We start from the raw sequence: 144,179 nt of genomic DNA, 5'->3' as shown, positions 1-144,179 counted from the left end.
CAATGACTACCTTGATGTAGGTATTGCAAGACTCGTCTCATCCCTGCCTTGGTCAGTACCTCACGGCCATCCGGGAGAAACCAGCGCCCTCCTTCTGTCTCCTTGGCTCCCAAGTCTTGAGCCTTTTTCTTCTCTTCCTGAGTATAGGATGGGGAGGGGAGATTGGGAGGCAAAGTAGGAATTAATACCAACATTGCAGTCTGTCCAGGTTCCTTTTCCCCAGCCTTCCTCGCTTCCTCATCAGCAAGGCGATTACCTCTAGCCTCAAAGGTGTTCCCTATTGGATGTCCTTTCACATGCACAATAGCAATTGCTTTGGGCAACAGTAAACTACTCAATACTTTAGTCAGTAGGGTGATATGAGCTAGTTCCTTTCCCTTACTATTTACCATTCCTCTTTCTTCCCAAATTTTTCCAAAAACATGTGCTACTCCCCAAACATACTTAGAGTCCGTATATATAGATCCTTCTTTCCCTTCTAATAATTTTAAAGCTTGATGCAAAGCATACAGTTCACAAGTTTGTGCTGACCAAGTCTTAGGTAAGCTACTAGCTTGTACTAGAGAACTTCTATCTCCATCTATTATGGCATACCCATTCTGTCTCTTTCCTTCTGTCACCCGGGAGGACCCATCTATAAACCAATTCACTCCCTCAAACAAAGGGGATTCTTGTAAATCCTCCCGCACTTTTGTCTGATAATCAATTATATCCAAACAGCAGTGTTCCAAATTTACAGGCTCCTCGGGTGAGGCTGACAGAAAACTAGCTGGATTAAGGTTATGGTCTTGGGACAGTATTAAATAATATGGCCTCATACTTTAAAATTCTTGAATCTGTCAGCCATCTCCCAGCTCTCTGATTTAAGATACATCGCACCTGATGAGGTACACACAATCAAACAGCCTCCAAAAGTGATTTTTCTACTTTCTTCTACTAGGAGGGCAGTGGCTGCCACAGCCTGCATGCAAGTTGGCCATCTTTTTCCAAATTCTGTGTGTTCTCACACACGCTTCAAATGGAGCTTTAATACTGACAAAGTGTGTCTCCAAGCATGAAGCTTGAGAGTTATTAACTAATAGCAATAATTATAAATGAAAGTAAACAACTTTAAAATTTTAAATGCAATAACCTTCCATAACTTTGTCTACTGGCTTCCCAATCATGCTAAACATTTTCTGAATTGGTATGGGGGAATAGATAGTTCAAGGTTCAACTTACCCATATTCCTCCCCTCCTCTTATTTTTCCTTTTTCCATACCTAAATCCAATCAATAAATACCTCTTCACATTCTTTCCCTTATGAATCCTTCCCTTCATCTATCTTCCTTTTATATGAATATGGGAAGAAAGCAAAGTTGACTGACACATTAGCAAATTACAGGGGGGGCAGTCCCCTTGTCATAAGTACAGATACAGAGATTTAAATTAATGAACTGTCCATTTAGAGGTTCCATCTCATACAGCAGTCTGGGGAGAAATATCATCTTATGCAATTTTCTGATCTGGACGCTCCTTCAAACAGTCGTCAGCACAGAATCTCAGCATCTTCTTTTCTTTATCTTCTTGTAGAAATCCAGATGTCCACTCTCCTGCAAAACTGAACTTAATACCATCTTAGATTACCATTCCTATCACTCTTACAAAAATCAAAATTGAAACTTTGACAAATTGTCATTTTTTTTTTAAAAAAAAAGAAAATTCACATTAAAATGCAGCTTCTACATTTCACAGTAAGTCATTATTAATTCCCTCATTAGGAAGATGAGATTTCACTAAGGAGTCAACACCAGGCTCCAGTACTTACATAAATACAATAAATAATCATTTTTAACACAGTGCACATCACATCATAGAACAATTCCAACTTCTGATCATGTGATGCTTCTTTTAAAGCATTTACAATATAGTCTACAAACCACTTTTCATTTAGCATTAACCAACTAGGACAAAATAATAACTATGCATGCTAGCCTCACAAGCCCTTAACCTAATCATCTCCACACCATTACTAAGAATTAGAGGACCCTAACTTATTGTTGTTGTTCTAAAGTCCTAAACCTGTTAGCTCAATGTTAGACTTAACCTCAGATGCTCCTCTACCAACAATCTATTATTCAACAGATCTGGTATTATTACTTACAAAACTTCTGATTTTAGGAATTTGCCACTAAGAGTAGGGACATTGCAGGGAAACATCTCCCTTACTTCATGTCAGTTCCAGGCAGGAGTAGGTTGTCAACTGGCGTTCAGCCAGGCTTTAAGTCTGCCAGGTGTCAGTGGGGAAATTGAGTCAGGAAAATCCTACCTCAGCCCAGACTGAACAGTCGCTCTCCCGACCTTCCCATGAGATCACCTTTTTGCAGTTCATACCAGCATCTCACAGGCTTATTGGCATCATGGATCAGTGGCTCAGACCACCTCTCTTGCTATCCACACCTGGAGTTAGACTCAGAAGAACAGTCAGTTAATAGTCCCACAAAAATCTTAAAATAGCAAGCTCCAATGATCAGTTTCAGACATGACTAATTTCACATTGGCCAAGGAACATCTTTGAAGCAGGTCTAAGTAGCCTACATGCCTTTCTATACATGTTCTAGTTCCTGATTGAATAACAATCATAAGTCATTGCTCTAATAGATTTATATCTGTTTCCCAAACTACTTTATCCCTTTCTAACCCTGCTCAATCTAAAAGAATGAGCTACACATGTGATAAGTTCAAACACTAACTTGAATTTTTATGTTCATGTAATGAATTCAAATCAAAACAATCATTTAACTTTCAATGCCAAATATTACCAGAGGCTACCTACCTCTAAGAAAATTAGACTGAAATTCTTTCCCCAAACTGAAGATGCCTCTGATTTAGTCTCAGTAATTAATTCAGTTAATTGCTTTAATACTAATTGCTTTTACATCATTTTGTAACCTGTAAAGATCTCACTCCAAGTTGGGACCTTTGTCCATTACCCCAAAAAAGTTTTAGTCCCATTTGTCTAAAGGCCTTCGAAAACCTCACCTTGAAAACTCCTTGGTTTTTTTGCCACGTGAACCGACTCTCCTAAGGTCCACTCTATCACTATACCCAAGTCTATTCTACTTCCCACTCTTAATTCTATCAGTCCAAATCTCCAGTTTACTGGCCACTCCCATCAAGACCATTCCTGGAGCTCCCAGACCACCTGGGGCCACCCCCCCCCCCTTTTTTTGTAAGGGATTCCTTTCCCTGAATCCTTCTGTAAATAAAATACAATTACAGTTCACTTTAAATCCCAATCTTGTTCTATGTAACAATGATACAATATCTGTTTATTCCCATTAGATTTAGAAAGAATGTTCCCAGGGATTTTATTTACCTCTTAGATCTTAAATTTGCCCTAAAAAGCCAATCACTGAAGATCATTTCTTATACATTTTCAAATTCTCACCAAAGCAAGTTCTATACACAATCTCCTCAGCTGCTGGGGCTGCACTTGTTACTAGCCTGAGGACTGCTTCTTTCCCCCACATATTCACACAGTGTACCAGCTTTAGGTTTTAGCATTAGAATTACAAATGGCAAACATAATTTTTTATAAGTGGTAACAAAATTTTTTTTAGCTCTGAACCTGAACAATAAATTTCAGATGACATCAATTGTATTTTCATATCCTATTAGAGAAACTAAATTCTTCCCACTTTTGTAACTTACAAATACGAATTGGATAGGTAGGCCTTTCAAAAACCCATATGAAGGATTTTACAAAGTATTTCTTAATACAGCAAATATTTTTACAATTTATCACAATCCCCTTGAAACTAATTGACAGAAATCACAAGACCTAAACCCACAGCCTTTTCACATTTGCCCATAAACTTTCTTTTACACAAAAATAACTTTAGAGTAAATGCTTGATTCATGGCAAAAACAATTTTAGCTAAAATTTCCTTTTCGGGGGAGGCGGAGCCAAGATGGCGGAGTGAAAGCAACGACTCACCTAAGCTCCTGGAAAAACTCCTTTGGATATCTCTGGGGGGAGAGTCTGACCAGACTTTGGAGGTGTAGAATCCAGTGGGAGACGGACTTTGACAGATTCGGAGCCCAGGCTGGACTGGAAGGTCCACGGGAGGGATCTGTTCCGCGGGGGTAAGACCCCGGCGCACAGCGCAGCGCGGTCGGCGCGGCAGGGCGGAGGCGACCCAAGGGGCCCGAGAGTGGCGGGCGAGACCAGCGGAGCAGGAGATAAGCCAGGCCGAGCCAACGATATCAGCGCAACAGCCTTTGAAATCTTCAGCTTAAAGACGGGACTTCAGTGGGTCACTACTTGAACATCCAGGAGCTGGGATGCCGGAGTGATCAGCAAGTGCTCTCCCCTTCCCCCCGATGACCGTGAGGGAACCATAAAATTCTTCCCCAGATTAATCCTGGATCAGTGGGAACAGCAGAAGGGGGCGGGTGGTCTCATAACACCAGAGGCCGGAAAAGTGGCAAAGGGGGATTCTTCCCACCGTGGTGGAGGCTATCTGGAGGGACAGACGACCCAGGGCAGAGAAAATTCGCACTGAGACCCAAGCAAGCCTCAGCCCGTGAGTCGAGCCCCAGGAGGGGCGGGAACACGCATTAGCCTCTAGGCGTGCCCCAGCCCTCCAGGGGAAAGGGAAGACAATAGGGAAGCTGGGATCACCATCCCCGGACCTTGCCTTTGCCTCAGGCCAGCTGAGGAGATATCCTGAGACCAGACCACACCTCCCACACACCTATCAAGCTAACCCCAGGGTTGATTTGGGAAACAACAACAACAACAACAACAACAACAAAAAGCCTGCTTTTAGCCTAGACAAACATCAACTCAACTTAAAAGATCTGTATCTTCTGACTGAAAGAACCAAAAGCTACAACACTCAGCCAACATCATGAATCGGAAAAAGCAGACGAAAAGTGAAAAAACCATAGAATCTTTCTATGGGGATAAGGACCAAAACACAAACACCAAAGAGGTCAGAGCTGAGACTGTACTTCCATCTGAAACCTCAGATGGGACTATGAATTTCTCGCAAGCACAACTAGATTACCTGGAACGTCTGAAGAAGGATATAAAAGAAAAACTGGCCAATGATTTTAAAACCAGAAAAAAAAGAATTCACTGATGAGAACATCAATCTGAAAAAGAAAATTGAAGAAATGGAAAAGGAAGTTCAAAAATTAACTGGAGAGAATAATTCCCTAAAAGGAAGAGTTAATCAAACGGAAAAGGAAACTCAAAACCTAATAGGGAAAATTGATCAGATGGAAAAGGAAACCCAAAACCTAACTGGGAAAATTGGTCGAATGGAAAAAGAAGTACAAAAATTAAATGGAGAAAATAGCTTCTTAAAGGGAAAAATTGGCCAGATGGAAAAGGAGATGCGAAAGCTAACTGAAGAAAACAATACAATCAAGATTAGAATTGGGCAAGTAGAAACTAATGACTCAATGAGGCAACAAGAATCAGTCAAACAAAATCTAAAGAATGAAAAGATAGAAGAAAATCTAAAATATTTAATTGGAAAAACAACTGACCTGGAAAATAGATCCAGGAGAGAAAATCTAAGAATTATTGGCCTGCCAGAAACCCATGATGAAGAAAAGAGTCTGGACAATAGCTTCCAGGAAATCATCAAGGAAAACTGCCCAGAAGTACTAGACTCAGAGGGCAAAATAGTCATCGAAAGAATCCACCGTTCCCCACCGGAAAGGGATCCCAAACTCAAAACCCCAAGAAATATAGTTGCCAAATTCCAGAGCTATCAAGTGAAGGAGAAAATACTACAAGCAGCCAGAAAGAAACAATTTAAATATCAAGGTCACACAGTCAGGATCACACAGGACCTTGCAGCTTCTACATTAAAAGATCGAAAGAATTGGAACCCAATATTCCGTAAGGCAAAGGAGTTGGGACTCCAACCAAGGATCAACTACCCAGCAAAGTTCAGCATAACATTTCAGGCAAGGAGAAAGTCATTCAACGAAATAAGGGATTTCCAGAGCTTCCTGACCAAAACACCAGAACTCAATAGACAATTTGATCTTCAAATGCAGGTCTCCAGAGAATCATAAAAAGGTAAACAGAGGGGAAAAAACAAAAACAAAAACTTGCAACTCAATTAGGGCAATCTGTTTACCTCCCTATAAGGGAAGATGATACCTGTTAATCTTGAGAACTGTGCAGCTATTATGATAAAAGGGATATATGTAGAGGGAACGGGCATAAAGTAAATGATGTCATGTCAAAAATATGATTTAAGTATGAGAAGGGATTGTAATAGGAGGTATGAAAAGGGGGAAGCAGAAAATGGCAAATTATATCACAGGAAGAAGTACAAAACTATAGTAGAGGGAAGGAGGGGAGGGAGATGAGCATTGTTTGAGAGGTACTCTCATCTGATTTGTTCAAAGGAGGGAACAATAATCTTAAGCAGATAATCCTAACTAGCTCTATAGGTAGTAGGAGGGGAAGGGGGAAGAAAGGGGAGGGTGGCTAAAAGGGAGGAAAGAAGCAATAAGAGTAAAGGGGACTAAAAGGGAGGGGGGCTAAAAGAAGGAGGGGAAGGCTGCAGGAGGAGGGGGAGAAAAGTGAATACTATTGAGGAGGGGAAGGGAGACGGGAGAGTTAAAAGCACAAATGGTGGGAAAGAGGGTGGAGGGAAATACACAGATTGTAATCATAACTGTGAATGTGAATGGGATGAACTCTCCCATAAAATGGAGACGGATAGCAGAATGGATTAAAAGCCATAATCCAACAATATGCTGCTTACAAGAAACACATTTGAAACGGGGGGATACACATAGGATAAAGGTCAAAGGATGGAGCAGAATATATTGTGCCTCAGCTCATGTAAGAAAGGCAGGAGTAGCAATCCTAATCTCAGACAAAGCAAAAGCAGAAATAGATCTAATCAAAAGGGATAAGGATGGAAACTATATCCTACTAAAAGGCACCATAGACAATGAAGCAATATCATTACTAAACATGTATGCTCCAAGTGGTATAGCATCCAGATTCTTAGAGGAGAGGTTGGGGGAGTTGAAGGAAGAAATTGATAGCAAAACTATACTAGTGGGGGACCTCAACCTCCCCCTCTCTGAACTAGATAAATCCAACCTCAAAATAAACAAGAAAGAGGTTAAGGAGGTAAATAAAACTCTGGATAAGGTAGATATGATAGATCTTTGGAGAAAATTAAATGGGAATAGAAAGGAATATACCTTTTTCTCAGCGGTACATGGAACATTTACAAAAATTGACCATGTACTAGGACATAAAAATCTCACAATCCAGTGCAGAAAGGTAGAGATAATCAATGCATCCTTTTCAGATCATAATGCATTAAAAATTACATGTAATAAAAGGCCATGGAAAGAGAAACCAAAAATCAATTGGAAACTAAATAATCTAATTCTAAAGAAGGATTGGGTTAAAGAAGAAATCATAGAAACAATCAACAACTTCATTCAAGAGAATGACAATAGTGAGACAACATACCAAAACTTATGGGACACTGCAAAAGCAGTTATTAGGGGAAGTTTTATATCTCTGAATGCTTACATAAATAAAATAGAGAAAGAGGAGATCAATGACTTAGGCTTGCAGTTGAAAAAGCTAGAAAAAGAACAAATTGAAAATCCCCAAGTAAATACCAAATTAGAAATACTGAAAACCAAAGGAGAGATTAATAAAAATTGAAATAAAGAAAACTATTGAATTAATAAATAAAACCAATAGTCGGTTTTATGAAAAAACTAATAAAATTGATAAACCTTTGGTTAATCTGATCAAAAAAAAGAAAGAAGAAAACCAAATTACTAACATTAAAAATGAAAGGGGTGAACTCACCTCCAATGAGGAGGAAATTAAAACAATAATTAGAAACTACTTTGCCCAACTTTATGCCCACAAATTCGACAATCTAAATGAGATGGATGAATATTTTAAAAAATACAAATTGCCCAGATTAACAGAAGAGGAAGTTGAATACTTAAACAACCCCATCTCAGAAAAAGAAATTGAACAAGCCATCAATGAACTCTCTAGGAAAAAATCTCCAGGGCCAGATGGATTCACAAGTGAATTCTATCAAACATTTAAAGAACAGTTAATTCCAATACTACATACACTATTCTTGAAAATTGGGGAAGAAGGAGTCCTCCCAAATTCTTTCTATGATACAAATATGGTTTTGATACCCAAACCAGGACGAGACAAAACAGAGAAAGAAAATTATAGACCAATTTCCCTAATGAATATAGATGCAAAAATTTTAAATAAGATTTTAGCAAAACGAATACAGCATCTTATCACGAGATTAATACATTATGATCAGGTAGGATTCATACCAGGACTACAGGGCTGGTTCAATATTAGGAAAACTATTAGCATTATCGATCACATCAACAACAAAGCTAACAAAAACCACATGATTATCTCAATAGATGCAGAAAAAGCTTTTGACAAAATACAACATCCATTCCTACTAAAAACATTGGAGAACGTAGGAATAAAGGGAACTTTCCATAAAATAATAAGCAGTATCTATCTAAAACCTTCAGCAAGCATTATATGCAATGGGGATAAGCTAGATGCATTCCCAATAAGATCAGGGGTGAAACAAGGTTGTCCATTATCACCACTATTATTCAATATGGTACTAGAAATGTTAGCTGTAGCAATTAGACAAGATAAAGATATTCAAGGAATTAGAATAGCCAAAGAAGAAACTAAGTTATCACTCTTTGCAGATGATATGATGATTTACCTAGAGAATCCCAGAGATTCAAGTAAAAATTTACTTGAATTAATAAACAACTTTGGCAAAGTTGCAGGGTACAAAATAAACCCACACAAATCTTCTGCATTCCTATATATTAGCAACAAAGTTCAACAGCAAGAGATAGAAAGAGAAATCCCATTTAAAGTTAGGGTAGACAGTATAAAATACTTAGGAGTCTACCTGCCAAAACAAACCCAGGGACTATATGAACACAATTACAAGACACTTTTTGCACAAATAAAGTCAGATTTAAGTAAGTGGAAAAACATTAGTTGCTCATGGGTAGGCCGTGCTAATATAATAAAAATGACAATTCTACCCAAATTAATATACTTATTTAGTGCCATACCAATTAAACTATCAGACAATTACTTTCTAGAGCTGGATAAAATAATATCAAAATTCATTTGGAAAAACAAAAGGTCCAGAATATCAAAGGGACTAATGAAAAGAAACGCCTGGGAAGGTGGCCTAGCGCTACCAGACCTTAAACTGTACTATAAAGCAGCAATTATCAAAACCACTTGGTATTGGCTAAGAAACAGAGAGGTAGACAAGTGGAATAGACTTGGCACTCAAGATGCAGTAGGCAAGGAATATAGCAACCTTCTGTTTGATAAACCCAAGGACCCCAGCTTCTGGGATAAGAACTCATTGTTTGATAAAAATTGCTGGGAAAACTGGATAACAGTGTGGCGGAAATTAGGCATAGACCCATACCTGACACCGTACACAAGAATAAAGTCCAAATGGGTACATGATTTAGGTATAAAGATTGATACCATGAATAAACTGGAGAAGCAAGGAATAGTGTATTTATCAGATCTATGGAGAAGGGAAGAATTCTTTACTAAAGGAGAGATAGAATGCATTATGAAATGCAAAATGGATAACTTTGAGTACATTAAACTGAGAAGTTTTTGCACAACCAAACCCAATGCAACCAAAATCCGGAGGGATGTAGTAAATTGGGAAAAAATTTTTACAGCTAAGCTCGGGGATAAAGGCCTCATTTCTATAATATATAGAGAACTGACCCAAATGTATAATCATACAAGTCATTCCCCAATTGATAAATGGTCAAAGGATATGAACAGGCAATTTTCAGAGGAAGAAATTAAAGCTATCTATAATCATATGAAAAAATGCTCTAAATCACTATTGGTTAGAGAGATGCAAATCAAAACAACTCTGAGGTACCACATCACACCTATAAGATTGGCAAACATGACAGAACAAGAAAATGATAAATGCTGGAGAGGATGTGGGAGAGTTGGAACACTAATTCATTGTTGGTGGAACTGTGAGCGCATCCAACCATTCTGGAGAGCAATTTGGAACTATGCCCAAAGGGCTACAAAAATGTGCATACCCTTTGACCCAGCAATATCGCTACTAGGACTATATCCCCAAGAGATCATAAAAATGGGAAAGGGTCCCACATGTACAAAAATATTTATAGCAGCACTCTATGTAGTTGCCAAAAACTGGAAGTCAGGGGGATGTCCATCAATTGGGGAATGGCTGAATAAATTATGGTATATGAATGTAATGGAGTACTATTGTGCCATAAGAAATGATGAACAAGAAGACTTCAGAGAGGCCTGGAAGGACTTATATGACCTGATGCTGAGTGAAAGGAGCAGAACCAGGAGAACTTTATGCACAGCAACAACCACAGTGTGTGAGAGTTTTTTCTGGTAGACTTAGATTTTTGTAATAACACAAGAACTTCTGAAAAAAAAAAAAATCCCAATGGTGGACCTCAAGGCAAAATGCCTTCCACACTCAGAGAGAGAAATATGGAAGTCACTCACATAATGTAGCAGATCATGTTTGTGTATGTGTATCTGTTTGTGTATCATGTTCTGATTTGTTATATGGATTCTTTCATTTATCTTAGTCTGACTACATAGCATGACTATAGTGAAAATATACTCAATAGGAAAGTATATGTAGAATCTATACAGAATTGTATGCAGTCGTGGGGAGGGAGGGAGGTAGTGGGGGGTGGGTGGGGAGGGATAAAATCGCAATTGTATGGCAGTGATTGTTAAACATTAAAAAAATAAAAAAAAATAAAAAAAATAAAAATAAATAAATAAATAAATAAAATTTCCTTTTCAACAGCAGAAATAAACTTTTAACATAATACATGCTCAGATGAAACAGGCTTGAAAATCACACCTATATATATATACCCGTACATTTTAAAAGCATTCTCATTTTCTTAATAAGAATGCTACAACAAGAAAACTCTTACAAAAAAACAATTCATAACAACTCTTTTTCTAATACAATATTTAGATGGATTACCTAAAAATTTAAACTTATTTAAGTTTACTTAAAACTTAAAAGAAGCCATTAACCTATTCAGCTCTTTTTATAACCAAATGTAAGTTTCAAATTATCAAATTTCTATTACATCTTTTTAAAACCCCAATCTATATGTAATAAATTACAAAATTTAAAATCGTGTAACAGTTACATTAGATTAATGTTGCATCTAACAAATACCTATCCTTTTGTTAATGGAGCTAACATTTTTGGCAGAAATGCTGCTGGGTGTCTCTGCCCTCCTCTTATTTGTGCCATGATTCCCAAGGCCACCCCTTTCTGGCCCTCCCACTCTTCAAAGAAAAAGAAAAACCTAAACTTATTATCTTTTTACTTTAAATACATTGTCTGGCATCCAATATATTGATCTAATTAAACCTAAATCCAAAACTCTCAGCTCTAAGTTGCTTACTTCCGAGTTTTTTTTTTTACTTTCTAATCTTCTACTTACTTCCACCAAACTTTAATAAATTCTAACCTATCTGAAGCATTCAATTAAGAATGACACATTTCACCTATTCCCAATTCCAAATACGACCAGAATGAATTCACTTAACTTTCTGTTATTTCCCATTACACTAAAATTTCTTCTTTGGGTGAGGCAGGAAATGGTTAATTGGTTGCTAGCATGCCTCTTAGGTCTGAGGGAAAAAGAATTTTTTTTTTTCCTTTCTCTCCCTCCTTGTCCCTCCGCCCCTCTGAAACTAGTCTGGAGGGGTTGAAGAAAGGGAGTAACAGGAATTTCAAGGACAGTTCAGCTCAGCCTTTCTGCTCTTGCTGGCTGGCTGGCTGGCTAAATTTACAACCTTATCAGATAAAAACAGAGACACACAGACTTTCATTCACACAGAAATACCAATACAACATATACAGACAAAACATTTAACAGAATAGAATAGTACATATAGGTTTAAATTTTTGTCACACCCAGTCCTCGGAGGAACCATATTTGGGCCAGATTGTGCCTCCTCCTCCAATGTCTTTTCACCCCATATGAAACAACAGTACTTAATCATCTTCTTCTACATTCTTTTCTCTATAATTTTGGTAATTCATGCCAATTTTGTAATCGGTTTCCCAAGGGACTGTTTACCGGTATTTCTTCCTGACTCCACTCCGAAGCTCTATTCCTGGACTGCTTTTGTCCCATTTTGGTCGAGGGTTGTCACCAACACCTCCGAGTCTGAGACTCAACGAATTATGCTAGCTCCCTTGCTAGCTTCTCTTGCCAGCTCTCAGGTGAGGGTCGCCTGTCACCAGCAGTCACCCAACAAACGTTTTTGGGGGGGCCCTTCACCCTTGGGTCCCGCAGTCCACTAATTTGGTTGGGAGTCGTCACCTTCTCCCCGAGTCTAAGACTCAACGAATTGACCCCCAGACTCCCCACCCCCCATGCTTACCGCTAGGTCATATACGCGTACAAGTTGCCTGACTGCAAACTTCAACACCAACTGGTTGGCATTTTTACACACTTCACAGCTTCGGAGTCTTTGGAGTCCTTATCTCTATTCTTTTCTGTCTTCACTGAGTTCCTCTGCTTCGGGTCGTTACCTTGCAGAGAGGGAGGCCTGGCAGCTCCTTTCAAGGACAGTGGGGAAATCTCCCCACGGGCGCCCAAGTCCTTGGACTGAGCTGTCAGCCGTCTCTCAGAAAGGTCACAGATCCCGGACGAGCCCCCAAACTGTGTGGGATGGCTCAGGTCCCTACATAAATCAGTTACTCAGAGGCCTCTCAAAGTGATGACAGAAAAGTGATTTATTCGATTCTCGAGAAGTGGGGCTCACCTGTAGGAGTAGGAAAGCCGAAGACAAAAATCAGGACAGTGATTTATAAACCTTAACGCAAGTCCCTCCTCCCCCCACTGACCATTATCCTCATTAGCTGAGGATATGGTCTTACATTCTAGACATGAAATCTAACCAATCCCTTTGAAATGAAGACATCGAGGAATTACGCAAGTTTTGTCCAATCATTGAGACCCCAGTACACCACACAGTTTTATACCTTATATGGAACTATTCTATTCCAAAAACACTGCAGCCCCGAGCCTCCAGGCCCCACCTCACCCTTGGGAGAAAACCACAATCTGAGGAGTCTTCACCAAGTCTATCCCACTCACATACATTTTATGATTTAATTAATTAATCAATTCCCCATTAAAGATAACGGTAACATAATGCATTATGGAGCCAGAAATGTTCTGGCTACCCAGTGCAGAAATCTTCTGGCTTATATACATTTTGCCGTGAGAAAGGAACTCTCCTAGTTGAACAAATCATAAATTTAGTAGGACAAGACAATTAACAAAGCAATGTCAATCAAATGTTGAGATTCCAAGCTGGGTAAACATATGTCTCGGTGACAAGGAAGGAAATCCCACCACAGATAAGTGACACAGGAAGGGGCAAACAATGTTCAATAGAAATTATGACCTAAGATGTCTATATTTTCTTTACCATTAATATGCCATAACATAGTATGTGTCTATAGATAATAAGATACAAAGGAAAGACCCATTATTCAAGATATGTCATAGGTTAAAGGTCTCCAAGGAATGCAGAGTCAGCTTTGGCTGGCTTTTGCTGACATAGGAAGAAACTCTCTGAGTTTGCTTCAGAGAGAACAAAGAGATTATTCCAAAATTTTATATTAAACATTATCATTCCCTCCTTTTGGTCAAAGGCAAGCCGAAGGCTTCGCCTGTAGACCAACAAACATATGAAAAAACCTCTAAATAACCAGTAGTGTGAGAGTTTTACTCTTCATGCAAGTCTGGTCCAGGCTCTTGGGACAGTTGTCTATGTCTGATGGCATCTTCTTCAGGCCTCTTCAAAATTGGAGGGCATGATCCACTCAGGAGCAGGAGCAATGGAGGTGACAGATGGATCCAAGAGTCTATACAGAAAACTTGACAAGGTCTCCCAGAAAACATGATTTGATAATTGAAATGAAACAATACAACATAGTTAACATGGCTAAAGACACTTAGCAGTTCAGTTTCCCAGCCATGCAGGGCTAGGTTCAAACAACACAATGAAGTTTTTTTTTACAGTTCACAAATTGCATTTTTACATTAAGTCAGGTACAGATTAAAACTTAGATGGCTCACAATAGACTAGTTTTGAAAGGGAGATTTACATGTCACCAATATAAACAAGAAAATTAAACATGAACCATACAAATCAATGCAATTATTATTTCAAAGTTAATTAACATTAAGTTCCTTGTATCCCAGTAATCCATTCTTAATTTTCATTTAAATTTGAATCCCAGATGTAGTTATCTGTAGATATCTGTAGTTATCTGTAGATATCATGTAGTTATCTGATACCTAGATATCTTTTCTTTGACAATAGGTTTTATTCTTGGGACAATTCAAAAAGAGAATTGTGCCTTTCTGGTTCAAATCTAGAAGTTCCCAGATACTTCTGACAATATAAATTAGTACAATTACTTAAAATTTGTTCTCCATTTTTGAAGTTTCAGAAAATTTCAGTTTATCCTATTTGCTGTTTCTGTTTCTACCTAAATCTTCTACCTGGAATAAGAATCTTTTAAAATGTGAGGGTTCAACCATAAAATGAACTCATCTGCCTTTTAAATGATTGGACAGGTACTTTAACAGACAAGAAATAATTTTACCACTATCTTATACAGTCTTGTGCAAAAATCCAGATTTGAGATCTTATTATCAAAAGCATGATAAATTTTAGAAGCCAATCATATACTCCTGTATATAATTCTTAGAGGAATCAGTCTGATCCTGTTGCTTTTCCTCAAAATTTGCTCTTATTACTTGGTCTAATCATTTCCTTGATATTATCTCTATATTATATTTATTTATTTGGCCAGGAATATAGGTTAAAGTTGTAAGCATTCATTCCTGCACCCCATTATAATAATTCAGAGATGCTCCAATTTCCATTTATTATTTGATAGACTTAGTACTGTACTTTCAGAACTTCTTGATTATAAAGATTTGCTATAAAAGAAAAAGAGGGACAATGTTAACAGAAGGAAAGGATCTCCTTAGTTCTGGTTGATTCCAGGAATAAGCCATTATCTGACATGTAATCATGAGGTTACCAGGTGCTGAAAGCAGGGCTTAGAGGTAATCAGGTGGGGAATTTCCTTTATCAGAAAGGAAATAGAACATTTGGGAAATAAAGTTAGGAAGATCCTACCTAGGCCGTGTCCAAGGTCGTCTTCAAAACCTTTCCAAGCATCCACCATTAGCCTGCAGCACATGTCAATTGGCTTTATGATAACTTAGACAAGTATTCCTGTAATCAGAGCTTCAAACAATAGTAAATTGCAGTCCCAGTCTTATATAGCAAATAATATTGGCAGGTATCCCTCAGATAAAATACTTCCTCACTCTTTAAACCATCTGAAACTGACACAAAAGTATCCAGAACAACTATCTAGGACCAAGAGGGGTTTGGATAACCCATATTTATTCCCAAATCTTATCTACCTTTCATAGTTTCAATCAGAACTTAATTTATCTTTCCAAATCTCTCAATCCTATTCTTCCACTTGCTTTTACATTTTAACCATGAGACAAGATAGCTCACAAGTTATTACTTTTTGCTAGCATAACTCGTACTGGAATCTCATTCCAGCTTAAACAAAACAAAGAGGTTAATGACTAAATTTATAGTTTGATGGAATTATGTCTTTGTTTCACAAGTTGTTATTCTTCCCTAATTATAGTCACGCTGGAAGAATGAGATACTTCAGGAATTAAATCTTTTACATAATAAATTCAAAAGCAAACTTTAACTCTGACTTAGGCCATAGAATGACTACATATTCAGATCAAAACAGCTTAATTTAACAGTATATTATTTTGAAACTTTAGTTGGCCTTCTAAGAATCACACATGATTTTCCAAAACATTTTCTTCTAAAAGTATTTCCCTTCTTTGAAAACAGTTTAAAATTTACTCTGATGTTCACTAAACTCTTATGAAGAAAACTAGTTGGAAACTCTTAAAATGCTTGATATCTCTTTCTTTTTGTTCTTAAGCAAAAATAAACCTTTAAAACTGGAATTCATTAAAGCTGAGTTGTTACAAAAATGTTCTTAAGTAATATGAATTTCCAAAGTATTATAACAAACTGAATTCTTAATTATTACAGTATTCTTAGATATGAGACCGACTCACAGAAAAATGCTGTTGCTTTTAAAATCCTTTTAAACAATGAGAACATCTTAAGATGAGTCTTAAGTAGTTTACATAAACTTCTGGATATATTCTAATTTCAGATAAAAATAATATTAGATTTCCCAGTAAGATTACACAAAAGGCTCACATGTTTTGCTGGTCACTTGTTATTGACCATAGAAATTGCTATAGAAGGAAAAAGCAGGGACATGTGACATATAAAATATGGCAGGATAAAACATCCTTTACTCTGTTTGAATTCAGATAGGAGTGAAATTCTCCAATCATGCAGTATCTGTTTCATAGCCAGGCTCGGGAATAGTCAGGTGAAAAACATTCCTTTTTAAAGGAACACAATAGGAAAACTGAGCCAGGGGGATCCCATCCTAGATTGAGTCTAGAACTGTCCCCTTGGTGTTTCCTTTCCAGATACAAACTTCACCTGTTAACAGTACAGGATCACATTCCCTCTGAGTAGCTTGTGGCATTTGTCTCAGACATTGATTTCATGCAGACAACTATACCCAAATTCAAACTCAAAACCAAAAATAGTTACGGTCCCAAATGCCTTTTACCTTAAACAGCAAGTCTCACTAATCACAACTTAGAATCAGATAACAGTTATTTCCACTCTCTTGGAGTTACAATAAACAATAAAGATTTACCAGAAAACACACACACATAAGGGATTCCATTTAATATCTTTCCTTCTCAGATTTAAAACTTTACTGATGTAAAAGCCAATTATTAAAAATTCTCTCTATCTATTACAACTTCTGAGCAAGTAATATTCATTGTTTAGAATTTGCATTAACCAACCAAATTCCTTTACTAAGACTGATGATCTTACCCACAGGAATGGGAGGACTGTTCTGAATGAACAGAAGGAATTTAAATAAAGCTTTCACTCCATTCCCTCCTTTCCATACATAGGAATCATTTAACAATTTTAGGTTTCAGCATTAAAACAATAATCCCAAATAGCTTAGTCAACAATCCTACAACTTCATAGAAGATAGCCAAATTCTTTAGCTTTAACTTTTTTTTTTTTTTAACAGACAAGGGTGAAAATACCTGGTTTTCTAAATGACAGTTACAAAACATTAAAAGACAAAGTTAGCAGGAGTGATAAAGTAACAGAACTGATGTTACACAATTTTCCCAACATCTTTTAGTTTCAACAAAATTCATATTAAAAATTGTTCTAACACTATTTCTAGATTACAGTGGTCACTCAATTTTCACAATCTAAGAGAAATTCAGAAATACAATCCTAGAAACACAGTTTTAACACAACGATAACTACAGATGGTATAATTTGCATTTCCAGAAATTATTGATCTTATTACTTTTAGCAATTAAAACCACTTTGAAGATAACAATTACCTTGGAGAGATAATAATGTAACATATACCAGTCATTATGTTAAGCATTTTACAATCATTTTATCATTTTGATCCCATAACAACAAGCACAATTATTTTTACAAATCAGAAAAATGGGTCAAACAGAGATAAAATACTTTTTGCAACTAGAACAAAGAAGTGAAGCTTACCAAGAGCAGAGAAACTGATGTCCCAGTGGCGACTTTCGCAGGCAGAGTTTAGAGAATGCTCGCTACAGGCCTGATTCGTCCACGTTTACCAATCCCCCCCACAGCAGCAGAATTTACTGAGCCCCTAAGGCGATATGCAGGTGCTGGGACAGGGTGGGCGGAATGTCTAGGACCTAGAAAGGTGGGCTACTCACAATCTTAGGAGTAATTTCAAATGATCAGTTCCCGAAATATTTCTGATTAATTTCACAACATACAAATCTGCTAAAATGCTTTTACCTAAGATGATCTAACTTTCCATTGTAATTCCAGGTTGGCCAGACCAGAACAACAAGGAAAAGTGTTAAAGTTTTGTTTGTTAATTTATTACCCTAGCTGCAGCCCTTGAAGTCTGGCTGCTTGCGTTTAAATCTTACAAGATAACACACTCATTCACAGCACACATGATATGGACAGGGACATACACCAACAGACAAAATGACAACAGGACAAATACAAACGTAGCTCACAAAAAACAACCCAGAGAGAGAAGGCAATTAGAAGCTTGCTAAAAATCCCCATCATGAATTGGCTCTTATCATTCTGAGGAAAGGATGTTGCAAGAATCCAAGGGGAATCCTGCAGCCTTTGCTCAGAGCACCCCTGCAGTTGTTGGAGGGGTGGGGAGCCTTGGTGCCTCAAAGTTTCTGACTGTCTTAAACAGGCCCCATGGGAATAGGTTCAGGCCTCTAGCTCTTAGGTGGATTGTAACTGTCCTCTTCAGGACCAGAGCCCTTACGGGAAAGTGGGGAGGGGGAATGGGGAGGAGGGAGGCAACAGAGGCTTGAACAGAGGCTGCCTTTCTCAGGTCTAAGGTAGGGGAAAGAGAGGGGGAAAGATTGCATCTAAGTACTATCAGTTTCCCCAGATCAGAGGCCTTCAAGGGGAGGGGGAGGAAGGAAAGGGGTGAGGAATAGGACGGAGGGAGTGAAGGGAAGGACAGACTGGAGCCCTTGAAAAAGAAAGGATTTTTGCCAGGATACGGCTAGGTGCTGAAGCAGCTCCCAGCCTTAGAGGGAAGAGGCTACCTGTCTTTTGTTCTCGCTCAGCCAAGTCAGCAAGCCCAAGATGAAACGTCCTCGCTGCTGGCTAGTTGTTTTGTTGGCCTTTCTTAATTTGGTTGTAAGATAAAGTAACTTTGACCGGTCCAAAAGAGCCCTGTGGTGGCCAACGTCATTTAGGGCTATTTTTAGTTGATTAACACTAGTGCTAGTAATACCTGTGATCATCAGGTTGGTAACGGCTTGACACACAAGAAGCATGGGTCTTGTCAGCCGGATTTCTACTTCTAGTTTTTGACTGACCCATAGCTAGCTGATTGCCCAAGATCGATCTTCAGAGGAGACCTAATTAATACAGAGGCGTTTTCACGCAGAGGGGTCTCTGTCCTGCGGTTATCTTTAAAGGGAATTTTTGAGTCCTTTGGAAGCTGGGAATGGAAGGACTTACCCCGACCCGTCAAGGCCCAGGACTCTAGGAAAAACAGTTCCTACTGGCGCCGGAGTCCTGGCCTTGGCGAGATGAGGCAATGCCCGTCCTGTTCCTCAGTTCCAATCCACGTTTGGGCGCCATAACTGTTGACCTGAAAACTTAAAAAGAAAGGCAACAGGCTGAATGCATACATTTTATGATTTAATTAATTAATCAATTCCCCATTAAAGATAACGGTAACATAATGCATTATGGAGCCAGAAATGTTCTGGCTACCCAGTGCAGAAATCTTCTGGCTTATATACATTTTGCCGTGAGAAAGGAACTCTCCTAGTTGAACAAATCATAAATTTAGTAGGACAAGACAATTAACAAAGCAATGTCAATCAAATGTTGAGATTCCAAGCTGGGTAAACATATGTCTCGGTGACAAGGAAGGAAATCCCACCACAGATAACTGACACAGGAAGGGGCAAACAATGTTCAATAGAAATTATGACCTAAGACGTCTATATTTTTTTACCATTAATATGCCATAACATAGTATGTGTCTATAGATAATAAGATACAAAGGAAAGACCCATTATTCAAGATATGTCATAGGTTAAAGGTCTCCAAGGAATGCAGAGTCAGCTTTGGCTGGCTTTTGCTGACATAGGAAGAAACTCTCTGAGTTTGCTTCAGAGAGAACAAAGAGATTATTCCAAAATTTTATATTAAACATTATCAATTCCTATCCAGGATCCCTGGAAAGCTCATTGAGTTCTCAGGAAGGATTCTGACATTGACTAGGGAGGAGCCCAAGCAAAGCTTTGTGGAAACTACACAAAAATAATATTTTTATCTCTTGATGTAGAACATGTTGACAAGGTGGGACATCTGAACTGAGTCAAATGACGTTTCTTTTTTCTCCTTAGGCTACAGTCCCTGGACATAAAACAATCCTAAAGCAAGTGACCATACCAGAGAACACGCAAAACTTCAGTGCACTCAGGGTGGACTTTCATTTTCCATTCCAAGTGAAATCAGATTATAATGTGATCACCCGGGTTTCATGTTCTGAGGTTCCTCTTTACATGTATCTTAGAAGCCATTCTGATAGACTGACGTCACAGTTTATCCCCTTATTTTTATTGACTTTTGTATCTATCCTTCATGTAAAGTAAACCATCAGAACTTCGTTCCCCACCCTCCACCCCCATTCCAGGATGTGTAATGAACAAGCCAGGCCAGTTCCACTTTGCCCACTCTGTCTTGTCAGCTGCCTGGTCTCCATGGACTTTTCCCTAAGATGGGGGCATCTCTTTCCTACAGAACTGGATATTCCTGAATCACTCAAAGTATCTGGAAAAGCCTCAATAATATTTAAGATACCCATAAAATCATGTCAGAATCATGCCAATAATGATGCTGCTCAGAAATTCCAAAATGGAATTTCAATTACCTGTTAAGGTGGATCAGAAAACTCTAGGTCTTTCCTCAACTTTCACCAACAGAACCTGATGGCTTCATCACAGCTAAGCAGGGTTTGGAGGAGACAAGAATCATCTCCTGGTCTATCAAACCTGCCAAATGAGGTCTTGACCATCTGTCATCTGGTCCAGCAAAGTGTATTTCCATCTTGTCACTTGGGAGCTCTGACCTCTGAATGACTTCTCATTCTTCAGCCTTTAGAACAGAACGTCTTAACTTAGGGTTGACACACTTGCATGTTTAGATTTCAGGAGGTCATAAACTTGAGATGGGGGGTGGGGAAAGGATTAAATATTTTCACTGAACTCTAACTGAAATTTAACATTTACTTCAATTAGTTTTAAAAATATATTATTCTGAGATGGGGTCTATAGATATCATTATGTAACATAAAAATGAATATAAAGTAGTTCCTCTAAGGAAAAAAATGGAACCCACTTTGCCCAATAAAATGGAAATTCCTAAGTGAATTCATAAGAATGAGATCAAAATCAATCAATTAACATTTAAGGTTGCCTGCAAGGCCTTGGCCCAAGTGGTAGAGGCTGGTGGTACAGAGACTACAAAGATTGTTTTTAGGGTTTAGAGAAATCAGTGCTAGAATTATTGGTCAAAATCTAAAGTTACATTGGCTGACAGGGCCAGGGTAAAATACAGAAACAGGTTTTGGCAAGATTACTAGTCCCTACGTCAGGGTAAGGTCAGATGCTGTCTCACCGAACTCAGAACAATGAATCGGTTTTTGTTTTTCTTTTCTTTTCTTTTCTTTTCCTTTCTTTTCTTTTCTTTTCTTTTCTTTTCTTTTCTTTTCTTTTCTTTTCTTTTCTTTTCTTTTCTTTTCTTTTAAATGACTAGCCAGTCTTTTCTCCTTCAGCTTTCCTTAGTGCTTACAGTAGAGTCTTCGTCTGTCCTCCCAGTTTGGACCTGCTTCTCAAACTGTTTGGCGTGCTAAAATTACAGAGGTCAGGAATTCTGGCAGATGATGGAGAGGTCATATGAAGGGTGCAGACTGTAGAAAAATACCAAGGGCAAGATGTCTAGGAATTAATGCCATTAGCGGTGCTATGAGGAATGTGGTAGATTCACCAATGAATTGACAAAGCGCCTACAGTACCAAATGGAGCCATAGGGGTAGGATTTTAGGAGCACAATACTACTGTAGGCCCCTACTGCGAAGCTATGTAGGATCCTGGAGCCATGCCATCTCCATTCACAAGCAACTCAGTTGTAGAGTGTTCATATTTAAGTCAGTAAATAAATCTAAAAGCAATGGCTTTACTGAGCCAAATGTTCTTATTGCTGTGTTGTTATTATTGGTGCTTGGAAAATAGTATGTTAACCGTAAGTACCATTGCAGCTGACTTTATCGTAAAGGATAGCTTTACAATAAGGGAAATCTCTGTTGTAATATTTCAAGCAATACTCAAAACACAACACAATATTAAGTACCAGAAAAGTATTGTTCTGAATCCAGGTTTGTATAAGACTTGGGTGTGGCCCCTAATGGATTGTGGCTTTTCATCGCACACCAGTGTATTTTCAAAGAAATCTCATTTCAGAGGTGTGGCCAGGGTGTTCGGATCAAGTTCCCTAGGGTTACCACCATAATGGAATTTGATCTCTGTAACAAATGAGAAAAATACCACCTACTTCTGGTGAGCCAAACATCTCTGAGAAACTCAACACAGAAGTGAATTCATTTCTTTAACTGTTCTTGTCACATTGAAAAATGCTCACAAGGCATGGAGACCATGTTGAGTCTATACGATTGTGCCTTGAAACTGGTGAGTGCTTAAAAGCACAGAAAAAGAAAAACAAAAAAGGGGGCCACGTAGAAAGGAACCAAATGATCTAAGCTCCTAAGAGAAGCAATTTGCTTTTTATGCATAACTGTATTCTATATCACTACACTGTAAAGACAAATGAGTTATCATGGTTCACTAGGAGATAACTCGTGAAGATTCAAGTTTTGTCCAACAGGGCTGATTTTCCCCAGCTTTTCCTACTGCTGTTAGCACTTGATTTGAGGGTACTCTATGGTAGTTAATTGGCATGGAGGGGCACCTGTTAATGTCTCCATTTTCCTCCCTTTCATTTAAAGCAATAGAATGGAAATACATGTAGCAAAAACTCTTAAAGCTTCATATCTGTATTTACAATATAATGTTAAGTGTCAATGTACACAGTTTATAAAGTATTCTTATATGCTCTGGTTAAATTCACTAAATGTTTTGCTATTTTGTGTTTTTACATGTATCTTGAAAGCACATTGCAGAAGAAAGTCCATGGTGATTAAATTAAATTGGCCTTGTAATTATATAACATATGTATCACTAAATTTTCATTTGAATGTTTTTAATTTCTGGTCACCTTAACTATCTACAATATAGACATGAACAGAGTTAGGAGTGGGGGGGAAGCCCACAGCTATAAGGAACATGACTTTCACAAAGCCAATGCATTTTATGTAAGCTGAGTCAAGGCCTCACTTCCAAGCTCATCGATTTAGACTTACGTATAAAGGACAGGAAGGTAGGGATGGTGGATGGAGTGCTGGACCTGGAGTCAAAAAGACCCATCTTCCCATGTTCAAATACAGTCTCAGACACTATAGCTATATGACCCTGGGCAAGTCATTTAACCCTCTTTGTCTCAGTTTCCTCATCTGGAAAAGGAAATGTCAAACCACTCTAGTATCTTTGCCAAGAAAACCTCAAATGGGGTCATGAAGAGACAAATATGACTGAACAACAATAAAAGAAGACAGTAGATTAGAAAAGTAATAACAGTCATCCTAGCATCTAGAAGGTAAAACAGATACCAAAAGGGAAAAAATTAGAAAAGGACAACAGAAGTGTGTTTTGGAAAGACGCTGGATTTGGAGTGAGAGGACTTTCGACCAAATCCCATCCCTGCTATTTGCTCTCTCTGTAACTTTAGAAGCTTGAGTAGATGGCCTCAAAGGCATTTTCAAGCTCTAAATCTATATTCAATGAAGTATAAAAGCCAATGAGTTGGAAATATTTACCTTAGCCCTTGAGGGTACCATTGTATTATATACAGCCCAAGATAATAAGCTACTGTATGCCCAGAATTAAATTGAAAAAGAGCAGGTTAAATCAAATTTGGGAGATGAATGCAGTGCTTTTAATGATCCCAAGCGGATAACCTGACACAAGGAACAATCTTTTTTAAGTGGTATTTTCCTGGAGATGTTTTGTGGATATACATCTTGGACCACCATATACAAAAGGAAAAATTGCAGGTAATCCAAAAAAGCACTGGAGAGAAATATAATGGGTGAAAGTAGGCTGTAGTACATATCCATTGATGGACCTATGTGAAATAGGTGGCAACAACTATACCCATGAAATCTCTGTCCAGGAAAGAGGTGGGCAAAGAAAGGGGAGGGAGATCCTGGAATGCAAAGAGAGCAGATCAACAGCCCAGGTGCTACAGTGGTCCTTACACAATGTGAAAAAACCTAGGAGGGGAACCTTTGGCATGTTGGGGTGGATCTTTTGTAGGGTATCCATGGGGGAAGGAAAAGGACAATGAGCAGGCTGCACATTATATTGATAAGAGTGAGTACTTTCATCTGTGAGATGCTGGGACTATTAAAATATTAGTGACAGAAGCAGTGATCTCTGAGCCACTGTGGCTTCACCGATAAATCAGTTATGCTAAGCCAATGTTGCTTTTTTGAAAAACAGGGTTACTCAAAGGGCATACAATCTGTATCCCTAAATCCCAAATTGAGCCAATTCTGAACTGGTCCCCTTAGGGGGGCCCAGTTGTGCACTGTAACTGCCATGCAATACATGTCAAGCCAGCTTGGGAGAAATTAAAGCTTGGACACACACAAATTTAAAAAAATTTTTAAAAAACATGGTTACTAGTCTAATAAATCAGAATACAGTAGAGACCCAGAAAAATATTTGACAATATCCTTGTATATACTAGAGGTATATATAAGGTACCTATATAGGTATATATAAGCTACCTATATAGGTATATATATATATGTATATATATATGCTACCTATTATAAAGTGAAGAGATATGTGGTCTAGAAGAGAAAAGGTGGATTTTCAGAGCCAACTGAATGGCTGGACCCAAAAAGTAGTGTATGGGTTGGTGTCAAAATGGGAGAGAGGAGGAAGAGCCAAGATGGTGGAGTAGAAGAACAAACCTGTAGAAGCTCCCCCCCATTGCCCATAAAATATCTGTAAAAAATTATTCTAAACAAATTCTAGAGCAGCAGAAGCCACAAAATGACACAGCGAAAGAGATTTCCAGCCCAAGGTAGCCTGGAAGGCTGCCAGGAAAGGTCTATCGCACCAGGCACAGCCCAGCCTTGGCCGCAGGGCACCAACAGGAATAGGATTGGAGCAGGCCTCAAGGGGTGGAATCCCCAGCAGCAGCCGCGGTTCCCATGATATTCAACCCACAAACGCCACAGACAGCTTCAGAGGTCAGTGAGAAAACTCTTTCATCTCGGGGAAAAGGGAATGTGGCCTGGCCCCACCAGCAGCAGCCATTTTTGGAGCCCTTGGCTTAAAGACCCTGGGGGAACTGAGCAGTTGATCGGGGTTTCAGCCCTGAGTGGCGGTCCTGGGGTGAGGAGGAGCGCTGGCGGTGGAGGTTCTGGACAGGGATTCCTACTCGCAGATCCTGGACAGAAGAGTGCTTGTGGTTGCTCCCATACCACAGCACAGGCCAGGAGAGGAGTAAACTCCTCTCCCTTAATTGTGCCACCGTGGAGGAACTGAGAACTTACAGGTCCCCAGAGTATACCTTCCTCTTGACAAAGGACTCAGAAGTCAAGTAACTGGCTAGGAAAATGCCCAATAAAGGGGGAAAAAAATAAGACTATAGGAGACTACTTTCTTGGTGAACAGGTATTTTCTTCCATCCTTTCAGATGAGGAAGAACAATGCCTATCATCAGAGAAAGACATAAAAGTCAAGCCTTCTGCATCCAAAACCTCCAAAATAAATATGCAATGATCTCAGGCCATGGAAGAGCTCAAAAAGGATTTTGAAAATCAAGTAAGAGAGGTGGAGGAAAAACTAGGAAGAGAAATGACAGTGATGCAAGAAAATCATGAAAAGCAAGTCAACAGCTTGCTAAAGGAGACCCAAAACATGCTGAAGAAAATAACACCTTTTAAAAAATAAACTAACCCAAATGGCAAAAGAGGTCCAAAAAACCAATGAGGAGAAGAATGGTTTAAAAAGCAGAATTAGCCAAGTGGAAAAGGAGGTTCAAAAGCTCATTGAAGAAAATAGTTTTTTTAAAAACTAGAATGGAACAGATGGAAGCGAATGACTTTATGAGAAACCAAAAAATTACAAAACAAAACCAAAAAATGAAAAATGGAAGATAATGTGAAATATCTCATTGGAAAAATAAATGACCTGGAAAATAAATCCTAGAGAGACAATTTTAAAATTATTGGACTACCTGAAAGCCATGATCCAAAAAGGAGCCTAGACATTATCTTTCATGAAATTATCAAGGAAAACTGCCCTAATATTCTAGAATGAGAGGGTAAAATAAATATTGAAAGAATTCACTCATTACCTCTTGAAAGACATCCAAAAAGAGAAACTCCTAGGAATATTGTAGCCAAATTCCAGAGTTCCCAGGTCAAGGAGAAAATATTGCAAGCAGTTAGAAAGAAACAATTCAAGTATTGTGGAAATACAATCAGGATAACACAAGATCTAGCAGCTTCTATATTAAGGGATCGAAGGGCATGGCATAGGATATTCCAGAAGTCAAAAGAACTAGGATTAAAACCAAGAATCACCTATCCAGCAAAACTGAGTATAATACTTCAGGGGAAAAAATGGTCATTCAATGAAATAGAGGACTTTCAAGCATTTTTGATGAAAAGACCAGAGATGAAAAGAAAATCTGACTTTCAAACACAAGAATGAAGAGAAGCACAAAAAGGTAAACAGGAAAGAGAAATCCTAAGGGACTTACTAAAGATGAACTGTTTACCTTCCTACATGGAAAGATAATATTTTTAACTCTTGAAACTTTTCTTAGTATTTGGGTAGTTGGAGGGATTATACACATATATATATAGACAGAGAGCACAGGGTGAGTTGAATAGATGGGGATAATATCTAAAAAAATAAAATTAAGGGGTGAGAGGAATATATTGGGAGGAGAAAGGCAGAAATGGAATTTGGCAAATTATCTCTCATAAAAGAGACAAGAAAAAGCTTTTTTTAATGGAAGAGAAAAGGAGGGAGGTGAGAGGGAAAAAGTGAAGTTTACTCTCATCACGTTTGGCTTAAGGAGGGAATAAAATGCACACTCAATTTGGTATGAAAATCTGCCTTACACTACAGGAAAGTAGGGGAGAAGAGGAGAAGTGGTGTGAGGGAGGATGATAGAAGGGACAGCAAGTGGGAGCAGGGAGTAATTAGAAGTAAACTCTTTGGGGGAGGGACAAGGTCAGAAGAGAGAATAAAATAAATGAGGAACAGAATAGGATGGAAGGAAATATAGTTAGTCTTGCACAACATGACTATTATGGAAGTGTTTTGCAAAACTATCTATAGATAGCCTATATCGAATTGCTTGTCTTCTCAGTAGAAATGGGTGGAGAGGGAGGAAGGGAGAGAAGTTGGAACTCCAGGTTTTAGGAATGAATGTTGAGAATTGTTTTTGCATGCAACTGGGAAATAAGAAATACAGGTAACGGGGTATAGAAATCTATCTTGCCCTACAAGAAAAGAGAGAAGATAGGATAAGGGAAGGGAGGGGTGTGATAGAAGGGAGGGCATATTGAGGGAAGGGGTAATCAGAATGCACCGCCTTTTGGGGTGGGAGAAGGGAAGAGATGGGGAGGAAATTTGGGCCTCAAAATTTTGTGGATATGAATGTTGCAAAGTAAAAATAAATAAATAAACATTAAAGAAGAAAAAAGAAAGCTAAATTAAAAATAAAAAAAATAAACTGGGAGAGAGATTATCATAGCTCTCCAAGGAACTATCCATGGTCTTATGCTGTTCAGCGCCCACTCACTTGAATAAAGGCATTGCTTGAGTGATGATATGCTCATCAAAGTATGAAGATATCAAAGAAGGCAATATGAAGCAATGGCTAATATTTTGAATGATTAGTCAAGATCCAAAAAGATCTCAACAAGCTAAGACAATGGCCCAAATCTTGTAAGATGAAATTTTGCTTGGTATAAATTCAAGTTTTTATACTTTAGTTCATGGAATTAATACAGACTAGCGGTATCTCATGGGATGTCAGGTAGATAATGGTTTATGTAAAACAATCCAGGAGTTTGGGGGACTATAAGTTCAGCCACCCAGGTATACAACCTCAGAGTCATTCTCTACTCCTGATATCTAGCTTCCAAGTCCTGTTACTTCTACCTCCACCTCTTTCAAATGCTTCTACCTTCTCTCATAACACAACCCATCTTAGCTTCAGGCCCCCATCACTTCTCACTGAAGCTATTGTGACAGTCCCTCAATTAGTCTCTCTGCTTCAGTCTTCCCTCTCTCCAATCTATCATCCACATAGCTTTCAAAGAGATTTTCCTACAGCACAGTCCTGACCATCTGCTCTATAAATTCCAGCACCACCTCCTGGCCCTACTATTAATCTCCATCTCATCCATATAAAAATATCTATTTTGAAGAAGCTTTATAATACACACAATTATTAGGATAGTGGTATATTATATAATTTGTTATACAAACATATTAGGGTACATGCAAAAAATTTTCTACTGATTGGGTGTGCTTGATCAAAAAAGTTGGGAGAATACCAAAATGGACGACCTCCACAATCCCTTTTAATGCTAAGATTTTATGACTATCTGAGGGAATTAGGCAGCTAGGGGGCTCAATAAATCAAACCCTGGGTCAGGATTCAGGAAGACATGAGTTCAAATCCAGCCTCAGCCCCCGAGCTTTGTGACCCTGAGCAAATCACTTAACCCTGTTTGCCTCAGTTTCCTCTTCTGTAATGTGAGCTGGAGAAGGAAATGCCAAAACACTCCAGTATCTTTGACAAGAAAAATCCACGGACAGTATGGTCCTCTGGATCATGAAGAGTTGGACATGACTGAAAAACAATAAAAACAGGGAAACTAGGGATTCCATGAGAAGAGGGATCATAATAATCTTCATATATCTGAAATTCTGTTTCTGGGAAGAGAGACTTTTACCTAGGCCCAAGAAGCAGGAACATATGACCAGTGCATGGGAAGTTACCACTCCCCTGAGGTAACCCATTCCATTTTTGAAAATTTGTTTGTTTGAAAATGTACTTTCCATGCACTGGTCATATGTTCCTGCTTCTTGGCCCTTCACAGCAATGCAAGGACCTAAAACATTCCCTAAGGACTTGAGGTAAAATGCCATCCACATCCAGAGAAAGGACTATTGAATCGGAATTCAGAATGAAGCAGACTATTTTCTCGTGTTATATTGTGTTTTGGTTTGGTTTTTGTCATAGTTTTTTCCATTAGTTTCATTTTTTCTATGCAACATGACTAATAGGAAAATGTGTTGAATAAGAATGTATGTGTAGAACCATATAAGATTGCATGCCATCTTGGGGAGGGAGGGGGAAGGGAGGAGGAGAAAATTTAAAACTTATGGAAGTGATTGTTGAAATCTGAAAACAAATAAACTAATTAAATAAAAAAGAATGAAAAAAATATGCTATCCATCTGTAGAGAAAGAATTGGATTCTGAACTCCACAAAGCATATTTTTTTTTTTTTGCTTTTGGGGGGGGTCTATTTTCTTTCACAATATGACTAATATGAAAATACATGTTGCATGACTGCACTAGTACAATCTGTATCAAATTGCTTGCCTTCTCAATGAGAAGGGAGAGGAAGGGAGAGAATTTGGAACTCAAAAAAATTTTTTTAAAAAGAATGTTAAAAATTCTTTTTATATGTAATTCAGAAAAAATTAAATATTAAATAAATTGCAAAAATGTAGCCAAGAAAACTGTTCCTCCGATCAGTCAATTCTATTGACATCAGTAGAGGACATCAATAACTCTGCAGCATCTACATACTGATGTTTGAGTTGTTATATGTGTTTCCTATGTATGCATCATCCCCGTCTTTGTAGAGTAGTAAATTGTAGGTGAGTTTACCCTTGTGTCCATGGGGGAAACTTTGTCATTTTTCCTGACTTGTTATTTCATTGAAAGCTTTTTTGTTTTCAGAAAAATAATAAAGTGTTTTATCTAAATGTGTCTATATAGAAACATGTATTATGAGGCTTGGCAGTGCGGTGGAGGGGGGTTGTGTGTGTGTGATTGAAGAGAAGCAAACTTTTCTGCTTCTACATCCTCTGGCAATCCTAATATTCAAAATAATTTGTTTAAGTACACACAAAGATCAATTTCTAAAGATCACTTTATTAGGTTTTATGTGGGTGCCTTTGACCCCCATTTAAACCCTTTTTTTGCTGTGATATTTTGGAAAAAACTTTAACATTGTGAAGGTTATTTGGGGTGGGGAGTGGGATTGTTTTAAATTTTTGAGCTTGGATTTGTCTCTTTCCAAGGCTGAAAGTGCAAAAAGTCCTACTCCACTGCCAACAGGCATGGAAGTTTTAAGCTATGCTGCCTCCAGCCTGGGTCAGTTTGCCCCTCTTTAGGCAGCCCACCCTAACCCCTCCTGGGGGATCATCGTATTGATGCTAGACTCTTGGGACACCAGGTGGGCTTTAGTTCAAAATATCTGAAGTCAAGTTGAATCCACCAGGCTCATTTTCCTCTGGTACCAATGAATTCAGACATGTACTGGGACACTTGACTGTAAAGCAATCTAAAAAATAATTTATTATAAACATGGTAAACATCCATACAACCAATCCAAGCCATCAACAAGCTATTTATCGAGTACCTACCAGGCTCTGTGCTGGGTTCAGAGGATACAGACATGGAACAACTTCTACTCTCAAGAAATTGACATTCCATCAATCAAACTTGTTTTGCACCTATTTACATTTTAAATAAATGAATTTCATGAATTTCAGCAGACAACATAGCATAACTTTCCAGCCATTTCCTATCTTGGACAGCTTTCTTTTTATACAGTCAAAGGTCAAAATTCTATGGGTTCTGATTTTTTTAAAAATTGATTTATGTGTTCAGTTTTCTCCAATCACTTCCATAAATCTTAGATTTTTCTTCTTTTCCTTCTCTGCTCCCTTCCCTCTTCCATCTCCCCTCCCTGAAGCAGCATGTAATTTGATATGGGTTCTACATATACATTCTTGCTAAATACATTTTCACCTTCGTCATGTTGCATAGAAGAATTAAAATGAATGGGAGAAACCATGATAACAAAACAAAATATAACACAAGAGTTTGCTTCATTCTGCAATCCTATTCCATAGTTCTTTCTCTGGATGCGGAAGGCTTTTTGCCTCAAGAGTCTATTGGAAATTTTTTAGGATCTTGCATTGCTGTGAAGGGCTAAGTCTACCAGAAAAATTCCTTGCACACTGTGGTTGTTACTGTGTACAGTGATCTCCTGGTTCTGCTTTCACTCAGCATCAGTTCATATAAGTCCTGCTAGGCCTCTCTGAAGTCTTCCTGTTCATCATTTCTTATAGCACAATAGTATTCCATTAGATTCATATTTCACAGCTTGGTCAATCATTCCCCAACTGATGGGCATCTCCTTGATTTCCAGTTCTTGGCCAACACCAAGGGAGCTACTATAAATATTTTTGTACAGGTGGGACCCTTTCCCATTTTTATGATCTCTTTGGGATACAGTCCTAGAAGCAATATTGATGGGTCAAAGGGTATGCACATTTTTGTAGCCCTTTGAGCATAGTTCCAAATTGCTCTCCAGAGTGGTTGGATCAGCTCACAGCTCCACCAATGAGTTAGTGTTCCAACTGTCCCACATTTTCTCCAACATTTGTCATCTTCCTGTTTTGTCATGTTAGCCAATCTGACAGGTGTGATGTGGTACCTCAGAGTTTTTGGATTGCATCTCTCTAATCAATAGTGATTTAGAACATTTTTTCATATGACTATAGACAGCTTTAATTTCTTCCTCTGAAAACTGTCCATATCCTTTGACCATTTATCAACTGGGGAATGACTTGTATTCTTGAACATTTGACTCAGTGCTCTATATATTTTAGAAATGAGGCCTTTATCACAGACACCAGTTGCAAAAATCCCCACTTTTCTGCTTCCCTCTGATTTTTTTATTTTGCATGACTTCTTAAGAGTCCTTCCAGATTCCTATATATTTTGCGTGTTTGTGTCATCCTAATTGCAATGTGGTGTTTCATTAACTATCTGTTAAACATTTAGACTGTTACCAGTTTCATTTTTTTTTTTTTTTTGCAAAACTGTAGATCTTTGGATAGTTACAAAAAAATACTTTCAAGTTGTATATTGTCAACAAAAGAATGGGTCAAGAAGTACAATTGTTTTTAAGCTAGTACAGCATACTGCCCTTCAAAATTCTCTATTTTCAGTTTTCCACCAGCAATGAAGAAGTAAGTCTGACTAGTAATTTCATTGCTTTTATTTTGGGGGGCCTATTGGAAAATGTGAGATGATGACTCAAATTTGTTTCAATTTGCATCTTTATTAAAATTCTTAAATTCTTCAAAGATTACCATTTTTTTTCTTTTAAGAATTATTTGTTCAAAATCTGTGACCATTTATTTATCCATTAGAGGCTAGGAATTGCTTTTGAAAATTTTTACCAGTTCCTGATATAGTTAAGATGAAAGTTTTATCACAAATTTTACATACTTTCCCCAGTGGTACTTTCATGTTTTTCTTGTTAAAAAAATGCTCAAAATAATCCAACATTTATGATGTTGCTAATATTTCCTGTTTATTTCTTTTTTACATGTTTTATATTATCCAGTTGGAGATCATCAAGGTAGATATCTAGGAGATATAGGTCTAAATTCATTTCCCACCCATCATGAAAACAGCCTTCCCAAATAATCTGTGAAATAATGGATTTTTTCCCCTTATCCTAAAGTGTATTGGGTGGGGCACCTGGAATCTCTATTCTGTTCTATTTATTTGTTTTTGGACTTTATTTATAGTGCTGTTGAAAGACTACTTCTACAAGTTTTTTTTTTAATTATTGTAAGATAATTTTAATTATCAATCTGAGAAAAGTGCACAGTGCTATTGAGTTAGCATGCTTCAAATATCTGAGGTCAGAAATTATACTGTTACTCTGTCCTTTATTTAGTCTTTACTATATAGAGAGTATTGGAATGGAGATAAAAGAGAAGACAATCTAGGCCCCAAGAATCTAGTTGGAGAAATACAAATATATACAGAAGATTTCTGAAGTAATTTTCAACCTAGTTTGGAAGTAGGTATATAGATGAATTTAATGTTAGAGCTAGGTGGCTCAGTGCATACTCAGCTGTGTGTAGACATAACTGTGTGACCCTGGGCAAGTCACTTAATCTGTTGGCCTTAATCCACGGGAGAAGAAAATGGCAAAGCACTCCAGTATCTTTGCCAAGAAAACACCATGGACAATTTTGGTGTGCTACAGTCCACAAGTTACAAAGAGTCAGACAAGACTGAAAGGAGTGAACAGTGTGGATGATTTGACAAAGAGAAAGGAAATTCCACAAAGACAGGTGCAAAGGTAAGAATAATCTAGGCATATGCATGGTGTGGAATCACAGACTCTCAAACAAGATTTAGTTCAATCCTTACTCAAATTTTGACAGGCTTCTCAGCTTGGCTAGGGCAGTGAATCTAAGTCAAGATGGACCTTATAAGTTTCAGGGGCCGGTAGAATACTCCAATGGATAAGTCCAAGACACCACTGAAAATATGTTCTTCCTGTAAGCAAAGATCTTAAATTTCTTTTGCAATCACAAAAAATCAGAGTTGGAAGGCATCCCCGAAATCATACAGTCCAATCCACAGTTAAAGATGAAGCATTAAAAATAGCTTTTTAAGGAAAGCAGCGTTAATTTTTCCAAATTTAAAAAGAATATAAATATATAAGAAAATGACAAATGTTGGAGAGGTTAACAAGTTCATTAATGTACTATTGGTAGAACTTTTTCCAGATCAGTCATAATGGAAAGTATTTTGGAACTAAGTCCCAAAAGTTACTAAACTGTGCATCCTCTTTGATCCAGCAATATGACCACTAAGTCCATATACCAAAGAGATAAAAGAAATAAGGACCCAAATGTTCAAAAATACAACAATCCTTTTTGTGTTAAGAACTAAGGAAATATTCACCAACTGAGGAGTGGCTGAATAAATTATGGTATATGAGTACATAATGGAATTGCAATTGTGCTATAAGAAATATTAAAAGGATAATAAAAGAAATGATTGCAGAGAAACCTAGGAAGACTTCTACGAAATTATGCAAAGTTAAGTGACTAGAACCAGGAGAAAAAATTATATATTCACAACATTGTAAAGACAAGTCTGAAAGACTTAAAGCGCTCCTATCAACATAATGACTAAACCCACTTCCAGAGGACTTTATGATGAAACTGCTACCTAACTCCTGGCAGAAAGGTGATGGACTTAGGGTGCAGACTGAGACCTATTTATTGGACTTGACCAATGCAAGATCAGTTCTGCTTGACTATGCATAAAAGGTTTGCTTTTCTTTTTTTTCTCAAGGGGGAAAGTGGGAGGAAAGATAACTTTAATGGAAAAAAATTTTTTTTAATTTTCTTAAAGCATACTGTATTTAGCTTCAAGTCAATTACAATCCCATTTTAGCCCAATTCATATCATGCTATGTCTAGAGAGAGAAGCTGGTAAATATTTAATAAATGACTCTAAAAAACAAAAAAACTGTGCCTAAACTGTGTATGTGCATATGTTTGTATTCATACATACATATCATACCATGTACATGCATACACACGTATGTATACACACATGTCTTTTTGACCATTTTATATTGCAGTCATGGAATTACAAAGCTCAAGCATCATCTCCAGCCATGAAGAACTCACTACAACTCCAGGTAGTCAAGTCTGACTTTTAGACTACTCTAGTTGTCAAGACATTTTCCTTTCTGTTAAATAGAAATCTGCCATCCTTTAAGGCATCCCTAGTCCTGCCTTAGTTCTGCCCTCTGTGGTTTAACCACTATCTACTGGCATGCAGAGATAACTGAATCTTCATCAAGTAATACCTGGAGTAACAAGTTGTTTTTTTTTAAATGTGAATTTCACTTCCATCTTTTCCAACAGTCTCCTGTACCAAAATTTCAAATTCAAAAATTTATGCAGGCATTTAAAAAAAACCATAGTAGTACCATTTGATGCTTACAGCTTAGCTTTTGTATCAATAAGAACTTCTCCTGTTTAAAAATTACCCTGAAAAGAATTTGGAGATATTATCACTGAATACTACTTTGTACGAGCAATCTAAAGCTGTCAGGGAAAGCTGAGAGGCATGATGCATCAAACAAAATAGAGCAAACTCCCATGTCTTCAGCATCCAACCCCACCCCCACTAATTCTAGTAAGTCCTAGGAGTTTAGAATTATTTCACAGTACCAACAGTGGTGACAGACATTTATAATAATGCTCCTAGGCCATTCCATAAAGTCTGGAAATACATCTTCTAAATCAAAGATTAAATGAAGCGTAAGCTCCAACTTTCCAGCTTTATTTCACAGTTCTCTCCTTAATCCATTCAATGCTCGGTTCTACATCAGACTACATCCCCACCCCAATACCCACCCACCCATGCTCTCACAGTTTTATACCTCTTAGAATCCTCAATGCACTTCAGATACCCTTATCATGTCCAATCTCTCATGCTAATTTGCACTAAAACTTATAGTGTACCTGTCTCATCCACTGGACTAGACTGTAGAGTCCGTTAAAGAGAGAAACTTTTATTTTTCAACATATCTTCTCACTGTCTAAAAAAGTGCTGTGCAAATCAAAATATTTAGCAAATGAATACCGAATTGAATGCTACCCTGGCCAAGATCCTTTAAATACAGTTCCCACTCCTATCCAGTCCTTGCCTGCTTCGCCACCCTGATCCCAGCAGACCGACTGCTGCCCAACATCACTTAGGGTAGCTGCCTGTCTGGCACAGGACTCAATTCAGATGTTACCTTCTGCAAGTGGTTCCAGTTTTCCTAGATGAGGGCACAACACCATGATTTTCTTCTTTCTGCTTTCTATGTACATTTTTATTTGCATGTTTTCTCCCATTGAACTGCTGGCTCCTTGAGGGGAAAGATTGTTGTTTTTGCCTTTCTGTGTATCCCCAGCACTTAGAATTGTTCTAGGCATTTCTTTTTTTTTTTTTTTATTTTGTAATGTTTAACAATCACTGCCATACAATTGTGATTTTATCCCCCCCACCTACCCCCCACTCCCCCCCTCCCTCCCCACGACTGCATACAATTCTGTATAGATTCCACATATACTTTCCTATTGAGTATATTTTCACTATAGTCATGCTATGTAGTCAGACTAAGATAAATGAAAGAAATCGTATAACAAATCAGAACATGATACACAAACACATACACATACACAAACATAATCTGCTACAATATGTGAGTGACTTCCATATTTCTCTCTCTGAGTGTGGCAGGCATTTTGCCGTGAGATCCTCCATTGGGATTTTTTTTTTTTTTTGGTAAGAAGTTCTTGTGTTATTACAAAAATCTAAGTCTACCAGAAAAAACTCTCACACACTGTGGTTGTTGCTGTGCATAAAGTTCTCCTGGTTCTGCTCCTTTCACTCAGCATCAGGTCATATAAGTCCTTCCAGGCCTCTCTGAAGTCTTCTTGTTCATCATTTCTTATGGCACAATAGTACTCCATTACATTCATATACCATAATTTATTCAGCCATTCCCCAATTGATGGACATCCCCTTGACTTCCAGTTTTTGGCAACTACATAGAGTGCTGCTATAAATATTTTTGTACATGTGGGACCCTTTCCCATTTTTATGATCTCTTGGGGATATAGTCCTAGTAGCAATATTGCTGGGTCAAAGGGTATGCACATTTTTGTAGCCCTTTGGGCATAGTTCCAAATTGCTCTCCAGAATGGTTGGATGCGCTCGCAGCTCCACCAACAATGAATTAGTGTTCCAACTTTCCCACATCCTTTCCAGCATTTATCATTTTCTTGTTCTGTCATGTTTGCCAATCTTATAGGTGTGATGTGGTACCTCAGAGTTGTTTTGATTTGAATCTCTCAAACCAACAGTGATTTAGAGCATTTTTTCATACGATTATAGATAGCCTTAACCTCTTCCTCTGAAAATTGCCTGTTCATATCCTTTGACCATTTATCAATTGGGGAATGACGTTCTAGGCATTTCTAATAAATGCTTGTTGACCTGTAATTGACTTTCTTCTGGTTTCAAAACATGAGTTGATACTTCCTGCTTGGAACAACTCCTTTATTTACTCTCTTGATCCCATCCTGGGGCAGCTAGGTGGTGCAATGGATAGAGTACCAACGCAGGAGTCAGGAGGATCGGAGTTCAAATCTCACCTCAGACACTTGACACTCACTAGCTCTGTGACCTTGGGCAAGTCACTTAACCCCAATTGCCTCATCCTGGGTCATCTCCAATCATCCTGATGAATATCTAGTCACTAGATTCAGATGGCTCTGGAGGGGCAGTGAAGCTGGTGATGTGCACAGCCCTCCCTCACGCAAAACAAAGTCAAGTGCAAGTCATGTCATCATTTCTCTGATGACATGGTCTTCTTCAGTAACAAAGGACGAACACATACACACACAACTGCCACTTTTAGCACCACAGCAAGTGATCACCAACAGTGAGCCCAGCATGGGGCAGCACCACTGAGTGGTACAAGCTGCAACACTTTGATTCCAGTCCAAGTTGTACTCAACAGCATTGTCACACACACCAGGCTGGGCAGCCACGGGGGTTGAGTAGGCCCAGTCTGAGCAAGAGTTGGAGCAGACATTCTAGGGAAATGATCCAGATGTACAGCTATCTGGTTCACTACCAGTCTTCAATACAAACAGAAATGGACTCCAGTTTATTTTATTTCCTTATCTTAACTTGCACAAACACATTAGTCACCTAAATTGGTGCAATAAAATTTCAAATTTAAATCAGCTTTCCAGTCAGCAAATAATCTGCAGTTCGAAGAATTCACAAACTAAGCAACAATAGTTATGAAGGTAAATCTGCTTCCAAAAAAACCAAATCATAATCTATTTGCTTTGGAGGTGCCCCTATGCAAAATCTTAAAAATGGATCACCTTCATTTGCATGGAAGAGCAGAAATTCATGTTAATATCAGTTTTATGTAATTGTGACTGATGTCCCCAACTTTTAAAACATTAAATTCAAGCATGTACCAATGGTTTAACTACATCTAGTAAATATTTTGACAGCCTAAAAAAACCAAAAGATTCTTTAAGAACATGCTTTCATTTGTGTAATTCCTGAATTTTTTTTAAAAACTGGACCTGGTTGTTGAAACCAAGACACCTACCTGGGGCCATATGTCCAGATTAAGATAACATAATGAGTTACATCTGAATTATGTTCAACTTGGTAGAAACAGATTTTCCCAATTCTAATCCTAATTTGAAGGGTGAAAAAGGTCTGGGGTAAGCTATCATTCATCCAAAGGGGCATTGCTACATTGTACTTGAGGCCCTTAAAAAGACCTGCCTGGTATGGTCCTGGTGGCAAAGGAGTATAGAAAGAATTATGATGGCCCCAACGATACCATTTTTAGGGCTGTATCCCAAAGGGATCATACAAATGGAAAAAGGACCCACATGTACAAAAACATTTACAGCAACTTCTTGTGGTGGCAAAGAATTGGAAATTGAGGGGATTGTCATCAATTGGGGAACAGCTGAACAAGTTGTGGTATATGAAAGTAATGGAATACTATTGTGCTATAAAATAATGAGCACGGGAACTTCAGGAAAACCTGGACTTAAATGAACTGATGCTAAGTGAAGGGAGCAGAACCAGGAGAATATGCTATGTACAGTTACCGTCATATTGTATTTTGACTAACTTTGATAGACTTGGCTAGTCTCAGCAATGCAAGGTTCTAAGACAACTCCAAAAGGCTCATGATGGTAAAGGCTATCCACATCCAGAGATGGAATTAGAGTCTGAATGCATAGTATTTGTTCTCTGTTTTGTTTCTTCTTTCTTGTGGCTCACTCCATTCATTCTAATTCTTCTTTACCACATGACTAATGTGAAAATGTTTAATATGAATGTATATATAACTTATATCAGATTGCATGCCATCTTGGGGGAGAGGGGAAAATTTAAAACTCAAAAGCTTGTGGAACTGAATGTTGTAAACTACAAAGAAATTTTAAAAATTTATAAAAGAACTATGATGGGCTCTAAAAAAGATAAAGCCACCCTTTCTTTTGTATTTGTCTATGCAATATAAAAAGATCTCTAAATAACAAATGAAAACTATCAGGTTTTTCCTAGGAGATTTTCCCTAAGATTCTTGGAAGTAAGGACAGATAAAACTTCAAAGAATCAGAAACCTGAACTTATTTGCAACTCAAAAACAATCATTTTCATGAATCATCATCACATTTCACCAACAGTATTCAACTTAAATAATATTTATTAAATTGACTATTTACACAATTTTTTCAAAAAATTTCACACTCCCAAACTAGATAAGGAAATTACTTAACAAAAAGAAAGTCAATCTTCAAAATAACTAGTGATTCTTAACAGATGCAAACAGTAAAGGATCTATAGTTTCAATATAACCCAGTATGAGTGTTTATGACTTACTCTCAAATGATCTGACTTGGCACATAAGTTTTGGGAACCAACTAAAGCACAAAGAGGTTCAATGATTCATCCGGGGTCAAACGAGCTGTAAGTGTCCCATGTAGTATCTGACCCGCACTCTATCCACTATACCTGGCTGCCTCTATAAATAATACAAATGAAAACTAATAAAAATGCAAAAATGGAAAAAATAGTAATTAAAATGTTTTTTCCCAAAGGAAGAGAATAAAAAAATTCTTCCAGAAAGTAAATTGCATGAGATTTAACTAATATGGATTAGAAGTCATCCCAGAAAAAAAACGTACAAAAATAAAATTTTAAATAAAGTTCACAAGTCGTGTGAACATTCTTTAAGAGTTTCATACACAAGGTTCATACATGGTTCCATTTTTAGTACATCACATTTAGAGAAAATAAGTTAACACAATCATCTGAATTGGCTGCCTACACACTGGACAAGGCTTATTTCTCTTTTTCAGCTTCTTAGCACATGTAAAACATGCCATAAGATGTCCTGTCCTTCCATGAACAATGCATCCATTTTTAGGTCGGCTCTGACAGATGACACAGGGCTCTACTGTACTAGGGGGAAGAATGGATTCCACACTTGCTTCTTTGTCTTGCACTTCTTCTCTCTCAAATTCTCCAGCATCTTCCTGACTACTACAGATGATACTTTTAGATGTCGATGGCTGAGAATAATCCTCACTTTCTTGGGAGTCTGACGTCTGTACTATTTTTTCATCACTTTCCTCAACACATGAATCTTGAGAGTCATTCATTTTATCTTTCTTACAATCTGGAACATCAAAGCCCTCTTCCTCCCCTTGTGTGGGGCGTTCTAGTCTGCCTTTATCTGACACGTCACCTTTCCCCTCAGAAAGCCAATTCTCTCGCAAAGCCCAGCATCTATGGCAATGTGGTGGAAGTGGAGGGTTCATTTTATCACAGGAAGTACACTTCCAATAGTCCTGCAATGAAAAAAGAAGTAGAACTAGTTTCAATAGTTCTTAAATAACCAGAAATAACAATGCTAGTCATGCCAATTTATTCAGCTTGTTTGTTAAAAATCAGGTTTTGCAATAAAAAGATTTGGTAGCTTATTTTGTAAAACATTTCAAATTCTACCCCATCTTTAACTCTTAGCAACTTCTCCTGAAACCTGAAATTGTGGGTAAGTGGTCTTTTCACCTTTTGGAGATTCTGACGTGAGGCATTCTATTTCTCTTAGTTGTAGACCTTTTTTCAATAGGAATCCATCCTTATCCGTATCTGTCAGGAACCATCTGCTACCATGTCTATTTTGATTGGGTAGTATTCAGAAGAATCTGTTTTAACTATTGCCCCCCCTCCCCCTTTTTGTAAAATAGAGATTAATGCAATTTATAGGAAACTAGCCAACTTACATTTGTAGCCAGTTCCCACCTTACAAATGATTTTTGTTATTTTACAAATCAGGTTTTTTTGAAAGTGAAAATGAATGTCTTCATAGAAATATTGCTAGAAACAGAAGTTAGGTTCCCAGGCCAAACTCAGAAAAGTCTACTTTATAATACAGCCTAATTAATAATACTAGATATTGAGAACACTGAACAATGGAGAGGTGGAAAAGGCTGAGAGGATGGCTGGAATTATGAATGAAAATCATCTAATGGATCCCCCTCTAGTTCTCTTGCCCTGTGGAGAAGGTTAACCCTAGATGAAACCTGTCTTTGACATCTTCATTACCATTGTACTTTCTCTCATTTCTCCCTCTATGTATCCTAATGTGATTCCCCCTTAGCATTTCCTTATATTATCCTCAACTCATATGTGCCCGCCAATGTTCTTCATGTCCCCAAATTACCTATAATCCTTTCACTCTAAACAAAATTCTTATTTCAAATATCAAGCTGTGTTAGGAAGAAAACCTAAATTAAAAGAAATTAATTCTGAGCCTCAGCAAACCTCCCAGGAGTGATAGCTCCATTTTTTTTCTAAACTCTTGCAAATTCAAACGAATCCCTGGTAGTCATTTCAGGGACAAAGTGAAATGAAAATATTTAGTAAGCATACGTTTGGAAGAGAAAATATTTTGGAATGGGTACAGAGGTTACTAAACAGTCTGTTATCTTTAAGTTTGTCAACTGCTTAGCTCTAGAGAGCTAAACTAGAGAAAGAAGCCATAGTAATTCAGCAGTCTCTCTTCTTAACACTAAGCCTAACTTTTACTTGTTTCTTATGCCTCGAAGATCTATGATTTCACTCATGTGAGCATATTCTCACTGTATTGACGTACATATGCTGCACCTTAGCACAGGGTTTCCGACTTATCACTTCTGGTGATAAACTTCTCTGATCTTGAGAGATCTTGGGTTGATCTTGAGAGAACAGACTAATAGTGCTTCACTTGGCCTAGACTTCTCACCTTGGTAGGAATTTACTAAATTTGCTAAAAAGTCTGAGTCTCACTGGAATAACTTGAAAATTCAGGATTACCTGAATTATATAACAAGACATTAAGCTAGGATTTTAGCGAAGGTCCCTCACTACCATCTTATGAGAAACAATACAGAAAACAAGTTTCAGTAAAAGGCTTTGTCTGCAGGTTTGGTGTTTGTTGAGATGGGGTCAAAGAGAGAAGCAAGAGAGAAACAAAAATCAACCTTCCCTCCTGACTCTTTTGTTTCTGCTAATAATACCAAACTCTCAAAGGAGTGGAACCACCTCTGACTCCCCCCATTTCCTTCTACCCCCAAATTCAGTCATTATAGTCTCCTCATACTTCCTCTGAAACACAACATCCAAAAATTCTTCCCATTCTTATTGCCATTCAGGATCTTTATTATCTAGAGTAATGAAATGATTTAAACGAGCTTTCCACCAATCCATCCTGCACATTAGAGCCAGTGTTTCTCATGTCATTTCCCTATTCAAAAGCATCCAATGGTTTTCACTACCTACAACATAAAAGTCCAGACTCCTCAGCCCACCGTTCCAAGGCCTCCACAACAGACAATATTTAAGAAGTGAAGTATTAACAGTGAACACAGCATTGTGCAAGATCCTGAGGAAGGTATGAAGTTTAGAGAAAACATAGCCCTCACAGAGCTATTCTAGTAGAGGCATAAGACATACATACTACTAGAATGCAACAAAGTACATAAAACGCTTGTGTATTAAGGAAAGATTTCATAACCAAGTGCTATGTAAAATTTGAGGGGAGAAAGTCATTGAGGGGAAATTAGAAAAATCTTTATGAATGATGAGCATTCTAAACTGAATTGGAAAGGATAGGTAGAAAGTCAAAAGTGAGGAGGAAGGGAAGGGAAGAGAATAAGCATTTATACAGCACCTACAATACGCCAGGGGCTGTGCTAAGCACTTTACAAATATTATCTCATTTGATCTTCACAACAACTCTGCAAGGTAGGTGCTATTTGTTATCCCTATTTTATAGTAGGGGAAGACTGAGGCGAACAAAGATTAGGTGATTTACCCAGGGTCACAAACCTAAAAAGTGTTTGAGAATGGATTTGAACTCAGTTCCTCCTGACTCTAGTAAACCCTCTATTCACTGAGTCACTTAGCTAGATAGACATGCCAGGTAGAGAAAATGGCTTGAACAAAGGCAATGAGGTACAAGACACATTCAAGAGATACCAAATAATCCAGTTTAGCTGGAGCATTGAGTCCATGAAGGGAAACAGTATGAGGTACAGGTAGAAAAGTAGGGTGATCAGCATATAGATTCATATTCAGCACTTTTTATGATGGTAAAGCAGATTGTCCAGCAAATGGACAATGACTAAATTGCAGTACATGAATGTAATAGTATAGTGTTACACAATAAGAAATAGTAACTATGAGAATAACTTAGGAACAACTGCATAAAATGATACAAACAGATAAGTAGAACCATACATACAACTACAACAATGTAAATTAAAAGAAAAAAAAAACCTGAACCCTGAGTCACTAACAAACCAATAAGGCTCAGTCTGAAGAGAAGCTGGAGATAAGGGCAGAATGATGCAAACAATGTCAAATGCAGTTATAACTGATGGGTGAAAGCAAAATTCTTGACCAGTCAGGTTTAAAGACCAGAGCAGAGGCATCAAACACAGAGTTCACTGATGCACCACAACACTTCCAAGCACTCCCTGGAACCAGAATAAAATGTGCCTGGGAAATGTTACAAAATAAATAAATACAATAAAACAGAGGTAACATAAGTCAATAAGTAGCCCACAGGGATCTTGATGTAGAAATCGGTGGCCCCTATATTTAGTCTGACACCAATGGACTTTAAAGCACATCATCTCACAAAACCAAGCATGCCCAGTGTCTACAATGCTATCTTATAATATTAAAATGGAAGTCATAAAAGAATGTTAGAAAATAGTTTTCACTAAGTTCTTTTAAAATCATAACGGTATATGTTACTGTTTCTGTTAGGATGAGATAAAACTATTGCTAGATCTACTATGTGACTATGTACTTCAAAATTTTTATATACAGTATGTTATATGAAACAGCTTACTCAACTTGACCTCAACTATATCAATATTATGAAGTCATTTTAATTTTCTAGTTTTTGTCTTCCAACATTACAATGAAATTTAAAGTTTTCTTTTCAAGTCACACAGTATTATGGTGTTCTTACAATTCTCAAATACCTTTGATCTCAATGATTTGGACATTCCCTCTAACAGAAATGCACTTCACAACTCATCCAGGCCTTGCACCACATCCTTCCCTAAGTTCACCATGGGGGGACAATCTTCCTTAGAAGTTGTTTGGCACAAGGATACTGAGTGCTGTGTCATCCCCCTGCCATCCTCTGTCCTCAAAATGTAGCACCCAGGCCACCTTTTTTAACCTTTTTTCTTATTCTACATACAAAGAGAGTATTTAAAGTCAGGTAAACACAGATATCCCTATGGTGTATACCTGATTTTATAATCTTTTTTCTTCTTTAGCATACGAAAATACACTTTACTACTAATCTATTCTTAGAAGGAAAGAATAACTAGCAATATTAACCAAATAAGAAGCTAAAACAACAGTTTTAACAAAATCTTTCTCAACATCAGTTAATTAATGAACAGGAAATCCTAAGTGTGTGGCATAAATGTGAGCATTTAACAAAAAAATATTAATCACATTCCAATAAACAAATATGTAGCAAAAGATGACTGCCTTACGTCATTAATGTATATTGTAATGTTAAAAATAAAGTAAATTCCACAAATTTTTTTACTTCTTACAAAGTGGATATACTTTTCTAACCCTAACTCTAAATTCACATCTCACTGTCATTTGCTTTTGTATCGCAGGAAATCAGAATTTTATACTTACAGCTAAGGATATTTCAGGATCTTCATCAAACGAGTCAGTGTCACTATCCTCTGCCTGATATAAGGTTACCTGGGATATCTAAAACAAGGCCCAACAACTCCATTAATACCAATCTATTACTTCATTTTATCTAAACAAGTTCCCTAGATTTACTAGAAGTGGAGTTTCGAAAATGAAGAGCTGACCCACAAGCAAACAGAAGCACAGCACTGGAGCTGAGCAGAGCCCAGACAGGCTCCGCAACTTGCCAAGGGCAAGTAACTTCACCTTTCTAAACTTCTATCTACAAAATGAGAATGATACTGCTTGTGTTAGCTACCTCTCAGAATTACAAGGTAAACAGACTTTTCTTTAATGCGTGAAGGGTGATGAAGACAAAGATAAAGAAATTTCTGGAATTTTAAATGAACCAATACATTCAAAAATCGGGATTAACATTTCAATTTGCTGTACAGAATGCACTAAAAACAAGGAAAACACTTCACTTATTTCTTAAGCAGGTATGTTAAAAAAAAAAAAACCCACCTCATCATCTTCATCTGTGAGTTCTTGTCCTTCTTCATTGTGGCTATAATCTTCTGAATCAATAGACTCAACTTCAAACTCAACACTGAATTGGTCTGAAACTGAATCATCTGAATTTTCACTTAATACACCAGTATCAATATCCTAAACAAAAGAAAAGGAATTTTAACTCAAGCAAAAAAAAAACGATCCACAATTTCCTAACTGCTCTCCCTTACTTGTCCAATCCCGCCCCCACCTTAAAATCCAATCAGCACATCAAACTAATTCTTCCAAAAACACTTTGTCATTTCCTTACACAAAATTGGACAAAACCTAGACTCCTTATCCTGACATTCCAGGCCTTCAAAAACGCTAATATTTAAAGCTCTTCTTACACTTGATAACCTCAAAATGAACCATCCTCTCCAGGGAGACTGTCCCTACCTCCAAGCCTTTGCTTTAACCTTTCCTCCTATTTGAAATGTTTCCTTCTTCTCCTCCCCAACCACATCCCACTCCTCCACAGTCCTTGAGGGTCAGCTCAAGTTCCATATTCCTGGAAAACCTTCCCAATCACACATCTGAAAATTATTTGTCTCCTTTGAATTACTGAATTACAGATGTACTATCTAATTTTCCCAAAAGATTATGTATTTGAGGACAAAGACTGTCCTCTATACTTTCTTGCCTCCCCCACAGAACTAGCACATGACTTGTGCACACTTGGGTCTTTAATCTGTTGACTTAGAAACATAAACTTTATACAGTTTAATAAACAGGATTACAGGTTGAATTTGGAGAGGTAAAAGAATGGTCCAATTCACATAATTCTAGCACTTACCAGAGGGCTTGCCCAGAAAATACAAATAACTGGCTATGTAAAATAGTCTAAATTTGAGACTATTTATAAAAAATCCTGCTAAAGGTTCTCAATTTTGAGACAATTGCCTTTCCCAGCTATCTCTGAACATTTCAGAAATCAGGAGAAACTAATGTTCATCAGTGTTATATGCCTTATACAAGGTACAGCTTAAAGATGAGTTTTTGGACTCTGAGCCAAAGAGCTATTAAATTTGTTAACCAAGGCAGGTGTGACAAAGACCCTTACTGTGGAATGAGATCTAGTCACATAGCTGAGTGTGAAGAATTGGAAGTCAGAAAAACTGAGTTTGAATCTTAGGTCAGTCATTAACAACCGAGTGACTGTAGGCCAATCACTTAACTGCTTAGGTTTCAGTCTCCTCATCTGGATTATGAGGTCTACTAAAATATTTCCAAGGTCCCTTCTTGCTTCTCAATTCTATCAACTATGAAAAATGCAAGTAACATCTTCTTGAAGAAATCAATGGAAACTATATGACACTCATTAACCACCACAGCTTCCACGGATTTTGAATCCTTGCACAGAAAATTCAAGGATCACACTTAAAGAAAATACTTTAATGAGATGATCAGCCAGTCCCTAGCGGATGCTGCCATATCCCAGAGAAGGCAGAGGTGGAATGGGTAATTGTTTTCAGCATACCACTTCTTTAATCAATCATCCAGATGTGGCCGGAGAGACTCTAGAAGCTTGATTATAATTACATGGCCATATGCTATTAGAAGTCCACATTCTTCATTTGTAACACAGTCTGATTATGGTACCAGCAGCTATACAATTCAATAATATAGCACTGGCACTTATGAAAATAGTACCAAGTTTGTACAGCTCCAGTCCTAAGTGCAGCAGGTGAGGACAGCCAGTTCAGTAGCCAGCATGACTGATGTCACATTTCCCTAGCTTGGGGGAGAATTCCAACCAATGAAGTTACCAACCCTCCCTCAAATAAAGCCTTTCCTTCTTTTCTCTTCTCCCCTCCCCTGCCCTTTTGAATCACTATGATTTGTCTGTTATACAGATGAGTTAGAATCACTTCTAATTTTTCGCTGACAAAAATGATTCCAGCCAGGTTACAAATTTTGAGTGTGTAGCCATATAAAGAGAGTTTGAGGAAATAATCTTTTTAAACTTCTTGCATATTGAGAGAATTTTAGCCCTTAGTTAAGAGAATAAAATATTTTAGGCAATTTAATCCTAGCCCCTTTTCTACACTACAAATTTTGGAAGTAGAAATGAAGGTTTAAATGCAGAACAAGGAAAGAATGCTGCTATGCTCTAATCTGATTATTTTACTGGAGGGTAAAGGTGAAGATGGGCAGCAAAACATTTGCTATTATTTCCTAAGTTCTTTAAGAAAAAGCAGGAATTAAGAAATGTTAAAGAAGTGCTTCTCAGGAGACTGGCCTGCATATTGGACTTACAGCTGATCGCATGTGAAAGGAAAAAAGGAGTAACCAAACTCAAGGTAGGATGTGTTTGCTGATTCTCCCCAGCTAACATCCACCTTAATAGATCAGCCTAATTAGATACCTACCTTACCAAGGAATGGAAGAAAAACATTTAAATAATACATAAATGTGTTAAGCTAGAAACTGGATTACTGTACTTAAATTATTGCCAGAATCATAAGGTGATTCTTAGATGTCAATTTAAAACCATATATTATTTTCTACGCTATCTGAAATGCTGTATCTCAGCTACAAGGTGGGTGCTACATATGTCAATCATACTAAAAGGAATCAACAGTTTCCAAATGTCTCATATATACAAAAATATTGACAACAGTGCTTTTAGTTAGTAACAAAGAACCAGAAGGAAAGAACATACTTATATGTTTTTATTCAGAGATTTTAAAAAGATAACAATGGTTCACTGAAGAACTCTGTGTATACCTTTTTAATCTCTGCAGTTTTATAACTGAGCTGAGTATTATTTCTCAAATATTCTTTTGCAACTCAGCTGTTAGAATTTATAAAGCATTTTAAAAGGGAAAGATTCAAAACGACATGCATTCAATTCACTATCTATTTGCAAGCTGGTAGGCATTTCCTATTCCTAATGAAGTATGCTGCCTATGTGACTTTCTTTGGCATAGGACATAAAGGGCAGACTCTCAATCTGGCAAGAAAAAAATTATGCTTTATGTCTAATGCCCAACAAATTGACATCAGTGGGAGAAACTGAAAACATCCACTTTGACATTCTAACTATGAAATATGACTAGAATACATAAAAGAGGTCACAACTACATGGATGAGCAGCTTATGAATAAAAAAGCTGGCTGTGTTTGGTTTCATTGTATACTCAAATTATTTCAAAAGATTCTCAAAATCAACATAAGCAAATATACCACCATGAAGATAACTAGCTTATGTCGCAATATCTACTACAGAGAGTAGTAGAGAAATTCTACTAAAGAACTTGACAACGTTCTCCAAGATATATCTTCAATATACTTTGAAATTCAAAAACTTCAATACACAAGTGAACACGGGTAGAAAGTGAAAACTACACTGGCAAATATGGCTTATGATCAAAAAATTAAAAGCCAAAGTGAAAGTAGACTCCTAAAAATTCTCATACAAATCTTAAGTACAGTCGTTTAGAAGAGCCGGAAAGGCACTAAACAGGGCAAGAAACATTAAAAATTTAAATTTGCCATTTTTCAACAGACAGGAAACAAATCACATCAAATCAGCTGTCTGTGGAATCAGTTGACCAGATAGAGCAGAGGTTGAAGTAAGCATCCAAAAAGGATAAAGGTATAGACACTGCATACAATTACAGTAGCTCCTACAAATCCAGAACATATAAAGTAGACTTAAGAAATTGGATATCACCATTTCTAGCCCAATCTCTCATCTCAATTCTGGTCTGTCCTTAATTATATTTTATTAGCATTTAGGTAAAAGGGATAAAATTGCCCTTATTTCATTTTAATCCGATTCCAACCTTAACACACAACAATCGCACTCAACAAACAGGCTCTCTTTAAGTTCTATTAGTTTTCTAAAAATTCCAGTTCCCTCTTCCTCCCCTTTGAGATCAGTATTAAGAGTGCTTACCCTTTCTCCTCTCTTCCTATTCTTTGTCGTTTGTTCTCCATTTTCTTCACCTTTGATGCTTATAATCAATTTCTCTTCTTCCCTCCTCCCTTCTCCCTCACCCCTAAAACGATCTCCCTAGAGTGATTACATTGAGTTAAACTGTAAAACTCACTTTGGTTTTCATACCTTGACGATGATCTGCCTTCTTGTTGCAAAGCTGCCTTAAGACTGGTTCTCTCCTCCACAAATCCTTGAAATCCCCCCCTTGAAATCAAAATGACCACCTTTTTTGTCTTCAAAAAGATTCTATTAGAAACTTAGCACAAATGGAAAACTAAACTGGATTTGGGATGAAATTTTATAGCTTTAATTTTTTAGAACTAAACTATTTCAGATTCTGTCCTTTTTCTTGTTTTGGTAGAAATGTCATATAATTCAAACTGATGTTTTCTGGTATGAGATGCTTTTCTCAGTGACTTGCAAAATCATCTCTTTATCAGGGCAGTCGTGAAGTCTAACAATGATGTATCTAGGCAAGATTACCTTAGGATTAACTGTTCCATTAACTTATAATCTGTCCCTCATTTTCAATATATTCTCAGATTTCCCTATATAGTTTCCCAGAACGTCATCTTGTTTTCTTCAGCTTCCAGAAACTGAGAATTCTGATATTCTTTTGCCTTGTTCTGGCTTCCAGATACAATTTATCCAACTGTTCTAAATCTTTGTCCAGTTGTGAAATTTTTTGAGCATGTTTCCCTTTCTTGGTTTCTTCAATTTTGTCCTCCAGGGAAATAATTCTATTTTAAACATGTTACCTTTTTCTTCAGATACTTCTAAGCTGTTGTTTCAGAAATCTCAGGAAAGTTCTCATTCAGTTTCTTTTCATTTTATTTCAGCTCCTCCATGGCATTTTTCTTAAATTCATTTCTTCCTTAAATTCCTTTACTACATCCACTGTTCCAATATCCATTGTGTCCTAAAAAGATTAATGCTTCTGTTTTGTATTTTATACATTCTATTTGTCTGGTGTTTATGTCTCTACTCTTATATTCATTTTGATTGTATCAGAACCTTTTCTCATGTTTATTAAGCCTTGAATTTTTTCCCCCAAAATTTTTCTCTTGAAAAATGATAGTGTTTTTCACCCTTTCAGGCATTTATTGACACAATTTTTGGCTCATTTGGGATACTGAGAAGGTTCTCCATGGATCTTTTACTCCTCCATCTTCACAGAAGTTCATTAATCACATTTCTTAAAATTTCAACTCCTGTACAACAGTCATCACAACAAAAGAGTGGGGAAAAAAAGCCCATAAAGTATTTCAACCAGCAAATACTACCTCATTGGCAGGTATATACTACCTCAAATGGCAGCCAAGGGCAATACAAGTTGAATACAAACTCAACTGTAAAACTACAGAAAAATGTTGGAAAACTACAAGCAGTATTACCTCAAAACAATGAAAAGTTGTTAAGAAAACAATCCAACAAAGATGTTGTGAGATCCAGATTAAGCCAGTTCATCCTGAATGAATTTGCAGATAAAACCAGATGGAATCAAACACAAGTAAAATAGCAGAATTGTGAGGATTTTTTATGGTAGTATATCATTCCCATGAAAAAGATATGAAATCATCATATTCAATTCAGGCTTTGTGAAGAAGTGACAACTGTACTTAAACCACAAGTTGGGAGCCATTAGAAATGGCCAATTAGACACAGAAAAAATCCATGCTACAGGAAACAATTCCTGAAGCACTCAAGGATCAATTAGCAGATAATCAAAAGAGGTGAAGATTCCTAAAGACTGAAAAAGTTACGGATTTTGCTCTTACCCTGCTCCCAAAAAACAAAAAGCAAAAATGGGTAGGGGAGAAAGGAAAGGAAGGAATTGAGAAAACAGCAGCAACTAGCACCCCATTTATTCAAATGGTCACAACAGTCCATGCTCACATCAATAGTAACCTCAACAAAAACCATTTAAGCGTTATTTTCTTAGACAATTTTCTACAAAAGACCACAACTTTACAGTCAACTCTATTGACTCAAAGATACAGAGAACACAATACACCACTATTTATTTTTCACTGATTTTCTTCTTTGGAGAATGGGTCTCCTCAACCAGTCCAAGATGGACAACATACAGCAGCCACTAAACAAGCCTGATCCAAAACCGACTGTTATGGAAGCTTCACTCTGCTCCGTCTACGACCTGCGCCACTTTGCTCCTCCTTAGGCAGCCTGGTGGTCTTCCACTCCCAAAGGCTGACCACATTGGTGCTGCACTTAGCACACACCATTAGCTTCAGCCATACTGCAGCTCAGCACTCCCGAAATCAAGGGGATCCATCAACCTACCCCAGTAGCAAGGATTATAGATGTGCATCATCATGACTGGCTATTATTCAGTGATTTAAAAGAATATGACTCAAAAAACAAAACAAAACAATGGAGACTTGAAGTCTCCTCAGATGTGCATCTGGGAGGCACATATCAAAATCACATAAGACTCACAGCAAACAAGACATCATGAAAAATATACTTTACATCAAGTCTGAATGAAGGATTCCTTATCAATTACAAGCCTATCCAAATGCTTCTAATCAGATGACTGTACTTTTTGCATCATCCCCTGTAACACTACACAAAACTTCAAATAAACTCACAGCAATGTGAGGCTGGTCTAAAAATCCACAATTGGAAAAAAATAGTGGATTAAAATATTGCCTAGATAACGCCCGATGGCCAATGAAATAAGTTTGCCAATGTTTGTAGGATAGGCGTACCAGATGGAGAACGAGCTTGGGCATGAATTGGGTAGGGATGAGACTGGGATGGGTTACATTTGGAAATCAACAGCATGTATTCATTAGTTCTAAATTACCTGATGATGCAAAAGCCTGTTTTAACACCAATCAATCACAGATACCAAATGGTTCTGAATCATAAAACAATGATCATGCATAAGAAGGGAAGTTATCAATGGGAAAATTCATTGTATTCAATAGTTCATAAAAACGAGATGTCTGTAAGATGCTTTGCAAAACTCAAAACACCATGTAAATGCTAGCTGCTATTATCATCATAATCACAAATTATCTAAAGAGCTGTTACCCAATAGTTAAGCAGTCAATATCAAGTTTTCAAAAGAATTACAAACTGTGAACAAGCATACAAAAACATGTTCCAAATCACTATTAATAACAGAAATGCAAAGAAAACTATTCTGCAGTTTCATCTCATACTCAGCAAATCATCATAACAAAAGATGAAAATAGTCAATGCTGGAGGATCTATGAGGAAGACAGCACTGCTGATGGACCTGCAAACTGGTCCAACCATTCTGGAAAACAATGTGGAATAAAATGTAGGAGAAAAATTCTCCTAAATTGTTCATAATCTCTGATTCAGAGATCCCAGTGCTTAAGAGTATAGTCCTGGGGGGTGGAGAGGGAGACAAACAGCTCTCACATACACAAAAAAAATCATAGCAACACTTTTTGTGGTTTCAAAAACTGGACCCATTTAGCTGAGGAAACAGTTGAACAAACTGTGGTGCATGAACATATAATATATTATTGTAGCATAAAAAAAACAATAAATATGAGAAATTTAGAGAAAAAACACTAGATAATGAAGAAATGCAGAGTATGAAATAAGTAGAAACAGGAGAATAATAAATTGCTGTGGTCCAGTTGTGTCCTATTCTTCTTCCTGACTCCATTTGGGGTTTTCTTGGCAAAGATACTGAAGTGGTTTGCCATTTTCTTCTCTAGCTCATTTTACAGTTCAGGAAGAAACTGAGGCAAGTAGGGTTAAAATGACTTGCCCAGGGTCACACAGCTAGTACGTGTCTGGGGTCAGATTTGAACTCAGGAAGACGAATCTTCCTAACTCCAGGCCTGGCACCCTACCCACTGTGCCACCTAGCTGCCCAAAAAGCAATATATATAAAAATGATAAACAACGTAAATTGAAACTACACTAAAATAAAGACAAACACAAAAAATTTAATGATCAGTATGGGCTCCTCCCCTTCCCAAGGAGAAAATAAATATATTTCTCTTCTTTCTCTGAGAAGATAAGGAACTGTGGGTTTGGAATGATGTAGACTACTGTCAAAAAGTTGCTGACAGTAGTTTTCTTTACCCATTTTTCTTTGTTACAAGGCAGGGCTCATTGTATATATGTTGGGAGGGAAGAGGAGCTATAAACTGAAATGGTGGCAATGTAAAAACATAAAAAATCCATAAAAGTCATTATTCAAAACAATTCAGCTGTACTTCAAGTCAAGGTTTATTTGGTTTATCCCTTTACTAGTGAAAATGGATTCTTCCCTCAGTTGCCATCCCCCTTCTCCAAACAGCCCCCATGTCTCTTTCCCCCAATAATGTTTTGAAGATACCTAGATTAAATCCCTATTTGCCCTAAAAATCAGCCTCCCCCTTCTCTCAGTTCTGACCCAGGAAGGCTGCCCTACTCCTCCTGTCTTTATTCTCTCCAACCCCTAAATCTAGGAGTAAAAAGGACCTTTGACAGGCTCAGCATACACCAATAATCTACAACCCTTTCCTTTTTATCACAAGGCCTGCCCCTTGAAGCGAGGGTAGAATTTTGGGATCCAAGTCGGAATGGGTAAATTTTGAGCCCAGCTTCTAATAGTTCAATGAAGGTAGCCTGAGTTTGAACGGAGCAATGAGGGTTCCAAATTCCAACAGATTGATCAAGGCTCTGAGTTCCAATAGACCAGTTGAAGAACAGAAAAATAAGTCATAAAAACTTCCTACTATCAGTGAAAGGAAAAGTATCCAAGGAGAGGTAGCATGGAACTTCTTAACCTTTTTGTATCATGCCCTCCAAACCCTGGCAGTCTACTGAAACCCATGGACCCCTTCTCAAAAGAATGTTTTTAAGTAATTAAGGAAAATGCTAAATTTCATTTGGAAATTAGTGAAAATAAATATGTAATTCTTCCCCCATCTAAGCTCATGGACAACCTGAAATTTATCCATGAATACCAGCTTAAGAATCAGTAGTAGACAGAGTTGGTCTCAGAACTCAGTGTCCCAAGCAATTCCATATGATTTTAAGTTATAGAACAGTTGCTAATCTGTATTAATAGAGGAAGCCTCCTCACCTGGGACTTTACATCAATAAGATCACAGGGTAAGACTACAAAAAAGAAAAAAAAGACCCAAGTGTCCTGGCACAAGGAGATGATAATTACACTATACTATGACAGACATGTCAGACTATATTGGAAGTACTATATCTAGCTCTGGGTATGACATTTTTTGAAGAAATGGTGAAAAGTTAATATTCAACCAGGAGTAGAACTGTAACAGGAGGAGTACTCTAAATCACTGTATTTTTCATTAAAGGAAATAGGAATGTTTAGCCTAGAAAAGATAACATTTTATAGGGGATATGATAATCTTCAAACACATGAAGCATTGTTATGTGAATGCAAGATCATAATTGTTTTGCTTGACCCCCTAAGATAAATTGATAAAAAATTACAGAGAGGTCATTTCAGTACAAACTAAGGGAAAAAAAATCTCCTAAAAATGAGAATATTTAAAAGTGAAATGGGCCAACGTAAAAACTAATGGATTTTCTATCAGAGGAAATCTTCACTTAGGCTAAATGATCAATGATTAGGCATACTGGAAACAGGATTCATGATTTGGAAAGGAGTTAGATTAGAGGATCTCTAAATTATTTTTTAACTCTCAGCCTATGGTCCTCTGATAAATAGTATAAAAGACTGTGTCAAGGATATTTATTATAGTTACGTAGTGAGATAGCCAGGAAAACAGTTAAAATAATACAGCTAATTTCAAAGATAAAAGACACTGGCCTTCAGCTAGATGGATAAATTGGATAAAGTGGAAACCAAAGCCATGATTTATATCTCCCACCATGCTCAACACACAGTAGGTACTTAATGAAATGTGATAGATTTCAATAAAAACCAAGACTGATACTGTCCTACCATACATAATGTCACATCCGTATTTCCTTCCTTCCAGTTAAATCTGCCCTTTTTTACTTCCAAACCTACCACATCACCTATGTGGTAGGTGTTGAAAATAATGGACAATGACATACTTGCTGGTGGCTGAAACGTATAGGCATTGCCTTAAATTATGATTAAGCTTTCCAAGAAAATATGCAAATTCTAGTAACTGAAAAAACTAGGAAATATACCAGTTATGGTGCTCAGACTCATATGAAGAGCTACAAATATCTAGGTTAATGAAATTTGGGGGGTTCTGCCCTGGCTTTTTTAACTTTTACAATCACTAAAGTAGAATTGCTACAACTTTCTAAAACCATATAAGCTTGATTCTCTTAAGTATCTTTCATCACATTTAATATTAATTTTATCATCAAATCTCTAACTCTCCATCCCCAAGACTACATCTAAGTGGATGTTATTACACAGTCGCTCCCCTTAAAGGGAAAATCTTATCACAAATTCAGAAGCCCATACTCCTGTCCTTTGAAAAAGAGCTTCTTTCAAACCCCCTTTACCTACATTTCTGCTGACAAGATAGCTAATCTATTTTAACAAGTAATGATTACCGGACTTGAAGGGATTTCTGTTGAGTCACTGCTACCCCTTCGTTCACAGCATATCTCACTTATGACACACAGGGCACAGCTTTCATCAAATGTAAGGGAAATACTATCTGACTTATGTCGTTTTCTGTGTCTTTCACCAGGCAACTCTTCCGAATTTTCTTCTTTTGGTGAAAAAAAGAAAAAACTTAATTTATACAATTATAATAATTCTAGAAAGTGTTCTGTGTACCTTTACATTGACAATTTTTTCACCAAAAAGTTAAAATTATAGGCATATGGACTAAAAGGTAACAGCAACATACAAACACATCTGAAAAGAAACATCTACCAAAACACCTCCAAATGAGTCTTATAAAAGGTCATCAAACATATCATTTTTGCAGACTTGTATCTCCACAAGTAATGATTTATAAAATTCACTAAAGAGATTTTCTTCTTTCAGCTCCTCTGTATGTTGATAAATATTGTATTCTAGAATATGAACTTTTATCACTGGCATCTCAAAAAATAAAAAATAATTATTGCTAAGGTGGCTTTCATCATTTCAACTTCTTCAGAATCCTATTTCTTCAGCAGGATATATCAATATAAGTGAGAGCTACTTTTAAACAAAAGATTACCTCCATGATTTAAAACAGGCCAAGATAGTTGCCAATGACTGCAATGACTTGTGCGCACAAGACAAACCATTGAGATGTAAAAATGTTAAAGTTACTAACATTTATTTATACCTTAAAAAAGCAAAATTAAGCTTTATTAACATTTAATAAACAACTTAGTACCAATATCCTCACTCAGATGGGTCACATATCACGATATGTGAGGTGTTCTAAGGGAACAGTGAGAGATATACCACACAGAAGGGTTGAGATTAGTGCCCTCATTCACTGATTTGCTTTCCCCATTATTACAACAAATTGCAGTTTGTTTTCCTGGTGAGTGGATTTACAGTATTATCTAGGTTTATCTACACTAACCTTTCCAAAACAGACAAGTGATTTAAAAAGAATTCTGCAAAGAAACTATGGATTGAGGATAACATTAATAATGCGGGAGCACAAATGAACATGAATATGGCAGGGATGTCATTTCTCTTACTCCTTCATCAGCCAAATTACAAAATAAAAATGACAGTACAATGAACTGTAATTAAATAAGACAGAAAATCAATCAAAATCCTTTGAAATTATTCGTAATCTTTGAAAGATGGATCTCAATCCATTATCATTCATGTTTTACCTTGAATTATCAAGATTTTCAAAGATAATAAAGCACATATTCAACTGCTCTCACTCTAAGTATTGCAATTTTATGTACCATTAATAAAAAAAGTTTAACTACTGTCCTTTACCTGTCATACTTTAACTTCTATTTTTGTGTTTTTATAACGTATGTAACATATCAGTGCAATAGTTTCATGTAAGCAATTTATATGACAGTGTACTACGCTGAGGGTATATACTCAAATGTTTTTACAGAAGTACAATAACAGAAGTACAAAATCAATAAAGCATAAGTGTTGTATAAGCATATTTGTGATTCAACACATTTCTAATTTTCTCCTTTTACATTTTCTACTCAAAGATATCTTCATTTTTCATTTTCTCAAATGAAAAGTTACCTGCCACTGGGAAAAACTATACTTAAGATGTACTGCAGTAAAAATAAAACATTTTAATGAGAAAAAAATGAGAAAGAATGTAAAGAAAATAATTAGCCAGCCTTAAATAAATGAGCCCATATCATATATCAACAGAGAATGAAAAGAAAGAACAGAGATCCATCCACTTAACAAAGGAAAAAAAATCCTTCAAGCAACCACCATCAATACAAAAGTTAATTTCAAGGGAGAAATGAAACAAAATTTTGAAACTAAGTTAAATATCACCATGTACCTGCTTCACTATGTGTTCTCCTTCTGGATGAGGTAGTTGGTCTAGTATTCAGATTTGGTGATGGTTTCTCTTCCTGCCATTCCTGAATAGACTCCTAAGTATTCAACACAGATGCAAAATAAATACTAAGCTTAAGAATACCAGTCAGCTAGAAGTCAAACAATTTCCGGGGCAAATGAATTACTGTAGTAGAAAATGAAAGGTTAAAGCTCACCTTTTGATCACTTCCGATTTCAAGCTGACAGCTGGCTTCATTTGTTGATGTATCTGGACTAGCAAATTCTTAGGAAAAAATATATAAATTAGGTGTTTAGAAAAGACATTGAATTGGGAAATGCAAAACATGAACCTCTTACAAAGTTGAAATTCTTGTCAAATATGCTCCTAAGAGCTGGCACAAATATATTTCCTTAAAATAGCATTTTCCCCCCGAAAAATTGAGAAATTAAAAATTCGATTAAGATTTTGAGTTAAATTTCAGAGGTTGTATGACCATGGAAAAGTTATTTAACCTCTCTAAACTTGTTTCTTCTACTAAATGGGGATAATAGTATGTAAAGTACCTACCTCACAATGTTGAAAGATTAAATGAGATAATATGAGACACATTTTAAGGGTCAGTCATTATTATTATTAACACAAACATGAAGTGAAACAGCCCACTATGTTCGCATAAATTTACATGTTTTTCTTTGAGAAAACAAGAATATTTAAGAACTCAGAAAATAATATCTGAAGACAACAATCTCTATAGCTCCCTACAAAGGCTTTAAAAATTATTAGAGAAATAAAAACAAGAGAAAAATCATTCCAAATACTAAGTTTTTTAATGCATTAACATATTAAATGTATTTTGGTTTGACAGATGAAAAGTTCTAAAATTTATATTACACAGTGTAATAATTATTTTTGAATTCCTGTATTAGGAGACAGTACCACAAATCTCTATTCTGAGTAACTTTCTTTCAGATAATTGAAACGTGAGGACAGATGGATGGCTACTTTATCTACATACAGGCAATACTGGACCTCTCAGCCATGACAGTAATCAGAGGATATGGGGAGAAAGCTCAGGCTGCAAAGAAGAAAAGTTTGGGAAGATGGAAAGCAGTAGAAGCTCTGGTAAAAGGAGATAGGGGCTGCTGGAGATCCAGGTTGCTTCACAGAAAGAACTTGGAGGTAACAGTCAGGTTCTGACTTACAATAAACCAAAGAGAAGATATAACTGTAAACATTTAGGAAATCACTGATTAAGACTCATATAAATTCAAAATGAATTTAGTAGCTCAAATTTTAATTTTAAAGTAAATTTTCTGATATTTTAGAAACAAGATTAGGCCCAAGCATATGTAACCATCAAGTTTGTTTTGAGTGACAATTTTACTGAAGTTTTTCAAAGCTATGTAAGTAAAAAGACTGTGTTATAAGGAAGGAATGAGGTTAACAGATAAAGTAGTATGGTACAGTGAGAAGAGGGCCAGGTTTCAAGTCAGAGGACTTTGGTACACATACTGATTGTGCTATTGTGACCCTAAGTAAGTTATTGCATTTCCTTGGGCCTGAGTTTCCTGTAAAATGAAAGGCATCTACCATGCCTTTGTGGTCCCTTCTGGTTCTAAGTATACAATCCTATGATCACAGCTTCAGTGAGCTTTTGGTGATAGCTTGTATCCTAGTAGAAGAAAGTAGTCTTTTTACTTCCTCTATTTCTAAGCCCTATGGAACTGCATAAACAATCTAGGTCTACACCTAAAAACTAGTCTGCTTTTAAGAATCTGAAACTGAAAGGAACTCCCTATTTTTTTTTTTTAAACTTGAATTCTTTTTTATTAGATTTGCATGAAAGTAGGCAAATACAGTGTGACTAGCCTTTTAGATTGCACTCCCATCTTCAGCCAGCATTTCATTCCCACTTATTTAAGATATTGTACAGAAATCTGAAGGCAACTGTCAGATTTCATATTCTTAATCTTGTGTTCATACCCTGAACATAAATAGGAGAATTTGGAGTCAGAACTTAGAAAGGAATATGAGTTTAGTTTGGAGCATATTGAGTTTGAGATGTCAAAAGAACATTTAAATGGAAACATTAATATACAATTTTGTCCTTCAGGTAAAATTGTTACTATTACCTCCTCTCTACTCTATAAGGAGGTTGGATACACTGTAGATTAAAGACAGACACTGAGAAGGCTGGAGACAAACTATTCAGTGGTCTCTTACAGCATAATAACTATTTTCACAAGATCCTCTTAGACAAAAGGTATCTTTACTACTCTAACTGGGACTGGCATATAACCAGAGTGACCCTGACAGCATTTCTCCAAATGAAAAAGCTGATGAACCTGCTTCTTGAGAGCCATGATGATTTGTCAGGGAAATACCTCATAGAGATCTTCGAGTATATGTAGAGATTCCTGTCTCCTAGTTTTTGGATTGGCTGTGTACCTAGGAACTCCCTATTTTACACACAAGAGACTCACATAAATTTCACTGGCCAAAAAACATCCTTGCCCTACAAATTAAGATTGATTTCAAGGTAATTTCCACTCCTTATACAAGACTTAAGGAGTTATGTCTAAATTCTGTTTGTTTCACGGAACAGGGAATTCCCTCATCTAGAGATGCCATATGCCCAAGGTTTCATTTAACTTCCATAACTTTTTCTGCCAAATATGACAGCACTCGAGGGTAGCACTCCTAACCTACATTTTCTTCTGAGATGAAAAATGAAATTGATAGTTATAAAGCCACCAATAGCTATTTGGAGAGTTCACTGTAGCTTCTATATTATAGCTACAAAGAATCTGGGAGCAAGGACAACACACAGGCAAATATGTATGCAAAAATCGAACCCAGGAAAACTCTAGTTCCAGGCCAGCCCTAATGAAGTGGGCAGATTCAGTCACAAGTAATCCCTGAGCAACTTATAAGTTTCAAAGGCATAGGCAGCATGGCACAACAGAAAGTACACTGAAACTGGAGTCAGGAAGACCTAAATTTAAATCCTGTTTCTGACACTAAGTAGAATGTGGTCTTGGGCAATCATTAACCCGTCAGACTTCATGTCCAAAGACAGACCCAGGCACATGCAGAGCTACTGTGAGGTTTAAATGAGATAACAATATTTAAAGTGCTTTTTAATCTCAAGCATTATATAAAGATCTCAATTATTATTATCATCTTTGTATTCTCAGAGCCTCTCCCAATGCCCTGTTTTTTTCACACAGTGTGCTTAATATTTGTTCATTTTAATTGAACATAGAATATGTCTTCTCTTGCAGCTGTGTCTTGGGATGACCTGGGAAGAAGCTTTGGTTTCTTCTAGATAGGAATTTCAGGTAGAGGCTGGGGAGCAGCTATAAGGCAGAAATTCAGGTTTAGTGATTCCTAATTTCTAGTCAGTGCTAAAACCAACCTGATTTCCCGGGAAAATCTTGAATTAACAAGGCTATGCTGAAATAGAACCACACACTGGGGACAGAGAAGCAAGTTATCATTTACTCAGACACAATGATCTATGTGGTACTCTGTTAGTATACCAAAAAGATACATACTTATTCAATGGTCTCATCCAGGACCACTGATTATTATACTATTAACCAGGACATAAAATCCACTTTTCAGTGTTCTAAGTTCTAGCTATATTGATTACCTCTACAAACCAAGGACTTCTAAATTACTCAACTTTCAAAATAAATCAATAATTTCCAACTTAAAGAAGGTCATCCTTAATTTTAAATTTACACATAACTGATTTAGAAGCTATAAAATACTACATAAAAAAAGTTTCTTTGTACTGTTCCATGAAATTATTGCATCAAATTATTAAAACTACTACTCCACATAATTAATTCTGCATTTAATGAAAACTAGTTATGAAATGCTAGAATGTAAACAATTCAAAAAATACTTTGGAATTCTTTCAAAATCAACTTACCTTGTTGATTGACTACTATCAAGTTTCTAGAAATCATTGCATACAATCTCCTCGTGGGGGTGGGAGAGAGATAAAAAAATATGTCTGTGATGAAACATCTGCATAGTGGTTGAATTCAAATTAATATAATCCAAGATTTAAATAGTTTCAAACGGAATCAACATATTAGGGCCGATAGAGCACGCAAGTGACAGAGTTCAATGCTCTCTTAATAAAGAACTGACCTCTCAATTAGTACTAAAGTAAGCCAACAAAGAAGACAATTTTATGAGTCCTAAGGATTTAGAGAACTATATCCTTCTTAGTACTATTTCTTCTCGATTTGTCAAAACAAGGAAAAAAACATAATCTTTCTCACAGAGAAGAATCCAACCTACAAAGGAATTGTATTCATTTCTATTTTATCATTCACATTAGGCTAATCACTTGATGTTCTTGTTTTATTAGTTTAACATCTACAAAAGAACCAAGGATCACTTAAGTAACTAGGCACATGTAAAGAACAGTTGGTGACTACCATGCATGTCATTATTACATATTTTCTAGTTCCCAAAAGAGAAGGAAAATTAGCATTACCAGCTAGTTGCCTGCTAAAATGTTTCTATTTACTTCCATTTTCCTAATCAGTAATTTTCTTGAATGTTCAATCTCCTTCTATATATGAAACTTCTGGTCAGAAATCACTTAAAAATTGAACTGTACACAACAGCAGCTACAGCATCAAACATTACCTAACATGAATATATCAGAAATCATGTACAAACAAGGTAATGAATTTCAACTCTACAAGAAAACACTGGCTCTAAGTTACATTTAGATGTCAAAACAAAAGTTTCACAGCAGCATGTCAAAACGGGAAATAGGCATTTTCAAAAGTAGTTGAGATGTAAGCTATTTACAGACTTAGTGATCAGTAACCTGTTATGGTACAGACGGGATAATGCATTTGGAGAAAACAAAAATGCAGAGCTGAAGAATTAAATTTCAAGAGTTTTCATAAGAATACAAGTTTCTAAGACTATCTCATGACGTTTAGCATGACATATAATTATAGAAAATCTTTCACTAAACAAAGATGATCCTACAGGTTAAAAAAAAGAAACAAACCTGAAGTCATAAGGGGATTTCTAAACGAAGTCAACAGAAACAGCTTACCTATGCTCTTTCACAGAAAAGCTTGGTACCCCAAACAGATCTCCAAGAAGGTCATCTGAACAATAGACAATGTGCTGTTGCTTTTTATCATATAATTGTTTTGACATAATATACTGGCCAAGGTAGAATAAAACCTGAAACAGAAATGAAATCTATGACTAGAGAGAAATCAATGCCACAATCTGAAATATATATATAGCAAACAGGCTATAAAGTATTAGTATCAACCTCTGTACCATATCTACCAGGAAGTTCTCAGGAATAGGTTTGATGCCACCTAACACAGAATTTGAGAAGTGGGAGCAATAGGGCAGCTCTCTAGTCCAAGTTAGAGACAAAAGGAATCCCAACTGTAACATACCCAACAAGCAGTCATTCAGTCTCTGCCTGAAGACCTCCTGGGAGTGGGAGTCTGCCACCTCTCATTCCACCCTGGGAGATCAGTTAGAAACTTTTTCTTAAAGCTTAAGTTTGCCTCTGTGCAATTTCCCCCCCGGTCCCTGGTTCTGCCCTGTGTGGTCCAATGAAACTAAGGACTGTGCCTCCTCCACGTGACAGTGCTTGAACTTCACTGTCACATCCCTCAGGTGGCTTCTTCTGGATAAACACATCCAGTTCTTTCCACCAAACCTCAGCAGTCATGGACTCAAAACTCTTCTTCCTGACTGCCCTCCTCCTGCATACTCTCAAGCTTATCACCATCCTTCTTCAAAAATTACTAAGAATCCAATTCACTAAGTAAGGTCTGACAAGGTTAAGAGTGGTGAGATTTTAATCTTTCTATAAAAACGTGTTTTTCAGAGAACTGTTCCAGAATGATGTGTAGTTAAAGCTGATAGATCTTCTGGATTCATGTCTGTGATACCGCCATCAAAAGTAACTAAATTACAAGAGCTTTCTAAACTACGATGACTTAGCATCTTTCTCCTGTGGTAGTCAGTTTCTGTTCCTTTGCGATCACAAAGCTCGAGAGCCTACGAACACACTACCACGAGACAAATCATCTGCTCACTAACAACAACAGAGAACAACCCCAGGAGATCCCAGAGAGAGGGCAAGTTAAACTCTACCCACATCCAAGGGGGCCTTAAGAGTACAAAAACTGATATTCTCATGAGTCATCAAAACATTCATGTTCTGAGAATTGAATTTTGTTCTGACAAAGATGGCTAAACTAAAAACTTGACCACGGACTTCTAACGTCCCTATCTTCTCACTCCAGTTACCACAGGACAGACATGTCTAAAGAATTCACTGCTTTCCTGGATTCCCACAATTACTTAAATTCCTAAGTATGAGCTCTCCCTCTCCACCTGCAAGGCTATAGCTGTGAATAAACACCCTATGATCTACAGTCTCACTAGCCCAGCTACATTTCTTCCCTCCATGTTTTTTACTTACAGCTGCTGATGCCCCCTCCTCTTATGTAATCTCCTCTCTGTCCTTCTGTTCCTGCTCTTGTACGGTTCTCCTGCCAGTCTAAATAATCTTCCTCAATTTTCTTTGCAGGATCATCACCCACTAACATGATAAAGTCCCCGAAATTCTGTCCTGAGTGCTCCTCTCTTCTCCCTTTGACCTCTTTCAGTCATCTCATAATCTCCCATGGATTCAGTTATCTCTGTGCAGATGACTACAAAATCAACATCATCAGAAATAGTCTCTTGGATTCCATACAACATTTCCAACTGAATGATGTCCAAACATACAGAAGAGAAACTCATCTTTTCTCTCCAATCTGTCCTTCATCCAAATTTCTCTTTCCGTTGAGAGCTCCATCCTCCTTACAGTCAGCCAGATTCACAATCTTAGATATCTTTGATTCTCATCACTTTCCACATCCAATCAGTTGTCAAGTTTTGTCAATTCTACCTCCATAAAGTCTCTTATGTCATTCCCTTCTTTCAGACACACATAGTCAGCACCTTATTTCAGACCCTTATCACCTATTGCCTGGACTATTCCAGTAACTTCCTAAATGGTTTCCTTTATTCCAATTTCTCCCCTTTCCAAACCATCCTCCAGGTAACTGCCAAAATAATCTTCCAGCAAAAGTCTAGCCATATCATTCCTGTGCTAAATGCTCCAGGTAGATGAACTCCTCAAACCTGGGAATCAAAACCCTTTCCAATTCCTACTTCCCCATCTCTCTTCCAGTTAAACTGGTCTAATTCTGGTTCTCTAAACTTAGCTAAAGCCCAGAAGCCTTAGACTCCTTCCAGGTACATCCTAAGTGCCACCTCTTTCTGAAAGCCTTTCCACTTTTCCTAATTACTTTTGCAATTAGTTAATTAAATAGGGTATTTCCAATCTCTCAAAAGAAAGCACTTTCTTCAACATCAAGGATTATTTTCACTGTCTCTGAAACCTCAAAACTTTGCATGTTTAAGAAATGTGCAATGAACTGAAAACTGAAATTCCCTTGGAGGCAGAATATGAAATGGGAAAAAAAAAGTAAAACTCCCATTATTGGTCCCGAACAATACCATTTGACTTGAAGCTTAAAAAGAAGCATGCAGGATGGAAGTACACACTGCTGAACGATTCCCCTAGTTGGGGAGGTAAAAATGGTAAAGATATTCTATGTTTCTACCCTCTTCTTTCCTCTTCCTAGAGAACAAAAGCTAAGAAGCAACTCTTCACTTCAAAACTGGCCTTGAAGGAAAAGAAGCACCCTAACCCACGCTCAACCAACTGATATGATCATCCTTTCTCTTTGTCAGAGAATAGTGAAACCTATAATAGGCATAGAGTAAAAGGAAAGGCCTCAGCAAAAAAGTCTCATTCCCTCTCTTCTACCCATCAACATCCCAAAAGACATCCTTTTGGACTAAAAAGATCTTTTTTTTTTAAATTAAATTACTCTGGGAAGGAGAATAGTGTAATGATCACATTAGTGCCAAATTACTTTAAATAACATGATGAGAATAAAAATGCTGACTTAGGAAAAGGAAAAGAATTCTAGAGCAGAGGAGGATTTGGGAAGAAGTAAGGCCACAACTTTGCATATAATACCACTGTAGGCAGAGTTGAAATGCTTCCAATATAATGCTTTCTATTTCATTTATAAAGGATAAATCATGAGTTAAAACATAGTTCACATTATACAAAGTGCCTATAGGTAAGCTAGCTCAATAGTACTCCAGGTACATACATTATCTTCTCTGTGACCTCCCTGTCTCTTCCACTTGAAACCTGATGCTAGTATTTTCCACTGAGTAGTAGAATCAGTATATTAAAGTAGTGTTACGCACCTACAAAAAGAGTCAAATTCCTTCTACTATCTCATCTCCCTAGCAGCTGAACAAATTCCTCCACAATGTAACTATTTCACCATGACTGTAAGTTATGTTATGCTGAACAAAAAAAATTTAATTGTATTTCATCTCAAAATACAATGTACTTCTTTCATAATTTCCGAATATACCTTACCTCCTTCAATGTGAATGTTTCTTTCTGTGCACCAGCAAACTTCAACAACTTCAAGAGCAATGGTTTTGGTCTAACCTATAAAGTACAAACATCATCTATAACACTTGGAAAATCTTTCTACAACCAAGAGTTTCTTAGTATGTAACCACGTAAAATAATCAAATACATGAAATCATAAAGTGTGGTGTGGCAGTGCTAGATTTGGAATCATAGGACTCAGGTTCAAAACCTCTTTCTGGGTCTCAGCTTCTTCATCTGTAAAATGAGGGAGTAGGGACTAGATGGCCTCTAAGGTCCCTATCAGTCCTTAATCTACCATCTACCCAAGACTATAGATTACCTACATTTAAGTTTGATCAAGCCACATCATGGACTGTCATGGAAGTCTAAAATAGGCAGGAATGAAAGAATCACAGCATCCAGAATCCTAAGATCTTACAAAACAATCCTCTTAATTTTACAGATGAGGAAAAGGAGGTCCAGAGAAGTAAAGCAATCAGTCCTCATAGTTATGAGCCTGTAAGAGTTGGAGCTGAACCTAGCTCTTCTCCTCCAGATCAATGCTCTTAACATTATGCTACAATGCTTCCTTAGGGCCTGGGCACTTGACTTCATAGAGGACCACACCTGGGAAATACAGGACTTAAGCTCAAGTCCCTGCTTTACAAGTTGCTATCAGCTTAGACCTTGGGCATGTCACAACTTCCGTAACTCAGTTTCTTCCTCTGCAAAATGAAAACGTTAGACTAGATGACCTATAAGGTCCTTTCCAGCTACAGAGATATCAGTCTATGTAAACTATTTCATAAGGGTGTGACTTAAACTCCTGCCACTGCCAAGTCAAAAACTTAGCCAAAAAAACAGCCTTGTGGATTTATTTTAACCTAATGTAATAACCCCCAAAACATAACTTTCACGTGGTTCTTCAAGGCCTGAAATTACTTTTTCAGGACTCCCCTATCTCAAACATTCAGCATGTCAATGTCTACTAGATTGTGAATTATGAGGGCTGAGACCTTCTCTTTTCTATTTTGCATCCCCTACAGCACCTAAGACTCTTGCAAACAGAACGTACTCCGCGTCTGTTGAAGAAATATACTTCATACTTCACCAGAAAGTAGTTCTAATTTAAAAAAAAAAAAGTTGTTCTAATTCTTACCAACCCTTTGGTTCACGATTAAACAAAGGTACCCTCTTCTAAACAGAGAGCTTCTGGGGTTTTTCCACTCAAATACTAACAATTACACTGCTCAATTTATGCAGCTACGATGAGGTAACAGCTTGAGATGCAACCCGAAAAACCTGTACTTATGGAAATAGCTATTCCATGTTCAACTAAAAGGCAAATGTTCATTCCGAAAAAATCAACTTTAAAATAAAATATAAAAACAGAGTAAGTACAAACTTTCCTAAAAAGATATCTATAATACCTTTTTTTTTTTTTACCAGAAACAAAGCACGTAATAATAATGATAGAATCATAAACCTCTGAAATTTCCTATCAACTCTTTTTATGCCAGGCGGCCAGTTAGCATTTTAGCTCGTGTCTACTACGTGCAAGAGGCCCTGTACCCTAGGTTCAAGGACCGACTTCTCAGGTAAGGAGGAGACAAAGACTTCTCTTATTCAAAATGTAAACTTAGAAAGAAAAAGTGCTCCCAAAGGTCCTTAATTTCCCTCTAAAGACTCCATAAACCACATCTTGACCAGTCATCCTAACCTGAAAACTTCAAGACTTCTCAGGACAGCTCAGAACAGGACAGAAAGAGAAAGAATAAGACTTAAAGCCTAACTTTCAGCGCCTTCGCTAGATTTAGGCGGGGGGAACCTCACTCTGCTAATGCTCCCGTTAGGAACAAGCCTACACGGTCGGATTGGAACTTCTCTTTTCGGCCTGAGGGGGACAATCGGATCGGGGTCCACTTTACAAGAGGAAAACCCTAGGAAAGCGGGGCTTCGTCACTTGTAGCTGAAACCCCCACGGATGACGGGGCGCAGGGAGGCAGAGCGCTGGGGACAAGCAGACTAACCAGGGTCTCTTGTTCCGAAGCTGGCATGTGTGAGGTGCTTAAGGCACCGTCTGCATCGGAAGACATTCTGGTATTGCACACTTGCCTAAAATCGGGAAAAGAAGCACAGACGACACAAGCGTGAGAAAACCGACGCCATGGCACCCGAGGCCCCAAAGTGGACGAGGCGTGAGAAGAAGCGAGAGACCCGATCAGAGAAGCCCGCGCCCCTCACCTGGGTCAGCACGGGAAGAGCTCGCCGAGGTCCGCCGGAGGACAGCTCCTGAAACCCAGAGGCCGGCAGGTGGCGGCTTCCATACCCGCGGCCCGCGGCCAAGTCGGGCCTTAGCTCCCCAGCACGGCCGCCGCCTGACGGGGCCGAACATGACCACCCCGAAGAGGAAAAGCTCGGTCAAGCCGCGGGCTGGCCCCGACCTCGCCCGACGACTTGCCGAAGAACCGGCCCCGGTTCGCCTGCTCTGCCCCCCACCCCCACGGGGGCCCGCCGGCCCCGACTTCCGGCTACCTTTGTCCCCGGATGCGAAGACCCCCTCCTCAACACCGTCCGCTTCTTCCTTTCCCTTTCCCGCCGGTGGCCGCCGACCCGCCCCTTCGTTCGCCCCCCTCCCTCCTGGTCCGAGGGAGACGTGGCGGAGCCCCAGAAAAGAGGGTCCGCCGGGAGGGCGCCCCTCGACCCCCAGGCCAGGCGAGGCCCCCCGCGGCTCCGGCCTCACCTCCGGCTCCAGAGCTGAGGGGCGCTTCTGGCCGTGCTGGCCACGGCCCGCGCCCCCGGCGGAACGGGGCCCTACCGCCCTGGAAGGGCGGTTTCGGACTCCAGACCCCGCTTCGCGGACCCTGGCCGGGCTCTGGGGGGAGGGGAGAAGGCCCTCGGCGCGCTAAGGCCCCCGAGGGAAGCCCAGAGCGGGCCCGCGCCGAAAACCGCATGGGGTCTTCGGGTGCGCAGCCGGGCCTCGGGAGCGAGCACGCACCCCTCCCCCTCCAAGGGCCCGCGCCGGAAGCCGCAGGGATATCTGCGCGTGCGCACACCTCCCTCAACCCGAAGCTACCTTCTCGAGCGCGGCGGTCCATCCGGGCCTCTGCGCGCGCCGCCGAGCGTTCTACGCGCCTGCGCAGCGGCTGCCGTTCGAAGCCGATCCAATCTCCCTCGAGCTTTCTTTTCGCCCTTCATGTGTTTTTATTGACGCTGCTTCACCTCGTCAGTAGGGCGCCAGGGCAACGAACAGCTCCGGCTTGTGAAGAATTAAAAACAACATGACCTTCAGTAAGAACGATTTTTTAAACAGCGGAGAGCAAACTCCAGAGTTCCCCAAAGTGTTCCCAGTTTCCTGACCGAAGCTTTATTTAGTCATAAAGTGAGGAGCGGCCCTCAAAATGGGCTTCTTCAGTCAGCTTTTTACCAAAAAAAAATACTAGCACGCTATTTTAAAAGGTACAGAAATCAAAACCTTTTCGGGCTTCTACAGTTTAACGAGCTCCTGGAGATGGCAAAATTAAGGTTGGCCGGGCCTCCTATCGCGACTGTCACGATACCTGGGGCGCCTCTCACGATGCCTGTCGCGACTCAACACCTAGGCGTAACCCTTCCGCCTCAGCGTCCGTCCGCATTTACTGGCGTGGTTCTCAGACCTGTGTGAGCTCGGTCCCAGAGACTGTGGTGGAGGACTTGGGGGGCCCCCTGCGCCCCTGGGATCCCCAATTGATCCCGTCTCCATCGTGCTTGTACCTAGCTCTTGGAGCGTAGTTGTTCCCCCATGGGAGGGTGAGCTTCTTGAGGACAGGAGCTTTTATTTTCCTTTCTTTGTATCTGCGGTGCTTAGCCTAGACGCCGGTATACAAGAGGTGCTTAATAAATGTGTGATGGCTGACCCGACCAAACAGCCACTCTCACTGAGAGAGACTTCTCCCTGCCCTCCCCTCCCCTCCCCAACAAGAGCCTGGTGGAGTGAACATGGAAAAAACCAACCCGTAACAAAACAGCACCAAGGGAAAAGGCTGGGTGAGACACCTTCCCGAATTCCCTGACCCCGAAGTAATCCCTCCCTTCTCTAAGCTACCGTAGGGAAGACTTTGTCCTTCTCTTAGGGCGTATTCTGCGTTATGGCATAATTCTGAACATGCACACTCCGTGAGGCAAGGTTCGTGTCTTACTTCTTTTTGTGTGTCCTCAGAAGTTGGTACAAAACAGGCACTCCAGAAATGTTGATTGAATAGACTTTGGTCAGACATTTTAGCACCGTAGCCATAGGGGAAGAAAGGAATAATATTCTCTTTTCTTCTGGAAGAATGCCCTCCAAAATCCACTAGGGAGTTAGGGAGGAGTCCCTTCTATTGGCATTGTTAATATTCAATATAAATTGTAGACTTTAATAAGGGCCAAAGTTGGAATTAAGAAGAGTCTGGACCTAATAGTCTCCTTTGTTTAGAGGAAAACACAGATACCTGGGGTTGTAACTTCAGCTTTTGTCAAACTCTGTTAAAGCCTGTTTAGGACAGGATACCTGTTATCTGGGTGATGGGACCTTTTCCTTATCTTAAATCACAGAGATATGCTACAGAATGAAGATGCCCATAGCTTGGGATCATAAAACCCAACTGACGCCACTTTTGTTTACAATGTGTCCATCTAAGAGAATTCCTTTCTCATGGCAAAATGTACTTAAGACAGTCGATTTCTGTACTAAGTCAGCCAATTCTGATCCCGGCTCCATAGCGCTATGTAACCGTTTTCTTTATGGGGAATTGATCGATGAATTAATTAAATCCTAAAATGTGTGCATTTAGCCTGTTGCCTTTTCTCTAACCAAGTTTTCAGGTCAACAGCATCCATTATCTCTCCCACCCTGACCCTTCATTGGTCAGGGAGTTGCAACAGTAACTTTGCCATACAGTTCTTTCAGTCAATTACAGTTCATGGACAGACATTTGTCAAGTACCTGTGTTCCAGGCACCCTTGCGAGGCTTTGGGGATACAAGTGCCAAGTACAAAAAACCATCTCTATTCAAAAAGAGCTTCCATTTTAATGGAGAAGACAGCAAGTACATATATAAGCATATACAGAATAATCCGAAGCGAATACGTTCAAAGAAATAGAAAGCGGTTCAGTATGGGTGATTTGGAAAGAAGGGTACAGCCAGCTGCAGCAAGAGCACCGTCAGCTTATCTGGGCTTTGGTCACTGTCCAGCAGAGTTATTTCATCCATTTGTATCGTCCAATCCTGATCTGTAATGACAATCTCATTAACTATAATCCTGTTTGTCTGAGAGAAAGGTACAATTTATTTTTGCGGTTTACTGCCAGTTTGGGTATTAGAACTCTATCAATTTTCTTCTTGCTAAAAAAGACAGTCACATTTCTAGCTGATCTATCAACTCCTGTTGTTCCCCAGCATTCCACAGCTGTGCTATGTATATTAGGCAACAGTGCTCAAAAGTTGCACTTGTTGACCTGAAAACTTGGTTAGAGAAAAGGCAACATGGCTGAATGCATACATTTTATGATTTAATTAAGTAATTGATCGATTCCCTATAAAGAAAACAGTTACATAGCGCTATGGAGTCAGAGGTGACTCTGACTATCTAGTACAGAAATCATCTGTCTTAAGTACATTTTGCCATGAGAAAGAAACTCTCCTAATTAAGCAAATCATAAATTCAGTAAGACAGGACAATTAACAAAGCAATGTTAGTCAGGCCTTGAGATTCCAAGCTGGGTAAGCATATGTCTTGGTGATAAGGAAAGAAACCCCACCACTACTAAGTGGCAGGCTTCTGCCCTTAAACAGATAATTGACATAGGAAAGGGTAAACAATGTTCAATAGAAATTATGATCTAAGATGTCTATATTTTCTTTATCACTAATACGCCATAACATAGTATGTGTCTATAGATCAAAGGAAAGTCCCATTATTCATAACATAGTATGTGTCTATAGATAATAAGATTCATCAAAGGAAAGTCTCATTATTCATCAAAGGAGAGTCTTATTATTCAAGATATAGTGTCTTAGGTTAAAGGTCTCCTTAAGGAGTGTAGAGTCGGCCTTGGCTGGCTTTTGCTGACATAGGAAGAGGCACTCTCTGAGTTTACTTCAGAGAGAACAAAGAGATTATTCCAAAATTTTATATTAAACATTATCACACTTTAAAATGTCAGTACTGTTCTGAGATGAGCTTCTCTTATTTATTGCACAATCTCTAGAAACATTCTTTTGCTGCAAAGCAAACTTCACTTTTTCTTACAATACTCATTAACTCAGCTCCTCAAACGCATCGAATGGACGCTGCTCACAGTCCAAGGACATCTTTCCATCTGGCTTAATTTGTGATAACTGGACTAATCTTTACAGAATGGTAGGAAACAAAGTTAATGAGGGAGGGGGAGACAAGATGTTTTGCAATACATTTTCCAATAGTCATCAAAGATAAAAATTCCAAAGATAACCCAAATTTCATTATAACCTTTGAAATAACCAGATATGAATAGTTTTAAAAGAAAAATCCCAGCAGTTATGGAATTAGAGTAAATTTGTATAGTCTTCACACTTTTTATTTGGTGAGAGCTCTATTATAATCAAGATATTTTGTAAGAGTGCTTCAGTTGAAAGAACTAAGATCATAGTACACAAACAACATGGATCACCTAAATTCTATAGCCTTTTTAGTTTGACCAGAAATTTTTAAACTTTTTGAAGAATATTTTCATTTGTCACATGTGGGTATTCCCTGCAATGGTGCAGGTCTCAACCCATCCATGTCCTTTCATACTCTGCAACTTTTGTCCATTAAGCTTTTCCTTTAGATTTCTAGATATTGCAGGAATGCCAGTTGAGTATATGGACTTTCCATTAGACATCTCTAACTCTCATCAAAGACTTTTTGTGGTGTCATACAATTTTCTGATGTAATCCTTTACATCCTTTATCCTATAAGTTCCTCATGTGTAATGTATAATGTTGCTAACTCACACCCACTATCTGCCACCTTCAGCTTCTTAGAAAGTGGCATTCCATGACTTGCAGCTATGTAGAGTCACTGGAAGAATATTGGTGCTAAAAAGATAAGCCTTTCTTTCAAGAAATTTGAAGTCATTAAGAGAACCATGAAGGCAATCCGTTCTGCCGTCCTCCTCCAGTTCACCTTAGGGTCGATCTCATGATTCCTTTGCAAAGTCCGTCCAAAATATTTATACTGATGATAAGCTCTTGTCATGTTAATTATGTCAATGAGAGTTACAGATCTTCCCTACACGTTAAGAGTAGCTTGATTAGGAGAAATTCATCGGAAGGCCCACACCTTTTGTTAATTTCTAATGAGGCACTGGTTCTCAAGGGTTGTGCCCTCTGGCTTTGAAAAATGTATATATACTCTGAGGTGAGGCTTTGTTTTGGGGCTTACTCACTGGAAGTGTTTGGCCAGACAAGACTCTGGGTAGCTGCTAAGGAGCCCCATGCATATGCACACTTTTAAAACCGAGAAGTTGATGCTTCTCTCTCAGGGAACTATGTATGTATATAGTGTTAACCTGAAAACTTGGTTAAAGAAAAGACATTAGACTAAAGGCATGCGTTATTTATTAATTAATTGATTCCCTCTTAAAGATACCTAGTACAGAAATCATCTGTCTTAAATACATTTTGCCATGAGGAGGAAACTCTCTTAACTACCCAAATCAGAAATTCAGTAAGACAAGACAATTAACAAAGCAATGTCAATCAAACGTTGAGATTCCAAGCTGGGTAAACATATGTCTTGGTGACAAGGAAGGAAATCCCACCACAGATAATTGACACAGGAAGGGGCAAACAATGTTCAATAGAAATTATGACCTAAGACGTCTATATTTTTTTACCATTAATATGCCATAACATAGTATGTGTCTATAGATAATAAGATACAAAGGAAAGACCCATTATTCAAGATATGTCATAGGTTAAAGGTCTCCAAGGAATGTAGAGTCAGCTTTGGTTGGCTTTTGCTGACATAGGAAGAGGCATTCTCTGAGTTTGCTTCAGAGAGAACAAAGAGATTATTTCAAAATTTTATATTAAACATTATCATTCCCTCCTTTTGGTCAAAGGCAAGCCGAAGGCTTCGCCTGTAGACCAAGGAAAGCTTCACATTTCTTCAGGAAATGGGAATGGGAGTTCTAGAAATTCTTCCTTAATGGAACAGGGAGATGCACTATTCTGGGCATCTGGAGTAGGTTGGGGGAAAATGATCTTGGTCAGCATTATTTTGTTCACCAAAGTGGTGGAACATTTGTGGTCCAAGGCTAATCCTATTCGGATACCTGGGAAAATAAGGACCAGAATAGCAAGTACTCCCGCAGCAGAAAGGAGGATGGATCTGAGTAAGCCACCCACTCTTGGGGAAAGGGAACTAAACATATCATACCACTGGGGTGCTTCAGCCCTTTTCCGTAGCTGAGTGGCATGAGAACGAAACACATCTATGCTATCCTGTATCTGTTGGGATTTGTTAACATAAAAGCAACATTCTTCTCCGAGAAAGACACAGACACCCCCCTGAGCCGCAAGGAGGGCATTAAGTGCTCTTCGATTTTGTAAGACCACTCCGGCCAAAGAGCCAAGTTCAGTCTGCAAGTCTCCCACCACCTGGGTCAAATTGTCAATCAGGTCTGCAATTTCGTGAGATAGATCCTTATAAACTTCATTTGTAGCGGCTAGCCCTACTATTCCTACTCCTGTGGTTGCCAGGATACTACCTCCTATGATGAGGGGCAGGAATTGGATGGCACGCCTGAAGCGGAGAGGCTTGGCAGGGGAGTTGGGGTCAGCAATAATTAGGTCTTGAAGTGGCATGGGTATCGGAGTTGAGCCTGGGATATATCGGAGGTCTGGCACTACTCGAACAATGGTACAGAGTCCTGTCCACTGAGGAGGAAGGGTCTGATAAAGGGATGTACCACACAGGAAGAACATTCCTAAGGAAGATGGTAGTGTAAGGGAAAAAGTAAGGGAACCCGGGAACGGTCTAATACTATTTCTAGATCCTCGGTAAAAGTAAGTTGTAGTCTCGTTGGACAAAAAGCGTGACTGAGAAAGAATGAGGCCCATAGAAGGGTTTAGGCAGGGGTTGTTGGTCATTCCGTTGGAAACAGGGCCATACCCTTTTTCTGCCCACAAGTAACCCCGATAGTGGTCCCAGTAAACTGTTTCATTTCCTGTTTTATCAGGCCACAGCTTTAGGCAGGATCCAGGGGTGAAAGTGGCATTGAGGAGAAACCAGTCACTGCCACAGACATAACCATTGGGTCGCCCTGCACAGTAGGTGGAAGTAGAGTCTTTTTGAGTTGTGTTGGTGCCTAGAATCCAGGCAGAGGGCAAGGTTACAAAGATAACACTTGATTTCTCTCCCGTAGTTGAGAGCATTCTACCAGGGCGCAGCCAGATTATGTGATTGCACCGGGCAGGGTCGAGGTTCCCTACAGGGGTTCCAGAAGTGTGGTTGGATAAGTAGCAAAAAATAGCAGGGGCTGCCGTGGAAGCCCAGGCTACCTTTGAAAAGACAGGACCCTTAGGGCTAGTTAAGGCTAAATGATCTCTGGTTTTCTTAAAACGCTTTCGGAAATAGGGAGCACTAAGGAGAAGGTCATATTCCTTAGTAGACTGTGCCTGATTTGCCTTTTGAACCAAGATCGGCATTCCAGGATGCCCATCTTCCGAGAACCTAATGCCCTCAATGGGGTGAGCCTGGGACTCCGCTTCGACAGACCCCCAATCAGAGGCTGATATAGGGTGTGCTGAAATGCGTGTTAGAGGGTCAAGACACAAGCAACAGTTGGACAGATTAAATAGTCTGGCCGCCCCCTGGCTCAGCTTCCGCATGGGGTAAATTGGGAAGAAGGAATCACCTCCTCCCCATTCTTGATCATCCCCAGAGATAGGCAGCCATTGCAAGACAATGACAATTAAGCAGGAGTAAGTTGTAAAGGAAATCAAAGTGGATAGTGGGAGGTACAGAGTGGGACACAAAGCGATTAAGCAAGAGTGGGGAGGGAGCTGTTGCTTTTCGCACAGGCCTGGTCCGGACTCTTGGGAGAGCTGTCTACACCAGATGTCGTCTTTTTCTGGCCCTTTCGAAGTCGGAGGGCAAGGTCTCCTATCGGTTCAGATGTCCACTCAGGAGCAGGAGCTAATTTCAGATGCGACAAATGGATCCAGGAGTCTATTCCTTGGAGCTTGGCAGCGGTGGAGGTTGTGAGCAGCACCTGAAAGGGTCCCTTCCACCGTGGTTCCAGAGAGTGTTTCCGTAGATGGCGCTTCCAGTATACCCAGTCTCCAGGGGAGATGAGAGAGCTGGTTTCCGGCGGTGGACCTAAAGAATAAGACTGAGAAACAAGGTCCTGAACTTGATGAATCTGCTGACCAAGTTTGACACAATATTCCTGAAGACAATGCGAAGCGAGTGGGGAGAGGTCTGCCGGGGTGAGAGGCATTGGTCTCCCAGTGACAATCTCATAGGGGGAGAGTTTAGTCTTGCCCACAGGTCGAGACCGGAGGGCAAGGAGGGCAATAGGTAGCACCTTAATCCATGGTGCCTGGAAATCTGAAGTTAATTTTCCTAGTAGCCCTTTCAATACTCCATTGGTTCTGTCTACTATCCCTGAAGACTGTGGGTGATAAGCACAATGCAAGTGCTGATGAATTCCCCAAGCTTCCAGAATGGTTCTGAGTCCCTTGCCAGTAAAATGAGTTCCTCGATCACTATGAACTTCACGGGGGACTCCCCAATAAGGGATGATGTGTTCACATAGGATTTTTCCTACCATCCCTGAAGTGGCTGCTTGACATGGGAAAACCTCTACCCATCTGGAAAACATACAGACCATAACAAGGGCAAACTTATATCCTCGGCAGGGAGGCAGCTGGATAAAGTCAATTTGCCAGATCTCAAAGGGTGAGAGGGGGAGAGGAAAGCAACCCCGGGGAGGTCTAAGGGACTTGGAGGGATTATATAAAGGGCAAGACTGGCATCCGGATACCACCTCTTCAACCACCTTCTTTGATATTCCCCACCAGTGCTGAGAGGCGAGTTCATAAAGTTTATCTGGTCCCCAGTGACTCAGATGGTGCAAGTGACTTAGTAATGGTCTATGCAGTTGAGGAGGTAGGACAACCTGCTGTCCATGTTTCCAAAGTCCAGTTTCAGAGTCCCGAGTGCATCCTTGTAGTTCCCACTGACGCGCTGTTTCAGGAGAGATAAGAGCTTGGGCTTCAGTTAAAGCTATCAGATCAATAGGCGGGGGAGCAAGCAAGGGGGTGCAGGAAATCATCACAGGAACCGGAGGTAAGAGGGCTGCTTCCCTGGCTGCTTGATCAGCTAGTTGATTCCCTTCAGCCTCAGGGGTGGATTCACGAGAATGGCCTGTAGTTTTGATAACAGCCACCTTCCTGGGGAGTAGGAAGCATTCTAATAACCTAGAGACTTGCTTACTGTTCTTTAAGGGCTGTCCTGGGGAGGTTAAAAATCCCCTTTGTTTCCACAACATTCCAAAATCATGAGCCACCCCAAAAGCATATCTGCTATCTGTATAGATGTTAATCTTCAGCCCCCTCCCCAATTCACAGGCCCTTGATACAGCTTCTAACTCTGCCTGCTGCGCAGAGTTAGCCCAGGGGAGAGGGCCCAACTCCAATACCTCAGTTACCGTAGTGATACCGTAACCGGCTACTGCTTGCCCTTCGGAGTTCCTCAGACAGGAGCCGTCAGTAAAGACTGTGAGGTCGGCATCTAGGATGGGTGTTTCCTGAAGGTCGGCTCTTGGAGTCAGTAGGTGATCCAGGATTGTGATGCAGTCGTGATTGGAGGGGTCAGGCTCACGATCATTCTCGAACTGGTCTATCTCAAAACGGGGAATAGTCTCTAGAAACGCAGCAGGATTTAGTACGTTTAGTCTTTTGATTGTGACCTGGGGTCGTGTCATCAACTGGGTTTCGATTTTTGCCAGGCGGCTGCTTGATAGATGCTGGGTGTGATGTGAGTTTAGGAGGGCCTCAACCGCATGGGGTACAAAAAGCGTCACTGGCCAATCGCGAATCGAGTATAATGTCCTCACTTTGTTAAAAAATCTCAGTTATAGCGATGACACTTCTCAGGCAGGGTGGTAGGGCCCTGGCTACTGCATCCAGTTGCTTGCTATAATATCCTACTGGTCTGTAACGTTCCCCATGTTTCTGTGCTAAAACTCCTACTGCATTCCCTCCTTTGTCCATAGCAAAAAGTACAAAAGGCAGGGAATAGTTAGGAAGACCCAAGGCTGGGGGTTGAGAAAGGGAGGCTTTTATGGATTCAATAGCCAGGTGCTGTTCTTTGGATAAGCAAAGGGGATCAGGGCTTTGGTGTCGCAGGGCTTCATACAAAGGGCGGGAGAGTACAGAGAATTCGGGAATCCAAGAGCGGCAGTATCCAGCCAGGCCCAAAAAGGCCCGAAGCTTCCTCTTGGATGTTGGGAGAGGAAAATCACGGATAGCTCGAATTCGGGAGGGATCTAGGGAAACACTGCCCTTAGAAATGACATGACCAAGGAACTTTACAGAGGCACGGCAAAACTGAAGCTTGTCTCGGGAAGCCTTGTGACCATTTAAAGCCAGAAATGTAAGAAGGGTTATCGCATCATCTCTCCCTGAAGTCAGGTCAGGGGAGCAGAGTAATATAATAGGTCTTCAACATACTGGAGAAGTACAGAGCAGTGGGGTAGGACCAGAGAGGCGAGATTGTCATGCAGGGCTTGACAGAAATAGGAGGGAGATTCAGTGAAGCCCTGAGGAAGGACTGTCCAGGTATACTGCCGTCCCTCCCAAGTGAAAGCAAAAAGATATTGACTGGAAGGGTGCACGGGTATAGAAAAGAAGGCGCTACAAAGATCCACAGCAGTGAACACAGTAGCAGACGGGGGAATAAGGGACAACAGAGTATGGGGATTGGGAACCACCGGGGATCGAGGAAGAACAATGGCATTAACAGCACGGAGGTCCTGCACGAGGCGCCAGCCTCGGTTACCAGGCTTCTTAATAGGGAAAATAGGAGTGTTGCAAGGAGATGTACAGGGGACAATCAATCCTTTGGAAAGGAACGCTTGGAGGAGAGGCCTAGCACCTTCTATAGCGGCATGAGGGAGAGGATACTGACGGAGACACGGAAGAGGACGCGAGGGGTCAATCTGAACCTCTATGGGGACGGCGGTGGAAATGCGCCCAATGTCTGTATGATCCGTGGCCCATAACTGGGGCGGAACCTTGGCTAAAGCTAGTTCCTCGTCAGAGGGGGCAGGTATATCAGACTGAGGTAGGAGGGATAGGGCTGTGACGAGCACTGGGGAAGGGGAACGGTGTTCTAGCTGAAAACCGGTTGGGGTAAAGCTTAATACAGCAGAAAGGAAAGATAGGATATCTCGACCAAGGAGATGACAAGGGGCCCCAGGGACAAGGAGGAAGGTGTGTTGGAAGTGGTCCTGGCCGAGAATGACTGAGAGGGGATTAGTTCGGAAAGCCCGAAGAGGCTTATTGGAAACCCCCACCACCAACAAACTATCGTTACTCCGAGGAAGGGGAGGGGGGAATTTGCAGGGATCCAAAACTGACAGAGTAGCACCGGTGTCAACTAGGGCCAGAATGGGGTGACCTTGTACTACTACAGACAGTTCCCCTAGTTGAGAAAGAGATAGAGAGGGGAAGAGAAAAGTTGGACCCTGCAAACCTTGCTCGGAGCAACCCTATGGTCGTTGGGGGGAGGGGTTGTAATGCCCCTGGCGTTTCTGTTGTTCCAGTACCTTGAGACGCGTTCTGCATTCTGATTTCCAATGCCCTGGTTTCTTACAATAGTGACAATTGCCACGTTTGCGACGTGTTGTCGCAATGGGAGGAGAGTGTGAAGTTGGAACAGGAGCTGTTAGTTGTTGAAGCTGCATTGTATAAACCTGATCCTTCTTAGTTCGAAGTTCCCTTTTTGCTTCTAAGTCCTCCTCAGCCTGCGTTGCTAAGGTCTGAGCGAGCTGGGAGGCAAGTTCAGCTATGAACTGCGGATGTTTAGACTGCCACTCCGGCTGGGTGATTTTGATATTTCGTGATAGGGAAGGTTGCAGGTTATTAACAAAGTAGGAGAGGAACTGCGTTTGTCCCCCACCTTCCCGATCATGTACTAAGCCAGAGTTAGCATCAAAAACTTCAGCTAGGCGATTATAAAATTGAAACACAGTCTCATCAGATCTCTGCGTAACACACTTAATCTTAGAAAAGTCTACGAGTCGGGGAAAGGCCGCTGGGATAGCTTCAATTAGGGCTTCACCCAGGGCTTTAGCCTCCCGATAATGGTCTTCCTGATTCTTATGAGCAACCCAATCTGTTTTTTGCATTTCCTCAATTGTGGCCTTTATCTCTGCCTTTTTCCACCAATTCCTGGCTTCACCCTTCCCAACCAGGACCACTACCAAAAGGCAAATGTCAGGGATTCCCGGCCTATAAGACTGGAGGGTAACCCCGAATTGGTCAGCAAAACCTATAGGGTCCTGGCGAGGATCAGGGAAGTCCTTCTTAATAGCCTGCAATTCGCCCCGCTCCCAAGGTTTAAAATTATACTGAGTGGTGGAAACGAGCGTGACAGTTGGCTTCACCTGGCCTTCTTTGTCTGTTATGGGCATAGTTTGGGAGCTTTGCTTAGTAACCACCTTAAAGGGATAGGCTCCAACGGGGTCACACACAGACTCCTGACCTGCAGACGCGGAACAATCTTGCGCTCTAAGATTAGAGTCTTTAAGGGGAGGGAGAGAGCAAGGGGGCAACGATTGTGGAGCAGAGTTATCCCCCTCACCTTCCTCGGGATTAGAGCAGGCAAGAGCAGGAGAGGAGAGAGAAAACAACCTCGAAGAGCTTTTGTCTTTCCCAGAATCAGAGCTTTCAGGGGAAAGAGACGAGGAATAAGGGGGCGGGAGGGAAGGAAGAGAGGCGGGGGGAGGGGAGGGACAGACTGGGGCTGTCGGGGAAGAGGGTAGAGAAGGATAGAGAGAGGTAGCAGGGGTTGAGGGAGGAGGGGGTGGTGCTGGAGCAGCTTTGCGAGCTTTAAAGGAAGAGGCCTCAGATTTCCTTTCTCGCTCAGCCATTTCAGCAAACCAACGATGAAAACATTCCCACTCCTGATTAGATGTTTTGTTGGCCTTTAAACTCAATTGGGTTTTAAGATAGAGTAACTTTGACCGGTCAAAAGAGCCCCATCGTGGCCAACATAATTTAGGGCTATCCTTAGTTAACTGATACCAGCGCTGGCAATATTTGTGATCATCAGATTGGTAGCGACTCGACATATAAGAAGCAGGGGTCTTGTCGGCCGGATTTCTGATCTTAGTTTTTGACTGACCCATGGCTAGCTAGCTTTCCTAGATCGATCCTCAGAGGAGACCTAATTAGTACAGAGCGACATAACGCGAATTGGTCTCCGCCCCCAGAGTTATCTTTAAGAGAGAATATTTTGGACTGCAACCAAAATAACGGGAGTCCACTGGAAGCTGGGAAATAGAAGCACTTACCCCGACCCCGTCAAGATCCAAGACTCCAGGAAAAATGGATCCTGTTGGCGCCTGAGTCCTGGCGTTGGCGAGGTGAGGAAAATGTCTTCATCCTTTCCTCAGTTCCAGTCCGCACGTCACGGCACCATTACTGTTAACCTGAAAACTTGGTTAAAGAAAAGACATTAGACTAAAGGCATGCGTGGTTTATTAATTAATTGATTCTCTCTTAAAGATAACAGTCATAGCTATGGAGTCAGAGGTGACTCTGACTACCTAGTACAGAAATCATCTGTCTTAAATACATTTTGCCATGAGGAGGAAACTCTCTTAACTACCCAAATCAGAAATTCAGTAAGACAAGACAATTAACAAAGCAATGTCAATCAAACGTTGAGATTCCAAGCTGGGTAAACATATGTCTTGGTGACAAGGAAGGAAATCCCACCACAGATAATTGACACAGAAAGGGGCAAACAATGTTCAATAGAAATTATGACCTAAGACGTCTATATTTTTTTACCATTAATATGCCATAACATAGTATGTGTCTATAGATAATAAGATACAAAGGAAAGACCCATTATTCAAGATATGTCATAACATAGTATGTGTCTATAGATAATAAGATACAAAGGAAAGACCCATTATTCAAGATATGTCATAGGTTAAAGGTCTCCAAGGAATGCAGAGTCAGCTTTGGTTGGCTTTTGCTGTCATAGGAAGAGGCATTCTCTGAGTTTGCTTCAGAGAGAACAAAGAGATTATTTCAAAATTTTATATTAAACATTATCAATAGACAGTTGGATCTGTCTGTTGATTTGTGGTGTATGTACTGCTTATGACAGACATTTGAAAGGACTGTCTGTTGGTCTTTCGGTTTGCAATTTCTGCTGTAATTTCTGTTTATATTTCCCTGAAGTTCAGGGTGCTGACTTTCCCCCCTGAACTAAGTGAATGATATATGTGTTTGATTAAAATAGATTGCTGGCCCCTCAAAAGTTGCCTTCATTTTAAAACAGCAGATCTGAGAACCTGTACCCTCCTGTTTATGCTGTGACAGCTCTGTGGGTTGTCCACCTCGCTGAATATCATAATACAATAGGCATTTTTCACCCACTTGCTTTTTCCTGCGTGAATAGATAAGCTGAATTCTTTTTCAGTAACTATGGAGGATAAAGCTAAAATTAGCATGAAATTGTATTAACATAAAATGACAAATTATAAAAAGGGGTTGTATTGATTTGCGCTATTTTGTTTACTCAAAGAAAACCAGAGTATCTTTCAAATCAGGCAAATTTGAATGTTGCTCTATCTAAGGACTTGTAGAAATGGAGGGGTACCAGAAGGTTGCGTTCACTTACTTATATCTCATTTGCTATTTAATAACTATTCCCACATAAAAAAAATAAAATGTGAAAAAATATTCCAAATCACCACTAACTAGAGAAATGCAAGTTAGAAACTCTCTGGGGTTCCACTTCACACCCACGAAATTGACAAAGATAACAAGATGGAAAAATGACAAATGCTGGTGAGATTAGGAGGGAAAGAGGCACATTAGTGCATTGCTGGTAGGACTATAAATTGGTCCAGTCACTTTGAAAAGCAATTTGGAACCATGTCCTAAAGTCACTGAAGTGTGCATGCCATCTGACCCAACAGTACTACTACTGGACAGATACCCCAAACTGATAAAAAGGACAAGGACCCATATAATACAAAACATTTCTATGAGCTTTTTTCATCTTACCTAAACACTGGAAATTAAAAATGGGGGAGGTACCCACCTACTGGGGAATGGCCAACATAGTATATAAATAAATGAAATACTATTGTGTCATAAAACACGATGGAATAGTTTCAGAGGAAACTATGATGCAGAATGAAGTGAGGAGAACCAAAACAATTTATACAATTGACAACATTACAGAGAAAAAAAGCTTTGTGACGTGAGAACTCTGATCAATGCAATGACGAAAGACCAGAGAAAGAAAGGTGAAGTGTGTTTACTAACCACCTCTTCCCAGAAGGGTGATAATGGATGTTAAATAAAGAATGATGAAGACATTTTGGATTTGACCATTGTGGAAATTTGTTTTGCTTGACTTTGAAGATTTGTTAGGAGGGTTTTCTTTTTTTTCTTTTTTTTTTTAATTGTTCAGTGCTGGTGAGATGAGTGAAAGAGAAAGAAAATAAACACTTGTTAATTAGAACAATAATATTGTTTATTAAAAATAGCAAAAAATTTTTGAAATTAAGTCAGTGAAAGTATAGATTTCGTTTCAATCATATACAGTAAAAATGCAATGGAAGAAAATGGTATTATTTCAGTTATTTGTATTAGTGAAGTATTGTGATTGTCAATAGAACATGTGTGCTTAAATATGAATTAGCTAAATAGCCAGTATTTTGGCAGAACTAACTCAGCATTGTCACACCCATGAGTTCATAAAGATTTTAAGCCAGAAAGTGTGTGAAGAGAGACAACTTTAAAAAACATTTTATTTAATATTTTCAAGAATAAAACAAAGGCAAGCAACATAGCTGTTTTTTAAAGCCTGATATAGAAAGGACCAAAGAAGAGAGAAAATACATTTTGAAGGTTTTATTAGTCATCTATTTCTTGCTAGCATCTGTCCTCTGTTTTTGTCAGTCTAGATTCTTCACTTTCTCCAATATATATAATTTCCACCTCTGTCACCTACATATTCTTGGACAAATCATTTCCCCTTTCTGTGCCTCAGTTTTCTCAAATGTAGAAGAGAGACTTGTACTACGTGACCTCTTATGGTCTCTTCTTCTTCCTTCTTTTTTTACCTATTAAAATCCTTCACATCCTTGAAGTCTCTTAAGTAAAAATATTTTAACCAACAATCTCCAAATTAAAATGTAGCCAGTTTTTATATTTCCTTAATCCAAACAACCAGAAAGCTGAAATCTCTAGTTGAGGGTTTGTTTGTTTTTAGGGACTAAGGAAGTGGACTAGATAATCTCTGAGGGACTTTTCAGGTAAAAATTCTATAAACCTGTGACAAGTGTCTCAAATTTTTGGTAACAAATATGAATGACTTCACTTTTCCATGAATGTCAGAGGTTTATTCCATTTAAGTGGAACACCTTTTTCTCTGATGACTCTGGATAAATGAGGTGTCACTGTTATTCTTTTCTTTAAAGCTTCCAATTTATGTCTTTTGTCCCATCTCAAATCTAGAAATTTTAACTATGAGAACAAAGTGTGGGATGAGAACAAGAGCAGATTTTTGGATCATGCTTCTTCTTAAACCTAGCCTGAGAGATTAAAAGAGAATTAGATATGTCCTTCCTTGCTCCTCAAATCTGTTTGGGATGTGACTTTCAATGTTTTTGTCATATGCCCCTTTGAAGTTTCCCTTGTATATGGTGTGAAATGTTGACCTATGCCAAATTTCTGCCATATTGCTTTTCAGTTTTCTTGGTTTCTTTGAACAGTGAATGTTTATCCTAATAGTTGAGGTCTTTGAGATTATGGAACATTATGCTTCTATGTTCATTTTCTTCTGTATGTTGTGTACTTAACCTGCTAGGTTAATCAAGCTCTCTATTTTTTTTTAACAAGTACCAAATGGTTTCAGTGACTATTGTTTTGTAATGTAGTTTGAGATCTAGTGCTACTAGACTACCTTCCCACTTTTTTTTATTATTTTCTGGGGAATTCTTGACCTTCTGTACCTCCAAATGAATTTTGTTATTATTTTTTTCTAGCTTCATAAAGGCATCCTCTGATAGTTTGGTTGGTATAATACTAAAGAAGAAAATGAGTTGAAGTAATATTGTTGTTTTCATCATATTGGCATGGCTCTCCTCATTCTCTCCCTCTTCTGTCACATCTCAATCCTACTTTCTCTTTCTCCTTTTGCTAGTTGTCCCTGTGCTGCCAATTCTTTCCAGTTCAACTACTGATGTCCCTGTTCTTTCCTCTCTGTAGTCAGCTCCTTGAACTTTCTCCTCAATTATGGGATAGATTCTTGTTTATACAAATTCCTTCGAATGTGACCTCACCCAACAGAACCAGTTATACCTAATTTTAAAAAGCCTTTGATTGATTGATTCAAGAAGTTTACAAGTAATTTCCAAACTTAGTTCTAAGATTTTCCTAACAAAGGTAATTGCATTTAAGTGGGAGTAGGGGTAATCAACGGATCCCCATCCTTACACAACTATGGATAGGATAAAAATTGATAACCAAACAAAAGATAGAAAAGTATTAACTGAGTAAAAATGGAAATATTTTCTTATACAAAATTTTAAAAGTTTTTGCATAAAAAATATGTAGTTAAAATTAGAAAGGAAACATTGTTTTGACTTTTTTTGTCTCTAAAAAAATACTATCTATTATATGGAATGGCTCTTAGGAAGGTAGAGGAGGAGGGATACATGGGCTATTATGGTGATGTAACAAACAGAAAATATCAATAAAAACTTGTATTAAAAAGAAAAAAAGAGAAAACAAATAATTAGGGGGGATCCTTATGCCAAGTTTCTCTGAAAAAGGTCTGATATTTTAGACATATGAGAAACTGATTCAAATATGAGAACAAGAGCCATTCCCCAATAGTTGAATGGTCAAAGGCTAAAAACAGGTAGTTTGAAAAGGAAGAAATCTATTACCCAAACAACTAAAAGTAGGAAAAATGCAAATTAAAATTACTTTGATATTCCATATCATGTCAATCATATTGGTAAAGAAAGCAAAAAATAAAAAAAAAAGACGCTTGTTAGAGGGGCTATGGGAGGACAGGTATACTGATGCACTGTTGAATCAACTCTTGCGCTATTCATTCTGGAAAGCAATTTGGAACTACTCAAAAAGTCATTAAACTGTATATTCTTAGAACCATTAATAGCACTACTAGGTCGACATTTTAAAGAGATGAAAGAAAGAGGAAAAGGATCCATATATACAACAATATTTATATGCCAAAGAACTAAAAACTAAGGGGTGGCCATCAATTAGTTCATTGCTAAACAAGTTGTGGTATAGCAATATGATGGAATGTGATTGTCCTATAAAAAATGATGAAATGACAATTTCACAGAAACCTGAGAAGATTTGTATGAATTGATGGGGCATGAAATAAGCAGAATTAGGAAAATGAATTCTATAATAACTGCAGGGGTATGCTTGGCCCTTTAGTGCTGATTGTTAATTTTTCCCTGTGAAAATCTACACCTCCGAAATTGGTGCTAAAAATTAGGGCTTGATTTATCGCTATTTTAAGAAGGCATCTGAATGATGATGAAGCCTCTACCACCAGACAGAGGTTATGGACTCAGTTTACATAATAAGTCATATATTTTTGGACTTGGCCAATGTGGAGATTTGCTTCTTTCTTTTTTTTTTCTAGTGAGGCAGGTGATATAGAGAATTGAAGGGGTTAGAGAGGCTGGCAATAGGGTCACCAAAGGAAAAAAAGAAAAGATCACTAAATCACCTTTTTTTAATACACAGAAGAGGATAGAAGGAAGGTGGGAAGGAAACTCAGGCACAACAGCTTTAAAAGTAACAATGCAGAGATTAAAATATCCTTGAAAGGAAAAGCACATAGTAGAAACTTGTAACTTCACATACAATCTTTTCCTATTTGCTTTATATATGAAAATACTCATTTTATTTAATATTTGTTAAGTTCAGAATTTTTAGGAACAAAAAAAGTGGATCTAGGTGTAGTCATTGAAGAAAACCTAAAGAATCACAGAAAGGGAATGGAAAGAGAGAAATGGAAGAAAAAGAGAAAGAAAAGTAGGAGGGGGGGAGTAAATTAGAAATAGGAGGAGGGAATAAAAGAGTTGGGACATGAATTGCCTCAGGAGTCTTGGTTGTCTAACCATTATATGTTGTCCAATATTTTGCTTCAAACGTTTTAGTAGCTCCAGGTTCTCCCATCATTATTAGTACTATAAAAGAAAGAACTAACACAATTATAAGTTGTAGACTTTCCTGAGTGCAGGAAGATAAGCTGACTTTTTTAAAAAGAATATCTTTATTTTTTTCAATTATACATAAAAACAATTTTTAATATTCATTTTTTTAATAATTTTTGAGTTCCAAGTTCCATCCCTCCATCCCTGCCCCCCTCCTTGAGAAGGCAAACACTTTGCTATAGATTACACATGTGCAGTTATGCCAAATATATTTCCATGTTAACCATGTTGCAAAAGAAAACACAGATAATAGCAAGATAAATAGTTTTAAAAGTATGCTTCAATCTGTATTCAGACTTCATCATTTCCTTCTCTGGAGGCAGATATAAGCTGACATTTTTAAAGGGGAAACCAGAATGTTGCAATATGCTAGAACTTAACATTTTTTGTTTAGATAAATTGTTTTATTTTTTATTTTCAACATTTTAACATGCATTCCTAAATCAGTTCCCTATAGTTTTTCTTGGTTACGGATAGCTATATTGATAATGAAGATATCAGTTCCTTCTAAAATATTAGATTGAAAAATTTCAAATTTAATGTAACCTAAAAATCCAACAACAAATCTTCCCATAATACGTTTCCATATTAAACATTGTTAATAAACTGCAGTTTAAGGTTTTTAACTGCAAGAACAAATCTGATTTATTATCCAGCTATGAAAGGATTTCACCAATTTAAATTCTCATTTTAAGCATCTCTCAGAGAATCAGCTTTCAGAGTTGTGTTTTCTCAGTAGCTCCACCTAAGAGCAAAATGATGTTAAATTTATGTGAGTAATTGGAAAGAAGCAACCAATCAATCAACAAACATTTATTAAGCACCCAGTAAGCCAGGCATCGTGATATAATGCTAATATCCTAAGAGGAGAAAAAGGAGCATTGCCCAAAACCCTTAATTACTTCAAAGGGTATTGAGAAAGTTGAATAATAAACACAGAGATCTAGGGTGTGGATTGGTAACGTTTTGAGGGCTTAACACAAAGAAAGAGAAGGGAAGGTCAAAAGAGGAATGGGTTAGCAAAGAAAGGAAGAAGGGGAAGGGCGAGAGATGAGTACACAAGCATGTGGTAAGAAGCTCTTGTTTGTAGAGTACTTAACATCTGGTCTTGCCCATATACCAAGTACTGTGTCAATGTTGGCTGTTGTGATTTTCCACGCTCCCTTCGGTTTTAGTTTTTACTACCCTCTTTGTTGTTCAGGCATTTTTCAGCTGAGTCCAACTCTTCCTGATTCCATTTGGAAACTTCTTGGCAAAGGTATTGGAGTGATTTGCCATTTCCTTCTCATCTTACGAATGAGGAAACTGAGGCAAATGCCCAGGGTCACACAGCTAGTAAGTGTCCAAGACCAGATTGGAACTCAGAGCTTCCTGAGTCCAGGCCCTGGTGCTCTATCCTCGCTGCCCCCTGATGACAATAACAATAACAGTTGTCAAACTAAACTGGGAAAGCTGTGTATATGTGTGCGCGCACGTATGTACATATGTGTATAGATAAAAAGAGACATATATTTCCTAGTGCTATTAATGTAAAATGAATTGCATGCTTACGTTATGAAACTCGGTAACACCAGCATAGAAAAACGACTTCTCTTGTAATTCAGATTCTGTTAGTTTATAAACTCATTTGTTAAAGAGCTGTCTAAAGGTTGCAAAAAAAAAAGTATATAAAGGAAAGAGTGGGGGAGTGGGAATCACATGAAACTCACTTGTATCCAAAAGACAGAGGAAAGCTGAGTATCCACAATTTGTTGTAGGAAATACATTAAATTCAACATGGAAACAATTGAGGATGAGGGCACCTTTAAGAGGAAGGGTAATTCTGGGGAGAGGATAGCTATAAACAAAACCATTTATTGTTCTTAAAGAAGTATTGAAAGTAAGGGAAAAAAGGAAATGAAAAACCAGACTAGAAGAGGATGTCTTATATCAGATCTAAACAATCAGAAAATGGCAAAACAAATTTTGGTATACAAACGTACTGTAATGTGATTGCACCATCAGACACAAAGAAGATGACTTCAGAGGATTTAGAGAGTAGAAAGTGAAGCAAACAGAACCGGGAGAATAATTTAGACAAGTGTCACATTGTAAAGAAAAACCACTTTGAAAACTTAGCAACTGTGATCCAAACAAAGACCAATGATATCACCCAACGTCACCTGTCACCTGACAGAGGTGATGGATACAAGGCATAGAGACATACCCACTGCGAGGATTTATTGTGCTTGATTCTATCTGTTTGTTACAAGGAATTTTTCTCCCCTTTCTTTTCTGGGTTAGTTGGGGAGAGGTGCTGGGTTAACAATAGTGATGCCCACATGAAGATGGCCTTGAAAACTTCTTTTGATTCACAGAAGAGAACAGAAGCAAGTTCAGAAGAAGCACAAACAGGACAATTTTGAAAATAAAGTGTAGAATTAATTTTACATATATATATGTGTATATATATTTTTAATGAGACCTGACTTAAAAACAATGACTGGGACCCCAGGAAACATAAGACTGTCGCAGTCTAGGAACGCTGGGAACCCTGAAATCCAAGGGCAAAAGACATGAGTCCCACCTGAAAGGTATTCAACTCAAGCCTTCCTTCAGTCAGAGACAAGTTTTATTAAAACGCTGGTTAAAGTGGGTGACATTGTAAGAATCTGCTTTGGTAGAGGAGACGAACCCTTTTTATAGGGAAAAGGTGTGTGGGAAGATTTGGATGGAAGTGGACAAAAGCGTCGTCACGGTTCTTTCTTTCTTCCTCCCCCCTCCTCCCGAACCGAGCGCGAGGGGGCCGGCCGTGCGGCCGGCGTGGCGCTGCTTGCTCGCCGCGGGGCGGGTCGACCAGCACTCCGTGAGAGCGTACCGCCGCGACTGGAGGACAGGAGGGTCTGTCGATCGATCGCGGGCTGCACGGACCTGGGTCGCGCTCTCGGTCTTGCCCCCCTCCCTCCCTCCCTCCCTCCTCTCTCTCTCTCTCTCTCTCTCTCTCTCTCTCTCTCCCCCCTCCCTCCCTTCCTCCCTCTCTCTCTCTCTCTTTCTCTCTCTCTTCCCGCCCCCCCCCCCCTTATCTCCCGGTCCCTGCGCGCATGTGCATGAGCCCTACTCGGTCACAGAGGGCGGCGAGAGTAGGGGTGGGGGAGGGCGCCAGCTCCTCTGGCTACACATGCGCAGCTCCTCTGGCAACACATGCGCAGCTCCTCTGGCAACACATGCGCAGTTCCACCAGCTACGAGGGCGCAGCTCTTCTGGCTACACATGCGCAGCTCCACCAGCTACGAGGGCGCCAGCTCCTCTGGCAACACATGCGCAGCTCCTCTGGCAACACATGCGCAGTTCCACCAGCTACGAGGGGGCAGCTCCTCTGGCAGCCACCATAATACCCCCTCCAAGTTAGACTCTGCTGCCAAAGAGCAGGAGAGAAAAGAGGAAAGGGATTCCCACCCACCTAGTATACCTTACTCCATACACATATCCCCAGCTGTCCTTGGATTGTTCCAGAGAAACCTTGAAGACCCTTCTATACATTTCCCTGTCACCCTAATGCCCTAAACAATGGGTCTCAAAGACCCAGCAGGGCTGCTAGTAGCCTCTTGAAGAAATGTTATACAGCCTTCCAGGTGACTAGTTTTTGTCAAGGAGAAACAAAGATTCAGGTCATTGTAATACCGTAAAACTTGAAACAGGAAATCTAAGTTCGAAACTACTAGTCCTAGACAACATGTTGTTTTAAAAAAAAAAATAAAACAAAATTTAAAAACAAAATCACTTTTTTTCCCGTTCAAAGCAGAAAAACTCTTCTGGCTTTGGATCGGGCCCTGAATTCAAAGCTTTTGTCAAACTCTGGCCTTGATTGGGTGACAAAGCAGTTCAAACCCAACATAATAAAAGGCCAAATATTCACTTCATTTTCCCACTTGCTCAAAATTTTCTGACTCCACAGAGAGCCAGTGAGTTCCCTGGAGTGAGATGGAGGCAGAGAGTATTCTCCATGCTTTGGAAATTTCATTTAGCTTTTCCTTCCCCTGCCTGGGAAACGCTTAGCTGCTCCCAGAGCTTATTCACAGTGAATAAACAGGACAGCAAGATGCTTAGTGAACCCAGCCCTGTTCCTGGTTTGGTCATAGGTTTATCTTGTTTTCTGTTGCCTTGTCTGAAGATAGCACACCCATTCACTTCACTGTGCGTGGGATGATCACATTGCCCCCTCGGGGATTTGTCAGAGCTGTGCTATAGCTTTCCTCAGCTTAAGTTGGCATTTACTGCTATGTATCTGTCTGTCTTGCATTTACAGAGACTGGGACAAAACGGGGCTTTAGCCTAACCCCAGACAATGATGTGTTCGAGTATCTTGCGTATACCTACTCTTCAAAGAATCCTGAAATGAAAACAGGAAACTTTTGTGAAAATAGTATAAATTTCCCCGATGGTATAACAAATGGATACTTGTGGTACCCACTCAAAGGTTAGTTTTTCTCTGGTTCTACTGGGTTCTTTTCTTGTCTCTTTAATCCAAAGGTTATATGTTCTTCTCTCTATAAGCAGTTATCCAAAGACCCCCCAGTCCTTGCAGACTACTGGCAATCCCTTGCTAACAGAGTGTAGATGAGTTTGTGTTTGACATAGATAATAATAACGTTCCCTGTCATCAAGAACCCAGGCAGAAACGAGAAAATGCAACATTCCATGGCCACAGTGGGTCAGGCCCCTATGGGAAGAGTCCCCTCCCCTAGAGGCGTGATTGTACAAATAGCAGCCTAGATACTGCTTCTTTTGAATTCCAGGTGCTGATGGGCCAGAATACTCACTAGTCCCTTTTCCTAACTCCCTCCCCATTCAGTTGTTCAGCTGTGGGAAGGACGGAGAGCAGACACACAAGTTGGTACTTTTTACAGCAGGATGGCTCTGGGCCAGCCACATGAAAGAATGTAAAACAAGCAGACAGTAGGATTGATAATGCAGCCAAATAAATAGGTGTCTTAAGCACATCTTTCTATGGGTTTCACCTCCTTTGCTCCCTCTGTTTCCAGGCTTCTGTCACCTTCCTCCCCACTGTTGATACAAAGTTTTCTCCTTACACTTAGAAGAGAAATATTCTCTGGCTCAAAGGCAAGCTTTACTGTCTGTCTCTTGCGTATGAGAACAAACCCGTATTGCGTGGGATTAGTTGGAAACATAGTGACACACCACAGTAATTCTGGGACTCATTCCCATGTGTGAGTCTCGATAGACTTGTGTGTCTTCAGTGCTGATGAATGGGGAGTTTGGCAGGAAGTGTGCTATATTCAAATGTTTGAAGGGCTAGCATGTGAGAAGGAGGGATTACATTTGTCCTGCCTGGCCACAGAAGTACTCGGTGGAAATTACAGGAAGGCAGATCTCAGTCAACATAAACAGAACTGTCTATAAATCAGAGCTAGAACCATTCCAGCACAAACCTTGTCAGGGAGATCGTTAGAAGTCATTCATTCTACAGATGGAATATAGACTAGTCCAGGGGAGGTTCTTAAATCTTTTTGCATCATGAACCCCTTTGGCAATCTGATGAAGCCTACAAAAGCATGTTTTTAATACATTGGATTACAAAGGAAACCAGTTCTATTGAAATGAGGTTAGAATTTTTTTCCCCATCCAAATTCATGGACCTTCTGGCATCTACCCACATAACCCTTAGAGGATAATAACCCCTGAACCATAGAAGATACCTGATGTGTGCATACTTTTCAACTCTTCTAGGATTCTAAGTTAAAATCAGATAAAACATTGTACTTTACATTTATAATCGTCTTAAAAATACGTGCTGGAATGAGAGGCAAAAGAGTGTCAGAGTGAACACCCTCAACATCTGGAGTAGTGGGGACCCCCAGTTCAGTCTGCATCAGTAACAGCAAAATTTGTGCCTTGCTTTTCTATCAGAAGGTTACTCTGGTGATGATTGACCCAGAAATGGCCCAGGAAGTTGAGCCTTCATTACAAAAGTGCAGGTGTGCCCTCTCATTTTTTTTTTTTTTTTTTGGCCTTAAAGAGATGTGCACTTGAGGAAGCTCTCTCTTAAGAGGATCCAGCAATGAGTCATTTTGTTAAGGGAGGAATCCTCTTGTAATGGAAATTTTGTAACATGGGGACAATCTTGGACATGTTTCAGCAGCCTGGTATAAGAGCCATAGTGGAGCATTTCCAGTTGCCCCTAGATAATTGCTTTGTCAGGTCTTGTGTCTGTACACTAATTGATGGAGTGAATGGGGTGTTCAGGGAAGGCTAGTACTTCTGTTGTGAGGGCTTGCTGAGCCCTTGTCAGGGCTACTCATCCACCTTTGGTATCCACCTGTCACCCAAGTCTCACCTGTGGCTCCAAGAAGCTGGAGCATGTGCAGGTGGTCACTCCCCAAGTTAAACCATAAGGGTAACCAACAGGCCTCATCAGTGAATTAGGGGGATGTCTAAACCAAACATGTGAAGACTTCCTCCATCGGAATGGGCAGATGAGAACAATTTGTTCCAGCAGTCTTGAAGGAGGTGAGGCAGGCTCTGTGGAGTGCTTAGAGCTTGTTCAGACATCAAAGATGCCATGGTCATCCACTGCACCCCAGATCATCACCAGTCATCTTGACTTTTGTCTTGTGACTGGACTTTGATGACTCAGGAAGACCGAATGAGGCTTTATGCAACTCTGCCTCTCTTAAATACAATTGAAGGGCAAGTCAAGACATCATTTGTGAGGTCGCTGGTCATCTTTGAAAACAAAAGAAAACAATACTAATTGATAAGAACTTCTGAGACAGTCTAATGCAGCCCTCTCATTTTAGAGAGGTCAAGGGACTTGCCAGGGATCTCCTAGGTCTTCAGCAGAAAAAAACAGAATTTAACCTACATTCTCTGCCATCAAATGCAGGCTCTTATCACTGTGAGCGAAATGCCTCTTCTTTTCCTGTAACACAAGCATCTGCAGCTGCCTAATTCACCCATTTCTGTTTGTCTGGTGCTTTTGTTTAGGTGGGATGCAAGATTACAACTACATCTGGGCCCAGTGATTTGAAATTACGTTGGAGGTGTCATGCTGCAAATATCCACCAGAAGAAAATCTCCCAGACTTTTGGAATAAGAAGCGAGACTCACTAATCAGCTTCATGAAACAGGTTCATCTAGGTCCGTAAGATTTTCAAATGAATTCTTTGCTAACGCCAAGGATGACTTCTAGCAAAACCTGTGGGATAAGAATGCGAACTTACCAATTTCCTGGCTACATTATGGTTTTTCCTAGGAGGCATAACTAGAAGTGAAGAATTTTCTCTGCTAGAGAGGAATCCTTCCATATTTGGGAAGGTGCTATGTCAGCCAGTTGGGGTAAAAGAGAGGACAAAAAGTGTTGATTTCCAGTGGGCCCCAAGTTCAAATATCAAGTCACTTGGAAACTGGCCTCAAGACAAGAACACCCTGTGTTAGTGAAAGGGATGACGCTCATTCAACAAATATTTATTACAAGAATCTGGCATATAAGACGCTCTAGGAGGCACTGGGGCTGCAAAGATAAAAGGTGACATTGTCCTTGTCCTCCATGAATTCACATCTCACATCCCACCGTGTAAGTTAATGGTGACCTATCCTAGGTTACTTATTACCCATTATAGAAAAAAATTAATAAAAGCCCACCTGCATATGTGATACTTCATAATTTGAACTTCATAAATTTCCATATTTCACTTTAGTTTCCCAGTACAACTCTTCTTGGCCCCATTTCACATCTGGGAAAGCTGATGCTAAGAGTTCAAATGACTTCCTTGAGGTAAGTGGCAAAATGAGGTCTTTGAAGACCAAAACATTCCAGAGGGGTAACTGGACACCTGCTTGATGACCTTTTGTCCGTTTCTTTTCCAAGGTAGGAAGAGACCAACAGTGACTCCAGCATCCCCCCCCTCCCCCCTAGAAATCCTGCCAAATGCATCCAAGCTAGTATCATGGGGCTCTACCTGGCCTGCTTCCGGAAAGTCCTTTGCCAGTATTTCCCACAGCTGCTGGTCAAATACAATGAACAAAAGAGCAATATATTAACTGGGATCATGTACAGTTCAGCGCCCCAGCTGTCACTCAGTCTTCACTCATGTGGGCTTTGTAAAGCTCTTTGACTTTGTTAAATGTTGGTATCATCTGCTTCTATTTAGAACGTCCAGAAGAAAGATCAGAAATTGGCAAATGTTTTTCTGCTATAACGTCAAGTAAAGTGCAGGGAGGAAAGAAAGCGTTTGGGCTTTTGGTTTTGGTTTTTGCCAAGTTCTTGCCCTAATCCTCAACAAAAAGCCATCATTTTACATCATCCTTTTTTTGGTTTGTTTTAGAGAAAGTATCATTTCCATCTTCACTTAGGTTCTAGGGTTTTTGCCCATCATCCCATGTCTTTCTCCTTTGCTAAATTCTAAACCTTGATTGATCTCTGGTTACCAGTGCTGAGCCCCCAAACCTTAATCCCCTGGGTCTGTTAGGCTTCCTGGATTTGTACACGTTGTATATGCTCAAGTTCTTAATTACCCGCTTCCTTCTTCTGTCATTTCAGTCGTAACTGTATGTCTACTTTGGGCATCCATTTCCCTTCCTCCTTTACTTTCTGTCTGCCATATGAATTGTACCACAAGAGTATATTTTCTAGGATATGTTCAGAAGGGGGTGTAGGGGGAAAGGACATAGAAGTTTAGAAAAAATTCACTAAAAGTAAATAAGAAATAGATATGAAAGAAAAAAATGACCCAAGTCTTAGGCAGATTGACCCCCTAAGCTTGTTTTCTAAGTTGAGTCATAAAATATAAGTATATTCAACAGGATATAATGCTATCCACATCCAGAGATGGAATTAGAGTCTGAATGCATAGTATTTGTTCTCTGTTTTGTTTCTTCTTTCTTGTGGCTCATTCCATTCATTCTAATTCTTCTTTACCACATGACTAATGTGAAAATGTTTAATATGAATGTATATATAACTTATATCAGATTGCATGCCATCTTGGGGGAGAGGGGAAAATTTAAAACTCAAAAGCTTGTGGAACTGAATGTTGTAAACTACAAATAAATTTTAAAAATTTATAAAAGAACTATGATGGGCTCTAAAAAAGATAAAGCCACCCTTTCTTTTGTATTTGTCTATGCAATATAAAAAGATCTCTAAATAACAAATGAAAACTATCAGGTTTTTCCTAGGAGATTTTTCCTAAGATTCTTGGAAGTAAGGACAGATAAAACTTCAAAGAATCAGAAACCTGAACTTATTTGCAACTCAAAAGCAATCATTTTCATGAATCATCATCACATTTCACCAACAGTATTCAACTTAAATAATATTTATTAAATTTACTATTTACACAATTTTTTCAAAAAATTTCACACTCCCAAACTAGATAAGGAAATTACTTAACAAAGAGGAAGTCAATCTTCAAAATAACTAGTGATTCTTAACAGATGCAAACAGTAAAGGATCTATAGTTTCAATATAACCCAGTATGAGTGTTTATGAGTTACTCTCAAATTATCTGACTTGGCACATAAGTTTTGGGAACCAACTAAAGCACAAAGAGGTTCAATGATTCATCCGGGGTCAAACGAGCTGTAAGTGTCCCATGTAGTATCTGACCTGCACTCTATCCACTATACCTGGCTGCCTCTATAAATAATACAAATGAAAACTAATAAAAATGCAAAAATGGAAAAAATAGTAATTAAAATGTTTTTTCCCAAAGGAAGAGAATAAAAAAATTCTTCCAAAAAGTAAATTGCATGAGATTTAACTAATATGGATTAGAAGTCATCCCAGAAAAAAAATGCACAAAAATAAAATTTTAAATAAAGTTCACAAGTCGTGTGAACATTCTTTAAGAGTTTCATACCCAAGGTTCATACATGGTTCCATTTTTAGTACATCACATTTAGAGAAAATAAGTTAACACAATCATCTGAATTGGCTGCCTACACACTGGACAAGGCTTATTTCTCTTTTTCAGCTTCTTAGCACATGTAAAACATGCCATAAGATGTCCTGTCCTTCCATGAACAATGCATCCATTTTTAGGTCGGCTCTGACAGATGACACAGGGCTCTACTGTACTAGGGGGAAGAATGGATTCCACACTTGCTTCTTTGTCTTGCACTTCTTCTCTCTCAAATTCTCCAGCATCTTCCTGACTACTACAGATGATACTTTTAGATGTCGATGGCTGAGAATAATCCTCACTTTCTTGGGAGTCTGACGTCTGTACTATTTTTTCATCACTTTCCTCAACACATGAATCTTGAGAGTCATTCATTTTATTTTTCTTACAATCTGGAACATCAAAGCCCTCTTCCTCCCCTTGCGTGGGGCGTTCTAGTCTGCCTTTATCTGACACGTCACCTTTCCCTTCAGAAAGCCAATTCTCTCGCAAAGCCCAGCATCTATGGCAATGTGGTGGAAGTGGAGGGTTCATTTTATCACAGGAAGTACACTTCCAATAGTCCTGCAATGAAAAAAGAAGTAGAACTAGTTTCAATAGTTCTTAAATAACCAGAAATAACAATGCTAGTCATGCCAATTTATTCAGCTTGTTTGTTAAAAATCAGGTTTTGCAATAAAAAGATTTGGTAGCTTATTTTGTAAAACATTTCAAATTCTACCCCATCTTTAACTCTTAGCAACTTCTCCTGAAACCTGAAATTGTGGGTAAGTGGTCTTTTCACCTTTTGGAGATTCTGACGTGAGGCATTCTATTTCTCTTAGTTGTAGACCCTTTTTTAATAGGAATCCATCCTTATCCGTATCTGTCAGGAACCATCTGCTACCATGTCTATTTTGATTGGGTAGTATTCAGAAGAATCTGTTTTAACTATTGCCCCCCCTCCCCCTTTTTGTAAAATAGAGAGTAATGCAATTTATGGGAAACTAGCCAACTTACATTTGTAGCCAGTTCCCACCTTACAAATGATTTTTGTTATTTTACAAATCAGGTTTTTTTGAAAGTGAAAATGAATGTCTTCATAGAAATATTGCTAGAAACAGAAGTTAGGTTCCCAGGCCAAACTCAGAAAAGTCTACTTTATAATACAGCCTAATTAATAATACTAGATATTGAGAACACTGAACAATGGAGAGGTGGAAAAGGCTGAGAGGATGGCTGGAATTATGAATGAAAATCATCTAATGGATCCCCCTCTAGTTCTCTTGCCCTGTGGAGAAGGTTAACCCTAGATGAAACCTGTCTTTGACATCTTCATTACCATTGTACTTTCTCTCATTTCTCCCTCTATGTATCCTAATGTGATTCCCCCTTAGCATTTCCTTATATTATCCTCAAATCATATGTGCCCGCCAATGTTCTTCATGTCCCCAAATTACCTATAATCCTTTCACTCTAAACAAAATTCTTCTTTCAAATATCAAGCTGTGTTAGGAAGAAAACATAAATTAAAAGAAATTAATTCTGAGCCTCAGCAAACCTCCCAGGAGTGATAGCTCCATGTTTTTTCAAAAGGCTTGCAAATTCAAACGAATCCCTGGTAGTCATTTCAGGGACAAAGTGAAATGAAAATATTTAGTAAGCATACGTTTGGAAGAGAAAATATTTTGGAATGGGTACAGAGGTTACTAAACAGTCTGTTATCTTTAAGTTTGTCAACTGCTTAGCTCTAGAGAGCTAAACTAGAGAAAGAAGCCATAGTAATTCAGCAGTCTCTCTTCTTAACACTAAGCCTAACTTTTACTTGTTTCTTATGCCTCGAAGATCTATGATTTCACTCATGTGAGCATATTCTCACTGTATTGACGTACATATGCTGCACCTTAGCACAGGGTTTCCGACTTATCACTTCTGGTGATAAACTTCTCTGATCTTGAGAGATCTTGGGTTGATCTTGAGAGAACAGACTAATAGTGCTTCACTTGGCCTAGACTTCTCACCTTGGTAGGAATTTACTAAATTTGCTAAAAAGTCTGAGTCTCACTGGAATAACTTGAAAATTCAGGATTACCTGAATTATATAACAAGACATTAAGCTAGGATTTTAGTGAAGGTCCCTCACTACCATCTTATGAGAAACAATACAGAAAACAAGTTTCAGTAAAAGGCTTTGTCTGCAGGTTTGGTGTTTGTTGAGATGGGGTCAAAGAGAGAAGCAAGAGAGAAACAAAAAGCAACCTTCCCTCCTGACTCTTTTGTTTCTGCTAATAATACCAAACTCTCAAAGGAGTGGAACCACCTCTGACTCCCCCCATTTCCTTCTACCCCCAAATTCAGTCATTATAGTCTCCTCATACTTCCTCTGAAACACAACATCCAAAAATTCTTCCCATTCTTATTGCCATTCAGGATCTTTATTATCTAGAGTAATGAAATGATTTAAACGAGCTTTCCACCAATCCATCCTGCACATTAGAGCCAGTGTTTCTCATGTCATTTCCCTATTCAAAAGCATCCAATGGTTTTCACTACCTACAACATAAAAGTCCAGACTCCTCAGCCCACCATTCCAAGGCCTCCACAACAGACAATATTTAAGAAGTGAAGTATTAACAGTGAACACAGCATTGTGCAAGATCCTGAGGAAGGTATGAAGTTGAGAGAAAACATAGCCCTCACAGAGCTATTCTAGTAGAGGCATAAGACATACATACTACTAGAATGCAAAAAAGTACATAAAACACTTGTGTATTAAGGAAAGATTTCATAACCAAGTGCTATGTAAAATTTGAGGGGAGAAAGTCATTGAGGGGAAATTAGAAAAATCTTTATGAATGATGAGCATTCTAAACTGAATTGGAAAGGATAGGTAGAAAGTCAAAAGTGAGGAGGAAGGGAAGGGAAGAGAATAAGCATTTATACAGCACCTACAATACGCCAGGGGCTGTGCTAAGCACTTTACAAATATTATCTCACTTGATCTTCACAACAACTCTGCAAGGTAGGTGTTATTTGTTATCCCTATTTTAGAGTAGGGGAAGACTGAGGCAAGCAAAGATTAGGTGATTTACCCAGGGTCACAAACCTAATAAGTGTTTGAGAATGGATTTGAACTCAGTTCCTCCTGACTCTAGTAAACCCTCTATTCACTGAGTCACTTAGCTAAATGGACATGCTAGGTAGAGAAAATGGCTTGAACAAAGGCAATGAGGTACAAGACACATTCAAGAGATACCAAATAATCCAGTTTAGCTGGAGCATTGAGTCCATGAAGGGAAACAGTATGAGGTACAGGTAGAAAAGCAGGGTGATCAGTATATAGATTCATATTCAGCACTTTTTGTGATGGTAAAGCAGAGTGTCCATCAAACGGACAATGACTAAATTGCAGTACATGAATGTAATAGTATAGTGTTACACAATAAGAAATAGTAACTATGAGAATAACTTAGGAACAACTGCATAAAATGATACAAACAGATAAGTAGAACCATACATACAACTACAACAATGTAAATTAAAAGAAAAAAAAAACCTGAACCCTGAGTCACTAACAAACCAATAAGGCTCAGTCTGAAGAGAAGCTGGAGATAAGGGCAGAATGATGCAAACAATGTCAAATGCAGTTATAACTGATGGGTGAAAGCAAAATTCTTGACCAGTCAGGTTTAAAGACCAGAGCAGAGGCATCAAACACAGAGTTCACTGATGCACCACAACACTTCCAAGCACTCCCTGGAACCAGAATAAAATGTGCCTGGGAAATGTTACAAAATAAATAACTACAATAAAACAGAGGTAACATAAGTCAATAAGTAGCCCACAGGGATCTTGATGTAGAAATCGGTGGCCCCTATATTTAGTCTGACACCAATGGACTTTAAAGCACATCATCTCACAAAACCAAGCATGCCCAGTGTCTACAATGCTATCTTATAATATTAAAATGGAAGTCATAAAAGAATGTTAGAAAATAGTTTTCACTAAGTTCTTTTAAAATCATAACGGTATATGTTACTGTTTCTGTTAGGATGAGATAAAACTATTGCTAGATCTACTATGTGACTATGTACTTCAAAATTTTTATATACAGTATGTTATATGAAACAGCTTACTCAACTTGACCTCAACTATATCAATATTATGAAGTCATTTTAATTTTCTAGTTTTTGTCTTCCAACATTACAATGAAATTTAAAGTTTTCTTTTCAAGTCACACAGTATTATGGTGTTCTTACAATTCTCAAATACCTTTGATCTCAATGATTTGGACATTCCCTCTAACAGAAATGCACTTCACAACTCATCCAGGCCTTGCACCACATCCTTCCCTAAGTTCACCATGGGGGGACAATCTTCCTTAGAAGTTGTTTGGCACAAGGATACTGAGTGCTGTGTCATCCCCCTGCCATCCTCTGTCCTCAAAATGTAGCACCCAGGCCACCTTTTTTAACCTTTTTTCTTATTCTACATACAAAGAGAGTATTTAAAGTCAGGTAAACACAGATATCCCTATGGTGTATACCTGATTTTATAATCTTTTTTCTTCTTTAGCATACGAAAATACACTTTACTACTAATCTATTCTTAGAAGGAAAGAATAACTAGCAATATTAACCAAATAAGAAGCTAAAACAACAGTTTTAACAAAATCTTTCTCAACATCAGTTAATTAATGAACAGGAAATCCTAAGTGTGTGGCATAAATGTGAGCATTTAACAAAAAAATATTAATCACATTCCAATAAACAACATATATGTAGCAACAGATGACTGCCTTAAGTCATTAATGTATATTGTAATGTTAAAAATAAAGTAAATTCCACAAATTTTTTTACTTCTTACAAAGTGGATATACTTTTCTAACCCTACTCTAAATTCACATCTCACTGTCATTTGCTTTTGTATCGCAGGAAATCAGAATTTTATACTTACAGCTAAGGATATTTCAGGATCTTCATCAAACGAGTCAGTGTCACTATCCTCTGCCTGATATAAGGTTACCTGGGATATCTAAAACAAGGCCCAACAACTCCATTAATACCAATCTATTACTTCATTTTATCTAAACAAGTTCCCTAGATTTACTAGAAGTGGAGTTTCGAAAATGAAGAGCTGACCCACAAGCAAACAGAAGCACAGCACTGGAGCTGAGCAGAGCCCAGACAGGCTCCGCAACTTGCCAAGGGCAAGTAACTTCACCTTTCTAAACTTCTATCTACAAAATGAGAATGATACTGCTTGTGTTAGCTACCTCTCAGAATTACAAGGAAAACAGACTTTTCTTTCATGCATGAAGGGTGATGAGGACAAAGATAAAGAAATTTCTGGAATTTTAAATGAACCAATACATTCAAAAATCGGGATTAACATTTCAATTTGCTGTACAGAATGCACTAAAAACAAGGAAAACACTTCACTTATTTCTTAAGCAGGTATGTTAAAAAAAAAAAAAAACCCACCTCATCATCTTCATCTGTGAGTTCTTGTCCTTCTTCATTGTGGCTATAATCTTCTGAATCAATAGACTCAACTTCAAACTCAACACTGAATTGGTCTGAAACTGAATCATCTGAATTTTCACTTAATACACCAGTATCAATATCCTAAACAAAAGAAAAGGAATTTTAACTCAAGCAAAAAAAACACGATCCACAATTTCCTAACTGCTCTCCCTTACTTGTCCAATCCCGCCCCCACCTTAAAATCCAATCAGCACATCAAACTAATTCTTCCAAAAACACTTTGTCATTTCCTTACACAAAATTGGACAAAACCTAGACTCCTTATCCTGACATTCCAGGCCTTCAAAAACGCTAATATTTAAAGCTCTTCTTACACTTGATAACCTCAAAATGAACCATCCTCTCCAGGCAGACTGTCCCTACCTCCAAGCCTTTGCTTTAACCTTTCCTCCTATTTGAAATGTTTCCTTCTTCTGCTCCCCAACCACATCCCACTCCTCCACAGTCCCTGAGGGTCAGCTCAAGTTCCATATTCCTGGAAAACCTTCCCAATCACACATCTGAAAATTATTTGTCTCCTTTGAATTACTGAATTACAGATGTACTATCTAATTTTCCCAAAAGATTATGTATTTGAGGACAAAGACTGTCCTCTATACGTTCTTAAGGCCTCCCCCACAGAACTAGCACATGACTTGTGCACACTTGGGTCTTTAATCTGTTGACTTAGAAACATAAACTTTATACAGTTTAATAAATAGGATTACAGGTTGAATTTGGAGAGGTAAAAGAATGGTCCAATTTACATAATTCTAGCACTTACCAGAGGGCTTGCCCAGAAAATACAAATAACTGGCTATGTAAAATAGTCTAAATTTGAGACTATTTATAAAATATCCTGCTAAAGGTTCTCAATTTTGAGACAACTGCCTTTCCCAGCTATCTCTGAACATTTCAGAAATCAGGAGAAACTAATGTTCATCAGTATTATGTGCCTTATACAAGGTACAGCTTAAAGATGAGTTTTTGGACTCTGAGCCAAAGAGCTATTAAATTTGTTAACCAAGGCAGGTGTGACAAAGACCCTTACTGTGGAATGAGATCTAGTCACATAGCTGAGTGTAAAGCATTGGAAGTCAGAAAAACTGAGTTTGAATCTTAGGTTAGTCATTAACAACCGAGTGACTGTAGGCCAATCACTTAACTGCTTAGGTTTCAGTCTCCTCATCTGGATTATGAGGTCTACTAAAATATTTCTAAGGTCCCTTCTTGCTTCTCAATTCTATCAACTATGAAAAATGCAAGTAACATCTTCTTGAAGAAATCAATGGAAACTATATGACACTCATTAACCACCACAGCTTCCACGGATTTTGAATCTTTGCACAGAAAATGCAAGGATCACACTTAAAGAAAATACTTTAATGAGATGATCAGCCAGTCCCTAGCAGATGCTGCCATATCCCAGAGAAGGCAGAGGTGGAATGGGTAATTGTTTTCAGCATACCACTTCTTTAATCAATCATCCAGATGTGGCCGGAGAGACTCTAGAAGCTTGATTATAATTACATGGCCATATGCTATTAGAAGTCCACATTCTTCATTTGTAACACAGTCTGATTATGGTACCAGCAGCTATACAATTCAATAATATAGCACTGGCACTTATGAAAATAGTACCAAGTTTGTACAGCTCCAGTCCTAAGTGCAGCAGGTGAGGACAGCCAGTTCAGTAGCCAGCATGACTGATGTCACATTTCCCTAGCTTGGGGGAGAATTCCAACCAATGAATTTACCAACCCTCCCTCAAAGAAAGCCTTTCCTTCTTTTCTCTTCTCCCCTCCCCTGCCCTTTTGAATCACTATGATTTGTCTGTTATACAGATGAGTTAGAATTCACTTCTAATTTTTCCCTGACAAAAACGATTCCAGCCAGGTTACAAATTTTGAGTGTGTAGCCATATAAAGAGAGTTTGAGGAAATAATCTTTTTAAACTTCTTGCATATTGAGAGAATTTTAGCCCTTAGTTAAGAGAATAAAATATTTTAGGCAATTTAATCCTAGCCCCTTTTCTACACTACAAATTTTGGAAGTAGAAATGAAGGTTTAAATGCATAACAAGGAAAGAATGCTGCTATGCTCTAATCTCATTATTTTACTGGAGGGTAAAGGTGAAGATGGGCAGCAAAACATTTGCTATTATTCCCTAAGTTCTTTAAGAAAAGGCAGGAATTAAGAAATGTTAAAGAAGTGCTTCTCAGGAGACTGGCCTGCATATTGGACTTACAGCTGATCGCATGTGAAAGGAAAAAAGGAGTAACCAAACTCAAGGTAGGATGAGTTTGCTGATTCTCCCCAGCTAACATCCACCTTAATAGATCAGCCTAATTAGATACCTACCTTACCAAGGAATGGAAGAAAAACATTTAAATAATACATAAATGTGTTAAGCTAGAAACTGGATTACTGTACTTCAATTATTGCCAGAATCGTAAGGTGATTCTTAGATGTCAATTTAAAACCATATATTATTTTCTACGCTATCTGAAATGCTGTATCTCAGCTACAAGGTGGGTGCTACATATGTCAATCATAGTAAAAGGAATCAACAGTTTCCAAATGTCTCATATATACAAAAATATTGACAACAGTGCTTTTAGTTAGTAACAAAGAACCAGAAGGAAAGAACATACTTATATCTTTTTATTCAGAGATTTTAAAAAGATAACAATGGTTCACTGAAGAACTCTGTGTATACCTTTTTAATCTCTGCAGTTTTATAACTGAGCTGAGTATTATTTCTCAAATATTCTTTTGCAACTCAGCTTTTAGAATTTATAAAGCATTTTAAAAGGGAAAGATTCAAAACGACATGCATTCAATTCACTATCTATTTGCAAGCTGGTAGGCATTTCCTATTCCTAATGAAGTATGCTGCCTATGTGACTTTTTTTGGCATAGGACATAAAGGGCAGACTCTCAATCTGGGAAGAAAAAAATTATGCTTTATGTCTAATGCCCAACAAATTGACATCAGTGGGAGAAACTGAAAACATCCACTTTGACATTCTAACTATTAAATATGAATAGAATACATAAAAGAGGTCACAACTACATGGATGAGCAGCTTATGAATAAAAAAGCTGGCTGTGTTTGGTTTCATTGTATACTCAAATTATTTCAAAAGATTCTCAAAATCAACATAAGCAAATATACCACCATGAAGATAACTAGCTTATGTCGCAATATCTACTACAGAGAGTAGTAGAGAAATTCTACTGAAGAACTTGACAACGTTCTTCAAGATAAATCAATATATACTTTGAAATTCAACAACTTCAATACACAAGTGAACACGGGTAGAAAGTGAAAACTACACTGGCAAATATGGCTTATGATCAAAAAATTAAAAGCCAAAGTGAAAGTAGACTCCTAAAAATTCTCATACAAATCTTAAGTACAGTCGTTTAGAAGAGCCGGAAAGGCACTAAACAGGGCAAGAAACATTAAAAATTTAAATTTGCCATTTTTCAACAGACAGGAAACAAATCACATCAAATCAGCTGTCTGTGGAATCAGCTGACCAGATAGAGCAGAGGCTGAAGTAAGCATCCAAAAAGGATAAAGGTATAGACACTGCATACAATTACAGTAGCTCCTACAAATCCAGAACACATAAAGTAGACTTAAGAAATTGGATATCACCATTTCTAGCCCAATCTCTCATCTCAATTCTGGTCTGTCCTTAATTATATTTTATTAGCATTTAGGTAAAAGGGATAAAATTGCCCTTATTTCATTTTAATCCGATTCCAACCTTAACACACAACAATCGCACTCAACAAACAGGCTCTCTTTAAGTTCTATTAGTTTTCTAAAAATTCCAGTTCCCTCTTCCTCCCCTTTGAGATCAGTATTAAGAGTGCTTACCCTTTCTCCTCTCTTCCTATTCTTTGTCGTTTGTTCTCCATTTTCTTCACCTTTGATGCTTATAATCAATTTCTCTTCTTCCCTCCTCCCTTCTCCCTCACCCCTAAAACGATCTCCCTAGAGTGATTACATTGAGTTAAACTGTAAAACTCACTTTGGTTTTCATACCTTGACGATGATCTGCCTTCTTGTTGCAAAGCTGCCTTAAGACTGGCTCTCTCCTCCACAAATCCTTGAAATCCCCGTAGACTCAAAATGACCACCTTTTTTGTCTTCAAAAAGATTCTATTAGAAACTTAGCACAAATGGAAAACTAAACTGGATTTGGGATGAAATTTTATAGCTTTAATTTTTTAGAACTAAACTATTTCAGATTCTGTCCTTTTTCTTGTTTTGCTAGAAATGTTATATAATTCAAACTGATGTTTTCTGGTATGAGATGCTTTTCTCAGTGACTTGCAAAATCATCTCTTTATCAGGGCAGTCGTGAAGTCTAACAATGATGTATCTAGGCAAGATTACCTTAGGATTAACTGTTCCATTAACTTATAATCTGTCCCTCATTTTCAATATATTCTCAGATTTCCCTATATAGTTTCCCAGAACGTCATCTTGTTTTCTTCAGCTTCCAGAAACTGAGAATTCTGATATTCTTTTGCCTTGTTCTGGCTTCCAGATACAATTTATCCAACTGTTCTAAATCTTTGTCCAGTTGTGAAATTTTTTGAGCATGTTTCCCTTTCTTGGTTTCTTCAATTTTGTCCTCCAGGGAAATAATTCTATTTTAAACATGTTACCTTTTTCTTCAGATACTTCTAAGCTGTTGTTTCAGAAATCTCAGGAAAGTTCTCATTCAGTTTCTTTTCATTTTATTTCAGCTCCTCCATGGCATTTTTCTTAAATTCATTTCTTCCTTAAATTCCTTTACTACATCCACTGTTCCAATATCCATTGTGTCCTAAAAAGATTAATGCTTCTGTTTTGTATTTTATACATTCTATTTGTCTGGTGTTTATGTCTCTACTCTTATATTCATTTTGATTGTATCAGAACCTTTTCTCATGTTTATTAAGCCTTGAATTTTTTCCCCCAAAATTTTTCTCTTGAAAAATGATAGTGTTTTTCACCCTTTCAGGCATTTATTGACACAATTTTTGGCTCATTTGGGATACTGAGAAGGTTCTCCATGGATCTTTTACTCCTCCATCTTCACAGAAGTTCATTAATCACATTTCTTAAAATTTCAACTCCTGTACAACAGTCATCACAACAAAAGAGTGGGGAAAAAAAGCCCATAAAGTATTTCAACCAGCAAATACTACCTCATTGGCAGGTATATACTACCTCAAATGGCAGCCAAGGGCAATACAAGTTGAATACAAACTCAACTGTAAAACTACAGAAAAATCTTGGAAAACTACAAGCAGTATTACCTCAAAACAATGAAAAGTTGTTAAGAAAACAATCCAACAAAGATGTTGTGAGATCCAGATTAAGCCAGTTCATCCTGAATGAATTTGCAGATAAAACCAGATGGAATCAAACACAAGTAAAATAGCAGAATTGTGAGGATTTTTTATGGTAGTATATCATTCCCATGAAAAAGATATGAAATCATCATATTCAGTTCAGGCTTTGTGAAGAAGTGACAACTGTACTTAAACCACAAGTTGGGAGCCATTAGAAATGGCCAATTAGACACAGAAAAAATCCATGCTACAGGAAACAATTCCTGAAGCACTCAAGGATCAATTAGCAGATAATCAAAAGAGGTGAAGATTCCTAAAGACTGAAAAAGTTACGGATTTTGCTCTTACCCTGCTCCCAAAAAACAAAAAGCAAAAATGGGTAGGGGAGAAAGGAAAGGAGGGAATTGAGAAAACAGCAGCAACTAGCACTCCATTTATTCAAATGGTCACAACAGTCCATGCTCACATCAACAGTAACCTCAACAAAAACCATTTAAGCGTTATTTTCTTAGACAATTTTCTACAAAAGACCACAACTTTACAGTCAACTCTATTGACTCAAAGATACAGAGAACACAATACACCACTATTTATTTTTCACTGATTTTCTTCTTTGGAGAATGGGTCTCCTCAACCAGTCCAAGATGGAGAACATACAGCAGCCACTAAACAAGCCTGATCCAAAACCGACTGTTATGGAAGCTTCACTCTGCTCCGTCTACGACCTGCGCCACTTTGCTCCTCCTTAGGCAGCCTGGTGGTCTTCCACTCCCAAAGGCTGACCACATTGGTGCTGCACTTACCACACTCCATTAGCTTCAGCCACACTGCAGCTCAGCACTCCCGAAATCAAGGGGATCCATCAACCTACCCCAGTAGCAAGGATTATAGATGTGCATCATCATGCCTGGCTATTATTCAGTGATTTAAAAGAATATGACTCAAAAAACAAAACAAAACAATGGAGACTTGAAGTCTCCTCAGATGTGCATCTGGGAGGCACATATCAAAATCACATAAGACTCACAGCAAACAAGACATCATGAAAAATATACTTTACATCAAGTCTGAATGAAGGATTCCTTATCAATTACAAGCCTATCCAAATGCTTCTAATCAGATGACTGTACTTTTTGCATCATCCCCTGTAACACTACACAAAACTTCAAATAAACTCACACCAATGTGGTCTAAAAATCCACAATTGGAAAAAAATAGTGGATTAAAATATTGCCTAGAAAATGCCCGATGGCCAACGAAATAAGTTTGCCAATGTTTGTAGGATAGGCGTACCAGATGGAGAATGAGCTTGGGCATGAATTGGGTAGGGATGAGACTGGGATGGGTTACATTTGGAAATCAACAGCATGTATTCATTAGTTCTAAATTACCTGATGATGCAAAAGCCTGTTTTAACACCAATCAATCACAGATACCAAATGGTTCTGAATCATAAAACAATGATCATGCATAAGAAGGGAAGTTATCAATGGGAAAATTCATTGTATTCAATAGTTCATAAAAACGAGATGTCTGTAAGATGCTTTGCAAAACTTAAAAACACCATGTAAATGCTAGCTGCTATTATCATCATAATCACAAATTATCTAAAGAGCTGTTACCCAATAGTTAAGCAGTCAATATCAAGTTTTCAAAAGAATTACAAACTGTGAACAAGCATACAAAAACATGTTCCAAATCACTATTAATAACAGAAATGCAAAGAAAACAATTCGGCAGTTTCATCTCATACTCAGCAAATCATCATAACAAAAGATGAAAATAGTCAATGCTGGAGGATCTATGAGGAAGACAGCACTGCTGATGGACCTGCAAACTGGTCCAACCATTCTGGAAAACAATGTGGAATAAAATGTAGGAGAAAAATTCTCCTAAATTGTTCATAATCTCTGATTCAGAGATCCCAATGCTTAAGAGTATAGTCCTGGGGGGTGGAGAGGGAGACAAACAGCTCTCACATACACAAAAACAATCATAGCAACACTTTTTGTGGTTTCAAAAACTGGACCCATTTAGCTGAGGAAACAGTTGAACAAACTGTGGTGCATGAAGATATAATATATTATTGTAGCATAAAAAACAATAAATATGAGAAATTTAGAGAAAAAACACTAGATAATGAAGAAATGCAGAGTATGAAATAAGTAGAAACAGGAGAATAATAAATTGCTGTGGTCCAGTTGTGTCCTATTCTTCTTCCTGACTCCATTTGGGGTTTTCTTGGCAAAGATACTGAAGTGGTTTGCCATTTTCTTCTCTAGCTCATTTTACAGTTCAGGAAGAAACTGAGGCAAGTAGGGTTAAAATGACTTGCCCAGGGTCACACAGCTAGTAAGTGTCTGGGGTCAGATTTGAACTCAGGAAGACGAATCTTCCTAACTCCAGGCCTGGCACCCTACCCACTGTGCCACCTAGCTGCCCAAAAAGCAATATATATAAAAATGATAAACAACGTAAATTGAAACTACACTAAAATAAAGCCAAACACAAAAAATTTAACGATCAGTATGGGCTCCTCCCCTTCCCAAGGAGAAAATAAATATATTTCTCTTCTTTCTCTGAGAAGATAAGGAACTGTGGGTTTGGAATGATATAGACTACTGTCAAAAAGTTGCTGACAGTAGTTTTATTTACCCATTTTTCTTTGTTACAAGGCAGGGCTCATTGTATATATGTTGGGAGGGAAGAGGAGCTATAAACTGAAATGGTGGCAATGTAAAAACATAAAAAATCCATAAAAGTCATTATTCAAAACAATTCAGCTGTACTTCAAGTCAAGGTTTATTTGGTTTATCCCTTTACTAGTGAAAATGGATTCTTCCCTCAGTTGCCATCCCCCTTCTCCAAACAGACCCCATGTCTCTTTCCCCCAATAATGTTTTCACAATACCTAGATTAAATCCCTATTTGCCCTAAAAATCAGCCCCCCCCTTCTCTCAGTTCTGACCCAGGAAGGCTGCCCTACTCCTCCTGTCTTTATTCTCTCCAACCCCTAAATCTAGGAGTAAAAAGGACCTTTGACAGGCTCAGCATACACCAATAATCTACAACCCTTTCCTTTTTATCACAAGGCCTGCCCCTTGAAGCGAGGGTAGAATTTTGGGATCCAAGTCGGAATGGGTAAATTTTGAGCCCAGGTTCTAATACTTCAATGAAGGGAGCCTGAGTTTGAACGGAGCAATGAGGGTTCCAAATTCCAACAGATTGATCAAGGCTCTGAGTTCCAATAGCCCAGTTGAAGAACAGAAAAATAAGTCATAAAAACTTCCTACTATCAGTGAAAGGAAAAGTATCCAAGGAGAGGTAGCATGGAACTTCTTAACCTTTTTGTATCATGCCCTCCAAACCCTGGCAGTCTAGTGAAACCCATGGACCCCTTCTCAAAAGAATGTTTTTAAGTAATTAAGGAAAATGCTAAATTTCATTTGGAAATTAGTGAAAATAAATATGTAATTCTTCTCCCATCTAAGCTCATGGACAACCTGAAATTTATCCATGAATACCAGCTTAAGAATCAGTAGTAGACAGAGTTGGTCTCAGAACTCAGTGTCCCAAGCAATTCCATATGGTTTTAAGTTATAGAACAGTTGCTAATCTGTATTAATAGAGGAAGCCTCCTCACCTGGGACTTTACATCAATAAGATCACAGGGTAAGACTACAAAAAAGAAAAAAAAGACCCAAGTGTCCTGGCACAAGGAGATGATAATTACACTATACTATGACAGACATGTCAGACTATATTGGAAGTACTATATCTAGCTCTGGGTATGACATTTTTTGAAGAAATGGTGAAAAGTTAATATTCAACCAGGAGTAGAACTGTAACAGGAGGAGTACTCTAAATCACTGTATTTTTCACTAAAGGAAATAGGAATGTTTAGCCTAGAAAAGATAACATTTTATAGGGGATATGATAATCTTCAAACACATGAAGCATTGTTATGTGAATGCAAGATCATAATTGTTTTGCTTGACCCCCTAAGATAAATTGATAAAAAATTACAGAGAGGTCATTTCAGTACAAACTAAGGGAAAAAAAATCTCCTAAAAATGAGAATATTTAAAAGTGAAATGGGCCAACGTAAAAACTAATGGATTTTCTATCAGAGGAAATCTTCACTTAGGCTAAATGATCAATGATTAGGCATACTGGAAACAGGATTCATGATTTGGAAAGGAGTTAGATTAGAGGATCTCTAAATTATTTTTTAACTCTCAGCCTATGGTGCTCTGATAAATAGTATAAAAGACTGTGTCAAGGATATTTATTATAGTTACATAGTGAGATAGCCAGGAAAACAGTTAAAATAATACAGCTAATTTCAAAGATAAAAGACACTGGCCTTCAGCTAGATGGATAAATTGGATAAAGTGGAAACCAAAGCCATGATTTATATCTCCCACCATGCTCAACACACAGTAGGTACTTAATGAAATGTGATAGATTTCAATAAAAACCAAGACTGATACTGTCCTACCATACATAATGTCACATCCGTATTTCCTTCCTTCCAGTTAAATCTGCCCTTTTTTACTTCCAAACCTACCACGTCACCTATGTGGTAGGTGTTGAAAATAATGGACAATGACATACTTGCTGGTGGCTGAAACGTATAGGCATTGCCTTAAATTATGATTAAGCTTTCCAAGAAAATACGCAAATTCTAGTAACTGAAAAAACTAGGAAATATACCAGTTATGGTGCTCAGACTCATATGAAGAGCTACAAATATCTAGGTTAATGAAATTTGGGGGGTTCTGCCCTGGCTTTTTTAACTTTTACAATCACTAAAGTAGAATTGCTACAACTTTCTAAAACCATATAAGCTTGATTCTCTTAAGTATCTTTCATCACATTTAATATTAATTTTATCATCAAATCTCTAACTCTCCATCCCCAAGACTGCATCTAAGTGGATGTTATTACACAGTCGCTCCCCTTAAAGGGAAAATCTTATCACAAATTCAGAAGCCCGTACTCCTGTCCTTTGAAAAAGAGTTTCTTTCAAACCCCCTTTACCTACATTTCTGCTGACAAGATAGCTAATCTATTTTAACAAGTAATGATTACCGGACTTGAAGGGATTTCTGTTGAGTCACTGCTACCTCTTCGTTCACAGCATATCTCACTTATGACACACAGGGCACAGCTTTCATCAAATGTAAGGGAAATACTATCTGACTTATGTCGTTTTCTGTGTCTTTCACCAGGCAACTCTTCGGAATTTTCTTCTTTTTGTGAAAAAAAGAAAAAACTGTTAATTTATACAATTATAATAATTCTAGAAAGTGTTCTGTGTACCTTTACATTGACAATTTTTTCACCAAAAAGTTAAAATTATAGGCATATGGACTAAAAGGTAACAGTAACATACAAACACATCTGAAAAGAAACATCTACCAAAACACCTCCAAATGAGTCTTATAAAAGGTCATCAAACATATCATTTTTGCAGACTTGTATCTCCACAAGTAATGATTTATAAAATTCACTAAAGAGATTTTCTTCTTTCAACTCCTCTGTATGTTGATAAATATTGTATTCTAGAATATGAACTTTTATTACTGGCATCTCAAAAAATAAAAAAAAATTATTGCTAAGGTGGCTTTAATTATTTCAACTTCTTCAGAATCCTATTTCTTCAGCAGGATATATCAATATAAGTGAGAGCTACTTTTAAACAAAAGATTACCTCCATGATTTAAAACAGGCCAAGATAGTTGCCAATGACTGCAATGACTTGTGCGCACAAGACAAACCATTGAGATGTAAAACTGTTAAAGTTACTAACATTTATTTATACCTTAAAAAAGCAAAATTAAGCTTTATTAACATTTAATAAACAACTTAGTACCAATATCCTCACTCAGATGGGTCACATATCACGATATGTGAGGTGTTCTAAGGGAACAGTGAGAGATATACCACACAGAAGGGTTGAGATTAGTGCCCTCATTCACTGATTTGCTTTCCCCATTATTACAACAAATTGCAGTTTGTTTTCCTGGCTGAGTGGATTTACAGTATTATCTAGGTTTATCTACACTAACCTTTGCAAAATAGGCAAGTGATTTAAAAAGATTTCTGCAAAGAAACTATGGATTGAGGATAACACTAATAATGCGCGAGCACAAATGAACATGAATATGGCAGGGATGTCATTCCTCTTACTCCTCCATTAGCCAAATTACAAAATGAAAATGACAGTACAATGAACTGTAATTAAATAAGACAGAAAATCAATCAAAATCCTTTGAAATTATTCGTAATCTTTGAAAGATGGATCTCAATCCATTATCATTCATGTTTTACCTTGAATTATCAAGATTTTCAAAGATAATAAAGCACATATTCAACTGCTCTCACTCTAAGTATTGCAATTTTATGTACCATTAATAAAAAAAGTTTAACTACTGTCCTTTACCTGTCATACTTTAACTTCTGTTTTTGTGTTTTTATAACGTATGTAACATATCAGTGCAATAGTTTCATGTAAGCAATTTATATGACAGTGTACTACACTGAGGGTATATACTCAAATGTTTTTACAGAAGTACAATAACAGAAGTACAAAATCAATAAAGCATAAGTGTTGTATAAGCATATTTGTGATTCAACACATTTCTAATTTTCTTCTTTTACATTTTCTACTCAAAGATATCTTCATTTTTCATTTTCTCAAATGAAAAGTTACCTGCCACTGGGAAAAACTATACTTAAGATGTACTGCAGTAAAAATAAAACATTTTAATGAGAAAAAAATGAGAAAGAATTTAAAGAAAATAATTAGCCAGCCTTAAATAAATGAGCCCATATCATATATCAACAGAGAATGAAAAGAAAGAACAGAGATCCATCCACTTAACAAAGGAAAAAAAATCCTTCAAGCAACCACCATCAATACAAAAGTTAATTTCAAGGGAGAAATGAAACAAAATTTTGAAACTAAGTTAAATATCACCATGTACCTGCTTCACTATGTGTTCTCCTTCTGGATGAGGTAGTTGGTCTAGTATTCAGATTTGGTGATGGTTTCTCTTCCTGCCATTCCTGAATAGACTCCTAAGTATTCAACACAGATGCAAAATAAATACTAAGCTTAAGAATACCAGTCAGCTAGAAGTCAAACAATTTCCGGGGCAAATGAATTACTGTAGTAGAAAATGAAAGGTTAAAGCTCACCTTTTGATCACTTCCGATTTCAAGCTGACAGCTGGCTTCATTTGTTGATGTATCTGGACTAGCAAATTCTTAGGAAAAAATATATAAATTAGGTGTTTAGAAAAGACATTGAATTGGGAAATGCAAAACATGAACCTCTTACAAAGTTGAAATTCTTGTCAAATATGCTCCTAAGAGCTGGCACAAATATATTTCCTTAAAATAGCATTTTCCCCCCGAAAAATTGAGAAATTAAAAATTCGATTAAGATTTTGAGTTAAATTTCAGAGGTTGTATGACCATGGAAAAGTTATTTAACCTCTCTAAACTTGTTTCTTCTACTAAATGGGGATAATAGTATGTAAAGTACCTACCTCACAATGTTGAAAGATTAAATGAGATAATATGAGACACATTTTAAGGGTCAGTCATTATTATTATTAACACAAACATGAAGTGAAACAGCCCACTATGTTCGCATAAATTTACATGTTTTTCTTTGAGAAAACAAGAATATTTAAGAACTCAGAAAATAATATCTGAAGACAACAATCTCTATAGCTCCCTACAAAGGCTTTAAAAATTATTAGAGAAATAAAAACAAGAGAAAAATCATTCCAAATACTAAGTTTTTTAATGCATTAACATATTAAATGTATTTTGGTTTGACAGATGAAAAGTTCTAAAATTTATATTACACAGTGTAATAATTATTTTTGAATTCCTGTATTAGGAGACAGTACCACAAATCTCTATTCTGAGTAACTTTCTTTCAGATAATTGAAACGTGAGGACAGATGGATGGCTACTTTATCTACATACAGGCAATACTGGACCTCTCAGCCATGACAGTAATCAGAGGATATGGGGAGAAAGCTCAGGCTGCAAAGAAGAAAAGTTTGGGAAGATGGAAAGCAGTAGAAGCTCTGGTAAAAGGAGATAGGGGCTGCTGGAGATCCAGGTTGCTTCACAGAAAGAACTTGGAGGTAACAGTCAGGTTCTGACTTACAATAAACCAAAGAGAAGATATAACTGTAAACATTTAGGAAATCACTGATTAAGACTCATATAAATTCAAAATGAATTTAGTAGCTCAAATTTTAATTTTAAAGTAAATTTTCTGATATTTTAGAAACAAGATTAGGCCCAAGCATATGTAACCATCAAGTTTGTTTTGAGTGACAATTTTACTGAAGTTTTTCAAAGCTATGTAAGTAAAAAGACTGTGTTATAAGGAAGGAATGAGGTTAACAGATAAAGTAGTATGGTACAGTGAGAAGAGGGCCAGGTTTCAAGTCAGAGGACTTTGGTACACATACTGATTGTGCTATTGTGACCCTAAGTAAGTTATTGCATTTCCTTGGGCCTGAGTTTCCTGTAAAATGAAAGGCATCTACCATGCCTTTGTGGTCCCTTCTGGTTCTAAGTATACAATCCCATGATCACAGCTTCAGTGAGCTTTTGGTGGTAGCTTGAATCCTAGTAGAAGAAAGTAGTCTTTTTACTTCCTCTATTTCTAAGCCCTATGGAACTGCATAAACAATCTAGGTCTACACCTAAAAACTAGTCTGCTTTTAAGAATCTGAAACTGAAAGGAACTCCCTATTTTTTTTTTTTAAACTTGAATTCTTTTTTATTAGATTTGCATGAAAGTAGGCAAATACAGTGTGACTAGCCTTTTAGATTGCACTCCCATCTTCAGCCAGCATTTCATTCCCACTTATTTAAGATATTGTACAGAAATCTGAAGGCAACTGTCAGATTTCATATTCTTAATCTTGTGTTCATACCCTGAACATAAATAGGAGAATTTGGAGTCAGAACTTAGAAAGGAATATGAGTTTAGTTTGGAGCATATTGAGTTTGAGATGTCAAAAGAACATTTAAATGGAAACATTAATATACAATTTTGTCCTTCAGGTAAAATTGTTACTATTACCTCCTCTCTACTCTATAAGGAGGTTGGATACACTGTAGATTAAAGACAGACACTGAGAAGGCTGGAGACAAACTATTCAGTGGTCTCTTACAGCATAATAACTATTTTCACAAGATCCTCTTAGACAAAAGGTATCTTTACTACTCTAACTGGGACTGGCATATAACCAGAGTGACCCTGACAGCATTTCTCCAAATGAAAAAGCTGATGAACCTGCTTCTTGAGAGCCATGATGATTTGTCAGGGAAATACCTCATAGAGATCTTCGAGTATATGTAGAGATTCCTGTCTCCTAGTTTTTGGATTGGCTGTGTACCTAGGAACTCCCTATTTTACACACAAGAGACTCACATAAATTTCACTGGCCAAAAAACATCCTTGCCCTACAAATTAAGATTGATTTCAAGGTAATTTCCACTCCTTATACAAGACTTAAGGAGTTATGTCTAAATTCTGTTTGTTTCACGGAACAGGGAATTCCCTCATCTAGAGATGCCATATGCCCAAGGTTTCATTTAACTTCCATAACTTTTTCTGCCAAATATGACAGCACTCGAGGGTAGCACTCCTAACCTACATTTTCTTCTGAGATGAAAAATGAAATTGATAGTTATAAAGCCACCAATAGCTATTTGGAGAGTTCACTGTAGCTTCTATATTATAGCTACAAAGAATCTGGGAGCAAGGACAACACACAGGCAAATATGTATGCAAAAATCGAACCCAGGAAAACTCTAGTTCCAGGCCAGCCCTAATGAAGTGGGCAGATTCAGTCACAAGTAATCCCTGAGCAACTTATAAGTTTCAAAGGCATAGGCAGCATGGCACAACAGAAAGTACACTGAAACTGGAGTCAGGAAGACCTAAATTTAAATCCTGTTTCTGACACTAAGTAGAATGTGGTCTTGGGCAATCATTAACCCGTCAGACTTCATGTCCAAAGACAGACCCAGGCACATGCAGAGCTACTGTGAGGTTTAAATGAGATAACAATATTTAAAGTGCTTTTTAATCTCAAGCATTATATAAAGATCTCAATTATTATTATCATCTTTGTATTCTCAGAGCCTCTCCCAATGCCCTGTTTTTTTCACACAGTGTGCTTAATATTTGTTCATTTTAATTGAACATAGAATATGTCTTCTCTTGCAGCTGTGTCTTGGGATGACCTGGGAAGAAGCTTTGGTTTCTTCTAGATAGGAATTTCAGGTAGAGGCTGGGGAGCAGCTATAAGGCAGAAATTCAGGTTTAGTGATTCCTAATTTCTAGTCAGTGCTAAAACCAACCTGATTTCCCGGGAAAATCTTGAATTAACAAGGCTATGCTGAAATAGAACCACACACTGGGGACAGAGAAGCAAGTTATCATTTACTCAGACACAATGATCTATGTGGTACTCTGTTAGTATACCAAAAAGATACATACTTATTCAATGGTCTCATCCAGGACCACTGATTATTATACTATTAACCAGGACATAAAATCCACTTTTCAGTGTTCTAAGTTCTAGCTATATTGATTACCTCTACAAACCAAGGACTTCTAAATTACTCAACTTTCAAAATAAATCAATAATTTCCAACTTAAAGAAGGTCATCCTTAATTTTAAATTTACACATAACTGATTTAGAAGCTATAAAATACTACATAAAAAAAGTTTCTTTGTACTGTTCCATGAAATTATTGCATCAAATTATTAAAACTACTACTCCACATAATTAATTCTGCATTTAATGAAAACTAGTTATGAAATGCTAGAATGTAAACAATTCAAAAAATACTTTGGAATTCTTTCAAAATCAACTTACCTTGTTGATTGACTACTATCAAGTTTCTAGAAATCATTGCATACAATCTCCTCGTGGGGGTGGGAGAGAGATAAAAAAATATGTCTGTGATGAAACATCTGCATAGTGGTTGAATTCAAATTAATATAATCCAAGATTTAAATAGTTTCAAACGGAATCAACATATTAGGGCCGATAGAGCACGCAAGTGACAGAGTTCAATGCTCTCTTAATAAAGAACTGACCTCTCAATTAGTACTAAAGTAAGCCAACAAAGAAGACAATTTTATGAGTCCTAAGGATTTAGAGAACTATATCCTTCTTAGTACTATTTCTTCTCGATTTGTCAAAACAAGGAAAAAAACATAATCTTTCTCACAGAGAAGAATCCAACCTACAAAGGAATTGTATTCATTTCTATTTTATCATTCACATTAGGCTAATCACTTGATGTTCTTGTTTTATTAGTTTAACATCTACAAAAGAACCAAGGATCACTTAAGTAACTAGGCACATGTAAAGAACAGTTGGTGACTACCATGCATGTCATTATTACATATTTTCTAGTTCCCAAAAGAGAAGGAAAATTAGCATTACCAGCTAGTTGCCTGCTAAAATGTTTCTATTTACTTCCATTTTCCTAATCAGTAATTTTCTTGAATGTTCAATCTCCTTCTATATATGAAACTTCTGGTCAGAAATCACTTAAAAATTGAACTGTACACAACAGCAGCTACAGCATCAAACATTACCTAACATGAATATATCAGAAATCATGTACAAACAAGGTAATGAATTTCAACTCTACAAGAAAACACTGGCTCTAAGTTACATTTAGATGTCAAAACAAAAGTTTCACAGCAGCATGTCAAAACGGGAAATAGGCATTTTCAAAAGTAGTTGAGATGTAAGCTATTTACAGACTTAGTGATCAGTAACCTGTTATGGTACAGACGGGATAATGCATTTGGAGAAAACAAAAATGCAGAGCTGAAGAATTAAATTTCAAGAGTTTTCATAAGAATACAAGTTTCTAAGACTATCTCATGACGTTTAGCATGACATATAATTATAGAAAATCTTTCACTAAACAAAGATGATCCTACAGGTTAAAAAAAAGAAACAAACCTGAAGTCATAAGGGGATTTCTAAACGAAGTCAACAGAAACAGCTTACCTATGCTCTTTCACAGAAAAGCTTGGTACCCCAAACAGATCTCCAAGAAGGTCATCTGAACAATAGACAATGTGCTGTTGCTTTTTATCATATAATTGTTTTGACATAATATACTGGCCAAGGTAGAATAAAACCTGAAACAGAAATGAAATCTATGACTAGAGAGAAATCAATGCCACAATCTGAAATATATATATAGCAAACAGGCTATAAAGTATTAGTATCAACCTCTGTACCATATCTACCAGGAAGTTCTCAGGAATAGGTTTGATGCCACCTAACACAGAATTTGAGAAGTGGGAGCAATAGGGCAGCTCTCTAGTCCAAGTTAGAGACAAAAGGAATCCCAACTGTAACATACCCAACAAGCAGTCATTCAGTCTCTGCCTGAAGACCTCCTGGGAGTGGGAGTCTGCCACCTCTCATTCCACCCTGGGAGATCAGTTAGAAACTTTTTCTTAAAGCTTAAGTTTGCCTCTGTGCAATTTCCCCCCCGGTCCCTGGTTCTGCCCTGTGTGGTCCAATGAAACTAAGGACTGTGCCTCCTCCACGTGACAGTGCTTGAACTTCACTGTCACATCCCTCAGGTGGCTTCTTCTGGATAAACACATCCAGTTCTTTCCACCAAACCTCAGCAGTCATGGACTCAAAACTTTTCTTCCTGACTGCCCTCCTCCTGCATACTCTCAAGCTTATCACCATCCTTCTTCAAAAATTACTAAGAATCCAATTCACTAAGTAAGGTCTGACAAGGTTAAGAGTGGTGAGATTTTAATCTTTCTATAAAAACGTGTTTTTCAGAGAACTGTTCCAGAATGATGTGTAGTTAAAGCTGATAGATCTTCTGGATTCATGTCTGTGATACCGCCATCAAAAGTAACTAAATTACAAGAGCTTTCTAAACTACGATGACTTAGCATCTTTCTCCTGTGGTAGTCAGTTTCTGTTCCTTTGCGATCACAAAGCTCGAGAGCCTACGAACACACTACCACGAGACAAATCATCTGCTCACTAACAACAACAGAGAACAACCCCAGGAGATCCCAGAGAGAGGGCAAGTTAAACTCTACCCACATCCAAGGGGGCCTTAAGAGTACAAAAACTGATATTCTCATGAGTCATCAAAACATTCATGTTCTGAGAATTGAATTTTGTTCTGACAAAGATGGCTAAACTAAAAACTTGACCACGGACTTCTAACGTCCCTATCTTCTCACTCCAGTTACCACAGGACAGACATGTCTAAAGAATTCACTGCTTTCCTGGATTCCCACAATTACTTAAATTCCTAAGTATGAGCTCTCCCTCTCCACCTGCAAGGCTATAGCTGTGAATAAACACCCTATGATCTACAGTCTCACTAGCCCAGCTACATTTCTTCCCTCCATGTTTTTTACTTACAGCTGCTGATGCCCCCTCCTCTTATGTAATCTCCTCTCTGTCCTTCTGTTCCTGCTCTTTTACGGTTCTCCTGCCAGTCTAAATAATCTTCCTCAATTTTCTTTGCAGGATCATCACCCACTAACATGATAAAGTCCCCGAAATTCTGTCCTGAGTGCTCCTCTCTTCTCCCTTTGACCTCTTTCAGTCATCTCATAATCTCCCATGGATTCAGTTATCTCTGTGCAGATGACTACAAAATCAACATCATCAGAAATAGTCTCTTGGATTCCATACAACATTTCCAACTGAATGATGTCCAAACATACAGAAGAGAAACTCATCTTTTCTCTCCAATCTGTCCTTCATCCAAATTTCTCTTTCCGTTGAGAGCTCCATCCTCCTTACAGTCAGCCAGATTCACAATCTTAGATATCTTTGATTCTCATCACTTTCCACATCCAATCAGTTGTCAAGTTTTGTCAATTCTACCTCCATAAAGTCTCTTATGTCATTCCCTTCTTTCAGACACACATAGCCAGCACCTTATTTCAGACCCTTATCACCTATTACCTGGACTATTCCAGTAACTTCCTAAATGGTTTCCTTTATTCCAATTTCTCCCCTTTCCAAACCATCCTCCAGGTAACTGCCAAAATAATCTTTCAGCAAAAGTCTAGCCATATCATTCCTGTGCTAAATGCTCCAGGTAGATGAACTCCTCAAACCTGGGAATCAAAACCCTTTCCAATTCCTACTTCCCCATCTCTCTTCCAGTTAAACTGGTCTAATTCTGGTTCTCTAAACTTAGCTAAAGCCCAGAAGCCTTAGACTCCTTCCAGGTACATCCTAAGTGCCACCTCTTTCTGAAAGCCTTTCCACTTTTCCTAATTACTTTTGCAATTAGTTAATTAAATAGGGTATTTCCAATCTCTCAAAAGAAAGCACTTTCTTCAACATCAAGGATTATTTTCACTGTCTCTGAAACCTCAAAACTTTGCATGTTTAAGAAATGTGCAATGAACTGAAAACTGAAATTCCCTTGGAGGCAGAATATGAAATGGGAAAAAAAAAGTAAAACTCCCATTATTGGTCCCGAACAATACCATTTGACTTGAAGCTTAAAAAGAAGCATGCAGGATGGAAGTACACACTGCTGAACGATTCCCCTAGTTGGGGAGGTAAAAATGGTAAAGATATTCTATGTTTCTACCCTCTTCTTTCCTCTTCCTAGAGAACAAAAGCTAAGAAGCAACTCTTCACTTCAAAACTGGCCTTGAAGGAAAAGAAGCACCCTAACCCACGCTCAACCAACTGATATGATCATCCTTTCTCTTTGTCAGAGAATAGTGAAACCTATAATAGGCATAGAGTAAAAGGAAAGGCCTCAGCAAAAAAGTCTCATTCCCTCTCTTCTACCCATCAACATCCCAAAAGACATCCTTTTGGACTAAAAAGATCTTTTTTTTTTAAATTAAATTACTCTGGGAAGGAGAATAGTGTAATGATCACATTAGTGCCAAATTACTTTAAATAACATGATGAGAATAAAAATGCTGACTTAGGAAAAGGAAAAGAATTCTAGAGCAGAGGAGGATTTGGGAAGAAGTAAGGCCACAACTTTGCATATAATACCACTGTAGGCAGAGTTGAAATGCTTCCAATATAATGCTTTCTATTTCATTTATAAAGGATAAATCATGAGTTAAAACATAGTTCACATTATACAAAGTGCCTATAGGTAAGCTAGCTCAATAGTACTCCAGGTACATACATTATCTTCTCTGTGACCTCCCTGTCTCTTCCACTTGAAACCTGATGCTAGTATTTTCCACTGAGTAGTAGAATCAGTATATTAAAGTAGTGTTACGCACCTACAAAAAGAGTCAAATTCCTTCTACTATCTCATCTCCCTAGCAGCTGAACAAATTCCTCCACAATGTAACTATTTCACCATGACTGTAAGTTATGTTATGCTGAACAAAAAAAATTTAATTGTATTTCATCTCAAAATACAATGTACTTCTTTCATAATTTCCGAATATACCTTACCTCCTTCAATGTGAATGTTTCTTTCTGTGCACCAGCAAACTTCAACAACTTCAAGAGCAATGGTTTTGGTCTAACCTATAAAGTACAAACATCATCTATAACACTTGGAAAATCTTTCTACAACCAAGAGTTTCTTAGTATGTAACCACGTAAAATAATCAAATACATGAAATCATAAAGTGTGGTGTGGCAGTGCTAGATTTGGAATCATAGGACTCAGGTTCAAAACCTCTTTCTGGGTCTCAGCTTCTTCATCTGTAAAATGAGGGAGTAGGGACTAGATGGCCTCTAAGGTCCCTATCAGTCCTTAATCTACCATCTACCCAAGACTATAGATTACCTACATTTAAGTTTGATCAAGCCACATCATGGACTGTCATGGAAGTCTAAAATAGGCAGGAATGAAAGAATCACAGCATCCAGAATCCTAAGATCTTACAAAACAATCCTCTTAATTTTACAGATGAGGAAAAGGAGGTCCAGAGAAGTAAAGCAATCAGTCCTCATAGTTATGAGCCTGTAAGAGTTGGAGCTGAACCTAGCTCTTCTCCTCCAGATCAATGCTCTTAACATTATGCTACAATGCTTCCTTAGGGCCTGGGCACTTGACTTCATAGAGGACCACACCTGGGAAATACAGGACTTAAGCTCAAGTCCCTGCTTTACAAGTTGCTATCAGCTTAGACCTTGGGCATGTCACAACTTCCGTAACTCAGTTTCTTCCTCTGCAAAATGAAAACGTTAGACTAGATGACCTATAAGGTCCTTTCCAGCTACAGAGATATCAGTCTATGTAAACTATTTCATAAGGGTGTGACTTAAACTCCTGCCACTGCCAAGTCAAAAACTTAGCCAAAAAAACAGCCTTGTGGATTTATTTTAACCTAATGTAATAACCCCCAAAACATAACTTTCACGTGGTTCTTCAAGGCCTGAAATTACTTTTTCAGGACTCCCCTATCTCAAACATTCAGCATGTCAATGTCTACTAGATTGTGAATTATGAGGGCTGAGACCTTCTCTTTTCTATTTTGCATCCCCTACAGCACCTAAGACTCTTGCAAACAGAACGTACTCCGCGTCTGTTGAAGAAATATACTTCATACTTCACCAGAAAGTAGTTCTAATTTAAAAAAAAAAAAGTTGTTCTAATTCTTACCAACCCTTTGGTTCACGATTAAACAAAGGTACCCTCTTCTAAACAGAGAGCTTCTGGGGTTTTTCCACTCAAATACTAACAATTACACTGCTCAATTTATGCAGCTACGATGAGGTAACAGCTTGAGATGCAACCCGAAAAACCTGTACTTATGGAAATAGCTATTCCATGTTCAACTAAAAGGCAAATGTTCATTCCGAAAAAATCAACTTTAAAATAAAATATAAAAACAGAGTAAGTACAAACTTTCCTAAAAAGATATCTATAATACCTTTTTTTTTTTTACCAGAAACAAAGCACGTAATAATAATGATAGAATCATAAACCTCTGAAATTTCCTATCAACTCTTTTTATGCCAGGCGGCCAGTTAGCATTTTAGCTCGTGTCTACTACGTGCAAGAGGCCCTGTACCCTAGGTTCAAGGACCGACTTCTCAGGTAAGGAGGAGACAAAGACTTCTCTTATTCAAAATGTAAACTTAGAAAGAAAAAGTGCTCCCAAAGGTCCTTAATTTCCCTCTAAAGACTCCATAAACCACATCTTGACCAGTCATCCTAACCTGAAAACTTCAAGACTTCTCAGGACAGCTCAGAACAGGACAGAAAGAGAAAGAATAAGACTTAAAGCCTAACTTTCAGCGCCTTCGCTAGATTTAGGGGGGGGGAACCTCACTCTGCTAATGCTCCCGTTAGGAACAAGCCTACACGGTCGGATTGGAACTTCTCTTTTCGGCCTGAGGGGGACAATCGGATCGGGGTCCACTTTACAAGAGGAAAACCCTAGGAAAGCGGGGCTTCGTCACTTGTAGCTGAAACCCCCACGGATGACGGGGCGCAGGGAGGCAGAGCGCTGGGGACAAGCAGACTAACCAGGGTCTCTTGTTCCGAAGCTGGCATGTGTGAGGTGCTTAAGGCACCGTCTGCATCGGAAGACATTCTGGTATTGCACACTTGCCTAAAATCGGGAAAAGAAGCACAGACGACACAAGCGTGAGAAAACCGACGCCATGGCACCCGAGGCCCCAAAGTGGACGAGGCGTGAGAAGAAGCGAGAGACCCGATCAGAGAAGCCCGCGCCCCTCACCTGGGTCAGCACGGGAAGAGCTCGCCGAGGTCCGCCGGAGGACAGCTCCTGAAACCCAGAGGCCGGCAGGTGGCGGCTTCCATACCCGCGGCCCGCGGCCAAGTCGGGCCTTAGCTCCCCAGCACGGCCGCCGCCTGACGGGGCCGAACATGACCACCCCGAAGAGGAAAAGCTCGGTCAAGCCGCGGGCTGGCCCCGACCTCGCCCGACGACTTGCCGAAGAACCGGCCCCGGTTCGCCTGCTCTGCCCCCCACCCCCACGGGGGCCCGCCGGCCCCGACTTCCGGCTACCTTTGTCCCCGGATGCGAAGACCCCCTCCTCAACACCGTCCGCTTCTTCCTTTCCCTTTCCCGCCGGTGGCCGCCGACCCGCCCCTTCGTTCGCCCCCCTCCCTCCTGGTCCGAGGGAGACGTGGCGGAGCCCCAGAAAAGAGGGTCCGCCGGGAGGGCGCCCCTCGACCCCCAGGCCAGGCGAGGCCCCCCGCGGCTCCGGCCTCACCTCCGGCTCCAGAGCTGAGGGGCGCTTCTGGCCGTGCTGGCCACGGCCCGCGCCCCCGGCGGAACGGGGCCCTACCGCCCTGGAAGGGCGGTTTCGGACTCCAGACCCCGCTTCGCGGACCCTGGCCGGGCTCTGGGGGGAGGGGAGAAGGCCCTCGGCGCGCTAAGGCCCCCGAGGGAAGCCCAGAGCGGGCCCGCGCCGAAAACCGCATGGGGTCTTCGGGTGCGCAGCCGGGCCTCGGGAGCGAGCACGCACCCCTCCCCCTCCAAGGGCCCGCGCCGGAAGCCGCAGGGATATCTGCGCGTGCGCACACCTCCCTCAACCCGAAGCTACCTTCTCGAGCGCGGCGGTCCATCCGGGCCTCTGCGCGCGCCGCCGAGCGTTCTACGCGCCTGCGCAGCGGCTGCCGTTCGAAGCCGATCCAATCTCCCTCGAGCTTTCTTTTCGCCCTTCATGTGTTTTTGTTGACGCTGCTTCACCTCGTCAGTAGGGCGCCAGGGCAACGAACAGCTCCGGCTTGTGAAGAATTAAAAACAACATGACCCTCAGTAAGAACGATTTTTTAAACAGCGGAGAGCAAACTCCAGAGTTCCCCAAAGTGTTCCCAGTTTCCTGACCGAAGCTTTATTTAGTCATAAAGTGAGGAGCGGCCCTCAAAATGGGCTTCTTCAGTCAGCTTTTTACCAAAAAAAAATACTAGCACGCTATTTTAAAAGGTACAGAAATCAAAACCTTTTCGGGCTTCTACAGTTTAACGAGCTCCTGGAGATGGCAAAATTAAGGTTGGCCGGGCCTCCTATCGCGACTGTCACGATACCTGGGGCGCCTCTCACGATGCCTGTCGCGACTCAACACCTAGGCGTAACCCTTCCGCCTCAGCGTCCGTCCGCATTTACTGGCGTGGTTCTCAGACCTGTGTGAGCTCGGTCCCAGAGACTGTGGTGGAGGACTTGGGGGGCCCCCTGCGCCCCTGGGATCCCCAATTGATCCCGTCTCCATCGTGCTTGTACCTAGCTCTTGGAGCGTAGTTGTTCCCCCATGGGAGGGTGAGCTTCTTGAGGACAGGAGCTTTTATTTTCCTTTCTTTGTATCTGCGGTGCTTAGCCTAGACGCCGGTATACAAGAGGTGCTTAATAAATGTGTGATGGCTGACCCGACCAAACAGCCACTCTCACTGAGAGAGACTTCTCCCTGCCCTCCCCTCCCCTCCCCAACAAGAGCCTGGTGGAGTGAACATGGAAAAAACCAACCCGTAACAAAACAGCACCAAGGGAAAAGGCTGGGTGAGACACCTTCCCGAATTCCCTGACCCCGAAGTAATCCCTCCCTTCTCTAAGCTACCGTAGGGAAGACTTTGTCCTTCTCTTAGGGCGTATTCTGCGTTATGGCATAATTCTGAACATGCACACTCCGTGAGGCAAGGTTCGTGTCTTACTTCTTTTTGTGTGTCCTCAGAAGTTGGTACAAAACAGGCACTCCAGAAATGTTGATTGAATAGACTTTGGTCAGACATTTTAGCACCGTAGCCATAGGGGAAGAAAGGAATAATATTCTCTTTTCTTCTGGAAGAATGCCCTCCAAAATCCACTAGGGAGTTAGGGAGGAGTCCCTTCTATTGGCATTGTTAATATTCAATATAAATTGTAGACTTTAATAAGGGCCAAAGTTGGAATTAAGAAGAGTCTGGACCTAATAGTCTCCTTTGTTTAGAGGAAAACACAGATACCTGGGGTTGTAACTTCAGCTTTTGTCAAACTCTGTTAAAGCCTGTTTAGGACAGGATACCTGTTATCTGGGTGATGGGACCTTTTCCTTATCTTAAATCACAGAGATATGCTACAGAATGAAGATGCCCATAGCTTGGGATCATAAAACCCAACTGACGCCACTTTTGTTTACAATGTGTCCATCTAAGAGAATTCCTTTCTCATGGCAAAATGTACTTAAGACAGTCGATTTCTGTACTAAGTCAGCCAATTCTGATCCCGGCTCCATAGCGCTATGTAACCGTTTTCTTTATGGGGAATTGATCGATGAATTAATTAAATCCTAAAATGTGTGCATTTAGCCTGTTGCCTTTTCTCTAACCAAGTTTTCAGGTCAACAGCATCCATTATCTCTCCCACCCTGACCCTTCATTGGTCAGGGAGTTGCAACAGTAACTTTGCCATACAGTTCTTTCAGTCAATTACAGTTCATGGACAGACATTTGTCAAGTACCTGTGTTCCAGGCACCCTTGCGAGGCTTTGGGGATACAAGTGCCAAGTACAAAAAACCATCTCTATTCAAAAAGAGCTTCCATTTTAATGGAGAAGACAGCAAGTACATATATAAGCATATACAGAATAATCCGAAGCGAATACGTTCAAAGAAATAGAAAGCGGTTCAGTATGGGTGATTTGGAAAGAAGGGTACAGCCAGCTGCAGCAAGAGCACCGTCAGCTTATCTGGGCTTTGGTCACTGTCCAGCAGAGTTATTTCATCCATTTGTATCGTCCAATCCTGATCTGTAATGACAATCTCATTAACTATAATCCTGTTTGTCTGAGAGAAAGGTACAATTTATTTTTGCGGTTTACTGCCAGTTTGGGTATTAGAACTCTATCAATTTTCTTCTTGCTAAAAAAGACAGTCACATTTCTAGCTGATCTATCAACTCCTGTTGTTCCCCAGCATTCCACAGCTGTGCTATGTATATTAGGCAACAGTGCTCAAAAGTTGCACTTGTTGACCTGAAAACTTGGTTAGAGAAAAGGCAACATGGCTGAATGCATACATTTTATGATTTAATTAATTAATTGATCGATTCCCTATAAAGAAAACAGTTACATAGCGCTATGGAGTCAGAGGTGACTCTGACTATCTAGTACAGAAATCATCTGTCTTAAGTACATTTTGCCATGAGAAAGAAACTCTCCTAATTAAGCAAATCATAAATTCAGTAAGACAGGACAATTAACAAAGCAATGTTAGTCAGGCCTTGAGATTCCAAGCTGGGTAAGCATATGTCTCGGTGATAAGGAAAGAAACCCCACCACTACTAAGTGGCAGGCTTCCGCCCTTAAACAGATAATTGACATAGGAAAGGGTAAACAATGTTCAATAGAAATTATGATCTAAGATGTCTATATTTTCTTTATCACTAATACGCCATAACATAGTATGTGTCTATAGATCAAAGGAAAGTCCCATTATTCATAACATAGTATGTGTCTATAGATAATAAGATTCATCAAAGGAAAGTCTCATTATTCATCAAAGGAGAGTCTTATTATTCAAGATATAGTGTCTTAGGTTAAAGGTCTCCTTAAGGAGTGTAGAGTCGGCCTTGGCTGGCTTTTGCTGACATAGGAAGAGGCACTCTCTGAGTTTACTTCAGAGAGAACAAAGAGATTATTCCAAAATTTTATATTAAACATTATCACACTTTAAAATGTCAGTACTGTTCTGAGATGAGCTTCTCTTATTTATTGCACAATCTCTAGAAACATTCTTTTGCTCCAAAGCAAACTTCACTTTTTCTTACAATACTCATTAACTCAGCTCCTCAAACGCATCGAATGGACGCTGCTCACAGTCCAAGGACATCTTTCCATCTGGCTTAATTTGTGATAACTGGACTAATCTTTACAGAATGGTAGGAAACAAAGTTAATGAGGGAGGGGGAGACAAGATGTTTTGCAATACATTTTCCAATAGTCATCAAAGATAAAAATTCCAAAGATAACCCCAATTTCATTATAACCTTTGAAATAACCAGATATGAATAGTTTTAAAAGAAAAATCCCAGCAGTTATGGAATTAGAGTAAATTTGTATAGTCTTCACACTTTTTATTTGGTGAGAGCTCTATTATAATCAAGATATTTTGTAAGAGTGCTTCAGTTGAAAGAACTAAGATCATAGTACACAAACAACATGGATCACCTAAATTCTATAGCCTTTTTAGTTTGACCAGAAATTTTTAAACTTTTTGAAGAATATTTTCATTTGTCACATGTGGGTATTCCCTGCAATGGTGCAGGTCTCAACCCATCCATGTCCTTTCATACTCTGCAACTTTTGTCCATTAAGCTTTTCCTTTAGATTTCTAGATATTGCAGGAATGCCAGTTGAGTATATGGACTTTCCATTAGACATCTCTAACTCTCATCAAAGACTTTTTGTGGTGTCATACAATTTTCTGATGTAATCCTTTACATCCTTTATCCTATAAGTTCCTCATGTGTAATGTATAATGTTGCTAACTCACACCCACTATCTGCCACCTTCAGCTTCTTAGAAAGTGGCATTCCATGACTTGCAGCTATGTAGAGTCACTGGAAGAATATTGGTGCTAAAAAGATAAGCCTTTCTTTCAAGAAATTTGAAGTCATTAAGAGAACCATGAAGGCAATCCGTTCTGCCGTCCTCCTCCAGTTCACCTTAGGGTCGATCTCATGATTCCTTTGCAAAGTCCGTCCAAAATATTTATACTGATGATAAGCTCTTGTCATGTTAATTATGTCAATGAGAGTTAAAGATCTTCCCTACACGTTAAGAGAAGCTTGATTAGGAGAAATTCATCGGAAGGCCCACACCTTTTGTTAATTTCTAATGAGGCACTGGTTCTCAAGGGTTGTGCCCTCTGGCTTTGAAAAATGTATATATACTCTGAGGTGAGGCTTTGTTTTGGGGCTTACTCACTGGAAGTGTTTGGCCAGACAAGACTCTGGGTAGCTGCTAAGGAGCCCCATGCATATGCACACTTTTAAAACCGAGAAGTTGATGCTTCTCTCTCAGGGAACTATGTATGTATATAGTGTTAACCTGAAAACTTGGTTAAAGAAAAGACATTAGACTAAAGGCATGCGTTATTTATTAATTAATTGATTCCCTCTTAAAGATACCTAGTACAGAAATCATCTGTCTTAAATACATTTTGCCATGAGGAGGAAACTCTCTTAACTACCCAAATCAGAAATTCAGTAAGACAAGACAATTAACAAAGCAATGTCAATCAAACGTTGAGATTCCAAGCTGGGTAAACATATGTCTTGGTGACAAGGAAGGAAATCCCACCACAGATAATTGACACAGGAAGGGGCAAACAATGTTCAATAGAAATTATGACCTAAGACGTCTATATTTTTTTACCATTAATATGCCATAACATAGTATGTGTCTATAGATAATAAGATACAAAGGAAAGACCCATTATTCAAGATATGTCATAGGTTAAAGGTCTCCAAGGAATGTAGAGTCAGCTTTGGTTGGCTTTTGCTGACATAGGAAGAGGCATTCTCTGAGTTTGCTTCAGAGAGAACAAAGAGATTATTTCAAAATTTTATATTAAACATTATCATTCCCTCCTTTTGGTCAAAGGCAAGCCGAAGGCTTCGCCTGTAGACCAAGGAAAGCTTCACATTTCTTCAGGAAATGGGAATGGGAGTTCTAGAAATTCTTCCTTAATGGAACAGGGAGATGCACTATTCTGTGCATCTGGAGTAGGTTGGGGGAAAATGATCTTGGTCAGCATTATTTTGTTCACCAAAGTGGTGGAACATTTGTGGACCAAGGCTAATCCTATTCGGATACCTGGGAAAATAAGGACCAGAATAGCAAGTACTCCCGCAGCAGAAAGGAGGATGGATCTGAGTAAGCCACCCACTCTTGGGGAAAGGGAACTAAACATATCATACCACTGGGGTGCTTCAGCCCTTTTCCGTAGCTGAGTGGCATGAGAACGAAACACATCTATGCTATCCTGTATCTGTTGGGATTTGTTAACATAAAAGCAACATTCTTCTCCGAGAAAGACACAGACACCCCCCTGAGCCGCAAGGAGGGCATTAAGTGCTCTTCGATTTTGTAAGACCACTCCGGCCAAAGAGCCAAGTTCAGTCTGCAAGTCTCCCACCACCTGGGTCAAATTGTCAATCAGGTCTGCAATTTCGTGAGATAGATCCTTATAAACTTCATTTGTAGCGGCTAGCCCTACTATTCCTACTCCTGTGGTTGCCAGGATACTACCTCCTATGATGAGGGGCAGGAATTGGATGGCATGCCTGAAGCGGAGAGGCTTGGCAGGGGAGTTGGGGTCAGCAATAATTAGGTCTTGAAGTGGCATGGGTATCGGAGTTGAGCCTGGGATATATCGGAGGTCTGGCACTACTCGAACAATGGTACAGAGTCCTGTCCACTGAGGAGGAAGGGTCTGATAAAGGGATGTACCACACAGGAAGAACATTCCTAAGGAAGATGGTAGTGTAAGGGAAAAAGTAAGGGAACCCGGGAACGGTCTAATACTATTTCTAGATCCTCGGTAAAAGTAAGTTGTAGTCTCGTTGGACAAAAAGCGTGACTGAGAAAGAATGAGGCCCATAGAAGGGTTTAGGCAGGGGTTGTTGGTCATTCCGTTGGAAACAGGGCCATACCCTTTTTCTGCCCACAAGTAACCCCGATAGTGGTCCCAGTAAACTGTTTCATTTCCTGTTTTATCAGGCCACAGCTTTAGGCAGGATCCAGGGGTGAAAGTGGCATTGAGGAGAAACCAGTCACTGCCACAGACATAACCATTGGGTCGCCCTGCACAGTAGGTGGAAGTAGAGTCTTTTTGAGTTGTGTTGGTGCCTAGAATCCAGGCAGAGGGCAAGGTTACAAAGATAACACTTGATTTCTCTCCCGTAGTTGAGAGCATTCTACCAGGGCGCAGCCAGATTATGTGATTGCACCGGGCAGGGTCGAGGTTCCCTACAGGGGTTCCAGAAGTGTGGTTGGATAAGTAGCAAAAAATAGCAGGGGCTGCCGTGGAAGCCCAGGCTACCTTTGAAAAGACAGGACCCTTAGGGCTAGTTAAGGCTAAATGATCTCTGGTTTTCTTAAAACGCTTTCGGAAATAGGGAGCACTAAGGAGAAGGTCATATTCCTTAGTAGACTGTGCCTGATTTGCCTTTTGAACCAAGATCGGCATTCCAGGATGCCCATCTTCCGAGAACCTAATGCCCTCAATGGGGTGAGCCTGGGACTCCGCTTCGACAGACCCCCAATCAGAGGCTGATATAGGGTGTGCTGAAATGCGTGTTAGAGGGTCAAGACACAAGCAACAGTTGGACAGATTAAATAGTCTGGCCGCCCCCTGGCTCAGCTTCCGCATGGGGTAAATTGGGAAGAAGGAATCACCTCCTCCCCATTCTTGATCATCCCCAGAGATAGGCAGCCATTGCAAGACAATGACAATTAAGCAGGAGTAAGTTGTAAAGGAAATCAAAGTGGATAGTGGGAGGTACAGAGTGGGACACAAAGCGATTAAGCAAGAGTGGGGAGGGAGCTGTTGCTTTTCGCACAGGCCTGGTCCGGACTCTTGGGAGAGCTGTCTACACCAGATGTCGTCTTTTTCTGGCCCTTTCGAAGTCGGAGGGCAAGGTCTCCTATCGGTTCAGATGTCCACTCAGGAGCAGGAGCTAATTTCAGATGCGACAAATGGATCCAGGAGTCTATTCCTTGGAGCTTGGCAGCGGTGGAGGTTGTGAGCAGCACCTGAAAGGGTCCCTTCCACCGTGGTTCCAGAGAGTGTTTCCGTAGATGGCGCTTCCAGTATACCCAGTCTCCAGGGGAGATGAGAGAGCTGGTTTCCGGCGGTGGACCTAAAGAATAAGACTGAGAAACAAGGTCCTGAACTTGATGAATCTGCTGACCAAGTTTGACACAATATTCCTGAAGACAATGCGAAGCGAGTGGGGAGAGGTCTGCCGGGGTGAGAGGCATTGGTCTCCCAGTGACAATCTCATAGGGGGAGAGTTTAGTCTTGCCCACAGGTCGAGACCGGAGGGCAAGGAGGGCAATAGGTAGCACCTTAATCCATGGTGCCTGGAAATCTGAAGTTAATTTTCCTAGTAGCCCTTTCAATACTCCATTGGTTCTGTCTACTATCCCTGAAGACTGTGGGTGATAAGCACAATGCAAGTGCTGATGAATTCCCCAAGCTTCCAGAATGGTTCTGAGTCCCTTGCCAGTAAAATGAGTTCCTCGATCACTATGAACTTCACGGGGGACTCCCCAATAAGGGATGATGTGTTCACATAGGATTTTTCCTACCATCCCTGAAGTGGCTGCTTGACATGGGAAAACCTCTACCCATCTGGAAAACATACAGACCATAACAAGGGCAAACTTATATCCTCGGCAGGGAGGCAGCTGGATAAAGTCAATTTGCCAGATCTCAAAGGGTGAGAGGGGGAGAGGAAAGCAACCCCGGGGAGGTCTAAGGGACTTGGAGGGATTATATAAAGGGCAAGACTGGCATCCGGATACCACCTCTTCAACCACCTTCTTTGATATTCCCCACCAGTGCTGAGAGGCGAGTTCATAAAGTTTATCTGGTCCCCAGTGACTCAGATGGTGCAAGTGACTTAGTAATGGTCTATGCAGTTGAGGAGGTAGGACAACCTGCTGTCCATGTTTCCAAAGTCCAGTTTCAGAGTCCCGAGTGCATCCTTGTAGTTCCCACTGACGCGCTGTTTCAGGAGAGATAAGAGCTTGGGCTTCAGTTAAAGCTATCAGATCAATAGGCGGGGGAGCAAGCAAGGGGGTGCAGGAAATCATCACAGGAACCGGAGGTAAGAGGGCTGCTTCCCTGGCTGCTTGATCAGCTAGTTGATTCCCTTCAGCCTCAGGGGTGGATTCACGAGAATGGCCTGTAGTTTTGATAACAGCCACCTTCCTGGGGAGTAGGAAGCATTCTAATAACCTAGAGACTTGCTTACTGTTCTTTAAGGGCTGTCCTGGGGAGGTTAAAAATCCCCTTTGTTTCCACAACATTCCAAAATCATGAGCCACCCCAAAAGCATATCTGCTATCTGTATAGATGTTAATCTTCAGCCCCCTCCCCAATTCACAGGCCCTTGATACAGCTTCTAACTCTGCCTGCTGCGCAGAGTTAGCCCAGGGGAGAGGGCCCAACTCCAATACCTCAGTTACCGTAGTGATACCGTAACCGGCTACTGCTTGCCCTTCGGAGTTCCTCAGACAGGAGCCGTCAGTAAAGACTGTGAGGTCGGCATCTAGGATGGGTGTTTCCTGAAGGTCGGCTCTTGGAGTCAGTAGGTGATCCAGGATTGTGATGCAGTCGTGATTGGAGGGGTCAGGCTCACGATCATTCTCGAACTGGTCTATCTCAAAACGGGGAATAGTCTCTAGAAACGCAGCAGGATTTAGTACGTTTAGTCTTTTGATTGTGACCTGGGGTCGTGTCATCAACTGGGTTTCGATTTTTGCCAGGCGGCTGCTTGATAGATGCTGGGTGTGATGTGAGTTTAGGAGGGCCTCAACCGCATGGGGTACAAAAAGCGTCACTGGCCAATCGCGAATCGAGTATAATGTCCTCACTTTGTTAAAAAATCTCAGTTATAGCGATGACACTTCTCAGGCAGGGTGGTAGGGCCCTGGCTACTGCATCCAGTTGCTTGCTATAATATCCTACTGGTCTGTAACGTTCCCCATGTTTCTGTGCTAAAACTCCTACTGCATTCCCTCCTTTGTCCATAGCAAAAAGTACAAAAGGCAGGGAATAGTTAGGAAGACCCAAGGCTGGGGGTTGAGAAAGGGAGGCTTTTATGGATTCAATAGCCAGGTGCTGTTCTTTGGATAAGCAAAGGGGATCAGGGCTTTGGTGTCGCAGGGCTTCATACAAAGGGCGGGAGAGTACAGAGAATTCGGGAATCCAAGAGCGGCAGTATCCAGCCAGGCCCAAAAAGGCCCGAAGCTGCCTCTTGGATGTTGGGAGAGGAAAATCACGGATAGCTCGAATTCGGGAGGGATCTAGGGAAACACTGCCCTTAGAAATGACATGACCAAGGAACTTTACAGAGGCACGGCAAAACTGAAGCTTGTCTCGGGAAGCCTTGTGACCATTTAAAGCCAGAAATGTAAGAAGGGTTATCGCATCATCTCTCCCTGAAGTCAGGTCAGGGGAGCAGAGTAATATAATAGGTCTTCAACATACTGGAGAAGTACAGAGCAGTGGGGTAGGACCAGAGAGGCGAGATTGTCATGCAGGGCTTGACAGAAATAGGAGGGAGATTCAGTGAAGCCCTGAGGAAGGACTGTCCAGGTATACTGCCGTCCCTCCCAAGTGAAAGCAAAAAGATATTGACTGGAAGGGTGCACGGGTATAGAAAAGAAGGCGCTACAAAGATCCACAGCAGTGAACACAGTAGCAGACGGGGGAATAAGGGACAACAGAGTATGGGGATTGGGAACCACCGGGGATCGAGGAAGAACAATGGCATTAACAGCACGGAGGTCCTGCACGAGGCGCCAGCCTCGGTTACCAGGCTTCTTAATAGGGAAAATAGGAGTGTTGCAAGGAGATGTACAGGGGACAATCAATCCTTTGGAAAGGAACGCTTGGAGGAGAGGCCTAGCACCTTCTATAGCAGCATGAGGGAGAGGATACTGACGGAGACACGGAAGAGGACGCGAGGGGTCAATCTGAACCTCTATGGGGACGGCGGTGGAAATGCGCCCAATGTCTGTATGATCCGTGGCCCATAACTGGGGCGGAACCTTGGCTAAAGCTAGTTCCTCGTCAGAGGGGGCAGGTATATCAGACTGAGGTAGGAGGGATAGGGCTGTGACGAGCACTGGGGAAGGGGAACGGTGTTCTAGCTGAAAACCGGTTGGGGTAAAGCTTAATACAGCAGAAAGGAAAGATAGGATATCTCGACCAAGGAGATGACAAGGGGCCCCAGGGACAAGGAGGAAGGTGTGTTGGAAGTGGTCCTGGCCGAGAATGACTGAGAGGGGATTAGTTCGGAAAGCCCGAAGAGGCTTATTGGAAACCCCCACCACCAACAAACTATCGTTACTCCGAGGAAGGGGAGGGGGGAATTTGCAGGGATCCAAAACTGACAGAGTAGCACCGGTGTCAACTAGGGCCAGAATGGGGTGACCTTGTACTACTACAGACAGTTCCCCTAGTTGAGAAAGAGATAGAGAGGGGAAGAGAAAAGTTGGACCCTGCAAACCTTGCTCGGAGCAACCCTATGGTCGTTGGGGGGAGGGGTTGTAATGCCCCTGGCGTTTCTGTTGTTCCAGTACCTTGAGACGCGTTCTGCATTCTGATTTCCAATGCCCTGGTTTCTTACAATAGTGACAATTGCCACGTTTGCGACGTGTTGTCGCAATGGGAGGAGAGTGTGAAGTTGGAACAGGAGCTGTTAGTTGTTGAAGCTGCATTGTATAAACCTGATCCTTCTTAGTTCGAAGTTCCCTTTTTGCTTCTAAGTCCTCCTCAGCCTGCGTTGCTAAGGTCTGAGCGAGCTGGGAGGCAAGTTCAGCTATGAACTGCGGATGTTTAGACTGCCACTCCGGCTGGGTGATTTTGATATTTCGTGATAGGGAAGGTTGCAGGTTATTAACAAAGTAGGAGAGGAACTGCGTTTGTCCCCCACCTTCCCGATCATGTACTAAGCCAGAGTTAGCATCAAAAACTTCAGCTAGGCGATTATAACATTGAAACACAGTCTCATCAGATCTCTGCGTAACACACTTAATCTTAGAAAAGTCTACGAGTCGGGGAAAGGCCGCTGGGATAGCTTCAATTAGGGCTTCACCCAGGGCTTTAGCCTCCCGATAATGGTCTTCCTGATTCTTATGAGCAACCCAATCTGTTTTTTGCATTTCCTCAATTGTGGCCTTTATCTCTGCCTTTTTCCACCAATTCCTGGCTTCACCCTTCCCAACCAGGACCACTACCAAAAGGCAAATGTCAGGGATTCCCGGCCTATAAGACTGGAGGGTAACCCCGAATTGGTCAGCAAAACCTATAGGGTCCTGGCGAGGATCAGGGAAGTCCTTCTTAATAGCCTGCAATTCGCCCCGCTCCCAAGGTTTAAAATTATACTGAGTGGTGGAAACGAGCGTGACAGTTGGCTTCACCTGGCCTTCTTTGTCTGTTATGGGCATAGTTTGGGAGCTTTGCTTAGTAACCACCTTAAAGGGATAGGCTCCAACGGGGTCACACACAGACTCCTGACCTGCAGACGCGGAACAATCTTGCGCTCTAAGATTAGAGTCTTTAAGGGGAGGGAGAGAGCAAGGGGGCAACGATTGTGGAGCAGAGTTATCCCCCTCACCTTCCTCGGGATTAGAGCAGGCAAGAGCAGGAGAGGAGAGAGAAAACAACCTCGAAGAGCTTTTGTCTTTCCCAGAATCAGAGCTTTCAGGGGAAAGAGACGAGGAATAAGGGGGCGGGAGGGAAGGAAGAGAGGCGGGGGGAGGGGAGGGACAGACTGGGGCTGTCGGGGAAGAGGGTAGAGAAGGATAGAGAGAGGTAGCAGGGGTTGAGGGAGGAGGGGGTGGTGCTGGAGCAGCTTTGCGAGCTTTAAAGGAAGAGGCCTCAGATTTCCTTTCTCGCTCAGCCATTTCAGCAAACCAACGATGAAAACATTCCCACTCCTGATTAGATGTTTTGTTGGCCTTTAAACTCAATTGGGTTTTAAGATAGAGTAACTTTGACCGGTCAAAAGAGCCCCATCGTGGCCAACATAATTTAGGGCTATCCTTAGTTAACTGATACCAGCGCTGGCAATATTTGTGATCATCAGATTGGTAGCGACTCGACATATAAGAAGCAGGGGTCTTGTCGGCCGGATTTCTGATCTTAGTTTTTGACTGACCCATGGCTAGCTAGCTTTCCTAGATCGATCCTCAGAGGAGACCTAATTAGTACAGAGCGACATAACGCGAATTGGTCTCCGCCCCCAGAGTTATCTTTAAGAGAGAATATTTTGGACTGCAACCAAAATAACGGGAGTCCACTGGAAGCTGGGAAATAGAAGCACTTACCCCGACCCCGTCAAGATCCAAGACTCCAGGAAAAATGGATCCTGTTGGCGCCTGAGTCCTGGCGTTGGCGAGGTGAGGAAAATGTCTTCATCCTTTCCTCAGTTCCAGTCCGCACGTCACGGCACCATTACTGTTAACCTGAAAACTTGGTTAAAGAAAAGACATTAGACTAAAGGCATGCGTGGTTTATTAATTAATTGATTCTCTCTTAAAGATAACAGTCATAGCTATGGAGTCAGAGGTGACTCTGACTACCTAGTACAGAAATCATCTGTCTTAAATACATTTTGCCATGAGGAGGAAACTCTCTTAACTACCCAAATCAGAAATTCAGTAAGACAAGACAATTAACAAAGCAATGTCAATCAAACGTTGAGATTCCAAGCTGGGTAAACATATGTCTTGGTGACAAGGAAGGAAATCCCACCACAGATAATTGACACAGAAAGGGGCAAACAATGTTCAATAGAAATTATGACCTAAGACGTCTATATTTTTTTACCATTAATATGCCATAACATAGTATGTGTCTATAGATAATAAGATACAAAGGAAAGACCCATTATTCAAGATATGTCATAACATAGTATGTGTCTATAGATAATAAGATACAAAGGAAAGACCCATTATTCAAGATATGTCATAGGTTAAAGGTCTCCAAGGAATGCAGAGTCAGCTTTGGTTGGCTTTTGCTGTCATAGGAAGAGGCATTCTCTGAGTTTGCTTCAGAGAGAACAAAGAGATTATTTCAAAATTTTATATTAAACATTATCAATAGACAGTTGGATCTGTCTGTTGATTTGTGGTGTATGTACTGCTTATGACAGACATTTGAAAGGACTGTCTGTTGGTCTTTCGGTTTGCAATTTCTGCTGTAATTTCTGTTTATATTTCCCTGAAGTTCAGGGTGCTGACTTTCCCCCCTGAACTAAGTGAATGATATATGTGTTTGATTAAAATAGATTGCTGGCCCCTCAAAAGTTGCCTTCATTTTAAAACAGCAGATCTGAGAACCTGTACCCTCCTGTTTATGCTGTGACAGCTCTGTGGGTTGTCCACCTCGCTGAATATCATAATACAATAGGCATTTTTCACCCACTTGCTTTTTCCTGCGTGAATAGATAAGCTGAATTCTTTTTCAGTAACTATGGAGGATAAAGCTAAAATTAGCATGAAATTGTATTAACATAAAATGACAAATTATAAAAAGGGGTTGTATTGATTTGCGCTATTTTGTTTACTCAAAGAAAACCAGAGTATCTTTCAAATCAGGCAAATTTGAATGTTGCTCTATCTAAGGACTTGTAGAAATGGAGGGGTACCAGAAGGTTGCGTTCACTTACTTATATCTCATTTGCTATTTAATAACTATTCCCACATAAAAAAAATAAAATGTGAAAAAATATTCCAAATCACCACTAACTAGAGAAATGCAAGTTAGAAACTCTCTGGGGTTCCACTTCACACCCACGAAATTGACAAAGATAACAAGATGGAAAAATGACAAATGCTGGTGAGATTAGGAGGGAAAGAGGCACATTAGTGCATTGCTGGTAGGACTATAAATTGGTCCAGTCACTTTGAAAAGCAATTTGGAACCATGTCCTAAAGTCACTGAAGTGTGCATGCCATCTGACCCAACAGTACTACTACTGGACAGATACCCCAAACTGATAAAAAGGACAAGGACCCATATAATACAAAACATTTCTATGAGCTTTTTTCATCTTACCTAAACACTGGAAATTAAAAATGGGGGAGGTACCCACCTACTGGGGAATGGCCAACATAGTATATAAATAAATGAAATACTATTGTGTCATAAAAAACGATGGAATAGTTTCAGAGGAAACTATGATGCAGAATGAAGTGAGGAGAACCAAAACAATTTATACAATTGACAACATTACAGAGAAAAAAAGCTTTGTGACGTGAGAACTCTGATGAATGCAATGACGAAAGACCAGAGAAAGAAAGGTGAAGTGTGTTTACTAACCACCTCTTCCCAGAAGGGTGATAATGGATGTTAAATAAAGAATGATGAAGACATTTTGGATTTGACCATTGTGGAAATTTGTTTTGCTTGACTTTGAAGATTTGTTAGGAGGGTTTTCTTTTTTTTCTTTTTTTTTTTAATTGTTCAGTGCTGGTGAGATGAGTGAAAGAGAAAGAAAATAAACACTTGTTAATTAGAACAATAATATTGTTTATTAAAAATAGCAAAAAATTTTTGAAATTAAGTCAGTGAAAGTATAGATTTCGTTTCAATCATATACAGTAAAAATGCAATGGAAGAAAATGGTATTATTTCAGTTATTTGTATTAGTGAAGTATTGTGATTGTCAATAGAACATGTGTGCTTAAATATGAATTAGCTAAATAGCCAGTATTTTGGCAGAATTAACTCAGCATTGTCACACCCATGAGTTCATAAAGATTTTAAGCCAGAAAGTGTGTGAAGAGAGACAACTTTAAAAAACATTTTATTTAATATTTTCAAGAATTAAACAAAGGCAAGCAACATAGCTGTTTTTTAAAGCCTGATATAGAAAGGACCAAAGAAGAGAGAAAATACATTTTGAAGGTTTTATTAGTCATCTATTTCTTGCTAGCATCTGTCCTCTGTTTTTGTCAGTCTAGATTCTTCACTTTCTCCAATATATATAATTTCCACCTCTGTCACCTACATATTCTTGGACAAATCATTTCCCCTTTCTGTGCCTCAGTTTTCTCAAATGTAGAAGAGAGACTTGTACTACGTGACCTCTTATGGTCTCTTCTTCTTCCTTCTTTTTTTACCTATTAAAATCCTTCACATCCTTGAAGTCTCTTAAGTAAAAATATTTTAACCAACAATCTCCAAATTAAAATGTAGCCAGTTTTTATATTTCCTTAATCCAAACAACCAGAAAGCTGAAATCTCTAGTTGAGGGTTTGTTTGTTTTTAGGGACTAAGGAAGTGGACTAGATAATCTCTGAGGGACTTTTCAGGTAAAAATTCTATAAACCTGTGACAAGTGTCTCAAATTTTTGGTAACAAATATGAATGACTTCACTTTTCCATGAATGTCATAGGTTTATTCCATTTAAGTGGAACACCTTTTTCTCTGATGACTCTGGATAAATGAGGTGTCACTGTTATTCTTTTCTTTAAAGCTTCCAATTTATGTCTTTTGTCCCATCTCACATCTAGAAATTTTAACTATGAGAACAAAGTGTGGGATGAGAACAAGAGCAGATTTTTGGATCATGCTTCTTCTTAAACCTAGCCTGAGAGATTAAAAGAGAATTAGATATGTCCTTCCTTGCTCCTCAAATCTGTTTGGGATGTGACTTTCAATGTTTTTGTCATATGCCCCTTTGAAGTTCACCTTGTATATGGTGTGAAATGTTGACCTATGCCAAATTTCTGCCATATTGCTTTTCAGTTTTCTTGGTTTCTTTGAACAGTGAATGTTTATCCCAATAGTTGAGGTCTTTGAGATTATGGAACATTATGCTTCTATGGTCATTTTCTTCTGTATGTTGTGTACTTAACCTGCTAGGTTAATCAAGCTCTCTACTTTTTTTTTTAACAACTACCAAATGGTTTCAGTGACTATTGTTTTGTAATGTAGTTTGAGATCTAGTGCTACTAGACTACCTTCCCATTTTTTTTTTATTATTTCCTGGGGAATTCTTGACCTTCTGTGCCTCCAAATGAATTTTGTTATTATTTTTTTCTAGCTTCATAAAGGCATCCTCTGATAGTTTGGTTGGTATAATACTAAAGAAGAAAATGAGTTGAAGTAATATTGTTGTTTTCATCATATTGGCATGGCTCTCCTCATTCTCTCCCTCTTCTGTCACATCTTAATCCTACTTTCTCTTTCTCCTTTTGCTAGTTGTCCCTGTGCTGCCAATTCTTTCCAGTTCAACTACTGATGTCCCTGTTCTTTCCTCTCCATAGTCAGCTCCTTGAACTTTCTCCTCAATTATGGGATAGATTCTTGTTTATACAAATTCCTTCGAATGTGACCTCACCCAACAGAACCAGTTATACCTAATTTTAAAAAGCCTTTGATTGATTGATTCAAGAAGTTTACAAGTAATTTCCAAACTTAGTTCTAAGATTTTCCTAACAAAGGTAATTGCATTTAAGTGGGAGTCGGGGTAATCAATGGATCCCCATCCTTACACAACTATGGATAGGATAAAAATTGATAACCAAACAAAAGACAGAAAAGTATTAACTGAGTAAAAATGGAAATATTTTCTTATATGAAATTTTAAAAGTTTTTGCATAAAAAATATGTAGTTAAAATTAGAAAGGAAACATTGTTTTGACTTTTTTTGTCTCTAAAACAATACTATCTATTATATGGAATGGCTCTTAGGAAGGTAGAGGAGGAGGGATACATGGGCTATTATG

General features: G+C 39.1%; 4 protein-coding genes across 11 annotated transcripts; all 4 read right to left on the bottom strand.

Moving 5' to 3' along the window:
* Positions 1–39,415: 39,415 nt before the first annotated feature.
* LOC140516588 (E3 ubiquitin-protein ligase Mdm2-like) lies at positions 39,416–69,370 on the bottom strand. Of its 5 annotated transcripts, XM_072627544.1 has the most exons (11): positions 68,644–68,776; positions 68,430–68,514; positions 66,400–66,474; positions 62,968–63,101; positions 61,813–61,862; positions 58,087–58,154; positions 57,873–57,966; positions 55,978–56,138; positions 45,475–45,618; positions 44,950–45,027; positions 39,416–40,580 (listed from the first exon to the last, which is right to left on the bottom strand). In XM_072627544.1, the coding sequence occupies exons 2-11, from the start codon at positions 68,493–68,495 to the stop codon at positions 40,014–40,016; spliced, it is 1,437 nt and encodes a 478-aa protein (XP_072483645.1). In that variant the 5' UTR covers positions 68,496–68,514; positions 68,644–68,776; the 3' UTR covers positions 39,416–40,013. The 5 variants fall into 5 exon arrangements, with proteins under 5 accessions (XP_072483645.1, XP_072483646.1, XP_072483649.1 ...); XM_072627545.1 differs by lacking the exon at positions 66,400–66,474; XM_072627548.1 differs by lacking the exons at positions 66,400–66,474; positions 68,430–68,514; positions 68,644–68,776 and adding an exon at positions 69,143–69,370.
* A 5,173-nt stretch (positions 69,371–74,543) lies between these two features.
* Positions 74,544–76,277, bottom strand: LOC140516697 (syncytin-2-like). Its single transcript, XM_072627684.1, has one exon. The coding sequence runs from the start codon at positions 76,275–76,277 to the stop codon at positions 74,544–74,546; it is 1,734 nt and encodes a 577-aa protein (XP_072483785.1).
* Positions 76,278–97,214: 20,937 nt separating this feature from the next.
* Positions 97,215–127,151, bottom strand: LOC140516582 (E3 ubiquitin-protein ligase Mdm2-like). 4 transcript variants are annotated; one of them, XM_072627523.1, is made up of 11 exons: positions 126,442–126,574; positions 126,228–126,312; positions 124,199–124,273; positions 120,767–120,900; positions 119,612–119,661; positions 115,886–115,953; positions 115,672–115,765; positions 113,774–113,934; positions 103,278–103,421; positions 102,751–102,828; positions 97,215–98,379 (listed from the first exon to the last, which is right to left on the bottom strand). In XM_072627523.1, the coding sequence occupies exons 2-11, from the start codon at positions 126,291–126,293 to the stop codon at positions 97,813–97,815; spliced, it is 1,437 nt and encodes a 478-aa protein (XP_072483624.1). In that variant the 5' UTR covers positions 126,294–126,312; positions 126,442–126,574; the 3' UTR covers positions 97,215–97,812. The 4 variants fall into 4 exon arrangements, with proteins under 4 accessions (XP_072483624.1, XP_072483625.1, XP_072483626.1 ...); XM_072627524.1 differs by lacking the exon at positions 124,199–124,273; XM_072627525.1 differs by lacking the exon at positions 126,228–126,312 and having other exon boundaries at positions 126,442–126,536.
* A 5,190-nt stretch (positions 127,152–132,341) lies between these two features.
* LOC140516696 (syncytin-2-like) lies at positions 132,342–134,075 on the bottom strand. Its single transcript, XM_072627683.1, has one exon. It carries the CDS (start codon positions 134,073–134,075, stop codon positions 132,342–132,344), a length of 1,734 nt encoding a protein of 577 aa, XP_072483784.1.
* Between the last annotated feature and the right edge of the window lie 10,104 nt (positions 134,076–144,179).

The sequence above is a fragment of the Notamacropus eugenii genome, chromosome Y, assembly GCF_028372415.1.
Source record: "Notamacropus eugenii isolate mMacEug1 chromosome Y, mMacEug1.pri_v2, whole genome shotgun sequence".
Lineage (NCBI taxonomy): Eukaryota > Metazoa > Chordata > Mammalia > Diprotodontia > Macropodidae > Notamacropus > Notamacropus eugenii.
This window is presented reverse-complemented; position numbering and strand designations above follow the sequence as displayed.

Excerpts from the sequence above, each read along its gene's own strand:
- LOC140516588 (XM_072627544.1), bottom strand. The coding sequence starts at position 68,495 with ATGTCTTCCGATGCAGACGGTGCCTTAAGCACCTCACACATGCCAGCT. Across the intron at positions 56,139-57,872 it reads GAGAACACATAGTGAAGCAG|AAGAAAATTCGGAAGAGTTG; the intron begins GTACATGGTGAT and ends TTTCACCAAAAG. Across the intron at positions 40,581-44,949 it reads ATCCTGAAATATCCTTAGCT|GACTATTGGAAGTGTACTTC; the intron begins GTAAGTATAAAA and ends TTTTCATTGCAG.
- LOC140516697 (XM_072627684.1), bottom strand. The coding sequence starts at position 76,277 with ATGCGGAAGCTGAGCCAGGGGGCGGCCAGACTATTTAATCTGTCCAAC.
- LOC140516582 (XM_072627523.1), bottom strand. The coding sequence starts at position 126,293 with ATGTCTTCCGATGCAGACGGTGCCTTAAGCACCTCACACATGCCAGCT. Across the intron at positions 115,954-119,611 it reads GATAGTAGTCAATCAACAAG|AATTTGCTAGTCCAGATACA; the intron begins GTAAGTTGATTT and ends TTTTTTCCTAAG. Across the intron at positions 102,829-103,277 it reads TCACAGATGAAGATGATGAG|ATATCCCAGGTAACCTTATA; the intron begins GTGGGTTTTTTT and ends GCCTTGTTTTAG.
- LOC140516696 (XM_072627683.1), bottom strand. The coding sequence starts at position 134,075 with ATGCGGAAGCTGAGCCAGGGGGCGGCCAGACTATTTAATCTGTCCAAC.